The sequence below is a fragment of the Sturnus vulgaris genome, chromosome W, assembly GCF_052056855.1.
Source record: "Sturnus vulgaris isolate bStuVul1 chromosome W, bStuVul1.hap1, whole genome shotgun sequence".
Taxonomy (NCBI): Eukaryota; Metazoa; Chordata; class Aves; order Passeriformes; family Sturnidae; genus Sturnus; species Sturnus vulgaris.
This window is the reverse complement of record NC_142282.1, coordinates 67757928-67902106: the sequence shown is the minus strand read 5'-3', so window position 1 is coordinate 67902106 and position 144179 is coordinate 67757928.

Sequence of the window (144179 nt, the reverse complement as noted above, 5' to 3'; positions counted from 1 at the left end):
ATTTATGGATCTGCAATACATCTAGTTACCTTAGAATTAGATTGCCACAAGGCAAAAAGACAGAAAGAAGCAGTTAATTTCAGACTGAAACCAAGGGTGTTTAGAACAGCGATACTTGGACATAACTAATCTTAATAAAACCAAAACTTTTAGGACTTACCCATGTATTTTTGGAGGTGGAAAATGTTTTACATCCAAAAGTCCCTAGGGAGCTCTCAATCAGTGCAATGTGCCTGGAGAGGTGCTCTCGCTCGTCTTTCAAGGAACGATTTGTCACAGCAGAGGCCTCAGGAGCACAAGATGGCCGACGAGAAGGGGCAGTGTAGAACTCTCTGTCTGTCTCAGTCACTACTCAGTGTAGAACGTCTCTGTCCTGGCACATTTTCGTGTGCGATATGTCTCTCCAGGACTTCGGTCCTTGCAAAGCTCTATTTACTGTGTGCGCTGCTACTTGCAGCTGAGAAGGACCGTGGAGCTAGCAGCGAATTCGGAGAGGGCTGAGCATGTAGTCAAGGAGGGAGAAGTGCCCCTGCAATGCGGTGCTAATAGCATTTTCCTCGCGTCCGGGGCAAGCTCCGGCCACAAGACCACCTCATCCTGGCAAGAGATCTCGATGAAAGGCGTAAGTGAAAAGCTTTTGTTTTCCGTTCGAACTCTGAGAGAGGCAGACTGTTGCATGGTCCTCTGAGAACAAAGGTGCACGCCCTAGGTGGGCTTGGGCAGAAGCAGCGTTCTCGAGCACTTGGCTGCTGGCACACTGCTGGCCGTGTGGCGCTGCCTCAGCAGCTTCTGGCCGCCGGGAACTGAAAGCGGTGCCAGGCGTGGGCGAGGGCGGTGAACGAAGCCGCACAAGTACCGTGCTTGTTTGTACCACGTAACAGGCTACTAGGAGAGGAAGGTGGCTGCCTCTCGCTTGCATTCCCAAGTGCCCTTAGCAGTCAAAAGGAGCAAGCTGAAGCACTGCTGCTTGTGCTGCTCCTTGGTTCCCTTGCAGCCTGCTGTGGAAACATTGGCGGTCACTTCAAGGCGCCGAGTTGCAGAGACCACCACGGTAAATGCCGCGGAGAAGGGAAATACCGAGTGCGGCGAGGAGCTGGAGGGGGCTTACATGCAATAAGTAGAAGGTGAACCTAGGCACTGCCTCTTCAATCTGGCCCCCTCTGCTCTGGGAGTGTGATAAATGTGATTCGTGCTAATTAAATTGTAACTATATTAACAAAATTGTATTTAGATCAATAAAAGACTATTGTTACCGAGTGAAAGGGGGGGAGATGGGTGATATAGGATAAAAGACATCTCCCAGATGTTGGCAGTCGAAGAAGGAGGTTAGAAGAAAGTCAGATAAGAATAGTAGAAGTACGGAGGTCTGATAAGCGGCATCTAGAAATACAGCTTCAACCTTGAAGCTGTCAAAAATGGAATGATTCCAAGCATGGGACTTAATTAAAGTCATGTTATGGAAAACATCTGCTCAGTCACACAGGGCGCCTGCGCTACCTGCAGGTCACACCTAGTTCACTGATGAAGATGATGAGCCTTCACCGGAAATAAGACCCTTAAAAGGATAAGAGACCCCCTAACCCATTAGTAGAGCATGCGCCGTGCAGTATAGTTACGTAGATCTTAGGAATAGAAACTAGGAGAAGCTTTCTAGAAACTTTTGTAGCCTATAGTATATAAGTGGGATTGTTAGCCCAAATGCTTTGGTACGAGAGGAAGGGCAGGCCCCTCCCCGTACCCCCCGTCGGTTTTGCTTATGCTTTATATGAACCTCAATTATACTAAAACACTTACTCTCAAATTTTATCCATCCCAAATTATACAATTGTAATACTTTACTTGGATGGTATTTAGTTTCAATAATTTTTGTAATCATCTTTAATACTTCTGATTGTATTCATTTATAATTGTTACTATTAAAACTTGTTGTTACTTTTAATCTTTGTTGTTTGTTTAATTGGAAAAATAGAAAACCATTCATAACAATTTGGTGCCGAAACCCGGGACCTCCAGTCCAGGTGAAGAGTGGCTAGTTTTGGGAAGGAGCTCCCCACCAGTTGTTACGGTGGTCCCAAGGCTAGACCAGGCTCTCCTGGAGAAGGAGTTCCAAATTAAAATAAAGCATAAGCAAAAGAAGCTAGCTACAAAGAGGCGCGCCAGAAGAAGGCTCCCGTGGGAACGCCGGCAGAAAGGGAAAGGTGCCCGTAAAACGTCTTGTGCACAAGAACCCTGTGTGAAAACGGGCTGTGTGAGTACCACGGGGTTGGGTAAAGGGGGCGGCTGTGTGCTTGTGTGTGAGTGAGAAATGTCTGAGACGGCTGCCTAAGCCGAAGTGATCGGGACCTCCTCGTACCGCGGTTCCGTCTCTCCGCGAGGAGAACGGCCGGGAGCAGAGGGAAGCGACTGGGGAGAGTGAGTGAATACCCCAGGAGGGACCGGAAGGGAAAGTCCCAGTCTGAGAATTCCCAGGAGAGAAGGGAATGAATGAGTTAGGTTCAACTATTTGTTGGGAAGATAAAAGGTGGAAGTTTTAGTAAGTGACCAAGAAGGACTGTGAAGAGTAGTCAGAAAGAGAAGCTAAGGAGGAAAGGATAGAAAAAAGAAGGAATTAGGTGGTTAGGAAACAAGTGGTTGGCAAAAAAAAGTGAGATAGTGCATATTAAAGGAAGGAGTTGAACCGCAGAACAAGTGAGGGAGAGCCAGGAAGCTGTTGCCGCCAGAGATGGGCCAGAAAAAAAGTAAAATCTCTGACCCAGGGGTTGTGAATTATGAGAATAGTTCACGAGAACCCGGTGTGCCTGGGAACCGAGAGGGGGTTTCCCAGAAGGGGAGCGAGATTCCTCAGGACAGCCCCCTGGGAATCATGTTACAATACTGGGATACAAGTGAATCCCGGAGAGGGAAAAGTAAGCAGAAAATGATACAGTACTGTATGTTTGAGTGGACAAAAGAAAAGATCCGTGCAGACAATTTATACTGGCCAGAGTTTGGATCATGTGAGGATTGGATTTGTCAGGCTTTAAATCTATATGTGAATTCAAAAGAACCTTTTAACCAGGAGGAAAGTGAGTATGCTGCCTTGTGGCTTCCAGAAGGGGAGGGTAAATTTATAGTTCAAAAGCAGGAAAAGGAAGGTTATTCATTATACCCTTTGCTAACAAAAAGGCAGTAAAAAAAGACCGGCTGGAGCCATGGGACCCGTTAGATCACCTCCCACCCCCATACAGACAGCCTGTCCAGCCTGTCCAGCCCCTGGTCCCTGATGCACCCCCTATTCAGGACGAGCCAGTAGCACACAGAACTAGAGGCAGAAGGGGACAGGAGGAAGAAAGTGACAAAGAGGACGAGGGAACAGGAAGGGAGGATAGATTATACCCTCTTAGAGAGGTTCCAATGGCAAATCTGGCCCCAGGACAGGGACCTATTGGTTATGTGAGTGTTCCCCTGAACACTGGGGATGTTAGGGAATTTAAGAAAGAGGTGGGCAGGATGCTAGAAGATCCTATTGGAGTAGCAGAGAGGGTAGATCAGTTTTTGGGACCGAATATTTATGCTTGGGTGGAATTGCAGTCTATTTTAGGAATCCTGTTTACCATGGAAGAGAGAGAAATGATTAGACAGTCAGGAATGCGGGCCTGGAATAGGGATTATCAGGGGCCAGATCAGGGAGATCAGAAATGGCCTATGGTAGATCCAAACTGGAATAATCAGGAGGCAGAACACAGGCAAAATATGAGGGATTTCAGGTGGATGATTATCCAAGGAATTCGGGGAGCAGTGCCCAGGGGACAAAATATAGGAAAAGCTCTGAGTGAACACCAAGGGAAAGATGAGTCCCCAGCAGAATGGTTAGAGAGATTAAGAAAGGATTTGCAATTATACTCAGGCATAGACCCCAATACTCCAGCAGGGCAGGTTCTGTTAAAAACACAATTTGTAGCCAAGTCCTGGGGGGACATCAGAAAGAAACTGGAGAAATTGGAAGATTGGCAGGATAGGGGGCTTCAGGAGTTGTTAAGGGAAGCACAAAAAGTGTATGTTACACGAGATGAAGAAAAGCAAAAAACAAAAGCCAGGATCCTAATGGCAGTAGTTAAAGAAACACAAGCAGCCACAAACACAAAAGATCTAGTAGGAGAGGATAAAAAGAAAAGATCAGGACTTCATTCAGAAAACAGTAGACCTATGTGCTTCTCTTGTCACAAAAGGGGACATTTACAAAATTCTTGTCCTGTTTCCAGGAGTACAGGTCCTATTTGTTTCTATTGTCACCAAAAAGGACATGTGCTGAAAGTCTGCAGAAAGAGGCAGAAGGATGAAAAGATGTTTAAAGAGGATTAGGGGGGTCAGGGGCTCATTTATTTAATGGGGACCAAAACATCAAAAGAGCCCTTGATAAAATTAAAAGTAGGTCCTCAAGGTGAAGAAATTACATTTTTAGTAGATACAGGGGCTTCTAGGTCCACAGTAAAAAAACTGCCTCAAGATTGTAGAGTTAGCTCCGAGCATGTCCCAGTAGTAGGGGTTAAAGGGGAAGTTTTTCAGGTTCCCGTAATTAAAGATGTACAAATAGAATCTGATATGAAATTCGAGTTGAATGATTTATTACTAATACCAGAGGCAGATAACAACTTGTTAGGAAGGGATTTAATCATGGCCCTGGGAATTCAAATAAAGCCCTGTGAAGGACAACTTAAAATTTATTCTTTAACTGAAAAAGATAATCAGGAAATTAGTGACACTGTGGTATTCTGGAGAAGTGGGAAAATTAAACATTCAGCCCCTAAGCACTGAAATACAGAATCCAGAAGTCCCCATTCGAGTAAAACAATATCCAATATCACTAGAGAGTCGGAGGGGATTGAAACCAATAATTGAGAATTTGAGGCACCAGGGGATATTAGAACCTTGCATGTCAGCACATAATACTCCCATTCTGCCTGTAAAGAAGCCTGATGGCAGTTACCGACTAGTTCAGGATCTCAGGGCAATTAATCAAAGAACCATTACTCGTTTTCCTGTGGTGGCTAATCCATATACTTTACTAAGCCAATTGGCCCCTAATTATACTTGGTATAGTGTAGTAGATTTAAAGGATGCCTTTTGGACTTGCCCTCTGGATGAGAGTAGCCGGGACTATTTTGCCTTTGAGTGGGAGGACCCAGACACAGGCAGAAGAGAACAGCTTAGGTGGACGGTAATACCCCAAGGTTTCACTGAGTCACCAAACCTTTTTGGGAGAGCATTAGAAGATCTCTTGAAGTCTTTTGAGTTACCAAAAGGGATTAAGTTGTTACAGTATATAGATGATTTGTTATTAGCTGGAGAAACTGAAGAAGACACTAGGAAAGGGACTATCCAGCTTTTACATTTTTTAGGAAAAAATGGGTTAAAAATATCCAGGTCAAAGTTACAATTTGTGGAGTCAGAAGTACGTTATTTAGGTCATTGGATCAGCAAAGGAAGAAAAAAATTAGACCCTGAAAGGGTTTCAGGAATTTTAAATATGGGACCCCCAAGGACTAAAAGATAAATAAGACAGTTTTTGGGTCTTTTGGGCTATTGCAGACAGTGGATAGAGGGATTTAGTGGGAAAGTAAAATTCTTATATGAAAAATTGACTACAAATCACTTGAAATGGAATGAAAAGGATCAAGAAAATTTTGAGCAAGTTAAAGAAGCCCTTCTGCAAGCTCCTGTTTTAAGCCTTCCTGATTTAGACAGGCCATTTCAATTATTTGTTAATACAATTGATCAAACAGCTTATGGAGTATTGACTCAGGATTGGGCAGGAAGCAGAAAGCCAGTGGGATATTATTCCAAATTGCTTGATCCAGTTAGCAAGGGCTGGCCAACATGCTTACAAGCTCTGGTAGCAACAGCATTGTTAGTAGAAGAGGCCCGAAAAATAACTTTTGGGGCACCACTAGAAGTATACACTCCCCATAACATAAGGGGAATTCTTGCTCAAAAGGCTGAAAAATGGTTAACTGACAGTCGAATATTAAAGTATGAAGCTATTTTAATAACCTCTCCAGAATTAGAATTGAAGGTAACAAATGTACAAAGCCCAGCGCAGTTTCTGTACGGGGACCCAGGGGAAAAATTAATACATGATTGCATAGAAGTTATAGAATTACAAACAAAAATACGTCCAGATTTAAGGGAACAGGAATTACGAACAGGAGAAAAATTATTTATTGATGGATCATCTCGAGTAGTAAGTGGGAAAAGAAAATCTGGATATGCCATAATTAGTGGAGAACAATTAGAAGTGAAAGAATCTGGTCCTCTTAACTCATCCTGGTCAGCACAAGCCTGTGAACTTTATGCATTACTCCGTGCATTGTTGCTATTAAAAGATCGAGAGGGAACCATATACACGGACTCAAAGTATGCTTATGGGATTGTGCATACCTTTGGAAAAATCTGGAAAGAAAGGGGATTTGTAAACACTCAAGGGAAAGGATTAATACACCAAAGATTAGTCAGTGAAATACTTGAGGCTTTAAAAGGTCCAAAAAAGATAGCAGTTGTACACGTAAAAGGACACCAGAGGGGGAGAGACATTAAAACAAGAGGAAACAATTTGGCAGATGATGAAGCAAAAAGAGCTGCCCTAAGGGAAAACAACAGTGTAATTATGACTTTTAAAGAGACAGGAGCACAAACTGAAACACCATACTTTTCTTTAACAGAGATAGAAGCTATAAAGAAACTAGGGGCAACCATGAAGGAAGAAGAATGGATTCTACCAGATGGTAGAAAAATAGTCCCAAAACCTATAGCCCTACAGATCCTGGACAATTTACATCGAAGAACTCACTGGGGCACAAGAGCACTTTGTGACCACTTTTTAAAATTTTATGGGTGTATAGGAATATTTGAAATTGGAAAACAAATTACACAAGTGTTGGAGGTTGGATTATGCCCTTTTCTTTCAGTGGAATTTTCTCCCATTGTTATGCTAAGTAATTGTGGCTACACCTTAAAACGACAGATAATGTTCTCTCGTAGGGGGGTGGGTGGAGGGGGAGGGGGGGGGAACCGGAAAAGGAAAGGTGGGACCGGGGCTCTGGAGCGGGGCTCTCTCTCTCGCTTGGCTCGTGGAGTGGGAAGACAACCTGGGCTCTGCTCTGGCATCTTCCCCTGCCATCCCAGCACTGAGATCCACGCTCCCTGCCTTTGGACATCGCTCTGCTGCTCTCCTAGCTCACCCTACTACCTCCGGACACTCTGCTGAGCACCACAACCGACACCGTGAGGGGGGAGTAACTTTCCCCATCCCCTCTCACCCCTGGGCCGCAGCCGCCATCACTCCAGCCCTCTTCAACTGCGCGGGACCTGCCCTGCCCCCACAGCACCGGTAACAGCACAGGAAGACGGCCTGCGGCCAGAAGGGACTGGAGCGGAGCTAGACGGTTTCTGTTGCCAATTTTTATAGCTGTTGTTGTTTTTCTGCTTTGTTAGATACCAGTAAAGAACTGTTATTCTTATCCCCATATCTCCTGCCTGAAGGTGTCTGAATTGGACCTAAAATAATTAAAAGGGAGGGGGGTTCCACTCTGCATCGCAGAAAAGGCCTCTTGCCTTTCCTTAGACCATACCTGTCTTTCAAACCAAGACAGCTTTTGGCGCCCAACGTGGGGCATTGCCTGAGGGCATTGAGAGAGGGGTAGAAAAGGGGATAACAGTTCTTAAATTACCCAAGCTTGTGGTAGGTGACACCATGCTGTCCAGCTTACCCTGGATTGGCCTCCATGTGGTCACTGCTATATCTCTCCCATTTGCAAGCCCTTTTTTAAACATGAGTTTCATAACCAAGGTTACTGTGGCTATTATCCAGTTTATTATGTGGGTTGATCAGTTGAGGAATTCATGGATTTTTAATTTTCTCTGGAAGATGGCCACATGGATTCAGAGCTATCGCACTCTAAGTGTGTGTTTCTGGGGCTACTTCAATAATGGTACTTACTGTGAGGAAGTGGAAGCAGGTGAAATTTTTTCTCAACCCATCACAGGGTTTTTGAAGTTCACCCCACCAGTCTTCAAGGGGTTCCAATCCACTTTAAATGCTAATGACATTATATTGTGGCTAGTGTTGTTTATATCCCTGTTAAACCTGTTCTATCTAACATTCAGAGATAAGGGGAGATTGACTTGGATAACAACTCTGATACCTACCCCAGGGATTAGTGATGTTACCCCAGAGCCTGATCCTGTCCCAGAGACTAGGGAGGTTACCCCAGAGCCTGATCCTATCCCAGAGACTAGGGATATTACCCCAGAGTTTGACCCTGCTCCACAGCCCACCTCGGAAAGGAACCACCCAGAATGGGTGGGGGTGCTAGCAAAGGAGATACATGAGATGGGCCAGATGCTGAAGGAGTACCTCTCCCCAGCTGGTGAGAAACCCTCCCCCTGCCTTAAAGAGGGAGACTCTGATGGTGCAGCAGTGGGACCCACAGATGTTACATCTGTCCAGGTTCCAGCTGAACTGCAAGGGCACTCACAGCCAGCAGCAGTTGCCCCTGTGGAAACTAGGAAGTCTAAGATGAAAACAAGGCACCTAGATAATAAGGGTCAGGAAGGGGGCCCCTCACAACCAGCAGGGGAGCCAGAAGTTGATATCATCACCGAGTCCCTGTCATACGAGAGTCTCCGTAAACTGCGAAAAGACATTGTATGACGGGGCCGTGAGGCTTTTACAACCTGGTTACTGCGGGTCTGGGACCTTATGGGTACAGGTGTGCAACTGGATGGTACTGAGGCAAGGAATTTGGGAGCCTTGACCCAGGACTCAGGTGTGGACCAAGTATTTGTAAGGGAGACAGGTCTCCTTTCCCTCTGGGAGCGACTTTTAATGAGTGTGAGAGAGAGATTTGTCCACAGGGAAAGAATGCAGGAGTACCACCAGAGAACACGTTGGAATACCCTTGAGGAAGGGATCGAAAAGCTGAGAGAAGTGGCATTACTGGAGGTGCTCTTTGGGAGGGATGGACAGCATGACAATGACCCTGACAAGGTCAGGTGCACAGGGCAGAGGTTGTGGAATCTGGCAAACCTGGGCCCATCTCAATATACCCCCTTTATTGCAATGATTAATGCTGATACCAACCAAGTGACAGTGGGTTCTGTTGCCAACAGGCTCAGGAATTATCAGAGTATGATGGCTGGCCCAATGCAGGCTCATGTCTCTGCTGTGGCTAAGGACCTCAGAGAGGAGTTTAAGGACGAGATGAAGGAGATAAGGGAAGAGGTGAGAAAGATCAGTGCAGCACCAGTGAGAGTCATGGACCCCAAAAGTAGAGACCAACGCCCCCCAGCTAGGCAGAGAGGGTACACCCCACGTGCTGACCTGTGTATTTTTCTACGTGACCACGGGGAAGACATGAGAAGGTGGGATGGGAAACCCACTTCTGTCCTGGCAGCACGGGTGCACCAACTCAGGGAGGGGAACACTAACAGAGGGAACTCCACTAAAGTGAGGGTAGCCTCAGCCTCCCATGGAGGTGCAGGGTATTACAGAAGGGAAGATGATCTGTCAGATCCCCTTGAAGGAACCTCCAGTATGTATGCCCAGGAGAGAAATAATAACCAGGGCTAGAGGGGCCCTGCCTCTAGCCAGGGAGAGGCACGGGAAAAACGGATCTTTTGGACGGTGTGGATCCGATGGCCTGGCACATCAGAGCCACAGGAACACAGAGCATTGGTTGACACTGGTTCACAATGTACATTAATACCATCGGGACATGTCGGAAAGGAACCTGTTTCAATTGCTGGGGTTACAGGGGGATCTCAGGAATTGACTCTGCTGGAGGCTGAGGTGAGCTTGACTGGGAAAGAGTGGCAGAAACATCCAATTGTGACTGGCCCAGAGGCACCATGTATCCTAGGCATAGACTTCCTCAGGAATGGCTATTACAAAGACCCAAAGGGACTCAGGTGGGCTTTTGGAATAGCTGCTGTGGCAGCAGAGGGCATTAAGCAGTTGAACACCCTGCCTGGGCTATCAGAAAACCCATTTGCAGTGGGACTCCTCAGGGTGAAAGAGTAGCAGGTGCCAATTGCTACCTCAACAGTGCACCGCCCGCAGTACCGGACGAATCGAGATGCCGTGATCCCCACCCACAAGATGATCCGTGAGCTGGAGAGCCAAGGGGTGGTCAGCAAAACCTACTCACCCTTCAACAGCCCCATCTGGCCTGTGCGTAAATCTGAAGGAGAATGGAGACTTACAGTGGACTATCGTGCATTGAATGAGGTGACTCCACCACTGAGCGCTGCCGTGCCGGACATGCTGGAACTGCAGTATGAGCTGGAGTCCAAGGCAGCAAAGTGGTACGCCACCATTGACATTGCCAATGCATTTTTCTCCATTCCTCTGGCAGTAGAGTGCAGGCCTCAGTTCGCTTTCACCTGGAGGGGTGTGCAATACATGTGGAACTGACTGCCCCAGGGGTGGAAACACAGCCCCACCATCTGTCATGGGCTGATCCAGGCTACACTGGAGAAGGGTGGAGCTCCAGAACATCTGCAGTACATTGATGACATCATTGTGTGGGGGGATACGGCAATGGAAGTATTTCAGAAAGGAGAAAAGATAATTGATATTCTGCTGGGAGCCGGCTTCGCCATTAAAAAGAGCAAAGTCAAAGGGCCTGCCCAAGAGATCCAGTTCCTGGGAGTAAAGTGGCAAGATGGACGGCTCCAGATCCCCAGTGAGGTCATCAATAAGATCACTGCAATGTCTCCACCAACCAGCAAGAAGGAAACACAAGCCTTCCTAGGTGCCATAGGCTTTTGGAGAATGCACATTCCTGAGTACAGCCAGATTGGGAGCCCTCGTTACCTGGTTACCCGCAAGAAGAACGATTTCCACTGGGGCCCTGAGCAGCAGCAAGCCTTTGCCCAGATCAAGCAGGAGATTGCTCATGCAGTAGCCCTTGGCCCAGTCAGGACGGGACCAGATGTGAAGAACGTGCTCTACTCTGCAGCCGGGAACCATGGTCTGTCCTGGAGCCTTTGGCAGAAGGTGCCTGGTGAGACGCGAGGCCGACCACTGGGGTTCTGAAGCCGAAGCTACAGAGGGTCCGAGGCCAACTACACTCCGACGGAGAGGGAGATCTTGGCCACCTATGAAGGGGTCCAAGCTGCCTCAGAGGTGGTTGGCACGGAAACACAACTCCTCCTGGCACCCCGACTGCCAGTGCTGGGGTCGATGTTTAAAGGAAAGGTTCCCTCAACCCACCATGCCACTGACGCCACATGGAGTAAATGGATTGCCCTCATCACACAACGTGCCCGTATTGGAAACCCGAATCGCCCTGGGATTTTGGAGATAATTACCAACTGGCCGGAAGGGGAAGACTTTGGTCTTTCCGACTAAGAGGAACAGGAACAGGTGACCCGGGCCGAAGAAGCCCCACCGTATAACCAACCGCCAGCAGATGAAACTTGCTATGCTCTTTTCACTGATGGTTCCTGCCGCATCGTGGGGATGAACCGGAAGTGGAAAGCAGCCGTATGGAGCCCCACACGACAGGTTGCACAAGCTACCGAAGGAGAAGGTGGATCGAGTCAACTTGCTGAACTCAAAGCTGTTCAGCTGGCCCTGGACATTGCTGAAAGGGAGAAGTGGCCAAAACTTTGTCTTTACACTGATTCATGGATGGTAGCCAATGCTCTGTGGGGATGGCTGGAAAGGTGGAAAAAGGCTAACTGGCAACGTAGGGGAAAACCAATCTAGGCTGCCAATGAATGGAAAGACATTGTCACCCGGGTAGAGAAGCTGCCTGTGAAAGTCCGTCATGTAGATGCCCATGTCCCCAAGAGTCGGGCTAATGAGGAACACCTACACAATGAGCAGGTAGATCAGGCTGCACAGATAGAGGTGTCGCAGATAGATTTAGACTGGCAGCACAAGGGAGAGTTGTTCCTGGCTCGATGGGCCCATGATGCCTCAGGTCATCAGGGCAGAGATGCCAGATATAAGTGGGCACGAGACCGAGGGGTGGATCTAACCATGGACAGTATTTCTCAAGTTATCCATGACTGTGAGACATGCGCTGCCATCAAGCAAGCCAAGCGGGTGAAGCCCCTCTGGTATGGGGGGCGATGGTCCAAATATAAGCATGGAGAGGCCTGGCAGATTGATTACATCACACTGCCTCAAACCCGCCAGGGTAAGCGCTATGTACTGACCATGGTGGAAGCCACCACTGGATGGTTGGAGACCTACCCTGTGCCTCATGCCACTGCTCGGAACACCATCCTGGGCCTTGAAAAACAAGTTCTTTGGAGGCATGGTACCCCTGAGAGAACTGAGTCAGACAATGGGACTCATTTCAAGAACAGCCTTATAAACACCTGGGCTAGAGAACACGGCATTGAGTGGGTGTACCATATCCCCTACCATGCACCAGCTGCAGGGAATGTTGAACGGTGCAATGGCCTGCTTAAAACCACCTTGAAGGCACTGGGTGGGGGAACTTTCAAGAACTGGGAGATTAATCTACCAAAGGCCACCTGGTTAGTGAACACCCGAGGTTCCACTAACCGAGCAGGCCCTGCCCAATCTGAGCCCTTGGGAATATCAGATGGAGATAAGGTTCCAGTGGTACACATGAGAGGTATGCTAGGAAAAACTGTTTGGGTGAATCCTGCCTCCAGCAAAGACAATCCCATCCATGGAGTTGTATTCGCTCAAGGACCAGGTTGCACCTGGTGGGTGATGCAAAAGAATGGAGAGACCAGATGCATACCCCAAGGAGACCTTGTTTTAGGGTGAAATACCTATAGTACTGTGCCTATGTCTCTAACTGCATGTATGTATATATAATGTAACAGTTTAATTTGATATAGCATATTAGTATGGGAGAAATTCAGGGGTGGATAATGTTGGAGGTTGGATTATGCCCTTTTCTTTCAGTGGAATTTTCTCCCATTGTTATGCTAAGTAATTGTGGCTACACCTCAAAACGACAGATAATGTTCTCTCGTAGGGGGGTGGGTGGAGGGGGAGGGGGGGGGAACTGGAAAAGGAAAGGTGGGACCGGGGCTCTGGAGCGGGGCTCTCTCTCTCGCTTGGCTCGTGGAGTGGGAAGACAACCTGGGCTCTGCTCTGGCATCTTCCCCTGACATCCCAGCACTGAGATCCACGCTCCCTGCCTTTGGACATCGCTCTGCTGCTCTCCTAGCTCACCCTACTACCTCCGGACACTCTGCTGAGCACCACAACCGACACCGTGAGGGGGGAGTAACTTTCCCCATCCCCTCTCACCCCTGGGCCGCAGCCGCCATCACTCCAGCCCTCTTCAACTGCGCGGGACCTGCCCTGCCCCCACAGCACCGGTAACAGCACAGGGAGACGGCCTGCGGACAGAAGGGACTGGAGCGGAGCTAGACTGTTTCTGTTGCCAATTTTTATAGCTGTTGTTGTTTTTCTGCTTTGTTAGATACCAGTAAAGAACTGTTATTCTTATCCCCATATCTCCTGCCTGAAGGTGTCTGAATTGGACCTAAAATAATTAAAAGGGAGGGGGGTTGCACTCTGCATCGCAGAAAAGGGGCTCTTGCCTTTCCTTAGACCATACCTGTCTTTCAAACCAAGACAACAAGGATGTCTCACATGTCAGAAAGTGAATAAAAAAGTGTTGAGGAGTCCCCCCTCTGGAGGTCGTCGGACAGCCTATCGGCCATTCGAAAAGATCCAAGTTGACTTTACTGAATTACCTAAAGTAGGCAGGTGGAAATATCTGCTGGTTATAGTAGATCAGTTGACTCAGTGGGTAGAAGCATTCCCTGCGGCTAGAGCCACAGCTCAAACAGTAGCTAAAATTTTATTGGAGCATATTATTCCACGATTTGGAATAATACAAGTTATTGATTCAGATCAGGGCACTCATTTTACTTCAAGAATAATTAAAAATTTAAGCCAAGCATTAGGAATTGCCTGGGAATACCATACCCCATGGCATCCTGAAAGTTCTGGACGTGTTGAAAGGATGAATCAAACTATTAAACAACAACTAACTAAATTAGTGATAGAAACTAAATTACCATGGACCAGATGCCTTCCTTTAGCTCTGTTAAATATAAGAACCAAGCCCCACTCTGAAACTGGGATCTCACCATATGAGATGTTATATGGATTGCCTTGCCCCCAAGGCATGACAATGGATCCCTCCCTGGTCGGGGACAAAACCATTCAAGGGTATCTTACAACCATCACAAACAATTTAAGGGAATTAAGAGAGAAAGGCATTTTAGCACAAACCACTCCTCTCGATTTTCCAATACATTCCATCAGACCAGGACAATATGTATTGATAAAATGCTGGAAAGGAGAAAGTTTAGAACCTCGGTGGGAGGGACCATTTCTGGTTCTTTTAACCACAGAAGCAGCAGTCCGAACAGCAGAAAAAGGTTGGACTCATGCTTCAAGAGTAAAAGGACCAATACAAAACAAAGGGTGGAAAATTATTTCAGCACCAGGAGACCTAAAAATCAAATTAAAAAGGGAATTTGAAGACTGATTAATTGTAATAACTTCATGATTAGGTGGAAAAGAAAACTTGACACCACAAAGCAGTATTTATAAGAAACTGGCATAAAGTCATTGTATTTGGGGACCAAAAGGGGAGGTGTGATAGAGATATATATATAAGAGAAAGATATTATTGTATGTTGTTATTGCTTAGAATATCAATTAAAATTGCTTTGAGACATTATATTGTTAAAGTCTAGACATCCTGGATTCGCTGCCAACTGCAACCCCATTAAGTTCAGAAGCTGAACAGCGCCGATGGAAAAGAATCAGACGCCTCCTTGATCAGTGGGAAAATCCCAGACAAATTGAAAAGTTTCTCTGGACTTTCCGACCACCAACGTTGACCAATTTATTTGAAGAACTGCAACTCAAGAGAAAGAGACTGGTAACACCTATTATTGAGGAGGCCCAAAAACAATTAGAACATTGGCAATGTCGTACTCATGGCTTAGAATGCCGCCCATGGATTTGTATTCTTTGCACTTGCTGTTTTAATTCATGGTGGAGAGTAACTAGGGCAAAAGAAAAAGAGGGACAATTGCTTTGTTTCAGTTGTTCAGGGCGTATGCATGATCACCTAACAACAGAAAGATTTTTTAGTGACTTCTATGGGAAACCATTAAGACATGAAAACGGGACCTTTTATGCTGCAATTCAACTAATAGAGAATCAGGACCAACTACTCCTTGCCATATTAACTTTTGTGCAGGCTAAAGAACAAGCAATCCAAAATATTATAAATCAGAGTATCATAACTGGCAATTGCTGTGGAGAAGAAGTCTATGTGCCACGTAGTAAATACGTCTCACCAGCAAATTGGCATTGCGAGTATATCTATTGGTGGAAAAGAAGGTTTAGAAAACCAAAAAGAAGAACTATTTAATTGAAATTGTGTAATTTTGTTGTGGTTGGCATATCTCCGGAGCTTTACTAAATTGGGGAAAAAAAAAAAAATTAGCTAATCAATCTAGGGAAAGAGATAAGGCAGTGCTGCAGAACTATAAATATTTTGTGCCATCTTTGGAACAGAAAAAAATTAAAATAGATCGTGCGAACCTTATGAGGCCAAGGGTACCAAAGAAAAATAAATCCCAGGATAAAAACTTTGCTACCGAGAAGATGGACATCTCGGCCCTTGGCTGCAACCCAAGGGGCCTTGAGACAGGTAGAAAGTTAAAATTCCTGAGGATTCTTTTCATGGTGCTTACAATAATACCCCTAGCAACTGGCCAGAACCGTAAGACTGCATGGAATGGAAAAGAACAGACCATGCAGGAACAAATTACAAGACAACAAACCACTCAAGAAGCAGAAATAAAGACACGAACCCTTCCTGATCCCTGTGACAAATGCAATCAATCCATGTGGGTCAAGAATAAGATGGAATCAGTATTTGTGGCACACCCATATATTAGTGCAGCTTGTTATGATCATAACAGCTTCTTAGAAATTTGTGTAAAAAGTTCAAAATTGTATTGGGTAAGAAAAAATTTGGGATTCAGGGGACGAGCTCCTTACCCTAAGGATAATCAACTCTGTCCTAGATACGAACATTTTTTGTGTTTTGAAAAGGATGAAAAAGGAAAAGGGCCAAAGAAAAAACTAATTGGAAAACAAAAAGAAACAATGAAGGATAGGGAAATAATCAAAAGGAAAGAGTTAGAAGAACTGGATGAGCTGTATAAACAATTAAAACAGCACTATAGCGACTGGGATTTGCCAACTTCAAACAAAAATTTGTTTGTAGATCTGATGCAAGAAATTGCCACCGAATTAGGATTATCTAAATGTTTTGTTTGTGGAGGACTTAGGATGGCTGAAAGATGGCCATGGAGAGGTGAGGGTTTGGCTCCAGAACAATTTTTAAAATGGAATCATACACACATTTCTAAGACCCTAAGACGGCCTGAAGGCTGGGTCCTGAGTCATCAAGTCATTGGAACAGTTTGTATAACTCGGGAAGGGAGAAAATACATTGAAGTGGTGGGATATACTCCTTGCCTATCTACTTTAGTAGTAAATTCAGACAATAACACAAAGACCTGGCGACCCAAGAGTCCTACTGGATATTGGGGAATAGCAAAAGAAATGAATTGCGAGTGGAATAATCAAACTAATTTGTGCTGGCATAACAGTTCTGGAGCTAACCCCTACCAATCCATAAAAGACTTGAAATCTTATTGGGAACAACCAGAAAATACAAAAGAAAGATGGAAAGCCCCTGATGGAATATATTGGATTTGTGGGCAACGAGCATACAGTGAACTACCCCGAAAATGGGAGGGAACTTGTACCTTAGGGATTATACGACCCTCCTTCTTTGTCATACCAAGGTCTAAGGGCGATGTACTAGGAACACCACTTTATGAAACCTTAGAAAGAAAAAAAAGAGAATTAAATCTCGACTTTCCAATGGCGGGAGGAAACCAAAAATGGAAAGATGAAGAATGGCCTGCAGAAAGAATTATAGCATACTATGAACCTGCTACTTGGGCTCAGGATGGGTCTTGGGGATATAGAACTCCAATTTACCCATTAAACCGGTTGATAAGGCTCCAGGCTGTAGTAGAAGTCATCTCAAACCACACAGCAGATGCTTTAAAGTTGTTGGCCAAACAGCATTCACAAATGCGAGCATTTGTATATCAAAACAGAATTGCCCTAGACTACCTATTGGCAGAAGAAGGAGGAGTTTGTGGGAGGTTTAATGAATCTGAGTGTTGTGTGGAAATAGATGACCACGGGGAAGCCATCACCAGACTTGCTGACGAAATTAAAAGAGTGGCACATGTACCAGTTCAAAAATGGAATTCTATCCTGAAAGCTGACTGGTGGGATAATCTTTTTGGGGGTGTGTGGTGGAAAAAATTAGGATTCATGCTATTGTGTTCTGTTTTAGGTCTATTGTTTCTGCCTTGCATGATACCATGTCTAATCAGACTAATACACTCAGTAATTCAAGGAATGCAACTTACAGCCATGCCTATAGATCCAGAATTAACAACAAAAGGAAAAATAAACTCCTTAATGGTACTGAAAGCGCAATCTAATCGCACGCAAGGAAAAGAGGTCGAAAAAGTAGTGACTGAATGCAAAGAGAATACCCTGGCACGGGAAATGTTAATCAAATTTGAAAAGGAGTGTGAAAAGCTGGAAACCGCACGAAAAATGTTAGAAAAAATGGAGGCTAGTATGAAGGAACATAGACAATACCAAGTAACAACCTTCTAAAGCACGAATCAAAATGATTTAAAAAAAAAAAAGAAATTGGGGAATTGTGATAAATGTGATTCGTGCTAATTAAATTGTAACTGTATTAACAAAATTGTATTTAGATCAATAAAAGACTATTGTTACCGAGTGAAAGGGGGGGAGATGGGTGATACAGGATAAAAGACATCTCCCAGATGTTGGGAGTCGAAGAAGGAGGTTAGAAGAAAGTCAGATAAGAATAGCAGAAGGACGGAGGTCTGATAAGCGGCATCTAGAAATACAGCTTCAACCTTGAAGCTGTCAAAAATGGAATGATTCCAAGCATGGGACTTAATTAAAGTCATGTTATGGAAAACATCTGCTCAGTCACACAGGGCGCCTGCGCTACCTGCAGGTCACACCTAGTTCACTGATGAAGATGATGAGCCTTCACCGGAAATAAGACCCTTAAAAGGATAAGAGACCCCCAAACCCATTAGTAGAGCATGCGCCGTGCAGTATAGTTATGTAGATCTTAGGAATAGAAACTAGGAGGAGCTTCCTAGAAACTTTTGTAGCCTATAGTATATAAGTGGGATTGTTAGCCCAAATGCTTTGGTACGAGAGGAAGGGCAGGCCCCTCCCCGTACCCCCGGTCGGTTTTGCTTATGCTTTATACAAACCTCAGTTATACTAAAACACTTACTCTCAAATTTTATCCATCCCAAATTATACAATTGTAATACTTTACTTGGATGGTATTTAGTTTCAATAATTTTTGTAATCATCTTTAATACTTCTGATTGTATTCATTTATAATTGTTACTATTAAAACTTGTTGTTACTTTTAATCTTTGTTGTTTGTTTAATTGGAAAAATAGAAAACCATTCATAACAGGGAGCAAGTTTTGCAAGTCAGCAAAAGGGGCTGCGAGTGTGTAGAATGTAGGGCAGCAAGACGCCGTGTGGTATGCGCCATTTCAGGGCTGCTTGACAGAGGGCTACTTCAAGAATGCCTGCTTCTTCCTCGCGTCCTTCTTGCTTCGCTCTAGCTGCATGGAGTACACCACAGCAAAGGTGTGAGGAAGGGCACAGCCCAAGCTTTTGCCCTGCCCTGCCTGTGCTGCGCCTTTAGCTGCACACCAAAACAATGGCATTTCTTACCCTCAAGGTAAAAAAGGCGTTAGTGTAGCCTCAGTATTGACAAGTGCGGAGGCATTAAGATGAGAGACCACGTATGAGGGAGTCTTTAGAGGATCCCTCCCCCGTGGTGCTGATGTATTCTCATTCTGGTGCTGAACTGAAAAGTGCGGGCACGGCAATTCTGGCCTGCCTTGTGCAGAGAGGAACACAAATATGGGGCTATGATCCTCTGTTCCGGAACTCTGCTTCCGGGTGTGTGGGGCGCCATGAGCCTGCAGCAGCCGCCGAGGACACTGTGGATTGTGGATGAGGCTGGGCTGGCCCCCCAGCCCCCATTGGTCTGAGAGCAGCAAGAGTGGCGTCGGAGCGGCATCGCCTGAGGACCCCATGGGGGGAGGGGAAAGAGAAGGGAGGGACCCCGAGTGACACCTGAAGCGATATCCGTAGGGCTCCGAAGGCCTGCGGTGGCATCGAGTTTCACGGGGAGGAGCCTGCTAAGCTGCTTGGAAAGCTGGAGCTCCTCTGCTCTAGGACAGACTGGGAGAGCTGAGGGTGTCCAATCTGGAGAACAGAAGGCTCCAGGGAGCCATTCGAGCCCCTTGCAGTGCCTGCTGGGGCTCCAAGATAGCTGGGGAGGGACTTTGGAAAAGGGTCTGGACTCGGAGGACACTGGGGAATAGCTTCAAACGTCCAGAGAGCTGGGGTAGATGGGATATTGGAAAGGAATTCTTCCTTGTGTGGGTGCTGAGGCCTGGCACATGTTGCTCAAAGAGGCTGTGTGGGAGCCCCATGGCAGGAAGTGTCCAGGGCCAGGCTGGAGCGGACATGGAGCAACCTGGACTAGTGGAAAAGTGTTCCTGCCCATGTCAGGACGTGGGAAGAAGATAATCTATCATCTCTAAGGTCGCTTCCAGTCCAAACCATTCTGGGATTCTAGGTTTCATGGAAGGCCCTTTTCCAAGTGAAGTGTTGTATCTCTTGGCTCCCAGCTTGTAGTTGCCAGTTCTTCTGGAAGCAGGCCTCGCCAAGCAGCTGTGATGAGCCATGGGTTCTCAATAGGACGACTGTGATATATTTGCAGAGAGGAAGGCTGCAGACAGATCTTCAAGTCCCAGGTAAAACAAGCAAAGGATTGAATAAAAGCCAAAGGTTGGTTGTGTTAGTCAGTTTGCTGTCTGTTGAAATGGCCCCAGGTCATTTTCAACATTTCTAATTTGGATTTGTTTGAGTAAAAAATAAATGTGTTACCTCCAGCTTGGGCTCTCCAATTCATCTCCATGTGCTTCCATCTCTTTGTTGTATATCAGGTTCTATTAACTGAAGACAAAATCATAACACAGTAGTAAAACATTTAGAGGTGTAGTTAGCCAGCTTCAGGAGTTTTCAAATCTGCTGTTGACTTTTCTGGTAACTGTAAGCAACGCAACACAATCCAGTTACTCCACTTTTCCTCTCTGAGGAAAAGATGATATTTTTTTTTTTTTCTCATTTTAAAAATAGCCTTGAATGAAGAGAGTTATGCATGTGGCATGTAGGATTCATTATTTTACCTTTCTATTCTGCTGTCTTTCGCCTACTAGGTTTTTTTTTTAATTTTTTGTGGCTGTTCTCCATTCAGTAGGTTTGAAAGGTTTCTAATTGTTGAGATGATGGTTCTTTGAAGGCTCACATAGCCCACCTTTTGGGTGAAGGAAAGAAGAAGACAAGGACCCCTAAGAAGAGTAAAAAGCATACTTTAAAGAGACATACAGAGATGTCTGCTGATGCCATGCAATTATCGTGTAATCAGCAGAAATGTGTTGGAAAAACACCCATCAGTGACTTCACAAGAAAGCCACACTCAAGACAGGTAAAGAACAGAAGCATAAAACCCCAAAGGTATGAAATGGACAGATTTTCATTGGGAATGAGCAACTCCTGAATTCTTGGTTCTAGAACTAGGGGCTTGTAATAAATAGACTGTCTCCTTGCCAAACGTAAATTTGGTGTAATGAACTGCTCACTGCCTGTTGAAGTGCAGGGCTAGTAGACTAATATTTGCCATGGCAGGCATATTGTATGGCTTTCCTGTTAAAAAGAAATTGGTTTCGCCCATAGCAACCTAGATATGTACCCAGTCTGACACCTATTTTTTAAGCTATATTTCCAAGTAAATGGCTTCCATGATGATGCAGTAAGTTTATGTCATGAACAGGAATGAAGTGATTGCATGCATCCTTTTTTTTCCCCAAGCCAGCTGCTGAATAATGAGACAGAGACTCTCACTGACGCCAAGGAGTGCCCAAGCTTTTGGGAAAAGCACTGGGCAGATAAAGCCCATTTCCACATTTCTTGCTAGCGTCTCCTTCAAAGTTCATGGGTTTGTTCATCTTTTAGAGCTGTTCTAGATGTCTTTGTAGTTTACATGTACTAAATGTAGCAGGTATTGCTTTCATGCCGTCCTAATAGATTTGAAGTTGGGATCTACTCAGGCTTCAATGTCTCAGAAGAAGCAACGTTGATTCTTTGAATTCTATTCTTGAACGTGAGAATGATACTTCTGTAGTTAATGAATTAATTAAATCGAATTCACTTGAATGGAAAAATTGTCTTGTTCATGTAGATTTTAACTTGGGAAATTGATATTTGAGTTCTACTTTTCATTGTTGTTGCTTTTCTGTTTTCTTTCATTGTACAGACAGCAGATGTACTGACCAAGTATTCTGTGAAACTGGAGGAAATGTCCTTCTTCTTGGCAGCTGATATTCACAAGCTCATTAACGCAAAGGCCATGGTAAATGTTTTACCTGGGGCAAGATAGCGGTCTGAATATTCCTAGCATGTCTTTCTTTCCCCAAATGAAATTCATTTCTTCTGCCTATCAATCATTGAAATATAGAAGAAATTTCTACTTGGCAGGGTATTGGTTATCATTTGTGTTCTTTTCTCCCCTCATTTTCTGTAGAAGAGACAATTTTTTGTTTGTTTTTGCATGTCGCATGCAGCTTCGACTTCTGGTTTTATTTTTTAATACACAGAATGTAAAGAGAGCACTGCTGGATAATGAGAGGGCAACTGCCAAGCTACTCTTGAATTGAATGAAATCAGAGCTTGAGAAAGAAAAATGGCATCAACTGAAATGGCAAGGGAGAGTCAAGGACTGGAAGCTCATGCAAAAGAAGTGTGTAGTTCAGAGTTTCAGGTCAGAAATGTGGCAGTCTTCTTTTGGACAATGAGCAACACAAAGTGGCTCGTGTTCACTTTTGGTTTCTATCAAAGTAATACTTGATCATTTTTTCTTTCTACGTGATATCACGTATGATATCACATATATCATGTGATTCCATTCTGCATATATACTTTCCATCCTGTGGAGAATTTATGGCAAGTGAAGAAATACAGAACCCCCCAACTATGAATATGGAAATGGAAAAGTTGCTAAAGGAGTAGATGGTACTTGCATTTATTCATCACTGCTATGCTGCTATACAGACAGATAGTCTGTTTATGATTCAAGAATTCAATGCGACATCAAGCAAATAGCAAAGCAAAACTAACTACTGAAAGCACTATAAGGGCCAGACATTAGCTTGGATCAAAACAGACATTCTCCTAGCATTGTTTACAAACAAGTCGACATGTGAAACATAAGGCACAATGTGGTTTGTGTCTTGTTTTGGGCATGCCCGGAAGAAGGAAATTCTGATTTCACATATGGGAAAAGAAATGTTGACATTTGAATGAGAGTGTTCATACCCCAGAAAAGGTTGCTTTGAAAGGTTGTGGAAATCCTGTTAGGAAACATGGCTTTACAAGTCCTTTCCACCAGGAGACAACAGCTGCAGAACATCTGGCTGTGCCAGTGTTGAGAGCACCAGCAAAGATCAAAGTGGAGAAGTTGGTGAACAATGGCAGTGGCCTGGGGGAGAACAAGTGAGCTGCTGGCTGTGGGACCAGGGGAGTCCTGACTGATTTAGGAGGCGTGTGATTGTCTGTGCCAGCAAGCGGAGTAGTGCTGTGGCCTTGGGACACTGCGAATACTGGAATTCAGTGGGGTCACTGGGCAGGCTGAGTGTCTGAGCTGCTGGAGGGACCCAGTTTGCCCACATGTAAACATCCAGTCTCACTCTTGCCAGCCACAGAAAGGAGCAGGATGTGGCTGCTGGCGATGCCTGTCATGTATATGTAGTGTATATGTGTGCTATCCCAGCCTGCTGGGAACACTTCTTCTTTGTGACTGCTTGGGCTGAGGAAGAGAAAGCAGTGGTAGTTTCTGAGGTTTCGAGTTTGCTCGAGTTTCTCAGGCTGTTTCTGGAGCCACCCAGAGTTCTCTTCCTTGAAGCATTTCAATTCCTGGTAATTTTCAAAATTTAAACAGACACAGCCCTAAGCTAATTGATCTGACTTCAGAGCTATTCTTACGCTGAGCTGTTGGATGATCTGATCTCCTGAGATGACTTCCATCTCAGTTTATGACCTGGTTCTTGTGAAAAGTAGGATCTTTTAGCCTGGAGAAGAGAGGTTTCTGGAGAGACAGTATTGTGGCCTTTGAATATGTAAAGAGGCTATAAGACAAATGGAGAAAGACTTTTTAGGAAGGTTTGCAGAGACAGGACAAGGGGCCATGCTTTCAAACTGAGACTAGGTTTAGATTGGATAAAAGGAAAAACTTTTCTACAATGAAGCTGGTGAGACACTCACACCGGTGTTCCAGAGAAGCTGTGGATGCCCCATCATTGAGAGTGCTCCCTATCAGTTTGGCTAGTCTTGAGCAATTTGATCGACTGTAAGATCTGCCGGGCAAGAAAGTTGGACTAGATGATCTTTAATCACAGACTGTTGTATGATTCCGTGAAAGACAGAATGCAATAAAGTTCATATTTCCGATTTTGGCGCAGACATATTTATTATTTCTCACTTTATGCATCATTGCATTGACAACTTGTTAGCTTCTGAAATGATGAGCTGAGATTGATTTCCTTCCTTAGTTTCATTTTCCCTGTTACTCCTTCACTCTTGGACTTTTTTTTCACTAGATTTCCTCTTTTAGTAAACTGCCCTTAAGTATCACTTTGCTCCCCACCTGGCTTTTTTTTTTTCAATGACACCATTTCACTGGTTCGTTTTGGGCCTTTGCTGCTTGAAGTCCAGCAGCCTCCTTGTCTGAGCATTATGGAGCTTTCTTTACAGCTTCATCACTATGCAAAAAGCCATAAATTACTGTGTTCCATCTCACATACCATCAAGTATCACACTAATATTCCCTCTGCTGAATAGCTGGTTGGCTTACATAGACCAGCCAAATACCAGGAAATCCAGATGGCTGCAAGAATCTTGTAGACTACTCCCGCTGTTCATTTAAATTCTGGAGAAGTCACATGAGGTAACACATTCTCTTGAAAGAAGTGTCTATCATCTCAGACATTCTAGAATGGGCTATTAATACTGCCATGAGTTTCTGCCTAGACTTTTTAGTATGCAAATTCAAATTCAAATGATCTGAAAGGATAGAACTTCAAGAAATATTCTTTCCCAGAATCGAAGTATGATGGAGTTACATAGGGAGAATCTTAATCTTAGTTATTCTATTCCATCTCACATCATGGCTGGGGGCAGGGAGAAGGGAGTATCTTTGGGGGACAGTGGGTTCCGGTGTAGTCAGAACGCAGGCTCAGAGGATCCTTCAGGTATTGTCTGTTGTTGGGGGGGGCGATTAATGTGAACTCTTCCTTTCTTGTACCCTGCCACTAGTATTGTTGCTAAAATTGTTTGTTTTCTCATCCAAGTGACAAAATCAGCACACTTAATGAGGGATGAAGAGGGAGCAGCGACCTCAGAACAGGAAGAAGAAGAAGCAGAGCCTGCTGTCCTCCAGAAGGAAAAAACACTACCACCCAACTTTGCATCATCTCTGAAATTCCTGGGTGTGTACTCTATCCCCTTGTCCAGATCACTGATAAAGATATTAAACAGGACTGGGCCCAAGACTGAGCCTTGCGACCAGCTGGATGAACTCTATTTCCCACCACTCTGTGGGCCTGGCCATCACCCAGTTTGTCACCCAGCAAACAGCCCACCCATCCAAACCATAAGCAGACAGTTTCCTCAGGAGAATGATGTGAGACTCATTGCAAAAAGGATCAGGGAGATGCCTAGGAAGAGTCTCAGGTGAATCCAGGAGACTAGAGTGGAGGACTATTCAGTTTTCCAATCAATTTGCTTAAAAAACCCTATAAAGCCGTAATAAAAAAGCAAACAAACAAACAAACAAACAAAAAAGGCAGACCAAACAAACACACCAAAAACCCCAACCGATAATCCCCAAAGAGACAAAAAAAAAAAAAAAAAAGCCCGCGAAAAAACCCACCCAAAACTGAAAAAAAAAACCCCAAACCCAACACATCAAAAAATCAGGGTGAATGTTTCTAGTAACTTTAGAAATAACAAAACAAAAAAAAAAAAAAACAAAAAAAAACCAGAAAGTCACATTTCTAAAGGTGCTGTCCCAGCCTCTTCTCTCAGCAGGGAGGACATGCTGGAGTGGAGCCAGTTGGAAGAAAGCGGGACAGGGCAGCACCTGGGCCATTGTCACAGGACGGCCCTGTGGCTGCCCCATTGCCAAAACCTGGACACATAAATCAAACACAGGTATGCACATGTGCTTAGACACAGTAAAAATATATTTGAAAAGAATACTGGTCCATTTATATCACTGGAAAGAGCATAATGCCTCGTCTCAGCTTTCTTTTCAGTCATTACAAATCTTTCGAAAATATAGGAGTGCAGAAAATGGAAATATCCAAGATCAACATGAGGACCAATAACAAAGATTCCATTTTTGAAAGTGCATTGGGAATCCTCTGCAGAAATTGACTCATAGCTCTAAGATTTACAAAAAAAGACCAAGAGTATTGGAGTCAATAAAACACAGTGTCTGGAGACTTCAGCTGGTTGCCTTGGTTTCTCAAATATGATGGCGGACGCACCTTAGCAACTACAGCTGCCAGTTCTCTCAGGGCCCTGACATGCCTCTGGGTGGGTCCCATGGTCTTGCATGCTCAGGTTCCTCAAGTGGTCTGAAAGCTCACCTGCTACTATGGCTTAGAATCAAGTCCACCAGTCCAAAAACCTGACAGATGTGGAAATAGTGACTGGCAGTAAAAATTGAGACCAACACTTGTTGAGTACCTCAGCCTTCTCCTTGCCTGTTGTTACTAGTCCTGTCTGGCTTATGGGGGTGGGGGGGAATAGGGGAGGTGTGATATGTTTCTTGTCATCTTCCTTTTCCCACTGAAATACCCGTAGGTGCCTTTATTATTCTTATTTTTGGCATGCTTTTCCAAATTCAGCTTCGACTGAGCCTTAGCTATACTGATCCAGTCCTCACAAACTCATGTGTTACCACTGTATTTTCCCCATGATTTGTCTCCCTGTGTATTGTCTGCATATTACCTACTTGCATCACATCTATTAATTTTCAATAACCTTCTGGCTTTAACTTGTTTTCAAAAAAAAACCTTTTGAACCTTTTCACCTCAGAAATTCACCTGGAAAACCCAAAATCCCCAAAATTCACCCCGCAGTCCTCCCTGGGATGCCCAGCACTCACCTGGCAACTCCCAGAATTCCACAAATTCACCCCAAAATTCACGGGGGACCCCCAAATCCCAGGGCTTCACCCCAAAATCCCACCAGCAACCCCCAAAATCCCTCAAATCACCCCCAAGACCCAGTCCCCCCAACACCTCCCAAATTCACCCCAAAATCTCTCAAATCCCCCTCAAAACCCACCCAGATACCCCAAATCCATCAAATTCACTCCAAGACCCATCTGGGACTCCCAAAAATCACCCAAATTCCCTGGAAAATCCACCTGCATCCCCTCAAATTCATCCCAGAATTCTCCCATGACTCCCAAATGCTCACCTGGATACCCCAAAATCGACAGAATTCACCCCAAAATCCACCTGGCATCCCCAAAACTCACCTGAGTACCCTAAAATTCACATGTATACCCTAAAATTCACCAAATTCCCCCCAAAATTCCCCTGAGATCCCTAGAATTCCACAAATTCCCCCTAAAATTCAACTGGGACTCCCCACATTCTACAAATTCACCCCAGTCCTGGGCTACAATGCAAAAATGTGTATTCTATCACAATCTCTTAAAATCTGGGAGGGGTGGTGATCCTTATCTCTGTGGGAGATATCCTCTGCTGATGTACTGGGAATCCAAATCGCCCTGGGATTCTGGAAATAATTACAAACTGGCCTGAAGGTGAGAGTTTTGGATTGTCTTCTGAAGAAGAAGAGGAGCAAGTGGCACGTGCTGAGGAAGCCCCACCATATAATGAGCTACCGGAGACTGAAAGACGATATGCCCTCTTCACTGATGGTTCCTGCCGAATTGCAGGCACTAACCGGAAATGGAAAGCTGCAGTATGGAGCCCCACACGACAAGTTGCACAAGCTACCGAGGGACAAGGTGGATCGAGTCAGGTCACAGAGATAAAAGCCGTCCCGTTGGCTTTGGATATTGCTGAACGAGAGAAGTGGCCAAGGCTTTATCTCTACACTGACTCATGGATGGTAGCTAATGCTCTGTGGGGATGGCTGGATCGCTGGAAAAAGGCCAACTGGCAGCGCAGAGGGAAACCCATCTGGGCAGCTGAGATTTGGCAGGACATTGCTGCCCGAGTAGAGAAATTGACCATAAAGGTTTGACACGTGTATGCACATGTACCCAAAAGCCGGGCTAATGAAGAACATCACAACAAAGAGCAGGTGGACCGAGCTGCCAAAGTGAAACTATCACAGGTAGATCTAGACTGGCAGCACAAGGGAGAATCATTCCTAGCTCATTGGGCCCATGATGCCTCTGGTCATCAGGGGAGAGATGCAACATACCGATGGGCCCGTGACCGAGGGGTGGACCTTACCATGGACAGCATCTCACAGGTCATCCACGACTGCAAGAACTGTGCTGCAATCAAACAGGCCAAGTGGGTGAAGCCTCTGTGGTACGGTGGATGATGGTCAAAGTACAGGTATGGGGAAGCCTGGCAAATTGACTACATCACCCTTCCCCAAACTCACCAGGGCAAGCGCTATTACTGACCATGGTGGAAGCAACTACAGGATGGTTAGAAACCTACCCTGTGCCTCATGCCACTGCCCAGAACACCATCTTGGGGCAAGAAAAACAAGCCCTTTGGAGGCATGGTATCCCTGAGAGAATTGAATCAGACCAGGGAACCCATTTCAAGAATGGCCTTATCAACACCTGGGCCAAAGAACATGGTATTGAATGGATATATCATATCCCTTACCACGTGCCAGCTGCCGGGAAATTTGAACGGTCTAATGGACTCCTTAAGATGACTTTGAAAGCACCAGGTGATGGAACCGTCAGAAATTGGGAAATGAACTTGGCCAAAGCCACCCGGATGGTTAACACCCGAGGGTCCATCAATCGAGCCGGTCCTGCCCACTCTGAACCCCTGCACACAGTGGATGGGGACAAGGTCCCTTTGGCACACCGGAAAGGTATTTTAGGAAAGACTGTTTGGATTAATCCCACCACAGGCAAAGGCAAACCAATCCGTGGGATTGTTTTTGCTCAAGGACCTGCTTGCAGTTGGTGGGTAATGCAGAAAGATGGGGAAACCCGTTGTGTACTGCAAGGAGACCTAATTTTTAGTGAGAATTGTAGGTAAGGTTTAATTTTGTATTATATATCTGTAACAGGGTATTTGTTTGGGTATGATGTAGATGGTAATAGAATAAGGGGTGGATTATGTCCTGGGGTACAATGCAAAAATGTGTATTCTATCACCATCTGTTAAAATGTGGGAGGGGTGGTGATCCTTATCTCTGTGGGAGATATCCTCTGCTGATGTGCCATCTGATAAGATCAGGGAGATGATCATCTTTATCTTTTCACAACCCATCCTTCCTCCAGAAGATATATTCTGTTAATGGGCCATTAAGTCCTATTGTGTGACTGATAAGATTACATCATCTCACTGGGAGGTGCTCCAGCCAGGGGGAGGAGCCAAACATTTCCTACCTAGATAAAAACTGAGATTTGGAACACCAAGGCAGTCCTTTCCACTGGATCCCAGAGGAAGGTCGGACCTTTTTCCACATCATCGCTGGATCTTCAGAGGAAAACTGCACCTTCTACAGGAGCACTGCTTCAACTGAACCACATCTGTCATCCAGGAGGACTGCAGCCACCATTTATATGAAATGCTACCAACACCCTGACTGACAGGGTGTCAGGTTGTATTTCTGACTTTGTTGGTGGTTTTTCTTTTATATTATTGCATGTATTTTATTTTTTTCTTTTTTCTCCTATTAAATTGTATTACTGACTTGGAGTCTCGCACTGGTTTTACTTTCAAACCAACAGAACCCCAAACCTCGCTCCCCGGGATCCCCCAAAATTCCACAAATTCTCCCCCAAAATCAACCTGGGACCCCTCAAAACTCACCTGGATCTCCCCAAATCCCCCCCTCCCCCAATTCACCTGGGAACCCCCAAATCCCCAGAATTCAACCCAAAATTCACCTGGGACCCCAAAAACCTCCAAATTCGCTCCAAAATGATTGGCAACTTTACACACTCCATTTTCCCACAAAAGGATCTAGAGCTGAATCATTAAAAAACCCGGTATAATCACGGACAAAGACCCTCTAACTAATTAAAGTTAGAAAGTGGTATGTTTATTCACCGGCGGCCGGCACGGGAGTCACCTCCGAAAGGCGTGACGGCTCTGAACAAGGTTCTTTGCCATCTATTTATTCCCCAAGATCTTACATACAATACATATGCATAACCCCGGCACCTCCCATCCCCATCCCATATTAAAATGAGCCCATTAGTCTTTCAGGCGTGCACAGCTCTTATCTTGAATTGGGTCAGTGGTCTCGAAATGGGTCAGTGGTCTCGAAGGATGAAGTCAGGAGAGTCTTCATCAGGTCTCAGTGACCCTCTGGCACGATCCAAGGCTCCGTGCTTCATGGTTAGCAGTTTACTTATTTTACGTTCTTCTCTACGTAAATTTATAATAGCAGATAATTATACCAATTAGCTCTAGCCTAAGCATCTAGTAATTATTAACCTACCATTTACCTATCTAACTTACATCTTGGTCATGGAAACTACTTCTACTCTTAGCAAAAATCTTAACTTTTTAAAACCATGATTCATTCCCCACTCCTTCTTCACAGTTAGTAAATTCTTTTCCTAATAACAATGCTTTGGTTACTTTTCATGCTTTGACAGTTTTGGTAGGGAAAGTTTCTGGCCACCCTGAAAAGGTACCTATTAATACCAATAGGTATTGTTACCCCCCTCTCCTGGGTAGTTCTGAAAAATCAATTTGCCATTGTTGCCCAGGCCCATAGCCTTTTTCAATTTGTCCAGGCTTTGGTTTAGGAATATTCTTGAGATTAGTTTGGAGGCAAGGCTACATTGGCGAGTCACCTGAATTACTGCACCTTGCAAGTTTCTGGCCATGATTTGATCTTTCAAATAATTGCACAGAGCATCAATTCCCCAATGTGTTTTCTCATGGTCCTTTTTCACTAATAACCATAACATGTAAGAGAGGATCACAAGCCTACCTTTTCCTCTGTCTGTAATAGCCCACCCCTCTTGGTTATAACTCCTGTTTTCTTCTCTAATGAGCTTTTTGTCCCTTTTATTGTATCTTGGCTTACCTTCCATAGAAATTTGCCCATCTAGAATTAAAGCTGCCTCAATTGTTTTAATAATTACCTTACCTTTAGCTGTTTCTTTTGCCTTTCTGTCCACCAGCTCATTTCCTTTTTCCAATTCAGAGCTCACTTTTTGGTGTATTCATGTTGATTTCTTTTCTTTTAGCTAGCTCTAAGGCCTGGATTAAAGTGATTATTTCAGCCTTCTGTGCACAGGTGTTTGTTGGCAATGGTCCAGACTATCACCTCTCTATTGTGGTAACCGCATACCCAGCATATCTTTTTCCACTGATGATGTAGATGCTCCCATCAGTGAACCAAGTTGCAGCGTCCTCGAGAGGGGTGTCCTTCATATCCAGGCGACTGGAGTAAGTGTCTTCAATGGTCTCCAGGCAGTCATGGATCACTGGTTGTCCCATACTCCCGCTGAGGAAAGAAGCTGTATTGACAGTGTTAGTTACCACAATTTCAACATCGTCTTTTTCTACTAGTATGGCCTGGTACTTTAGAAATCTTTGTGGGGAAAGCCAATGTCTTCCTTTCACCTCCAGGACTGCAGCTTCTGGCCTAGGGTGAATTTGTGTGCCTCTTACTGCTGCAACAGCTCTGAGGCACCCTGGCCACCCCTTGGCTGCCGTGTCCAGCTGTTTGGAGAGGTAGGCGACTGCCCTCCAGTACGGGCCCAGGTCTTGTGCTGGTATTCCCAGAGCAATCCCCTGCTTTTTGTGGGAAAACAGAAAGAATGGTTTACTCACATCTGGAAGTCCCAGGGCTGGAGCTGACATGAGAGCCTTCTTTAGTTGGTCAAAGGCTCATGTTGCTTCTTTCATCCGTTGGAGATCTCTGCTTCCTTCCGTAATCAAGGTATATAGGGGTTTGACTAACAGCCCATAATTGTAAATCCACAGTCTGCACCACCCTGTCATGCCCAAGAAGGTTCTCAGTTCTTTCACTGTTTGGGGTTTTGGGGTCTGGCATATTGTTTCCTTGCAATCCCGTCCCAAGGTTCTTTGTCCAGCACTAATCTCATAGCCCGGATAGACAACTGTTCGTCTCACCATCTGGGCTTTCTTCTGGGATACTCGATACCCCTGTAGACCCCCAAAAATTTAGGAGGCTTACCGTCCACTCCATACATGCTTCTTGAGTTTTACTAGCTATCAGGAGGTCCTCCACATACTGTAACAGCTGTCCTTCTCTTGATGGAGCTTCCCAGGATTCTAGATCTTTTGCCAGCTCTTCTCCAAATATGGTAGGGGAATTCTTGAACCCCTGGGGTAGTACACACCATGTGAGCTGAGTTTTACCTCCAGTTTTGGGATTTTCCCATTCAAATGCAAAAATTTTCTGGCTGGTTTCATGGAGAGGAAGGCAAAAGAAAGCATCCTTTAAATCTAAAACAGTAAACCAGGTTAGTTTGGATGTTAAACGAGTTAACAAGGTGTAGGGGTTGGCTACCGCCGGTAACAGCTCGCAAATCTTGTAGTAACCTGTATGATCCATCAGGCTTTTTTACGGACAAAATAGGAGTATTAAAATCAGATTGACATTTTTTAGTAGTCCTATTTGCAAAAAGTTCTTAATTACTGGACTAATCCCTTCCCTACTTTTCTTTTTTAAGGGGTATTGTCTAATTTTAACTGGTTGTTTTCCTTCTTTAAGCCGGATTTGTACTGGTAGAGCATTCTTTGCTCTCGCTGGTATATTGGAGGCCCACACCCCAGGGAGCAGCTGATCTATTATTTTCTTAATAATTTCTTCTTTGTTTTCAGCCACAATATCTTTGGTTATTAGCATTACATTTAACAGTTCCACGTATTGCTGATCATTTACCTCCAAACTAATTTCCCCATTTTTGAGTATTATTTTTGTTTTTAATACTTCCAATAGATTCTTACCCAAAAGTGCTAATGGAGCATTGGGCATATATAAAAACCTGTGAATTCCCCATTGTTTCCCAAACTTATATTTCAATGGGCTGCAAAAATAAGCCCTTTCAGATTGGTCAGTTGCCCCCTTTACCATGACATAATCATCTGTTATTGGTATTAAGGCTTTATTTAACATCCAATATGTTGCTCCTGTGTTTATCATTTTTTTTTTTTCTTTGTTCCCTACTTTTATGATAACCAGAGGGTCTCCTAGGGTAAGATCCTCTGCTCCATTCCTCTTTTCAATCTCCTCTTCTTTGATCATCACCTTTTCTTCCTTCTGGATACTGGAGTTGAAATAGAAATTGCTTTAACTAGAGTGGGGGATGGAACATAGGCTGGAGTCTGGATAGAAGAAGAAATCTCAGGAGGTGGAATGGGACTGGAGTGGGGGATGGGACATAGAAATTTCAGGAGGTGGAATGAGGGAAGAGGAGCTGAAGTAACGCGAGCTGGCTTTTTTTCAGAAGTAGAAGGTAAAGCGGGAGTTGAGGTTAATAACCGTCTCAAATTTGCTTCCCCTCTCACCCCGCTTTGCCTTTTAGCGGGTGGTTCAAACAAATTCCCCAATTCTTATTCCAGAGGGTTAGCTGGATACACCTTATCAGGGTGGAGCACGTACTACAACATTATTTTAACTTAGCCTCGTTGTCTTTTTCTAAGACCAATACCAAGGGGTCAGAGGGGGCTCTGAGTCCACAATCTTTCTGCCACTCAAGGTGATTCAGGAGAAAAAAAACCCCAAAATCCAGAACAGTCAGAGTAAGTCACCTCCTCCCATTTCTGTGTCTGAAAAATAGCATAAGCTGCAACAAAGTTTCATAATGTAAATATCCAAGTGAGGGCCACCTGGCTCCCCCCTCAAGTTTATAAAGTGGCCACAATTGTGTACAAAACTTTACAAGGGTCTTTTGGTTCTCTGAGTCTCCATACCCCACTAGCTCCTTCCAATGTGCCAAAACGCACCCCAAAGGACAAGTTTTAGGGATCTCTTTACTCTGGTTAGTTCCTGTCATCCCTCCTTAACAAAACTGGTACTATGCTTTAATTCTTATTATCTTGTCCATTGCTTCTTGCCCTGCTTTTCACTCAGCAAGTGAAAAGTCAGTCTTTTCCTAGACTTTTTCTTACAGCCCACAGCTCAGGTACTAAATGTAACTTTCCACTTATCAGCTCGATCAAGGAGCATTTTAGTCGAATGACACATTGGACCATGGCTATCACAGCCAAAAGCTGTGGCACTCAACTTGCACATCTGCCCTTTCTCCTGACATTTGCCCTCGACCAGCTCATACTGGATGCTCATTTTCTCCACGCACTCCACATTAGGGCTGTCTGAATGCTATGGAACTGGCCACAGTCAAAATTCCCATCTTTCATAATGCAGTGTGACATGGAAACATGACAGAGGCCATGTGCTGAAACCCAGCACACGGAACAGATCCCAGCAGTGCCTACAGACCTTTGCCTACAGACACCAGACACTACCAGCCAAAGAAATCAAGACATTTTCATACACGGCTCTTTATCATTATGCTTGAAAGTAGCAAGGTACTTACAATCGCTACCAACTTCTTTGCTGCTATACAGTCTACAAACATCCCAACAGGATGTGATCTGGAGCAAGAGAAGGCAGGCCCAGAGAGGGAAGGCATGCTGCAAGGACACACAGAAAGGAAGTATCTCCAATACTTCCCCTCTTCTTCTCATACTTCCCCTCTTCTTCTGCAAGAGTTAAATAGGAGTATTTTTGTATGATTGCGAAGGGATCCATGTCAAAATGAACTTTTGATTTCCCCCAGATTCATTCTAACCAAGCCAGTTCCTGCTAGATCTCACCATGCACAGGTGTTTGTACTGGCCAAAGGAAAGCCATGCCACAGGCAGCTTCTTTGGCCCTTACTGACACCTCCAAGCAAGTGAGAAGGTATGTGGGAACACACGGAACAAAGAATAGAGCAAACATGCACTCTCAAAGCAACTGTCCGCCTCATCGTTGCCCGGGAGAAAAGAAAATATTGCTTGAATTCCAGACTGTTCCAAGGATTTCCGGACCTACCTAGACTTTTGTTTCAATTCTCCAGAGTTCTGCACTATTCGCTTCCATCAGATTTGGCACGTGTTGGAGGCAACAAGGTGCTATCAAAGTAGGCAACAAGAGTCAGGTATCCTAAAATACAAACCACTCAGTACTTCAAATATAAAATTATGAATCAGAATATCCATACTACTGGGCTTTCTTTTATTTACAGCCATCTTGGCAATGAAAATAAACCTGAGATTGTTGTTGTTCAAGGCCAACAGTTTACTGCCCGATAAGGAACTAACTGTCATCTACCTTGTTCCTACATCCACCGTAAGAAACCTCCCTGTAAAGATCGTAATGCATTGCACCCACACCAATGCGTCTTGTGCTCAGGATGGATATTCAAATGTAGCAACGTTAGATTTCTATCCAGACTCCTCTCTTAATTTATTACGCAAATAAAATCCCACGCCATGGAGAAAATATGCCTTGACAAAAGCACCAGCTTCTAGCTCTCCACCCATATTTGCCCATTTCTACTATGTTTCAAGATTTACTTCTGCATTCCTCCATTTTTAGAGCCTGATCGCCACCTATTAAGTGTAGCTGGGGCACTCAAAATCAAGAATGCATTCTTTCCATTCAAAAGAGCTGTACAGAAATAGATGTAGACCAAGCCTTACTGCTGCATTTAGCAATCACACATTGACAGGAAGCAAAGTGCATTTTGTAGCCAAGTCCTTCATTAACTCCAGCAACAATTGTTTTCCTTTATGCTATACCCTCTTTGGCCATACCCAATATATCGCAAAGCCCTCAGTCTCTGTTCACTGAGTACCATCTGCTCCTTTATCAACTTTTCCATATTCACAGTTGGGGGATTCTGTATTTCTTCACTTGCCATAAATTCTCTGCAGGATGGAAAGCAGATATGTAGAATGGAATCACATGATATATGTGATATCATACGTGATATCACGTAGAAAGAAAAAATGATCAATTATTATTTGATAGAAACCAAAAGTGAACACTAGCCACTTTGTGTTGCTCATTGTCCAAAAGAAGACTGCCACATTTCTGACCTGAAACTCTGAACTACACACTTCTTTTGCATGAGCTTCCAGTCCTTGACTCTCCCTTGCCATTTCAGTTGATGCCATTCTTCTTTCTCAAGCTCTGATTTCATTCGATTCAAGAGTAGCTTGGCAGTTGCCCTCTCATTATCCAGCAGTGCTCTCTTTACATTCTGTGTATTAAAAAATAATACCAGAAGTAGAAGCAGCATACAATATGCAAAAACAAACAAAAAATTGTCTCTTCTACAGAAAATGAGGGGAGAAAAGAATGCAAATGATAATCAATACCCTGCCAAGTAGAAATTTCTTCTATATTTCAGTGATTGATAGGCAGAAAAAGTGAATTTCATTTGGGGAAAGAAAGACATTCTAGGAATATTCAGACTGCTATCTTGCCCCAGGTAAAACATTTACCATGACCTTAGCGTTAATGAGCTTGTGAATATCAGCTGCCAAGAGGAAGGACATTTCCTCCAGTTTCACAGAATACTTGGTCAGTACATCTGCTATCTGTGCAATCAAAGAATACAGAAAAGCAACAACAATGAAAAGTAGAACTCAAATATCAATTTCCCAAGTTAAAATCTACATGAACAAGACAATTTTTCCATTCAAGTGAATTCGATTTAATTAATTCATTAACTACAGAAGTATCATTCTCACGTTCAAGAATAGAATTCAAAGAATCAACGTTGCTTCTTCTGAGACATTGAAGCCTGAGTAGATCCCAACTTCAAATCTATTAGGACGGCATGAAAGCAATACCTGCTACATTTAGTACATGTAAACTACAAAGACATCTAGAACAGCTCTAAAAGATGAACAAACCCATGAACTTTGAAGGAGACGCTAGCAAGAAATGTGGAAATAGGCTTTATCTGCCCAGTGCTTTTCCCAAAAGCTTGGGCACTCCTTGGCGTCAGTGAGAGTCTCTGTCTCATTATTCAGCAGCTGGCTTGGGGAAAAAAAGGATGCATGCAATCACTTCATTCCTGTTCATGACATAAACTTACTGCATCGTCACAAAAGCCATTTACTTGGAAATATAGCCTAAGAAATAGGTGTCAGACTGGGTACATATCTAGGTTGCTATGGGCGAAACCAATTTCTTTTTAACAGGAAAGCCATACAATATGCCTGCCATGGCAAATATTAGTCTACTAGCCCTGCACTTCAACGGGCAGTGAGCAGTTCATTACACCAAATTTACGTTTGGCAAGGAGACAGTCTATTTATTACAAGCCCCTAGTTCTAGAACCAAGAATTCAGGAGTTGCTCATTCCCAATGAAAATCTGTCCATTTCATACCTTTGGGGTTTTATGCTTCTGTTCTTTACCTGTCTTGAGTGTGGCTTTCTTGTGAAGTCACTGATGGGTGTTTTTCCAACACATTTCTGCTGATTACACGATAATTGCATGGCATCAGCAGACATCTCTGAATGTCTCTTTAAAGTATGCTTTTTACTCTTCTTAGGGGTCCTTGTCTTCTTCTTTCCTTCACCCAAAAGGTGGGCTAAGTGAGCCTTCAAAGAACCATCATCTCAACAATTAGAATTCTTTCAAACCTACTGAATGGAGAGCAGCGACAAAAAAGAATTTAAAAAAAACTAGTACGCAAAAGGCAGCTGAAGAGAAAGGTGAAATAAGGAATCCTACATGCCACATGAATAACGCTCTTCATTCTAAGCTATTTTCAAAATGAGAAAAAAAAGAAAAATGATCATCTTTTCCTCAGAGAGGAAAAGTGGAGTAACTGGATTGTGTTGCCTTGCTTACAGTTACCAGAAAAGTCAACAGCAGAGTTGAAAACTCCTGAAGCTGGCTAACTACACCTCTAAATGTTTTACTACTGTGTTATGATTCTTTCTTCACTTAATAGAACCTGATATACAACAAAGAGATGGGAGCACATGGAGATGCATTGGAGAGCCCACGCTGGAGGTAACACATTGATTTTTTTCTCAAACAAATCCAAATTAGAAATGTTGAAAATGACCTGGGGCCATTTCAACAGCCAGCAAACTGACTAACACAACCAACCTTTGGCTTTTATTCAATCCTTTGCTTGTTTTACCTGGGACTTGAAGATCTGTCTGCAGCCTTCCTCTCTGCAAATATATCACAGTCGTCCTATTGAGAACCCATGGCTCATCACAGCTGCTTGGCGAGGCCTGCTTCCAGAAGAACTGGCAACTACAAGCTGGGAGCCAAGAGATACAACACTTCACTTGGAAAAGTGCCTTCCATGAATCGTAGAATCCCAGAATGGATTGGACTGGAAGCGACCTTAGAGATAGATTATCTTCTTCCCACGTCCTGACATGGGCAGGAACACTTTTCCACTAGTCCAGGTTGCTCCATGTCCGCTCCAGCCTGGCCCTGGACACTTCCTGCCATGGGGCTCCCACACAGCCTCTTTGAGCAACATGTGCCAGGCCTCAGCACCCACACAAGGAAGAATTCCTTTCCAATATCCCATCTACCCCAGCCCTCTGGCAGTTTGGAGCTATTCCCCAGTGTCCTCCGAGTCCAGACCCTTTTCTACAGTCCCTCTCCAGCTATCTTGGAGCCCCAGCAGACACTGCAAGGGGCTTGAAGGTTTCCCTGGAACCTTCGGTTCTCCAGATTGGACACCCTCAGCTCTTCCAGTCTGTCCTAGAGCAGTGGAGCTCCAGCATTCAAAGCAGCTTAGCAGTCTCCTACGCGTGAAACTCGACGCCACCGCGGGCCATCCGGGCCCTACGGATATCGCTTCCGGTGTCACTCAGGGTCACTCCCGGCTCTCTCCCCGCCCCCCATGGGGCCTGAGGCGATGCCACTCGGACGCCACTCTTGCTGCTCTCAGACCAACGGGAGCCAGGGGGCCAGCCCAGCCTCATCCACAATCCACAGTGTCCACGGTGGCCCACCGGCTCATGGCGGCATACACACCCGGAACCAGAGCTCCGGAACAGAGGATCATAGCCCCACATTTGTGTTTGTCCCTGCACAAGGCAGGCCGGACTTGCCATGCCTGGACTTTTCAGTTCAGCACAAGAATGAGAATACAACATCTCCATGGGGGAGGAATCCTCTAAAGACTCCCTCATACGTGGTCTCTCAATTTAATGCCCAGGCACTTGCCATTCCTGAGGATACACTAACGCCTTTTTTACCTTGCGGGTAAGAAATGCCATTGTACTGGTGTGCAGCTAAAGGCGCAGCCCAGGCAGGGCAGGGCAAAAGCTTGGGCTGTGCCCTTCTTCACACCTTCCCTGTGGTGTACTCCATGCAGTTAGAGCGAAGCGAGAAGGACGACAGGAAGAAGAAAGCATTCTTAAAGTAGCCCTCTGTCAAGCAGCCCTGAAAGGGCGCATAACACACAGCGTCTCGCTGCCCTCCATTCTACATACTCGCAGCTCCCTTTGCCGACTGGCAAAAGTTGCTACAAGAGCAGAGGGGGCCAGATTGAAGAGGCAGTGACTAGGTTCACCTTCTACTTATTGCACGTAAGCCCCGTCCAGCTCCTCGCTGCACTCTGCATTTCCCTTCTCCGTGGCATTTACCGTGGTGCTCACTGCAACTCGGAGCCTAGAAGTGACCGCCAATGTGTCCACAGCCTGCTGCAAGTGGAACCAAGGAGCAGCACAAGCAGCAGAGCTTCAGCTTGCTCCTTTTGACTGCTAGGGTCATGTGGGAAGGCAAGCGAGAGGCAGCCACCTTCCTCTCCTAGTAGCCTGTATCGTAGTGCACACAAGCACAGTACTTGTACGGCTTTGTTCACGGCCCTCGCCCACTCTTGGCGCAGCTTTCACTCCCCCACGGCCAGAAGCCGCTGAAGCGGTGCCACAGAGCCAGCAGTGGGCTGGCAGCCAATTCTCAAGAACGATGCTTCTGCCCAAGCCCGCCTAGGGCGTGCACCTTTGTTCTCAGAGCTCCGTGCAACAGTCTGCCTCTCTCGCAGTTCAAATGGAAAATGAAAGCTTTTCGCCTGCGCCCTTCACAGAGATCTGTTGCCAGGACGAGAAGGTCTTGGGGCCGGAGGTCGCCCCTGTCACGATCCACTATTAATACAGAGCGGGGGTGGTGATGGTTGTTTTGATCTTAAAGGTGCAAACAGACAAAGTGCAGGGGACAAAATCAGTTTATTCAACAGCAGAAAATCAGTTTATTCAACAACAGCAATGCATTTCATCAAATGCCAACAACTCAGTTACTGTAAGGGGGAGAGGTATACGAAACAAAGTATAGGGAGAGGGGAAGGAAGGAAAGGGATCGGGAAATAGCTACCAACAGATGAGATGGGCGTCCTCATGGGTCATCAGATAGAGGAGTCTTCGTCCATGGGGAGATCTCAGGGGTCTTCTCCAGGGGGTAGATGGGTCTTCATCAGTGGAGAGATCTCAAAGGGTCTTTCTCAGAGGATCCCTCTTTCATAGTCCTTCTCCAAAGCGAGTGGCCTCTGGCCAAGAGGTGGGAAGATTTATGGACCATTGTGTGGTGCTGCAGGAGACAGGTATGGTCAAGCAGTCCTCAGCTGGTGGTACAACACAACCTCTGGTTTGTGCCACGACAGCACAGTCCAGTGAACACAATACACCAGCACACAATCACGAGCACCCACCTTGGCCAGGCCAGGAAACCATTGTCCAGAGTCAGCCTTGGTGGGGGTCCTCGAGGTCTCCTTGCGATGGTCGGGAGGCAAAATCGAGGGGAACTTCGGACCGACCCTTACACCACCCCGTGACTCATGATCGTCGTCAAGAGCACCCCTTTGTAGAGTCGTGGTGGAGTCTTCAGTTGTGGTGTCTTCAGGACTCGTCCAAGTTGGTAGCATATCCCGGAAAACAGAGACAGGGAAGTAGGAAAAAGATAAGGGACAGGATAAGGAAAAGGAGAAAAAAGGAAAACAAAACAGATCAATTATATTTAATTTTTGATTACTATCAATCTTAAACAATTTGTTCAATTCTTTAATTTTTCAATTTTTGATTAGAAATAAATTTTTAAAGCAAAATTTTGATTAAAGAATTTTAATTGCAATTTGAAGATAACGAATTCTAGTTAAAAATCATATTTTATCCTATTTAAAACCTTGTGTCAATAACCCTAGGGATGCCAACAGTAACCGATCTGGATACATTTGTCACAGATGCCAATTGTGCTAACCGTTTCATTATTCTCCAACTCATAATGTATAGGATTGCTGATAAAACAAAACCAATTAAAACCAAAATCAAGAGAACAATGGTGGGATGACACAATTTGTTCAGGACACCTGTAGCAGTAGGTGACCACCCAAATAGAGTATCCCACCACCTGTGTTCAGCATCTGTCTTTACCCTTTCCAAAACATGATGTATTTTTTCCACATTGTGATGAACAGCTATTAGAATTTTCTGTCCGTTTTTCTTGATCTTCTCCAAAATTTCGATCATATCTTGGTGGAGCATCAATTGCTTCACCAGAGAGAGGTTCATTCCAGTTGGAGTGGGCAATAGATGGTGGATCAGTGTGTAATTTGACTGCAAAAGATGGTGAGAAGTAACTGGGGCTACATAGGAAAAATCACATCCTGAAATCCTAGTAAAGTTACAGACACAAAAGTTTGAATGATTCTTAGTATTCACTACCATATTCACTACCAAATTTTCTATGAAAACACTATCACAAGCAGCTCTAAAGCATGCACATCCATTGCCTACATATACCAGTACTGTTTCAGGAATCTCTTTTGGATGAATTTCAAAGTTACAAACGTTCTGTTCTGTGTCCAAGCAGATATCTTGAGCTCTAATTGCATTATTTTCACAGATAAAGCCTTGTTGTTCCCGGACAATGCAAGTTTCCAAATTGACAGTTTGCCACCTACCACCAATTTGACGGGCCCATTCCCTATGCTCGAAAGGACAGAGAATAGCTCCGTCATGGTTCAACCCTAATGCAATGATGGGGAATATTGAATGCACTGAAGCATTACGAATTGTCAGTACAAAGGCTGTGGCTGTGTTTGTGCTGGGATCATAGGTAAAATTTACTAAGTTCCACCAGGACTGGAATTCTTTTTCAAAATCAGTGGCACTGTCCCAGACTATCTTTCGAATTTCAGTGGGAAAAGTGCCTTCCTCACCTTCTCTTATAATTAAAGCAGCAACCGACTGCATCCACAACTGGGCCTGGATACAACTGAGAGCCAAAGAGATGTTATTTTGTGTAGCACCAAGTGCATCGATTATCAATTTGTGGTCATTTACATTTACCTTTTCCCAACTTGGTAATATGTTTGATAACAACCACTGTTGAGTCCCCAAAGCTGTTAAGGTTGTTTGCAGGGGCCGTTGTAATTTGGTTACATCTCCAGCTGTGGTAGCCAATTTATTCATTAGTACTTCTGAATCGATGCTATTCAAAATTCCCAATCCTGTTCCCACAACACCGGTTATGTCTCTTGCCATTCATTTTTTGGAAGGATTCCGTTTCCGCAACCAGGTTGTCCATCCCTCAAAAGAAGTCTGTAGAAAGTGTGAACAAGCTGGCTGAACTTCTGAGACATTATTTTGCATCAGCAATTTGATTTGTTTGAGAGACCATGCCGGATTAAACAATATTTGTTGTTGACCAGTTTTTCTAATTACGTATGGCCCAAATTGGAAAATTGTAGGGCTCAACACAACCGGTGGTTGGGTGGTAGGTGTTACAATATTAACATCAAGTTCCCCCCAGTATTTTGTATTGTTTTTTCCACACATGACTTTATATGAAAATTGTCTAGCAGTTAAATTTAGCCAACAGTCTTGATTTTGGTGTCTACAATATAAAGTCCAGCCATGGGGTCTTATGCCATAACTGTATGCAGGTTCGGTGAGGGATCCAGCCACTAATTTACAAGTTATTGCGACGTCATCACCTTGCATCACCACGAAAAGAGGGAAAACCTTGGTTTTGTCATCCAACACTAAGGGGGTGCTTACACCATGGTATGCAACTACTGCGGTCAGTGTGGGTTTTTCTATGGCATTTATTTTGAACCTATAGGTCAGACCTTTCAAGCTGGACTCATCTGTTGTGTTATTCTGCCTGGAGCATGTTACATAGGTTGGTCTGGTTAAAGTAAAGTTATGCCAACAGTCAATAAGTTCATCCGCACAAAGCTTTGTAACTTTGACGTTGTTGGCGTCAGGGTCCAAGGTATAGTTAACAACCTTCCTTTGGCCACAGCACAGTATTAGGGGGACTTGCTTTTTACATGTCCATACTGTCGTGGGGCAGAGACTCGCCGTGATGTTAGGGTGCAAGCTACTAGTTATATCTGATTTTAAGTAATTCCCGGTGATTGCAATGGTAGTGGCTTTCTCATGAAGGGATTTCTCCACTTTTCTGCATCCTACCTTGATTTCTTCACTAATTGCTCCTATTAGTAGCCTAGCCCAGTCCTTTTTGTCCCAACCCCAGTCACTTGAACGGTATACCTCAGAATCGTGCAGTACTACGGTCGCAAGGCTTGGGTGACGATCTCTGGGGTAGGGTCCTGAAGCACTGGTATATCTGATGGAAGCTTCAGACCACGGCCACTCGGCCGAGTTTTGGCCATGGTGTTGTGGTAGGATACAGAGAAGTATCAAAAAGGTGATCATGGTTTGTCTGGTTCCCATGTCCCTGGGCCTTCTTCTGTGAAAAGTAAACACAACAGAGTCTGCCACCAAGAGGCAGGAGGTCAAAATGATGGAACAATCCAACGGGTACTTATCCGATGCTCCTTTCCCAGAGCATTGGTGGCTACCCATGCATATTTATTCAGAGGAGTTCTTAGTACCAGTGGTACTAACCTACAGTAGGGAGGTTTACTAAAACAGGTTGCCCAGGGTAATGGGCTGGATTTTTAGGATCATTAGGTCCCTGTAGTGCAGGAATTATGCTTGGGGCTTTTGGACAAAAAGCAGTTATTTTGAGACACCCGTTTACCCCCCATCTATCATTTATACCTTTTACAGCTTGCCATAATCGAAGATCCCAACTTCCCTCATGTGGTTTTAGGAGTCGCTTCAGAAGGCCATTTGTCCTTTCTACAATTCCGTTGGCTTGAGGGTAATAGGGGGTGTGAAAAGTCCACTTTATTCCTTCCTCCCTTGCCCATTCCTGTACTACTTTAGCAGTAAAGTGAGACCCATTATCAGATTGAATCTCCTGTGGCTTTGGAAAAGTTCCAAACCATTCTTGTAATGCCTTAACAGTGTTTTCTCCCGTAGCTCTGTTAAAGGCTTCAGCTTGAGCTAACCCTGATATTATTTCCACTCCTACCAGCACGAAATGTTTACCACCAGACTTCTTAAAGGGACCGATATAATCTACCTGCCACGCGTCCCATAAGCCTTTACCTTTCCTTAAGTGCAAAGGGTCATCTTCCAAAGGATGCCTTTCTAGTCGTCTGTGGCATTGTTCACAAGCTGATATGCATGTTTTACACATTTCCCTGGTGACAGGCCAGCCACGAGCAAGGGCTTCTTTGTACAAATCTTTCGCACCTGTATGTGGTCTTTTTATATGCAGCCATTCTAGCAGGTGCTCCCAATCCTCTGTAATTTGTTCCTTTTTCAGGGGACTTAGTCTTGCTAACTCATCAGCAGCATTATTCCACTCACCAGCTAAATTTCCATCTGTCTGATGAGAAGCCGCCCACCCCACAGCAAAGTTTCCTTGATTGGCTATATCTAGAATTTCTTGCCATTTTTCCTTATGCCATACTGGGATCCTGTTAACTTCCCAATCATTTTGCTGCCAGAAAGGAAGCCACTCTGTACATCCTTTAAACACAGCATAGGAGTCAGTGTAAATACAAACAAGAGAGGTATTATGTACCTCATGCTTGAAAACACTCCATACAGCAATCAGCTCACCAACCTGAGCACTGCCTTCTCCCTCAGTAATAATTCGTTCACCAGATGAAGTATGGAGAGCTACTGCCCTGTATTTCCACACCTTTCCTTCTCGTCTAGCAGAAGCATCAGTAAACCAAGAATTCACTGATTGTTCAGGGGAGAAAGGAGGGGCCACTTTAATTACTGAGGCAGGTTTATCATGGCTGCTAGCCAAGTTCTCAGTTTCTTGTATAGCCAGATTTTTTACAGCTCCTTCTGTTACAGAGAAGATGTTACAGTAATGTTCTATCTGGGCATACCACTTCCTAACTGAGGATCTCTGGGCCACCCCGTCAGGGGGAGGGGTCCCACTGGTGACTGTTTTAATAACTTTAAAAGGGCCTCTTAATACAATTGGTTGCTGACGTGTAATTTTCTCCACTTCTATGAGAGCTATGCTGACAACAAAAAGCCCCTTTTCCCAGGTAGTGTATCTTTTTTCAGCATCTTTAAAACCACGAGAATAAAAACCAACAGGCCTTGTAGGGCCCTCTGGGCCTCGTTGCCATATGTGCACTGACAACCCCGAGGTGGCAAATCCCCATTCTACCTGGAAAGGATCTGTGGGGTGAATAGGGCCTAGAGCTTGATGTGCAGTTGCTTCAAAAATCAGCAGTTGTAATGCTTCCTCCTGAGAAGGAGTCCAATCCCATTTTACCCTTTTCCTCAGCAAGTCATAAAGAGGTCTAGCAATAATTGAAAAATGAGGGATGTGTTTTCTCCAAAACACTAATAATCCCAGAGCTTGTTGAAAGTCTTTCCTGGATCCAGGCATTTTAATTTGATCTAGGGAGGTTAGGGTATCAGGTGGAATGCATGTCATACCTCCTTTCCACCAAATCCCCAAAAACTTCACCTCCTGAGAAGGTTTCTGAATTTTCTCTGGGGGAATTTGTAAGTCAGGGCTTTCTAGATGAGAGATTATTTTCTGTTGGGTATCCCCCACTACTTCTATTTCATCTCCCCCCACCAGAATATCATCAATGTATTGATAGACAGCAACATTGTCAGGTTTGGGTATCTTTTCTAATTCCTGTGCTAAAGCATGGTGGGCTAGAGTAGGGGAGTGTTTGTACCCTTGTTACCGTATGGACTAGAATTCCTGAATATTAGAATATAAAGTGTATAAACCATAATAGTAGTAGTAATGCTAAGGCTTGAAGACTGCAGTCCCCAGAGTAGGCCCTGGGAAACTAACTTAAGAATGTGCTGTGCTAAGAGCATGCAGAACCGTTAGTGATAAGGTTAAAGTATAAACATAAATAAAGTACTGGTGGTGGGCAGTGGCATAAGAGAGAGATTGAGGGGGAGAACACTATAGTCCTAAGGCAGTGGCGCCAGAGAGAGATTGAGGAGGAGAACACTATAGACCTAAGATAAGCAACCATGTAAGATTTATGACGCCAAAATGCTATCTTCAAGGTGAATGTATCTACAGAAGAATGTGTACTTCTGCACATAAACCATTTGTAAAAAGGGTATAAAAAACCCTCTAAAAAGGGAACCAGTGGGATCCTGACTTAGGACGCGAGTCCGCAGGTCCCCGGGCCCTGAATAAAGCACCGCATAAACTGACACTCTGTTAGTTTGTGTTTTACTTGGGGTTTCAGGCAGCACCCTTGAGGAAGCCTAGTGAAGGTGTATTGCTGTCCTTCCCACGTGAAGGCAAAACAGTCCATGTCCTCTGGCTGTATAGGTATCATAAAGAACATGTCTTTGACATCTATAGTTGCCATGATTGTATGAGCCTTCTCCTGAATTGAAGTTATAAGTTCAGCTAAATTTGGGACAGCTGCTGTGAGAGGATCTGTGCTTGCATTTAGTCTGCGAAAATCTACTCTCAGCCTCCACTTTCCGTTAGGTTTACGGACTGGCCACACTGGAGAGTTAAAGGGAGAATGAGTGTCAATTATCACTCCCTGATCTCTCAGGTCCTGAATAACTGGCTTGATTCCTTCTTTGGCACCAGTGGGAAGTGGGTATTGTTTCACATTAGTAATTTTACTGAAAGGTAAGGAAGGTGCGGATTGAAGCAGATTAATATTAAAACGTGGTGTGCCAAAGGACCAGAGACAACCCTCCTCGTCTTCCCACTGTCTTCCAGCAAGGACATCCATTCCCAATAAATCATTTGGAATATCTCCAATTACAATTTTGATAAGTAACAAATTCTCCTCTCCAGGTAGTAAGATTTTTATCAGAACTATATCCATAGCTTCTGTGGTCCCCAAGGCATTGAGAACAAAGCATTGTCTCCTTGTTGGAACAACTCCACATTTCTGAGCAGCTTTTCTTGTTAGTGCAGAAATTTGGGCTCCAGTGTCAACCACAAAGGTAACAGGTGACCTTTTAGGGCCAACCATTGCTGTTATCAGGAGGTCCCCAGTATTAGGATTTCTGGTGAGCGTTCTAATGAATAACCAGTTCCCCCCCCCCCCATCCCTCTGCCCACCCACGAGAGACGGGGTTTCTAGTTTCCCTGCTTCTGAAGCCGTTTCAGTTCCATTCCCAAAAACTGAGAAGGAGGAAACTCTGACTCAGCTCTCAGAACCTGTGGAGGAGATTGATTTGGCTCACTGCCCAGAATCTGTGGAGGGGTTAAGTTTGACTCACTGACCACAACCGGTGGAGGAGTGTCTCGGTTTGAAAGACAGGTATGGTCTAAGGAAAGGCAGGAGCCCCTTTTCTGCGATGCAGAGTGCAATCCCCCTCCCTTTTAATTATTTTAGGTCCAATTCAGACACCTTCAGGCAGGAGATATGGGGATGAGAATAACAGTTCTTTACTGGTATTTAACAAAAGCAGAAAAAAACAACAACAGCTATAAAAATTGGCAACAGAAACAGTCTAGCTCCACTCCAGTCCCTTCTGGCCGCAGGCCGTCTCCCTGTGCTCTTACCGGTGCTGTGGGGGCAGGGCAGGTCCCGCGCAGTTGAAGAGGGCTGGGTGATGGCGGCCGCGGCCCAGGGGGGAGAGAGGATGGGGAAAGTTACTCCCCCCTCACGGTGTCGGTCGTGGTGCTCAGCAGAGTGTCCGGAGGTAGTAGGGTGAGCTGGGAGAGCCGCGGAGCGATGTCCAAAGGCAGGGAGCGTGGATCTCAGCGCTGGGATGACAGGGGAAGATGCCAGAGCAGAGCCCAGGTTGTCTTCCCACTCCACGAGCCAAGCGAGAGCCAGTCCCCCGCTCCAGACCCCCCTATCCCACCTTTCCTTTTCCGGTTCCCCCCCCCCCTCCCCCTCCAGCCACCCCCCTACGAGAGAACATTATCTGTCGTTTTAAGGTGTAGCCACAATTACTTAGCATAACAATGGGAGAAATTCCACAGAAAGAAAAGCGAAGCATTCAACCCCCAACAAGGAGGAGGTGCACTAGGCTGGACAGTAGGAGAGTTTGATGTAAGGATCTTAGGGCAATGGCAATTCACAACAATTTTTATCAACTTGTCAAGTGGCAGGCCATCCATAACATCTTTAGGAATTTGTTTCTTTAACCCAAACGACCACCAGTACTGACGAGAAGTAATCAATTTCCCCCTTTCTGGCTTATCACTAGGAGAAACAATGTGTCTAACACCTTTAGTTTTCTCCACTTTATCCTCTGGGACTTTTACGGGTCCATATTTCCTGCTGTAATTCAACAATTCCTCTGCAACTTCGCTCCATGTCCAAACTTTACGGTTATTGTCAGGAGACTCTGGAGTCCGTCTAGAGGGGGATTCATAGGGAGGGAAAGAGTCCACGGAACCAGATCGCTCACATGAGTTTCCAAGAAATCTATCTAATCTTTCTACAGGTGTCATGGATGCGATAGTTTTTTGAAGGAGAATTGTGGTAGATTTGAGTGTTTCTGGGAGACCACGAATTAAAGGGGTCATGATTTCAGACATTACAGGCAATTGCATTGGTGATTCATAGGTGGTAGTCAGTTTTCTCTCATGTATCATTTGCAGGCAAGCAGCTTTGTGAATGTTTTCCAAAAGTTGGTCGGGAGTACCAACTAAAGCTATAGGGTCTCCCCTTTCCGAGGGGTTAAGCCCCCTGCCCAAAAAGCTGCACGTTGGGTCAAGGACCATGGGTAGCTCTTATCTCCGGTTGTTAAGAAGACCCCATGTCCCCAATACCCACTAGCTTCACTTTCTGATAATCCAATCTGATCTCCCCCAGTAAGAGACACTCGAAATACATATTCAGTCTCTGTTTCATGAGGGAGTCGCCCATATTCCTTTGTCAGTTTTGCTAATTCAGTGGCAGAATATGGGATTTCTTTTGTAGAAGTGTTTGGTACAAAATCATCAGGACCAAGATAAGTATATTGTGTTTTAACCATAGGTCTCAACTTCGGACAGCAGTGTTCCCCAAGATTTTTCATTATAGTTAACTCCTTTTGGGGATAAATTTGATCAATGTGAACAATCACCTTCTCTTCTGTTTCTGCGTGTGTTTCATTCTGCTTTACTTTTTTGGTACTTTCTTCTCTTAGGGCAGCCTGTAGCAAATGATTTTCATCTCACAACAAACGGTTCTCATTCCTTTCTGGATCTAATTGTTTTTGCAGAATTTGAACAAGATTTTGCAAAGAATCTATAATTGTACTTTCATCACTAACTCGCTTAGAGCGAGTTTCTATGGTTGCCGTAAGACAAGCTCCCAAAACTGAGCAGAGTATGGTTTTATTTTTGCCCAGTTTGAACTTTGATTCATGTTGCAAAGAATATATTCTATCAGTCACATTCTCCAGATTAAACCAATTACTGTTCGCCCATTCCTGCCCACCTTGGGACGGTCTGGCGCTACACTTAGCTAAAAGAGCATAAAATGCAGCTTTATCTGTTACGGTGGAATTCTCAGTCATTTTGTGAAGGGATAAGTAAAAACCACAACAGGGAGGTCTATTGCTTAAGTTACCACACACAACGAAACAGCTTTCACTGTGTGCACCCCTTCGCTTCCCTGTGCGTGTGAAGAGACCAAACTACTTGGGAGGCACTCCTTAGTTACAAAACACCAGGTTGTCTCTTCACTACACCAAGTATCAAAAACATCATAAAAAACAACAACGTCTTCTATATTGTCCCTTCTCATCATCCAGTTTGTGCTTCTGCTGCTTCACCTGTTAGGAATCACTCCTTGAAAGACGAGCGAGAGCGTCTTTCCGGGTGCATTGCACTGAGTGAGAGCTCGCTAGGGACTTTGCAGTTGGAGCCAAGTCAACAGGGCGTGCTTGCCCGCAGAACTGAGGACAAGTGTTGCGTTTCCTAGATACATTGTAAATGGTACATTCCGTGACCCCTGCTGTGCCCTGTAGCTTGGTCCCTCTCCCCTCCTGGCCACACAGAGCTGGCTGGGATCCAATTTCTCCCCGCCCCCCTTTCCAGACCCTAGAAAAGGTCAGTACCCCCTGGCCTCTCTCTCTTTTCTATCTTTTTCCCTCTTTTCCCTCTCTTTTTCTCTCTTTTTCCGTCTTTTCCCTTCCCTTTTTCCCTCGCTACCCATGAGAAATAAACCTGTAACTTTATTAGGGGAAAGAGCCTCTTTTGATATCTTATTTACGTCCCTGAGGCAAGGGCCTAGGGGAACTTCACCCTAACACCTGAGCTAGACCGGAGGAAGGGTGAAAAACCCCATTTTTGGGGCCAAGTAAAAACCTCAGTTGGCACTCCAAGTGCGTGGTCTCTACAGAGCACCCACATTCCGCTGTGACTCCTATTTTCGGGATTCAACAAGCCTGGGAGCTGACCAACTAGCTTAAATTTCTTTAAGCTGCATTTTATGCAGTTCGAAGACTTTTCAGCACGAACCGGCAGCCTGTCAGGAGCCCAGACAGGTCCGTTCTGGACGTGGATCCACTAGAGTTACACAGACGTCTCTGCCTGCAAGAGGAAAGGTGAGTGAAAGAGTCCTTTCGTGGCGGGTGGTTCCCGGAGCTCCTCGGGGGGGTCTCACCAGTGGCATTTTGCCGGCCCAGAGCCGTTCTCGGGAGGAGAGGCGTGGCGGGCGTTTGCAGCGCGCGCGGCTTGGGAGCTCGCGGCCACGTCGTGCGGCGCGGGGGCTTGGGGGGGGGGGGCTGGACGTGGCCACCCCAGGCCGGGCGCGGCAGGCAGACAGCTTTGGTCGGTTTCAAAGCTTTTTTTTTTTGCAGTTTTTGCGTTTTTTACGGGTTTTTTGCGGCGGGGTCGATCCCTACAGAGGTGCGGGTGCCACGTAGGTTTTACTGACAAAAACCGGCGAAATTAATATGGGCTCCGCATCCAGTAAAGCCTAAAAACCGTAGAGTACCTAGTACATCTTAACAACTAACTCCTTTCCTGTGTTTTAACTGTAGTGGGGTGGATATAGTGCAAATTGCTAACACCATGGGCTTACAGCAATCTGCGTTACAAAAGAGTATAAAAAAACAACTCAAGGAAATATTAAGTTCAGGAAATGTTTTAATATCTAATAAAAAATTAGCCCGTTTTGCCAGCTGGCTGTCTGTTGAAAAATCTGACCTTGAATTGCAAAATATAAATTCGATTTCATTTTGGGATGAAATAGGGGATTTATTAACTTTAAAAGTAGAAAATGGAGATAAAACTGCCTCTGTATTCCTCCCAATATTCTTACAAATTCAGAAACTTTTAATTCAGACAGAAAACAACAGACAGCAGCAGCAAAATGATTCAAACTCACCTTCCCTTCCCCAAAAACCCTATAACCAGAACCTGGAAAGCACCCTCGGGTCTCCCTTGGAAATGTAGGGTGCCCAGCACTGCTGTAACTGTTCTGAATCCCCGAATCCTCCCCAGTATCCCGGTTCTGACAATTTTTCAAAAATTATCAGCTCTCCTTCCTTGTTCCCTTCCCCTCCGGGCCACGGACACGTGGCCGTATCTCGACAGGTCAGGATCGGGGTCCCAGATAGCATTGGACATGCGGTACAGGGAGAGGGGGGGGTCCCCCATATGGTGGCAGCCACCTGTCTCCTCCTTCATCCCGCAAACCCCTTTACCCTCCGGTCCCAGCCCATAAGCCTGTCCCCTCCCATATCTCATCCCTGCCCTCAGCTCCACCGCCCCCTCCCCCCTCCAAGACCCTGCCCTGCACGGCACTCGGCGACCCCGCCCACAGGTGTTGCAACCCTGGATTCCACCACCCCTCCCCCTCTCCGGTTTCACATTCCTTCCCTCCAAGCTGCTGCGGGGTGGGGGAGGGCAGTGGACCCCCTGCTAGTTTCCGTGACAGTGAGGGTGGGGGTTGGGAAGGATCAGCTCACAGCCCCTGGGGGATGGATGGTGCTCCCGTGGTGGGGGGGGGTGGGCAGCCCCCTGGTCCGGGTGGGGGGGGATGCCCAACCCTGAAAGTCAACACCAGGAAAAAAAGTATATACCATCAGTTGCTCCTGTAGTTTATCTTGGTAAGAGGAATGGTAGAAGAAGTTATCAACCTTTGTCCTATCAAGATAAAAAAGAAATTTGTAAGATACAAAGAGAATTTGGTAGAAATAATGAAATCTTTAAAGGCATGATGAGAGCCACTTATAACTCAAACGAACTGGTTCCATATGATATCAAAGAGCTTTTCCGATGTCTGTTAACTCCTTCAGAATAGGATCTATGGGAAAGTCTCTGGAAAAGATTTTTAAAAGTGCTTTTACTAGAGCTTTTAAAAAGCTCAGAGAAGGCAAAAGATGCTGATAATAATGATATGACATATGAACACCTATGTGGGGAAAAAGATTGGCATTGCCCTGAAAGCCAAACCAGAGTACTATCCAAGTCTGTCTTAGATAAAATATGCAATGTTGCAGAAATAGCCTTTAATCAATTACCAACAGTAGATACTAAAGGCAGTTATATTAACATTAAACAGTTTACTTCTGAGAATTTCTTACAGTTTGTGGACCGCCTTCGTACGCAAGTAGAAAGACAAGTGTCTGATCCAGTATTACAAGCTGAATTAATTAAAGAAATGGCTCAGAGGAATGCTAATGAAACCTGCCGTAGGGTTATCTTTGGCCTTCCCCTGGAGCCAGCACCTAGCTTAGCACAGATGATAGAAGCCTGCGCCAGAAAAGCAGAACTGCTCAGTGGACACGAAAGAAATCCAGGACTGGCACACCCAAAAACCATGGCAGCTGTAACACCAGAAGCCAAGAAGCAACCAATGTCACCAGAGCAACTGCAGCACATCATCTGCTTCCAGTGCAAGCAGCCATGACACTTCACCACAGACTGTCCACACAACCAAAAACAGAAGAAGACCAACAAACAAAAAAACTAGCTTTACAGCGTGTACCTGCCATTAACACAATAGCGCGCTCGGCTATAAATACTGCGGGCTCCACACTCGCAAAGGACTCTCTCTTAATAAACAAAAAGGGGGAGGATGGGATAGAGGGTGTGGAGATGTATGGCAATGAAAATATCAAATGTTCAAATAACAAGGTTTGGAAGCCACTAGGCCGTTTTAGTCTTGTGACTACCAAAGGTTTTCATTTCAGGTCACCTGATTGGACAGTCATAACAGTGGACCTACCTAACAGTACACAGGACGTGACGTTAAACCACATGAAACTGGACAGTGAGTACTTTGTTGTCGGGGACACAGCACACACACCCCCAGAGATTGAGGTAGCTCCCATGACCGTCAAGGGAACCATAACTGGCCTAATTCTCCTGGCACGATGTCCTCTACCACCATATTACCTGGTTGAGGGACAAATCCTTGCCCAGGCCATTCCTGTTCCAGCGGAGGTCCCAGTAGATGGAAAATCACCTGAAGTCTACTGGGCAGAAGTGGTGGGTGAGGACAAGCCTTCTCTGGCATGCAACCTAACCCGTGCATCAGATCACCTGTATGTGGAGGGGGTACTGGACACAGGTGCTGATGTGACTATCATACCTGAAAGGATGTGGCCGTCACATTGGGAACTTCAGCCTGTGGCAGGCAGAATCCAGGGTGTAGGAGGAGTCAAATTGGCAAAAATATCAAAAAGCATCATGCAAATTGAGGGGCCGGATGGAAAATTGGCTAGCATCCGTCCATTTCTTACAGATTATAAATGCCCTCTATGGGGGAGAGACACCATGTCCCAGTGGGGGGTGAAATTGATTATTCCTAAAACTCCTTGGGATTTTTAGAGGCAGCCACTGTGGGGCGCCCTACCCAAAAGTTGAAATGGCTAGATGATACCCCAAAGTGGGTAGCACAGTGGCCGATGAGTAAGGAGAAGCTCAGGGCACTTGAGGAGTTTGTGGAGGAAAAATTGGCTAAAGGCCACATAGAAGAGACCACAAGTGCTTGGAATTTCCCGGTTTTTGTGATAAAGTAACCAGGGAAAGACAAGTGGAGGCTGCTCCACGACCTCCGGGAAATAAACAAAGTAATTGAGGACATGGGGTCTCTCCAACCAGGAATGCCTTCTCCAACAATGCTTCCCAGAGATTGGCAATTGGCTGTTCTAGACATCAAGGAATGTTTCTTCCACATTCCACTACACCCAGAGGATGCCCCAAGGTTCACTTTCTCCGTTACTACCATCAACCGAGAAGCCCCAATGAAGCGCTAGCACTGGAGAGTTTTGCCCCAGGGATTAAAATGTAGTCCCTCCATCTGCCCGTGGCATGTGGCCTCATTGCTGTCCCAGGTGCGTGCCCAGAGAGGGGAGGCCATCATCTTGCATTACATGGATGATGTGCTTCTGTGTGCACCCGATAACTCTCTACTCCAAGACACACTTGACCTAGTGGTTAAAGATTTAACCTCTGCTGGATTTGAATTGCAGGAGGATCAAGTCCAAAGGATGCCACCTTGGAAGTACCTGGGCCTGGAAATTACTGCACGGACCATTGTTCCGCAGAAATTGGAAATTAATTGTAATCCAAAAAGCTTAGCAGATCTCCATTCCCTGTGTGGGTGGTCATTGAATTGGGTTAGGCCCCGGCTAGGCCTCACTAATGAGGACCTAGAACCTCTCTTCAGTTTATTGAAAGGGGAGAGAGAGCTGCTTTCTCCCAGGGAACTGACCCCAGAGGCAAAGACTGCAATCGAAAAGGTACAAAACACCTTAGGAGAGAGGCAAGCTCACTGTTACCAGCCCGAGCTGCCCTTCAAATTCATTGTCCTAGGAAAACTGCCACACTTACATGGGTTAATATTCCAATGGATCAAGGAGCAGAGAGAGTCACTCTTAATCATAGAGTGGGTCTTCCTCTCCCACCAAAGATCCAAAACTATCGCTAACCCACAAGAGTTAATAGCACAGCTGATTCGGAAAGCAAGGATCAGACTGTATGAACTAGCTGGTTGTGACTTCACATGTATTCACCTCCCTGTTAAACTGTCTGAGGAGGGAAAGAACTCTCCTAAAAAATTGACTAAAGAGATGTTTGAGCATTTGCTCCAGAGCAATGCCAGTCTCCAATTAGCCCTGGACAGCTATACAGGACAAATATCAGTCCATGCCCCGTCTCACAAGCTGTTTAATGAGGAATTCCACCTCATTCCTCTTGAGAAGAGGAGTCGGAGACCACTCAAAGCTCTCACAGTGTTCACGGATGCATCTGGGGCGTCCCACAAGTCGCTGATGACTTGGAGAGATCCTCAGAGTCAGCATTGGGAAGCTGATGTTGAGTTTCTGGAAGGATCGCCCCAGGTAGCTGAATTGGCAGCAGTCGTGAGAGCCTTTGAAAAGTTCTCAGAGCCAATAAACTTGGTGACAGACTCAGCCTATGTAGCGGGGATAGTGTCCAGGGCAGAGCAGGCAGTGCTCAGAGACATCGAAAATGAGCAGCTTTTCAGGTTGCTTTCCAAACTAATTTATTTGATTTCTCATAGAGAACACCCATTCTATGTGATGCATGTGAGATCACACACAGATTTGCCAGGCGAAATTGCAGAAGGGAACCGTCAGGCAGACTCCCTTACAACCCCAGAAGAACAAGCAACCCCAGCAGAACAAGCACACCTTCCTGACATCTTCCAACGGGCAAAGCTGAGCCACCAGCAGTATCACCAGAATACACCAGGTCTAATGCATCAGTCCCAGCTAACACGGAGTCAGGCTCGAGCCATTGTGGCCACCTGTCCCAACTGTCAGCTGCACACCATGCCCTCAATAGGCATGGGGGTTAACCCCCGAGGTTTTGGCAGTTGTGAGGTATGGCAAACAGACATCACACACATTCCTAGTTTTGGTCGCCTCAAATATGTGCATGTTAGCATAGACACATATTCAGGCGCAGTCTATGCCTCTGCCCATGCAGGAGAAAGGGCAGTGCACGCAAAATAACACCTAGTGCAAGCCTTTTCAGTATTGGGGATCCCTAAGGAAATCAAAACTGATAAGGGCGCAGCGTATAAGTCCAAGGAGTTCCTAGAATTCGTCCAGCAGTGGGGAGTGGAACATACAACTGGCACCTTCCACTCCCCCACAGGCCAAGGTGTGGTTGAGCGAGCTAATCAGACACTCAAGCAGGTTTTGGCTAAACAGAGCAGTTCAACTGTGTGGATGTCTCCACAGCAGAAGCTCTGCAAAGCCATGTTTACTATCAATTTCCTGAATTGTTCATTTGAGAACATGAGTCCACCTGTGGTACGTCACTTTAACAGTGCTAAACAGTTCAAGTTATCCCAACATCCTCCAGTTTTGATTAGGGACCCAGAAACCTGGGAAATCAAAGGTCCCTATGAGCTCGTTACCTGGGGGCGTGGCTATGCATGTGTATCCACTCCCTCAGGCCCTGGGTGGATTCCCCAAAAGTGGGTGAAACCGTATGTTCCCAAACATCCTGCTCCAACTAAGGAGAACGAGGAGCAGGTAGCTGTGGCTTCAAAAACAAGACGCCACCGGAAAAAAGGAAAAGAAATCCTCATAGAAGGTGGCATTCCGGCAGATAGAGACTTTTAATAGGTTTTATAATGTTTGTCTTTCCTTCTAGAGAAAAGCTTCTCTTCTCTCAGTCCCGTGATGAACCCCATCCAAGCTGTCTTCCTGTTAACACTGAACAGTCTAGCAGCTGCATGGATCGTCCCTCAGCCACGTCAGAACATCTGGGTGACCCTGGCACAGACGCTCCAACAAGAAAACATATGTCTGTCCACAGCAGCAACAGCAAACCCTATGTCCACCTGCCTGGTAGGAATCCCATTGAAGGCTGGAGAATATTCAGCCAGTTTTGAAACACAAATGTCCAGTGAAATTCCTGAGTCACACACCATTTCATCACACAAAAATCATAGGCAGCAAGCTGGAGTAGATAAAAACCCCATAGAAGAGTTGCTGCCAAGTTTGCCCAAAACAGCTCAAGAACCCCAAGAATTAGAACTTTTAGGTTCCTACCCAGCACAATATTGCATTCACTTTACAATCTTCCCAAAACCTTCTAGCATAAAGGAATTCTACAACATAATGCAACATCGTGGGGAATTCACTGCCAAAAGGTGGTGCAATACTATAAGCCATATTGCAGCTGATACCCCAACTTATTCAAGCCACAAAAGCCTCCCAAAGGGATTGTTCTTAATTTGTGGAGACCGGGCGTGGGCAGGAATTTCTTCTCGACTCTTAGGAGGGCCATGCACCTTTGGTCGGTTGTCCCTGTTGGCACCCAACGAAACCTTAATTAGCGATTGGACTCACAAAAACAAATCAGGTAATAAAATCCAAAAATGAAGTGCAGACAATATGGACCCAAACTGTAATTCTGAAATTTTCCATTGGGCCAAGTCCAAAAGAATTGCTGTGTCACTGTTTCTTCCATGGGTTGCAGCAGCTAAAGCTCTAGGCGAATTGGGCCACCTAGAGTGTTGGGTAGTCAAACAGGCAAACTTAACATCCACCGCAATCGGCTCCCTCCTAGAAAACGAGGAAATTACCAGGCAGGCCACACTACAAAATCGTGCTGCTATAGATTTTCTCTTGCTACTGCGCGGACATGAGTGCCAGGTGTTTGAAGGACTTTGCTGTATGGACCTGACCTCAAAAGCTCCTAACATCCATGCTGCCCTCCGAAACATGAACAACTTGATCGGACAAGTGAAGCAAGAATCTGAAGATTGGTTCAATGGACTGTTCAAAGGCTGGGGACTCACAGGGTGGTGGACATCTATAGTCAAAACAATTATGTTAATTTTTGTTATTCTTTTTCTTGTAATAACGGCGTTCGGGATCCTACGTCACTTAGTTTTCAAAGCCATTAATAGTCTCATTCCCTCTACCTCAGTAGTCAATCACATAGAAATGAAAAACTTGGAACAATCTAACCCTCCCACCAACTACAAGTGGTGGGCAAAATCCTAATTTGAATGATACCAATATTCTTCTTTCAACTTTGTTAAACCAAAAAATGGGGAGATGTTGCGTTTCCTAGATACATTGTAAATGGTACATTCCGTGACCCCTGCTGTGCCCTGTAGCTTGGTCCCTCTCCCCTCCTGGCCACACAGAGCTGGCTGGGATCCAATTTCTCCCCGCCCCCCTTTCCAGACCCTAGAAAAGGTCAGTACCCCCTGGCCTCTCTCTCTTTTCTATCTTTTTCCCTCTTTTCCCTCTCTTTTTCTCTCTTTTTCAGTCTTTTCCCTTCCCTTTTTCCCTCGCTACCCACGAGAAATAAACCTGTAACTTTATTAGGGGAAAGAGCCTCTTTTGATATCTTATTTACATCCATGAGGCAAGGGCCCAGGGGAACTTCACCCTAACACCTGAGCTAGACGGGAGGAAGGGTGAAAAACCCCATTTTGGGGCCAAGTAAAAGCCTCAGACAAGCTGTTGGGCAGAGCTGAAACTGAGCGCTGGAGTTCAGCTCGGTCCGGTCGGCAGAAGGCAAAGGACGAAGCCGCTTCCCAGTGCAGTGCAGCAAAGAGCACACGAGCAGTCAAAGAGCCCCTTCACAATCTCTTTCACTTCTCAGTGCTCTTGCTGCTTGGAAAAGTAGCACACAGCCGTTGCACGCCAGTGCCCTTCCTCACACCTTCGCTGTGGTGTACTCCATTGTTGGCGGTTGAATGCTTCCCTTTTCTTTCTGTGGAATTTCGCCCCTTGTTATGCTAAGTGGCTGCACCTTAAGGTAATGTTCTCTCGCAGGGAGGTGGGTGGAGGGAGGGGGGGGGGAAACCGGAAAAAGGAAAGGTGGGACGGGGGTCGGGAGGGGGCTGGAAAACTCTCTCGTTTGGCTCTTGGAGGGAGAGGACTCCCCGTGCTCGGATCTGGCATCTCCCCTGCCACCCCAGCGCTGAGATCCACACTCCCTGCCTTTGGACATTGCTCTACTGCTCTCCCACCTCACCCTAATACCTCCGGACACTCTGCCAAGCACCACGACCGACACCGTGAGGGGGGAGTCACTTTCCCCATCCCTCTCACCCCTGGACCGCTGTCGCCGTCACTCCAGCCCTCTTAAACTGCCCGGGACCTGCCCTGCCCCCACAGCACCAGTAACTGCGGGCAGGGAGACGGCCTGCGGCCAAAAGGGACTGGAGCAGAGTCATACTGTTCAGGTCTATTGTCAATTTTTATAGCTGTTGTTGTTTTCTGCCTTGTTAGATATCAGTAAAAACTGTTATTCTTATCCCCACATCTCCTGCCTGAAGGCCCCTGATTGGGACCTTAAATAATTAAAAGGGAGGGGGGTTGCACTCTGCATCGCAGAAAAGGGGCTCTTGCCTTTCCTTAGACCATACCTGTCTTCCAAACCACGACAGATTTTGGTGCCCGGAACGTGAGGCATTGCCTGGGGGGAATTAAGAGAGGGTTAGAAAAGGGGATAACAGTTCTTGAATTACCCAAGCTTGTGGTAGGTGACACCATGCTGTCCAGCTTACCCTGGATTGGCCTCCATGTGGTAACTGCTATATCTCTCCCATTTGCAAGGCCTTTTTTAAACATGAGTCTCATAAACAAGGTTACTGTGGCTATTATCCGGTTAATTTTGTGGGTTGATCAGTTGAGGAATTCATGGATTTTTTATTTTCTCTGGAAGACGGCCACATGGATTCAGAGCTATCGCACTCTAAGTGTGTGTTTCTGGGGCTACTTCAATAATGGTCCTTACTGTGAGGAAGTGGCAGCAAGTGAAATCCCCCAACCCATCACAGGGTTTTTGAAGTTCACCCCACCAGTCTTCAAGGGCTTCAAATCCGCTTTAAATGATAATGAAGGCAAAGAAAGAAGCCACAGGGCACCGGACTTGCAAGCACAGTGCAGCGAAGAGAACATGAGCAGCCAAAGAGCTCCTTCATAATCACTTTCACTTCTCAGTGCTCCTGCTGCTTGGAAAAGTAGTACACAGCCAATGCAAGCCAAGGGCAAAAGCTGGCATAGTGCCGTTCCTCACTCCTTCTCTGTGGTGTACTCCATGCAGCTAGAGCGAAGCGAGAAGGACGCGAGGAAGAAGAAGGCATTCTTAAAGTAGCTCCCTGTCAGCAGCCCTGATAGGGCGCATACAACAGGGCGTCTCGCTGCCCTCCATTCCACATACTCGCAGCTCCCTTTGCCGACTTGCAAAAGTGGCTGCCAGAACTGAGAGGGCCAGATTGAAGAGGCAGTGCCTAGGTTCACCTTCAACTTATTGCACATAAGCCATGTGCAGCTCCTTGTTGCATTGTGTATTTCCCTTCTCGGCGACATTTACCGTGGTGCTCTCTGCAACTAGGTGCCTAGAAGTGACCGCCAATGTTTCCACAGCCTGCTGCAAGTGGAACCAAGGAGCAGCACAAGCAGCAGTGCTTCAGCTTGCTCCTTCCGACTGCTCAGGGCACTAGGGAAGGCAAGCGATGGGCAGCCACCTTCCTCTCCTAGTAGCCTGTAACGTGGTGCACACAAGCACGGTACTTGTGCTGCTTCGTGCACTGCCCTCAGCCACGCCTGGAGCCGCTTTCACTCCCTGGTGGCCAGAAGCCTCTGAAGCGGGGCCACGCAGCCGGCAGTGTGCCGGCAGCCTAGCGCTCGAGAACGCTGCTTCTGCCCAAGCCCGCCTAGGGCGTGCACCTTTGTTCTCAGAGCTCCGTGCAACAGTCTGCCTCTCTCGCAGTTCGAATGGAAATCGAAAGCTTTTGCCTACGCCCTTCACAGAGATCTGTTGCCAGGACGAGAAGGTCTTGTGGCAGGAACTCGCCCCCGCCGCGGGGAAGCTGCTATTAGCACGGCATCGCAGGGGCACTTCTCGCTTCTTGACTTCGTGCTTAGCGCTCTCCGAATTCGCTGCTAGCTCCACGGTCCTTCTCAGCTGCAAGTAGCAGCGCTCACAGTACATAAGGCTTCGCAAGGACCAAAGTCCTGGAGGAACATATCGCACAGGAAAATGTGCCAGGGCACAGGCGTTCTACACTGAGTAGAGACAGAGACAGAGAGTTCTACACTGCCCCTTTTCGTCAACCGTCTTGTGCTCTGGGTGCCTCTGCTGTGACAAAGCGTTCCTTGAAAGATGAGCGAGAGCGCCTCTCCAGGCATATTGCATTGAGTGAGAGCTCCCTAGGGACTTTTGTGTGTAAAACTTTTTCAACCTCCAAAAATATATGGCTAAGTCCTAAAAGTTTTTGTTTTATTAAAAATAGTTATGTCCAAATATTGCTGTTCCAAACACCCTTCGTTTCAGTCTGAAATTAACTGCTTCTTTCTGTCTTTTTGCATAGTGGCAATCTAATTCTAAGGTATCTAGATGTTTTGGAAATCCATAAATTACATCTCAGATTAGGTGGGATAATTGGCTCGGAAGAAAATGGAATTGAGAATTTGGAAAGAAACCAAAGTGACCTGATGTCACCATCTGAGATTCCCTTGGGTTCCAAATCCTTTCATTTGTGTTTTTGTGGGCTTTTTTGAAGGCGGTGTACAGTTGAAGCCATGATTTAGCTGCGGTGAGACCTGCTCCGCTGTAAAAGCATTATTTTCTCAGTGAGCATGGACAACAGTTACAGTGTCGTCTTTTAAGATTCCCTGCACTCCACTTATGGTGGCAAAAGCAGTGCCTTGACTGTAATCATAAAAGTGATTACAGTTTCATTGCTTTGACATCATGTAGGATGCTTCCTCCATCTGCTGTGGTCAGCATTAAGTAACAGATTTCTCAGTTTCTAGGAAGACTCTAGCAAACAATCACCTTGCTCCTTCTCTTGCATTTATTCATCACTGCTATGCTGCTATACAGACAGATAGTCTGTTTATGATTCAACAATTCAATGGGACATCAAGTAAATAGCAAAGCAAAGCTAACTACCGAAAGCACTATAAGGGCCAGAGATTAGCTTGGATCAAAACAGGTATTCTCCTAGCATTGTTTACAAACAAGTCAGCATGTAAAACAGAAGGCGCAATGTAGTTTGTGCCTTGTTTTGGGCATGCCCGGAAGAAGGAAATTCTGATTTCACATATGGGAAAAGAAATGTTGACATTTGAATGAGATTGTTCATACGCCCGGAAAGGTTGCTTTGAAAGGTTGTGGAAGTCCTGTTTGTTAACATGGCTTTACAAGTCCTTTCCACCAGGAGACAACAGCTGCAGAACATCTGGCTGTGCCAGTGTTGAGAGCACCAGCAAAGATCAAAGTGGAGAAGTTGGTGAACAATGGCAGTGGCCTGGGGGAGAGCACGTGAGCTGCTGGCTGTGGGACCAGGGGTGTCCTGACTGATTTAGGAGGCGTGTGATTGTCTGTGCCAGCAAGCGGAGTAGTGCTGTGGCCTTGGGACACTGCGAATACTGGAATTCAGTGGGGTCACTGGGCAGGCTGAGTGTCTGAGCTGCTGGAGGGACCCAGTTTGCCCACATGTAAACATCCAGTCTCACTCTTGCCAGCCACAGAAAGGAGCAGGATGTGGCTGCTGCGATGCCTGTCATGTATATGTAGTGTATATGTGTGCTATCCCAGCCTGCTGGGAACACTTTTTTTTTGACTGCTTGGGCTGAGGGAGAGAAAGCAGTGGTAGTTTCTGAGGTTTCGAGTTTGCTTGAGTTTCTCAGGCTGTTTCTGGAGCCACCCAGAGTTCTCTTCCTTGAAGCATTTCAATTCCTGGTAATTTTCAAAATTCAAACAGACACAGCCCTAAGCTAGTTGATCTGACTTCAGAGCTATTCTTACGCTGAGCTGTTGGATGATCTGATCTCCTGAGATGTCTCCCATCTCAGTTTATGACCTGGTTCTTGTGAAAAGTAGGATATTTTAGCCTGGAGAAGAGAGGTTTCTGGAGGGACAGTATTGTGGCCTTTGAATATTTAAAGAGGGTATAAGAAAAATGGAGAAAGACTTTTTAGCAAGGTTTGCAGAGACAGGAAAAAGGGCCATGCTTTCAAACTGAGACTAGGTTTAGATTGGCTAAAAGGAAAAACTTTTCTACAATGAAGCTGGTGAGACACTCAAACGGGTGTTCCAGAGAAGCTGTGGATGCCCCATCATTGAGAGTGCTCCTTATCAGTTTGGCTAGTCTAGAGCAATTTGATCTACTGTAAGATCTACCTGGCAAGGAAGTTGGACTAGATGATCTTTAATCACAGACTGTTGTATGATTCTGTGAAAGACAGAATGCAAGAAAGTTCATATTTCAGATTTTGGCGCAGACATATTTATTATTTCTCACTTTATGCATCATTGCAATGACAACTTGTTAGCTTCTGAAATGATGAGCTGAGATTGATTTCCTTCCTTAGTTTCATTTTCCCTGTTATTCCTTCACTCTTGGACTTTTTTTTTCGCTAGATTTCCTCTTTCAGTAAACTGCCCTGAAGTATCACTTTGCTCACCACCTGGCTTTTTTTTTTTCAATGACAACTTTTCACTGGTTCGTTTTCGGCCTTTGCTGCTTGAAGTCCAGCAGCCCCCTTCTCTGAGCATTATGGAGCTTTCTTTACAGCTTCATCACTATGCAAAAAGCCATAAATTACTGTGTTCCATCTCGCATACCATCAAGTATCACACTAATATTCCCTCTGCTGAATAGCTGATTGGCTTACATAGACCAGCCAAATACCAGGAAATCCAGATGGCAGCAAGAATCTTGTAGACTACTCAAGCTGTTCATTGAAATTCTGGAGAAGTCACGTGAGGTATCACATTCTCTTGAAAGAAGTGTATATCATCTCGGACATTCTAGAATGGGCTATTAATATTGTCAAGAGTTTCTAGCTAGACTTGTTAGTATGCAAATTCAAATTCAAATGATCTGAAATGATAGAACTTCAAGAAATATTTTTCCCAGAATCAAAGTATGATGGAGTTACATAGGGAGAATCTTAATCTTAGTTATTCTATTCCATCTCACATCATGGCTGGGGGCAGGGAGAAAGGAGTATCTTTGGGGGACAGTGGGTTCCGGTGTAGTCAGTAAGCTGGGCAGAGGAGCCATCAGGTATTGTCTGTTGTTGGGGGGGGATTCATGTGACCTCTTCCTTTCTTGTACCCTGCCACGAGTATTGTTGCTAAAATTGTTTGTTGTCAAACAAGAAAAGCAGACCAATCAAACACAGAAAAAACCCCATCCAAAAATCCCCAAAGAGACAAAAAAGCCCACCAAAAACCCCACCCAAAACTGAAAAAACTTCAAACCCAACTCATCAAAAAATCAGGGTGAATGTTTTTAGTAACTTTAAAAATAACAAAACAAAACAAAAAAAAAAACCCAGAAAGTCACATTTCTAAAGGTGCTGTCCCAACCTCTTCTCTCAGCAGGGAGGACATCCTGAAGTGGAGCCAGTTGGAAGAAAATGGGACAGGGCAGCACCTGGGCCATTGTCACAGGACGGCCCTTTGGCTGCCCCAATGCCAAAACCTGGACTCATAAATCAAACACAGGTATGCACATGTGCTTAGACACAGCAAAAATATATTTGTCTGAAAAGAATACTGGTCCATTTATATCACTGGAAAGAGCATAATGCCTCGTCTCAGCTTTCTTTTCAGTCATTACAAATCTTTCGAAAATATAGGAGTGCAGAAAATGGAAATATCCAAGATCAACATGAGGACCAATAACAAAGATTCCATTTTTGAAACTGCATTGGGAATCCTCTGCAGAAATTGACTCAGAGCTCTAAGATTTATAAAAAAGACCAAGAGTATTGGAGTCAATACAACACAGTGTCTGGAGACTTCAGCTGGTTGCCTTGATTTCTCAAATATGATGGAGGAAGCACCTTAGCAACTACAGCTGCCAGTTCTCTCAGGGCCCTGACATGCCTCTGGGTGGGTCCCATGGTCTTGCATGCTCAGGTTCCCCAAGTGGTCTGAAAGCTGACCTGCTACTATGGCTTAGAATCAAGTCCACCAGTTCAATAACCTGACAGATGTGGAAATAGTGACTGGCAGTAAAAACTGAGACCAACACTTGTTGAGTACCTCAGCCTTCTCCTTGTCTGTTGTCACTAGTCCTGTCTGGCTTATGGGGGTGGGGGGGAATAGGGGAGTTGTGATAGGTTTCTTTTCATCTTCCTTTTCCCACTGAAATACCCGTAGGTGCCTTTATTATTCTTATTTTTGGCATGCTTTTCCAAATTCAGCTTCAACTGAGCCTTAGCTATACTGATCCCATCCTCACACACTCATGTGTTACCACTGTATTTTTCCCATGATTTGTCTCGCTGTGTATTGTCTGCATATTAACTACTTGCATCACATCTATTAATTTTTAATAACCTTCTGGCTTTAACTTGTTTTCAAAAAAAACCTTTTTGAAACTTGTCGTCTCAGAAATTCACCTGGGAAACCCAAAATCCCCAAAATTCACCCCGAAGTCCCCCCTGGGATGCCCAGCACTCAACTGGCAACTCCCAGAATTCCACAAATTCACCCCAAAATTCACGGGGGACCCCCAAATCCCAGGGCTTCACCCCAAAATCCCACCTGCAACCCCCAAAATCCCTCAAATCACCCCCAAGACCCAGTCCCCCCAACACCTCCAAATTCACCCCAAAATGTCTCCAATCCCCCTCAAAACCCACCCAGATACCCCCAAATCCACCAAATTCACTCCAAGACCCATCTGGGACTCCCAAAAATCACCAAAATTCCCGGGAAAATCCACCTGCATCCCCCCAAATTCATCCCAAAATTCCCCCACGACTCCCAAATGCTCACCTGGATACCCCAAAATCGACAGAATTCACCCCAAAATCTGCCTGGCATCACCACAACTCACCTGAGAACCCTAAAATTCACATGTATACTCTAAAATTCACCAAATTCCCCCCAAAATTCCCCTGAGATCCCGAGAATTCCACAAATTCCTTTTAAAATTCAACCGGGACTCCCCACATTCCACAAATTCACCCCTGTCCTGGTGTGCAATGCAAAAATGTGTATTCTATCACCATCTGTTAAAATGTGGGAGGGGTGGTGATCCTTATCTCTGTGGGAGATATCCTCTGCTGATGTGTCATCTGATAAGATCAGGGGGATGATCATCGTTATCTTTTCACAACCCATCCTTCCTCCAGAAGATATATTTTGTTAATGGGCCATTAAGTCCTATTGTGTGACTGACAAGACTACATCATCCCATTGGGAGATACTCCAGACAGGGGGAGGAGCCAAACATTTCCTACCTAGATAAAAAGTGAGATTTGGAACACCAAGACAGTCGTTTCCACTGGATCCCAGAGGAAAGTTGGACCTTTTTCCACATCATCGCTGGATCTTCGGAGGAAAACTGCACCTTCTACAGGAGCACTGCTTCAATTGAACCACATCTGTCATCCAGGAGGACTGCAGCCACCATTTATATGAAATGCTACCAACACCCTGACTGACAGGGTGTCAGGTTCTATTTCTGACTTTGTTGGTGTTTTTTTCTTTTATATTATTGCATGTATTTTTTTTTTCTCTTTTCTCCTATTAAATTTTATTAGTGACTTGGAGTCTCGCACTGGTTTTACTTTCAAATCAACACAACCCCAAACCTCGCTCCCCGGGATCCCCCAAAATTCCACAAATTCTCCCCCAAAATCAACCTGGGACCCCTCAAAACTCACCTGAATCGCCCCAAATCTCCCCTACCCCATCCCTAATTCACCTGGGAATCCCCAAATCCCCAGAATTCAACCCAAAATTGACCTGGGACCCCAAAAACCTCTAAATTCGCTCCAAAATGATTGGCAACTTTACACACTCCATTTTCCCACAAAAGGATCTAGAGCTGAATCATTAAAAAACCCGGTATAATCACGGACAAAGACCCTCTAACTAATTAAAGTTAGAAAGTGGTATGTTTATTCACCGGCGGCCGGCACGGGAGTCACCTCCGAAAGGCGTGATGGCTCTGAACAAGTTTCTTTGCCATCTATTTATTCCCCAAGATCTTACATACAATACATATGCATAACCCCAGCACCTCCCATCCCCATCCCATATTAAAATGAGCCCATTAGTCTTTCAGGCGTGCACAGCTCTTCTCTTGAATTGGGTCAGTGGTCTCGAAGGATGAAGTCAGGAGAGTCTTCATCAGGTCTCAGTGTCCCTCGGGCACTATCCAAGGCTCCGTGCTTCATGGTTAGCAGTTTACTTATTTTACATTCTTCTGTACGTAAATTTATAATAGCAGATAATTATACCGATTAGCTCTGGCCTAAGCATCTATTAATTATTAACCCACCATTTACCTATCTAACTTACATCTTGGTCATGGAAACCACTTCTACTCTTAGCAAAAATCTTAACTTTTTAAAACCATGATTCAGAGCCCTGGGTGCTTCATATATAAATGAAATGGAACAAAACTTTCTATTCATTCTCAGCAAAAAGACTTCCTATTCCTCCTTCTTTTGGAGAAAACTGCCTTCACTTTCAAACTTATTCTCTTGCTCACTTGCCTGCATAATGCTTAGTCCCTGTTCTGCATGCTCATTTTCTTCACTTTTACAAGGAATCCTCTCCTCATCTTCTTCTTCCTCTGCTTCTTCCATTTCCTGTGCCTAGATCACCTGTTTTTCTGTTAGATTTGTTTCTCCAGCTGATTTTTGACAACTGTCCCTATGTTGTGGCACCGCTCACTCGAGAGAGGTGATTGTCCTGCTCTGCTGTGGGCTGGGACTGCGCTCTCTTCAAGCCCTGGGGGCAGTTTTGGATGCCACAGTGTCAGAAAGACCTCAGGCTATTGGAGAAATGGCCAAAGGAAGGACACAGAGATAGTGAAGAGGCTGGAGGGGAAGCCATACAAAGAGTGGCTGAGGGCATTTGGTTCAGCTGCAGAGAGGACACTGAGCTCACACCTCACTTGGGACCTCTCAGCTCCTCTCAAGGGCAGCACAGGGACAGCTTTGCTCTCTGCTCTCTGCGACCAGGGACAGGAGCCAAGGGAATGCCGGGAGCTGTGTCAGGGGATGATTAGGCTGGCTATCAGGGAAAGGTTTTTTTCCTCAGAGGCTGGTCAGGCACTGAATAGGTTCTCCAGGCAATGGGCACAGCCCCAAGGCTGCCAGAGATCCAGGAGCGTTTGGCCAATGCTCTCAGGGATGCAGAGGGTGGGACTGTTGGAGTGTCTGTGCAGGGCCAGGAGTTGGACTTTGACGATCCCTAGGGGTCCCTTCCGACTCAAGAAACTCTTACCATTTTCCCCTCTTTCCTCTCCTTGCACAATGCTCTCAGCTTACTGTTCCACTGTATGTTCCACTTCTGAAACCTCCGCTACTTCTTTCCAGTTCAAGCACAGTTCTACTGGTTACAATCCAAAAATATACAGATTGAAAAACAACCAAAAAGAAACACCTGTTTGGAATGTCGTGGTCTTATTTGGATCTCGAACTATGAAGTCGATTGTGCCTTGCAAGTTCTAAAAGCAAAACAACAACAAAAAACACCCACCACACCGTTTTAACATAGGGATTTGCTTTCTTCTAAGAAATCCATACCCCTTCTCAAAATGGATCTATTTCAGTAAGAGATTATCTTGAATAGATCACTTACTATCTAAAGAACCTGGAACACTCAAATCCGTAATGATAAGCCTGTTACCTTGTCGTTTTCTGTTCCAAAGGCAAATGAAGTTGCTCAAGTGCCGTTTTTAACAAGGACAGAGTTCAAAGTGTGGCTCTGAGAAATGTTTTGGTTTCCCTCTCCTATCTCTATCAAAAGCACTTTCTTCAATGGCTGAAACAATACTTGATATAGTCTGAATTTTAAAGGTCATGAACATTTTCTCAAAAGTGAAAAATTAATATAGCAGTCAGGTTTTACACCAACGTGAATTTTTGTTTTACCTGTTTGAAGATTTCCTTCACATTAAAATGCTGGCTGATGGATACCTAGAAGAAATCAATTCCCACAAAATGCCACCGGGTAAGCCATTACGTCATCCATTACAATTTGCTTCAGTGTCCCGTTCCTGTCCAATTGAAGGTCCCTGTTTAAGAGGCTCAAGTACGGAGAGAAATAAAATTAAATATGACTACAGTGCCTTTAAATCTAAATCGAACTTCCTGATCAATCTCATAAAACCTTTAGGCTAAATGTTGCCATTGATCTGTTTCTACTGAACACAATCAAGTCCTGGCTTGTTAGAGATTAGTTGATTACAACGAAAGAAAGGCACAGAAGTTAAAATATTTCCAAAGAAGCATTTGACATCCTTCCTTTTGGATGGGGAGCCATTCCAACACTGCTTACATAAGAGGTCAAATTACTATCTTCCATGTTAGTTGTGCACTGTGCTCAGCGGAGCCTATCTGGTTTATTTGCCTTTGACTTGGACATAAAGCTGAGTCTTGATTCAAGAAAAATCAATATTCACACTTGTTTTCATTTACACGGACATTGGCTCGGTCTCCTAAACAAAGAGAATGATGGGGAATTTATGTAGGTGTTCAGATAGGTAACATTCTCTTTCTGCAACCTGGCATTGTATTTTCACTTGGTCTGTTACCTCTGGCTTTGTTTTAACTGCTCAAATTATTAGGAAGAATATCAAACCTCCAGCTCTAACCAAAGTCCCACTGCTAGGTGTGTCAAGGTGCATGCATCTGCCCCTCAGGTCCATATTGCTCTTCTAATGTGCCTCTGATCGAGCAGGTAAGAAAGACCTCCTGGCTGTGTGAAAACAGTGCAGCTTCCTCTATGGCTTCGGAGCTGCTGCTAATAACTTCAGGAAGGAGAGCGGTATAGTACCAATTTTTAGATTATATTTAAAGTTGCAAGTGCTTGGCTATCTTAAACTTCTGAGTTCCTAGAACTTTGAATGAGATCAAATCTATGAGTGAAGAGATGATGGTGCAGACCAACTTCTGATTCTGGTGATCCAAGAATCTGTGCTACTACTTTTACCTTCTGAATAAGGCATGAATGTGATGGTATGCACAGTAATACTGATGTGCTATGGTTTTTGAATGATAGCAGTCTTCCTTTGTCCCATTCCTAAACCGTGGGCATTATTTGCCTTAACCTTGTTCAGTAGGGACATTATTCTGTATTTTTACATGAAGTGAAAACCACTCTTTTTCCATACCTTCACTGAACAGCATTAAAACAAGGCCTAAGTAGTACAACCAATGTTCAAAGATGCTCTTCCTTTTAAGTTGACGATACAAAATTCATACCTTGTTCTAATTTGATCTCAAGAAGAAAGGGTGTTCTCCAAATACTCCTTCAGCTCTTCCTCACAGCTAACCGTTTTCGTTTTTTCTAAAATTGTATCCAGATCTCTTTCATCATCTAAGGCCACATAAAAAAGCTAGTAAAAATGGTTTCGTAGATACTAACATCTCCCCAACTATTTAGGATTCAGGGAAGTTAATTATGCACATATATTCTACACCCAGAAGAGAAAGCTACCTCAGCAAAACTCATCGCCTATGAAAATCTTCCTAGATAATGAACACCTCTGACACTGCCACCCCAAGTTGCTTGTTGAAATAATGAGAACCTCACATCCAATCAGACTCTAGACCTGCACAAGATCTCGTAATAGCAACTTGCAGCCACTTTCTACAGAAAGCAGCAGTGATCTCTATCACTGTTGCCATAACAAGAATAAGACAGGACTGTCCATTCAGCGTGAATCAAGCAGTTAGCAAAAATGCACCTGACAGAATGAAACTGAAGAGTAGAAATTCCCATCTAAAAGTCAAAGATCACATTTTCAATTTTATAGCAGGTATTTTGAATTTCAGAGGGCTCTTTGCATTAAGAAGTCCTGTCTTTATAGCACACCCTTGTTTTTATGTTTCTACCTGTATGATGGCCATTTAGCCGTCTCCTTAAAATCACTCCAAAGAAAAACATTCAAGTGAACAAGTTCTTTCTAAACTGCTGGAAGGTGTAATGAATGAGTAAGAGGATATGTAACCTGATAAAAGGCTGCCTGGAATTTTACGACTGGTATCCAACATGGCATCTTCTATCTGGAGAGTAAAAAACAACAGTTTCCAAGTAAACTGCTAAGAATGCGGATTATCAAAACTTCTGTTTATTCTGGCACCATACAGCACCAAATCACATTCTATAATTTATCCCTTTAGAAACGACTTCCCGACTTTTTTATGTAGAGAAAATATTGGAAGACATTTGGGAGATCATTTCCAGCTATTCCTAAAGTCTGATCTTAAGCAGACTGGGCCATACGTCGTTCATCGCTATCATATGTATTTCAGATAGAAATGATCATAAAAATACAATCTATTTATATTACAAATAATAAACACAAGAATTATGAACACTTCCACATGAAACTCTTCCACACCAAACTGTTTCTTTGGAGTGTTTTGTCACATTATGGACCTCTTTCTAAGGAGACATCAATAGCCTACCACGCAGAAGGCATTCCAGATGGGTGCACAGGTAGAACAGACTAATCCCAAGGAGTGATGAAAATATATGTCATCAAATAAAAGAAACATACATCGACGTGCTCCACTTCTTCTTCAAATCCACATTTTGGTTTCTCAGTCATCTGAAGCATGTTGGAGTGCACAACTTCAGCATCTTCTGCTGTGCAAATGTTCATATCCAACAGGGTCATCTGAAGGAAAAGAAGAACAAATTATTGACATGCACAGAAGAAATACTGTGTGGCTTTCAGAGATCCTGGCTAAACGTAGTGTTTCTTTTCTTGTGATGGACAGAGATAGATTCAGCCTCCTACATGCCATATTAGATTAGTAAACAATACCATCTGGTTGGACACAAAGGGAGAAATTGAGGCAGAGGTGGAATTTCTTCCCCTAGATAGGACACATTTAGCACAAGGGCTGAGGCCCCTTGCATCTTCCACATTCACGTAGGACAGCACTCCCTTCATTACGGGCATTTGTTACAGCTTTACCACATTTCAAGTACAAATACCAACTACTGCTGTGAAACCAAACGGATGGCTTACTTTTTGAACAGAGTATGGCAGAGGTTAAAAACGAATTCCACTTGTTATCTCAATGTTTGGTGCGTCCTCAGACGCATTTCACTCTAATGACACATTGGACCACGGCTATCACAGCCAAAAGCTGTGGCACTCAACTTGCACATCTGCCCTTTCTCCTGACATTTGCCCTCGACCAGCTCATACAGGATGCTCATTTTCTCCACGCACTCCACATTAGGGCTGTCTGAATGCTATGGAAGAGACCACAGTCAATATTCCCATCTTTCATAGTGCAGTGTGACATGGAAACATGACAGAGGCCATGTGCTGAATCTCAGCACACGGAACAGATCCCAGCAGTGCCTACAGACCTTTGCCTACAGACACCAGACACTACCAGCCAAAGAAATCAAGACATTTTCATACACAGCTCTTTATCATTATGCTTCAAAGTAGCAAGGTACTTACAACCACTACCAACTTCTTTGCTACCATACAGGCTACAAACATCCCAACAGGATGTGCTCTGGAGCAAGAGAAGGCAGACACAGAGAGGGAAGGCATGCTGCAAGGACACAGAGAAAGGAAGTATCTCCAATACTTCCCCTCTTCGTCTCACACTTCCCCTCTTCTTCTGCAAGAGTTAAATAGGAGTATTTTTGTATGATTGCGAAGGGATCCATGTCAAAATTAACTTTTGATTTCCCCCAGATTCATTCTAACCAAGCCAGTTCCTGCTAGATCTCACCATGCACAGGTGTTTGTACTGGCCAAAGGAAAGCCATGCCACAGGCAGCTTCTTTGGTTCTTACTGCCACCTCCAAGCAACTGAGAAGGTATGTGGGAACACACGGAACAAAGAATAGAGCAAACATGCACGCTCAAAGCAACTGCCTGCCTCGTCGTTGCCCGGGAGAAAAGAAAATATTGCTTGAATTCCAGACTGTTCTTAGGATTTCCAGACCTACCTAGATGTCGGAGAAGGGAGACGCGGACACCATATGGTCATCAGCAAAGTCTCGTTTATTGATATGCAGAGTGGCGATTAAATACAATGCTTAATTAGCTCATGCATAGTGCAAAATCTTAGCTCCTTATTGGTCTAGATGTGCTGCTTAGCTAAGCACTTCGGCATTCATGTTTTTCTCAATTCTGCGTGCCTTCCTTATCTCAAGGACACTGTATTCTTGAGACTGAAGCCCACTTTGCTAGCTTCACTAAGTTGATCTGACTATGGCCTTTTTCTTCCAGCCATTCCTGCACCAGGCTCTCTACACTTCCCCCGTTTTCTTTTTGAGCTAGAAGAGTGGCATGCCAAGCTTTGCTAACAGTCTTTTGAATAAAATTTTGTAAGCAAGTTATCAAGCAAGGTAGCAATAAAGCTAAGCACAAGAATATACCTAACACCATAATAGCATACTTAATAACGGTTCGAATCCATCCCCCAAGACCTAGGCTTTTTAACCACTCGTCAATGCCCCAACCATCTTCTTCTTTTAGGTTGTGTAATTCCTGCTGCATGTTTTGTATCTTTTTGTGGATGGACTCAGAGTGGTCAGATAAATTCATGCAGCACATTCCCTCGAACTCCTCGCAACCATACTGGCAACCCTACTAGGCAGGTTCTAAAAGGATTTTGTACTTCCCCTAGACTTAAGCAGATTGATTCTTGTTTTGTTATGTTAGCGAATGTTACCCATATGTTCTCTCGAGGTGCATGCTGCATTGGAAAAGATTTTGTGCGAGCAAAGTTAGCAAGCATAAGCAGTGTAATGATCATCATTTTGATTTCTTTGGCGGCCTATTCTTTTTACGCCCTGTATTGCTCCCTGTTATCTGCAGTTGTTTCACCTTTTCTATACTCTGATTTAATACCTCCTCTGGGTCTGTACCGGGCTTAACTGGTCTTACCCGAGGCCAAGGTAGGTGTGGGACTTTATGTCTGCATCTTGCAGCGATAATGTGCGAATTTGCATAGATGTGCTGCCTCTTAATCCAGTTGGTAAGTTCCCACCGGGCCCAAGCTAACAGGAGCTGTTTTGGTGTCTCGTATAGGTTTCGTACCTGGGCATATGGCACTCCTGCTTCTTTTTCTAGGGCCCGACCCCAATTTGAATCTCTTAGGTCGTCACTTTGACACCTCCAGCACCACAAACTAAACACTGTTCTCTGTTCCACCCACGAGCAGTCCCCACAGCCCCCGCACTTTAGGGCTACCCAGGCTTCACACCATGACCCCCCACACGCACAACAAGGACGGCTGCTGAGAGGTTGTTCTTCTTGGTGGGCGTGGCTCTCAATCCAATCAGCCCAATTCGGTGGTGGCTGCCTTAGTGCCTCACGGGCAGCGCTGTTATAGCGTCCCAACTTCTGTAAATAGGGCCGTAAGGTCACCGTCAACCTCTGTTGGATCCGCTCTTGGTCGACTGGAGCCAGCCGCCTCCTCAGGAATCTTTCTACCAGTTCGGTCATTTAGAACGGGCTTCACCCACCTAGCAGGGACCCAAAGTGTTCCTGTGGGGGTAGAAACACAAACATAGCCTCTCCCCCAATATACCACTTCCGCTGGGCCATTCCATATTCCTGTCTTTGGATCCCGGTACTTTACCCATGCCTTCATGTGCTCTCCTCTGTTACCTTCCCTTTTCCCTCTATGCCTGATTGCAGGCGGCTCAGATTCATCCCCAAACACACACAAGTAATTCATTACATAAAGAGCTTTAGCTAGTCTTTCTTGCGGATCGTCTATGGATTTGTGTTTGAGTAGATATAGCTTGAGTGTACCATTGGCCCTTTCTACTATGGCCTGTCCCGTGGGTGAGTGTGGTACTCCTGTAATATGTCTGATTCCCTAGAGTCTCATAAACTGACTTACTTTCCCACTGACATATGCAGGTCCGTTGTCGGTCTTTACCTCCCTAGGCGTTCCCATAACTGCAAAGCAACTTGTCAGGTGTCTAATTACATGGATTGCCTTTTCCCCTGTCTGTGCTGTGGCCCAGATATACTTACTATAAGTGTCTATGGCAACGTGCACATATTTGAGTCTACCAAACTCTGCCACATGTGTGATGTCCATTTGCCAAATTTCATTACTCTCCAGACCCCGAGGATTTACCCCACACCCAAGGCCTACCCCACTATTGTGATGACTGCAGGTGGGGCAGGCTCTCACTATTGCCTTTGCCTCCTGTATGCCTATTCTAAACTCGCGCACCAACCCTTTAGCATTTTGATGAAACCGTGTGTGTGACTCCCTTGCTTCAATCCCCCTGTCATCAGCTACATTCATAACCAGTCTATCCGCCCTGGCGTTGCCTTCTCCCAAGCCTACGTCCCACTTATGACTCCTGACGTGTATTATACAATAAGGCTTGAACCTTGCTCTTACTGCTCGCTTTAGCTGCAGCAAGAGTTCATAGAGTCTCTTGTTCTGCACCTCTTTCACAGAGGCGTCTTCAATTCTCTGTGCTACTCCTGCTACATAAAATGAGTCAGTGACCACATTCAAAGGCCCTTGCAGTTCACTTAGTGCCCACACAACGGCAAGCAATTCCAATGTTTGTAAGCTGTCCTCTGGGGCTGCATCTATTGTTTTATTCCTCCACCGAGGGCCTTCTTTCCAGGTGATCGCTGCTCTTCTCGTCTTTTTCCCGGCATCCGTGAAGGCTGTGGTGGCGCCCGCTATCGGCTGCTCCGATCGTAGTGGCTTCGCTATCCAGTCCCAATTTCCTAGCCACTGAAGGTGACGTGGCATCAGCGGTCCGGTGTGGATGGCTGCTCCGACTTCCAGCAAGGCCGTTTGTAGATCTCCTGAATTGAGGAGGTACCAATCTAAGTCCTCCTTTTTCATGGGCAGATAAATTGTTGTTGGGCTCGTTCCGGTGATTTCCATGATCCTTACGCGACCCTTACGAATCAAGGTGGCTACTTGTTCGATTTTTGTGCTGATTGTCCTTTTTGCTTGTAAAGGTGGGGTTATCCATTCTAGTACCCGTGTCTCCCGCGTTTTCTTTTGTAGCTGTGTGAGTGCACCGAGTAGGTGGTTGGCAGTACTCCAGATGGTAAGATCGATGGGCGAGGAGATATCTCGGCGAGAGACAAACCCTTCATCGATGCAGCGTATAATACCCTTGAGGGCTTCATGTTGTTGCGGGGTTACGGTTACGGGTGCGGTTGGGTCAGTTCCTTTAAGTAGTGGCCTGAGGGAGTCTAGCAAGGAGTTGGGTATCCCAACAATCGGCTTGAGCCATTGCAGATCTCCTAGTAGTCGCTGTGCCTCATTTAGAGTGGTGATCTTTGTTGCAAGCTGGAGCTTCTGCGGCCGTACGATCTGGCCTGTGATAGACCACCCCAAGTACCTCTATGGTGTGGATCGCTGTATTTTTTCTTGAGCTATTATGAGGGATGCCTTTGTTAGGGCGCTTTGAATCTCCTGCATCTGAGTGTCTGTAAATGCTGATTCTTGAGCAAAGAGGATATCATCCATATAATCATAAATAATTGTGTTGGGCCACTGTATTCTCAATGGTTGTAATGCGGCATCAACATACAGTTGGCACAGGGTAGGCGAGTTCTTCATTCCTTGTGGAAGAACAGTCCATTCATACCGTTTATCAGGTTCTTCTCTGTTTATTGCTGGTAGGGTGAACGCAAATCTTTTAGTATCTTGAGGGTGTAAGGCTATAGTGAAGAAGCAGTCCTTTAGATCAATGATCAGAAGAGGCCAATGCTGTGGGAGCATTGCTGGGTTGGGGAGGCCTGGCTGTAATGCCCCCATCGCCTCCATCTGATCATTTACTGCTCTTAAATTGTGCAGAAGACGATATTTTCCTGACTTCTTTTTGATCACAAAAATTGGCGTGTTCCATGGGCTTGTCGAGAGTTTCAAATGTCCTTGTTGGAATTGTTCTTTTACGAGTTGATGTGCTTGTATTAGACTTTCCCTTTTTAGAGGCCATTGCTTAACCATTACCGGTTCATTGGTAGTCCAGGTGATTGGGATCGGGAAAGTCCAAGCAATGGCAATTACCCCAAAGGGTGCTCATTGGATAGCACAACCCCAAGCTGGGCTAGAACGTCTCTCCCGATTAAACAGTGTACTGATGGTGGTAACGCAACTACCGACAGCACAGTCACTAAATTTTGCCCATCTATAGTGACCCTTACTGGAGGTGTTTTTCTAGCGAGGGTGAATCCCCCGACGCCCGTGACGGTATCCGTAGTTTGCACCGATGGCCAGTTGTGGGGCCATTTTTTTTGAGAGACAATGCTGGTATCTGCTCCAGTGTCTAGGAGTCCCATCATTTCTATTGTCTGTCCTGCATAGGTTAGTTTCACCTTCTTTTTGGGTCTGGTATGGAGATCCATTGTGAGCATAGCAATACCTGATGATCCGAATCCTTGGTCTCCGCGTGGGGTTTGTCTTTGTGGTTGAACACCCCGGCTCAACTGTGGAAGTGGAATAAATTGAGCAACACGCTGGCCCTTTTCAATCGTAATAGGAGGGAAAGGAGTATATACCATTATTTGTATTTCCCCGGTGTAGTCTGCATCAATGACGCCTGGAAGCACAAACAGCCCTACAACGGAGCTCGACGAGCGTCCCACTATTAGTCCTCCATGAGCTTGTCCTTTGATATTTATCGGGCCATAAACTCCAGTTGGGACTTTGACGGGGCGAGCTGTCATCAAAGATGTTTTTACTGCGGCTGCCAGGTCGAGTCCCAGGCTCCCTGTTGTGGCTGGTTGTAGACAGGAGATGGCGCTGGTGTCACGGCGGCTACTTGTGTCCGGGCGCGGCTGCCGGGCGCGCTCCGCCGGGAGTTTCCCGACTTGCGGCGACAAGCTGACGTGTTATGCGTGTTGCTCTGGCAGTTTTGGCACCATACTCCTGGGGCACGGCAGTCCCGTCGGAAGTGGCCTCCGCTTCCGCATCTATAGCATCGCGCCGAAGGAGGCCGGTGGTCGCTCGATGTGGCCGGGGCTGCTGTAGAAGCACGGAGCGGAGCAAGAGCGGCTAGCACCTGTGACTGTGTGGACTCGGCTTGCTTTTGTAGCCCCAAGCCTAATTCTTTTAGTGCATTAACTAAGAAAACCTGCGCCCCTGTCGGCTGTAGAGCCATCCTTTCCAATGCTTCTTCTATCGTCCAATTGGCCCCCAAAGTTGATAATACCCTTTTTGTTGCCTCATTGCTATTCTGCAACGCACATTGCTTTAGCATCGCCCCTCTCATATACTCTGGGACTCCTGCCTTTTCAATAGCAGCAGCAGCCTTATCTACAAAGTCCCCAAAGGATTCATTTCTTCCCTGTTTTATCCCCATATACATGGGTATGCCTGAGCTATCCTTGACCTGATTGATGGCACTCCTTACTAGACGCATGGCTTCCCTAACCTTGTCGGGTCCCGAAATCATTTGAGCTTCTGTCCTGCGGTATTGACCCAATCCCATTAGTTCGTCTATGGTAATTCCAGCTAACGGATCTCCCGGGCCCCTCTGTGCTGCAACTGACTCCTGAACAAGAGCCTGCCAATGCGCGTTAAATAGCAACTGCTGATGTTGCGTGAAAATCAGTTTCACTATACTTCTCATATCATTTGGCAACAGCAGGTATGTATCAAACAAGAAATCTAGCATCTGCTTAGCTGGCTCGCTCCGGAAACCAAACTGACTCACTGTTTGTCTCAGCTGGGCTAGCAGCTTCCAGTCGGGAGGCGAATACGCTCCCACTTGGACGGCTTGTCCCTGTTGATTTATTCCCTGTGTATACGTGACGGGAAAAGCCCAGGCTTTTGCTGCGTCAACAGTGCCCTCGTCCCCAGTCTCCAAGCCGTGTCTGGCTAGCATACTCCACGCCTCCCCCCGCCGTCTTGCCATCTCCTCCCACAGGTTGCTTTCCGCCCCAGGGACCGGAGCTGGCTCCACGGCGGGCTTAGGGGCGCTAGGCTCAGACCGGCAAGGGGATTTTTCGCCGCTGGACTGGGGCCCTTCGCCCTCGGAAGGCGGGGTTACTCCGCCTTCTGCAATTGTCTCCGCCGCCGCGGCGGAATCCTCCTCAAGCTCTTCTAAGGGGGGTGCCGAGGGCCAAGCGCAGCTAGCCATGTCTGTCATTCCTGCTGTCTCCCCAGAGATAGGTATTTCTACTCTGGTCGTGCTGGGTGCTCGGGGCTCATTATCGCCATACTGAGCATTTCTTTTATATGCCTCTACTGCCTCCCGAGCCGCCCTTCTCTCTGCCTGCTGCTTCAGTAGCGCGTTATGAACTACCCGCCAGATCTTTCCCAGCTTTTTTGCTGTTTTATCATCCTCTAATACCGCCTCCCACAGTGCATCCCCTAACTTACGCCACTCATTCAAATCATGCACGGTGTGAGGATTAGAGAATAAACCTTTAGCATAACCCCAGGCTAACAACCCCGGTATGTCCTTCCTGGGATTAATTTCTTTTAGCCCTAACTTATCTATATGTACTATAAATAAATCATATGCTGCTTGCCTGTCCATTTTTTGTCGTCAGCGCTGTTGCAACTCTCCGGCTTCGGCAGCACGTATGGCCCAGGACCACCTTTGTAGCTCCTGGGGGTGTCTTCCCTACGTCGTTTGACACCGACCCGGTTGCAGCAGGCCCCAACTCTACTTCACCGACCGTGGCGCGTTCTCTCCCGTTTTCTTTTCAGCGACGGAGGGACGTCGGGGTTCACCATTTGTCGGAGAAGGGAGACGCGGACACCATATGGTCATCAGCAAAGTCTCGTTTATTGATACGCGGAGTGGCGATTAAATACAATGCTTAATTAGCTCATGCATAGTGCAAAATCTTAGCTCCTTATTGGTCTAGATGTGCTGCTTAGCTAAGCACTTCGGCATTCATGTTTTTCTCAATTCTGCGTGCCTTCCTTATCTCAAGGACACTGTATTCTTGAGACTGAAGCCCACTTTGCTAGCTTCACTAAGTTGATCTGACTATGGCCTTTTTCTTCCACCCATTCCTGCACCAGGCTCTCTACACCTAGACTTTTGTTTAAATTCGCCAGAGTTCTGCACCATTCGTTTCCATCAGATTTGGCACGTGTTGGAGGCAACAAGGTGCTATCAAAGTAGGCAACAAGAGTCAGGTATCCTAAAATACAAACCACTCAGTACTTCAAATATAAAATTATGAATTCGAATATCCATACTACTGGGCTTTCTTTTATTTACAGCCATCTTGGCAATGAAAATAAACCTGAGATTGTTGTTGTTCAAGGCCAACAGCTTACTCCCCGATAAGGAACTAACTGTCATCTACCTTGTTCCTACATCCACCGTAAGAAACCTCCCTGTAAAGATCGTAATGCATTGCACCCAGACCAATGCGTCTTGTGCTCAGGATGGATATTCAAATGTAGCAACGTTAGATTTCTATCCAGACTCCTCTCTTAATTTATTACGCAAATAAAATCCCACGCCATGGAGAAAATATGCCTTGACAAAAGCACCAGCTTCTAGCTCTCCACCCATATTTGCCCATTTCTACTATGTTTCAAGATTTACTTCTGCATTCCTCCATTTTTAGAGCCTGATCGCCACCTATTAAGTGTAGCTGGGGCACTGAAAATCAAGAATGCATTCTTTCCATTCAAAAGAGCTGTACAGAAATAGATGTAGACCAAGCCTTACTGCTGCATTTAGCAATCACACATTGACAGGAAGCAAAGTGCATTTTGTAGCCAAGTCCTTCATTAACTCCAGCAACAATTGTTTTCCTTTATGCTATACCCTCTTTGGCCATACCCAATATATCGCAAAGCCCTCAGTCTCTGTTCACTGAGTACCATCTGCTCCTTTATCAACTTTTCCATATTCACAGTTGGGGGATTCTGTATTTCTTCACTTGCCATAAATTCTCTGCAGGATGGAAAGTAGATATGTAGAATGGAATCACATGATATATGTGATATCATATGCGATATCACGTAGAAAGAAAAAATGATCAAGTATTACTTTGATAGAAACCAAAAGTGAACACTAGCCACTTTGTGTTGCTCATTGTCCAAAAGAAGACTGCCACATTTCTGACCTGAAACTCTGAACTACACACTTCTTTTGCATGAGCTTCCAGTCCTTGACTCTCCCTTGCCGTTTCAGTTGATGCCATTCTTCTTTCTCAAGCTCTGATTTCATTCGATTCAAGAGTAGCTTAGCAATTGCCCTCTCATTATCCTGCAGTGCTGTCTTTATATTCAGTGTATTAAAAAATAAAACCAGAAGTAGAAGCAGAATACGACATACAAAAACAAACAAAAAATTGTCTCTTCTACAGAAAATGAGGGGAGAAAAGAAGACAAATGATAACCAATACCCTGCCAAGTAGAAATTTATTTTATATTTCAGTGACTGATAGGCGTAAAAATTGAATTTCATTTGGGGAAAGAAAGACATTCTAGGAATATTCAGACTGTTATCTTGCCCCAGGTAAAACATTTACCATGGCCTTAGCGTTAATGAGCTTGTGAACATCAGCTGCCAAGAGGAAAGACATTTCCTCCAGTTTCACAGAATACTTGGTCAGTACATCTGCTATCTGTGCAATCAAAGTATACAGAAAAGCAACAACAATGAAAAGTAGAACTCAAATATCAATTTCCCAAGTTAAAATCTACATGAACAAGACAATTTTTCCATTCAAGTGAATTCGATTTAATTAATTCATTAACTACATAAGTATCATTCTCATGTTCAAGAATAGAATTCAAAGAATCAACGTTGCTTCTTCTGAGACATTGAAGCCTGAGTAGATCCCAACTTCAAATCTATTAGGACGGCATGAAAGCAATACCTGCTACATTTAGTACATGTAAACTACAAAGACATCTAGAACAGCTCCAAAAGATGAACAAACCCATGAACTTTGAAGGAGACGCTAGCAAGAAATGTGGAAATAGGCTTTATCTGCCCAGTGCTTTTCCCAAAAGCTTGGGCACTCCTTGGCATCAGTGAGAGTCTCTGGCTCATTATTCAGCAGCTGGCTTAGGGTAAAGAAGGATGCATGCAATCACTTCATTCCTGTTCATGACATAAACTTAGTGCATCATCATGGAAGCCATTTACATGGAAATATAGCCTAAAAAATAGGTGTCAGAGTGGGTACATATCTAGGTTGCTATGAGCAAAACCAATTTCTTTTTAACAGGAAAGCCATACAATATGCCTGCCATGGCAAATATTAGTCTACTAGCCCTGCATTTCAAAGGGCAGTGAGCAGTTCATTACACCAAATTTACGTTTGTCAAGGAGAAAGTCTATTTATTACGAGCCCCTAGTTCTAAAACCAAGAATTCAGGAGTTGCTCATTCCCAATGAAAATCTGTCCATTTCATACCTTTGGGGTTTTATGCTTCTGTTCTTTACCTGTCTTGAGTGTGGCTTTCTTGTGAAGTCACTGATGGGTGTCTTTACAACACATTTCTGCTGATTACACGGTATTTGCATGGCATCAGCAGACATCTCTGAATGTCTCTTTAAAGTATGCTTTTTACTCTTCTTAGAGGACCTTGTCTTCTTCTTTCCTTCACCCAAAAGGTGGGCTAAGTGAGCCTTCAAAGAAGCATCATCTCAACACTTAGAAACCTTTCAAACCTACTGAATGGAGAACAGCCACAAAAAAAATTTAAAAAAACTAGTACGCGAAAGACAGCAGAAAAGAAAGTTAAAATAATGAATCCTACATGCCACATGCGTAACTCTCTTCATTCGAGGCTATTTTTAAAACGAGAAAAAAAAAAACAAAACATCTTTTCCTCAGAGAGGAAAAGTGGAGTAACTGGATTGTGTTGCGTTGCTTACAGTTACCAGAAAAGTCAACAGCAGAGTTGAAAACTCCTGAAGCTGGCTAACTACACCTCTAAATGTTTTACTACTGTGTTATGATTCTGTCTTCAGTTAATAGAACCTGATATACAACAAAGAGATGGGAGCACATGGAGATGCATTGGAGAGCCTACGCTGGAGGTAGCACATTCATTTTTTTCTCAAACAAATCCAAATTAGAAATGTTGAAAATGACCTGGGGCCATTTCAACAGCCAGCAAACTGACTAACACAACCAACCTTTGGCTTTTATTCAATCCTTTGCTTGTTTTACCTGGGCCTTGAAGATCTGTCTGCAGCCTTCCTCTCTGCAAATATATCACACTCGTCCTATTGAGAAGCCATGGCTCATCACAGCTGCTTGGCCAGGCCTGCTTCCAGAAGAACTGGCAACTACAAGCTGGGAGCCAAGAGATACAACACTTCACTTGGAAAAGGGCCTTGCATGAATCCTAGAATCACAGAATGGTTTGGACTGGAAGCGACCTTAGAGATGATAGATTATCTTCTTCCCATATCCTGACATGGGCAGGGACACTTTTCCTCTAGTCTAGGTTGCTCCATATCTGCTCCAGCCTGGCCCTGGACACTTCCTGCCATGGGGCTCCCACACAGCCTCTTTGAGCAACATGTGCCAGGCCTCAGCACCCACACAAGGAAGAATTCCTTTCCAATATCCCATCTACCCCAGACCTCTGGCAGTTTGGAGCTATTCCCCCTTGTCCTGCGAGTCCAGACCCTTTTCCAAAGTCCCTCCCCAGCTATCTTGGAGCCCCAGCAGGCACTGCAAGGGGCTCAAAGGTCTCCCTGGAGCCTTCTGTTCTCCACATTGGACACCCTCAGCTCTCCCAGTCTGTCCTAGAGCAGAGGAGCTCCAGCTTTCAAAGCAGCATAGCAGCCTCCTACCCGTGAAATTCGATGCACCTCAGGCCTTCTGCGCGCGACGGATATAGCTTCCAGTGTCGCTCAGGGTCACTCCTGGCTTTCTCCCCGCCCCCCATGGGGCCCTCAGGTGATGCCGCTCGGACGTCACTCCTGCCGCTGTCACACCAACGGGGGGCGCTGGGCCAGCTCAGCCTCATCCACAATCCACAGTGTCCTCTGCGGCTGCTGCTGGCTCATGGCGGACCGCACACCCGGAACCAGAGGTCCAGAACAGAGGATCGTAGCCCCACATTTGTATTCGTCTCTGCACAAGGCCGGCCAGAATTGCCATGCCCGGACTTTTCAGTTCATCATGAGAATGAGAATACACCTGCTCCATGGGGGAGGAAATCTCTAAAGACTCCCTCATATGTGGTCTCTCAAGTTAATGCCTAGGCACTTGCCAATACTGAGGCTACTAACACTTATTTTACCTTTTGGGTAAGAAATGCCATTGTTCTGGTGTGCAGCTAAAGGCGCAGCAGAGGCAGGCCAGGCCAAAAGCTGGGGCAGTGCCCTTCCTCATCTCTTCGCTATGGTGTTCTCCATGCAACTAGAGAGATGTGAGAAGGACGCGAGGAAGAAGAAGGCGTTCTTAAAGTAGCCCTCTGTCAGCAGCCCTGAAAGGGTGCATAACACCCTGCGTCTCGCTGCCCTCCATTCTACATACTTGCAGCTCCCTTTGCCGACTTGCAAAAGTTGCTACAAGAGCAGAGGGGGCCAGATTGAAGAGGCAGTGCCTAGGTTTACCTTCTACTTATTGCATGTAAGCCACGTCCAGCTCCTCTCTGCACTCTGTATTTCCCTTCTCCGCGGCATTTACCGTGGTTCTGTCTGCAACTCGGAGCCTAGAAGTGACCTCCAATGTTTCCACAGAGGGCAGCAAGGGAACCAAGGAGCAGCACAAGCAGCAGTGCTTCAGCTTGCTCCTTCCGACTGCTAAGGGCACTTGGGAAGGCAAGCGAGAGGCAGCCACAGTCGTCTCCTAGTAGCCTGTAACGTGGTGTGTGAGGTTTCTGGGGACCTCCGGGTGCCTCTTGTGCACCCACACTCTCAGGCTACTTCTTCTTTTATGTAAAAAGCAAAGCAGCTAATAGTAGCTGTAAAGTTATTTATTGCAGAAGCACATCAGTCTCAAATGCAGAGTCAAAGCTAACAAAGTCCATTCCAGGTTCTAGCTCAAAGTCCCAAACAGAAGCAGAAGCTCCCCGTGGTCCCAGCAGGGCCGGAGGAGCCGGGCAGCTCCTATCTTCTTCTCGGGTCTTGATTTCAGCGGCGAAAACAAAAGCGGAGCAAAAGCTGTGCCATAAAAGCAATGGCTAAAAGCAATGTCTCTTTCCAAGCCTCTTCTTTTTATAGAAACTTATGAGCAAACTAAGACGTAGAATCGGAGCAGACTCGGACCACTACTTCTTAACCTATTAGAATTCTAATTTCTTAACACGCCAAGCTACGTATAAATTACGTTCATGGCCTATCTTGTTCTAACTGGAAAATGTCAGCAATTTTCTTAACTCTAACTCTATTATGTCTATAGCTAAATTCTTGGAGCCTCTAAGAAAACACTAGCATGTTTTTCAACCTTCACTAGAACATGTAGTACTTCTTAGGCATCTAAGACCTTTTGCTCACTAAAAGCACTTAAAACTTATTCCATTTACTTACTTTTTTTCTTTCTCTTATGTTATAGCTTAAGTCTACACCTCTGCCTTATAAGTAAGAGGCCTAATATACTTCAATCCATCCAAAGGATTCAACTCAATCCCTGCATTCTGATCTCTCCCTGAAGGATTCAGAGAAACTCCTGACTTACTGACTCCAACATCTCCCCCTCCTCTTTCGACCATAAAGATCCCCTCAACAGATCTTTCAATTATCCGCCGAATACATCGGAAAAAATGGGCCACCATAATTAGTACCACTATTATAATAACTAAAACATATAAACCCATTTTTAAAAGCTTCTTTGCCTACGACATCAGGTCTAATCCATTAAAGAAATCATCTAACCAAGTTCCATCATCAATTTTGATCTTTGCCATACCTTCACTAAGAAGTTGTATACTTTTATGAATGGATTCTGAATGATCAGATAAATTCATGCAACACATTCCATCAAAATCTTCACATCCATGGCCATGGGCTAACAAAAGGAAATCAATTGCAGCTCTATTTTGCAAAGTTGCATGTCTATTACTGCTAACATCCGTTAACATATCACTCATTGCAAGGGAAGTAGCACTGGTCTCTTTACTCAACCAGCACCCCAATCGATCTAATTGCTTCAATGCCACTGCCGAACTAAGTTGTGGCAAAAGAAGAGATGATGGAAGTCTCTTCCCCAGACCCCAAGGTGTAAAATCATCCTTGCAGTCTGGTTTGTAAAGATGGGTAAATCTCCTCACTCTATACTTCATAGACTTCTTCATTTTGTGTGCTAGCAAAGTAAGTTTTCCAATACTACATGGTCCACCTTTGATGTGCGCCGGGATGGCAGGCCAAACTCTGTCCCCACAAATAAAAAACATCCCTCGTGGCAACTGATAAGTAACATTATTAAACGTCAATTGGACCCAATAAGTCTGATTACACCAAAAAGTTTGATTTTTATAAATAACATGATGGGAAGAAACATCTTTAACTAAAGCTCGATTTTCTTCTGTGTAGTTAAACACAGCACAAAAGTTCATTTTCACAGAACCAAAAATGTCCAATTCTTGTGGTTCTGAAATTGTTTCAGGAAGATGGGGAACCCACCACTCCCACGTACTAACAGGGGTTTGAAGGTCCCATTTTGGCGTTCCTGCCAAAGGTCCTCGTATAGCTCTATCAACTTCTATGGGAATTGGCCAAACATCCACAGTCACACCAACTAAACAAGTTGAAAATGGCTTCTCCGGGGTTGTGTTGGACAGACATATAGTATCCAGACCGGTCACATTAGCTAATGTCACCCAAACATTCGTCTTAGTCTGGCTAATTGGCAAATCTGTACTACTAATAGTAAACAAAGCAAAGCAATAAAAGCACAGCATAAAATGAAAACCCATATTTCCCTAAACTAATACAAAACAATACTACTGATTCCCCCTCTTTAAAAAAAAAAAAAAAAAAAAAGAACAGAGCACACAGTCTTCTTTAGATGAAGCATGAGATATCAGGTGTAAGTAAAGATCTTTAACAGTTCACGTTTGTGTGCCCGCTTCTTCACTGGAGGAGTGGGTAGTGCTTTCTTGCTCTTGGAAAGGTTTCACGTTCTTATCTGGAATCCACTTGGGTCCTGAATCTGTGGAAATACAAGCAAAACCCTTGCCCCAAGTTATTAAAGGAAATGGGCCTTCAATTTTCCCAGTTTCTTAATTTTTGATCAAAACTGGAGGATTTTCTTTCAATTTTGCCCGTGTATTGTTATAGAAATGCCTAAAAATTGGTGGGTCAGGCTCTGTAGGAGAGCTATTAAAAAAATTATAAACATACAAAGCTTGACTCAATCTCATTTGTGGTGTGGCTTGTGCCAATCCTCCTTCCTGCTGATCTAAGATACGTTTTAAAGAGCGATGCGTTCTTTCAACAATTCCTTGACCTGTGGAAGAATGAGCGATACCAAAAACATGTCGAACAGCCCAATCCATCAAAAAATCAGACAATCTTTTGGCCTTATATGCTGGGCCATTGTCAGTTTTTATCTCCTGAGGCACACCCAATGAAGCAAAAGCTTGCAAAAAATGTTGACACACCTGGTTAGCTGTCTCCCCTGTATGAAGGGAGGCATAAACTGCACCTGAAAAAGTGTCCACTGACACATGGATGTTTTTAAACTTCCCAAATGATGGGTACTTAGTAATATCTGTTTGCCACAATTCAAGGCTGTGTAACCCTCGTGGACTGACTGCTCCTGTGGAGACAGGAGGTTGCACCAATTGACAGTCAGGACAGGCACTTATAATTGCCTTCGCCTGATCTTTAGAAAGGTGAAAGGTCCGCACAAGTGCTTGAGCATTTTGGTGAAAGAAGGCATGACTCAATTTTGCTTGCCCAAAAATGTTGGGCAAAGTATTAACAGCAGCCACTGTCAGCTCATCAGCCCTAGCATTCCTTTCTGCCAGAAACCCTGGAAGTGAAGAATGAGCCCTAATATGGGAAACAAAATATGGATTAGTTCTATTTTGCAAGATAGTATAAAGACATGCAAGGTATCGATATAAATCATCATTATTGACATCTTTTAGAATTGATCCCTCTATTCTGTTTACTATATTTGCTACATATGCAGAATCTGTGATCAAATTAAAAGGTTCTGGAAAAAGTTGAAACGTTCTAACTACAGCTGCTAACTCCACAACTTGATGTGAACCTTCCACTGACTGAATATCTGACTCCCAGTCTTTAGTTTTTTCGTTTTGCCACGTAATAACTGACTTATGGGTTCTCCCTGAACCATCAGTAAACACTAATAGCTTCCAGAGGCACTTGACTTAAAATGGGCTTTTCCCTAAAATTTAATTTTGCTTGCAATAACTTGTGACTTAGGAAATGTAGAGAACAAATACCCGAAAAATTTAACAACACAATCTGCAAATCCTCTGACTTTTGCAATGCCCAATCAAAATACTCTCTCCTCAAAGGCAAGTAGATTATGGTAAAATCCCGACCTGCAATGGCCATTAACCTTTCCCTGGCTCTAATTACAATCTGAGCCAACATTTCCATCGTGGTAAAAATTGTCTTGGGAGACCTAGAAGATAAAAAACCCCATTCTATTATCAACAAAGGGTCCCCTTTCAGAAAGTCCCACTGAAATATCAGTCCATATAAATGTTTGTTTCCCCCCAAAATTGCAAGAAAATAAGGCAATGAATGCACACATCGATGAGCTTGTCTAGATTGAAGGGCTTCAGTGACCTTTTCAAGGGCTTTCTGAGCTTCAGGTGTCAAAGATCTCGGAGAAGTGATGTCACAATTCCCTCTAAGCAAGTCAAAAACCGGAGCAAGTTCATCATTGGTAATCCCTAAAGTAACTCTGATCCAGTTGATTTCCCCCAAAAGTTGCTGCAGATCTTGTAAGGTGTTGACCTTAGTTTGGAGCTGAATTTTCTGAGGCTTGATGGAATGCTCTGTCATTCTCCACCCTAAATACTTCCATGGTGAAACTTCTCATATTTTTTCAGTGGAGATTTCAAGTCCTGCTTCCTGAACTGCTGCAACAACATTATCACAAACCTCTTTTACTTCCTTTTGAGTCAAAGCTGAAATAAGTAAATCGTCCATGTAATGTAAAATCATTGCTCGAGGATGCTTTTGCTGCACAGGGGCCAAAGCCTGAGCCACAAACCATTGACATATAGTAGGAGAGTTCTTCATTCCATGTGGCAGAACCACCCAGTGGTATCTTTGCAGGGGTTCTTGTCTGTTGATACTTGCAATAGAAAAAGCAAACCGTGGAGTGTCATCTGGATGAAGTGGGATATTGAAAAAACAGTCTTTTAAGTCAATAATAACAAGAGGCCAGTCTCTCGGGATCATTGAGAGCGAAGGGAGACCCGGTTGTAGTGGTCCCATGTCTTCTATTACCTCATTGATCTTCCTGAGGTCTTGAAGCAGCCTCCAGGCACCAGATGCTTTCTTGCGAATGACAAACACTGGTGAATTCCACGGACTCTTCGTCACTCTAATGTGGCCTTTTCTTAGTTGTTCTCTAATCAGTTCTTTAAGAGCACTCAATTTCTCTTCCTCCAGAGGCCATTGACTCACCCATACAGGATTATTAGTTTTCCAGGATAATTTTGGAGTGATAAATGCTGTCATGGCTTTTCACAAAAATCCACTTCCAGCCTTGCTCCCCACTGAGACAGCAGGTCCCTTCCCCAGGCTGTGATGGGTCTTTGCACCACAAAGGGACAGATGGCCACTGTCTTCCCCGCTGGTCCTCTGACTGTGATCACGTATTCACTTCGTTGACAAACAGTGGCCCCTCCGATACCTGTAATAGGATCTAAAGGAGTAATTAAAGTCCAGTCCTTTGGCCAAAGCAAATAAGAAATCACTGTAACATCAGCACCAGTGTCCAGGAGACCTGTAATTTCAATAGTTTTGTTATTATGAGTTAGGCTGCAAGTCAGTTTTGGTCGGTTGCGGCCTATATGTTCCACCCAAAAAACATGCAAAGCTATATTCATGTTCCCAGTTGACATCCGTTGACCTTCAACAAGCTACTCCTCTATATTAGGTGGCAAAGCAACAGCTGTAGCTATTGGAGTTCCTGCTGGAATGGCAAGTGGAAGGCACCAGGCTTGAACTAAAACTGTCAATTCTTCATTACAATTTGCTGAAACAATAGTCGGAAAAACCACAAGTCCCAAAATACTATTCCTTTCTTTACCTATAATTAGAAAATCTTGTCTCCTTTGTGAAGTTCCCGTCACTCCTGTAGAAACAACTGCATGACAATTCTGTAAAAAGCAGGTTAATTTGCAAGTTGCCAGCTCGCATTGTGCCCCTGGGGGTAAAAGGGTGGGATCGTTGGGTAACTGACTGGCCACCCAGGGTATGATGGGGCCGGATAATTCATGTATCCTGCCCCAGGGAAGCCTCCTGGCTGCTGGAAAGCCACTATTTGTTTCGGCACGCGGTGGGGCGCGCTCACTCTCCCGATTCCCGTCAACAGATTCCCTTCAATATCATATTTAGAACGACATTGGCTAGCTTGATGCTTCCCCTTTCTGCATCTTGGGCAATGACCAGTTGACTTTTTGCTCTCTGCTGGGTCTGGGCAATTCTTTATCAAATGTCCTGATTTTCCACATCTATAACATGATCCTTTAGAAGCACCATCTTTCTGAAACTTATTATTTTGCAAAAGTGCTGAACTAAGATTATCAAGAGCCTTTGCAAGGTAATCATTATTCTCTTTAAGTTTTTCCCCAATCTTCTCTCCCATAGTATCTGCTGGAAGAGTAGCTATATGTTGGGGAGTGCCAATCTTACTGCAAGCCTCTAGCATCCGTGAGAGATCAGGGTTAGAATCTGGCAGGCTTTGAATACCTTTTTTTACACTCACTATTAGCATTCATGAAAGCAAGAGTTTGAAGCATCAGTGTACGGATTCTATCATCTTCACATTGCCTGTCCAGGGCCTGTGATAGGCGGTCAACAAATGTTGCATAGGGTTCTGTTGGCCCTTGTTTAATTTGCACAAAATCTCCCACTGGGGTCCCCGCTGGCTGAGTCAGAAGCAAGGCTTTGCAGGCAGCCCTCTTAATATCATTGAGCACTGCTCTAGGCAAATCTACTGCTTGGTCTTCAGTTCTATCATGTGGGGCTTCTCCTGCTAAATCTGCCAGTGTAAACTGAGCATTGGGACCCCCAGCATATCCTTCAATTAATTGATTTTAAAACCTTTTCCACCTTCCTTCCCACAAAATTAATTGTGATTCTGTCAACAATGCTCCAGCAATACAACGGCAATCATGCAGCGTCAAATCCACACTGTTAAACATTCCTCTCAATAATTGCCTAAAATATGGTGAGCCCAATCCATCCTCCTTCAATACCTTCCTCAGCTCCTTAACATCTTGATGATCTATTGGTTCCCATCTAGGGTTCGCTCCTCCTCTGCCGTATCTAACAGGCAGAGCTAATAACGGTTCAGTAGCTAAATGAAAATCTTTCTCTTTAATTGCTTGGTGCCTCATTGCTGTCCAATTTACAGAAACATGCTGTGGAGTCTTTGACTGAGAATCCTCAGGCTTAAAAACAGACGAACTTCTTTCCCCGCTTGAGTTTTCTGGCTTTGATGTTGGAACCTCTGATCTCCCTGGAACGGGACAATCAACTCCTCTCTTTTTCTCAACAGCCCACTGATCCCTCTCACCCTCAGTCACGCCTTCCTGCCCCTCCTCCCTCCAATTCCCCCTCTTCTTTGCCAACTCTGCCTCATCTATGGACACAGAAGGAGGGTTGTCCCATGCAGGCACAGAAACCGCAGCACCGCGGCTACGCGGGGGGGGGAGGCGGGGAAACCGATCTCCCGATCACATTGCCGGTCCGGCTGTGGGCGGGGACCGGCAACTCCGCCTCCGTAGGTGCACAATGAACACAGCAACGAGGGCCGGGTTGGGGACCCGCAGGCGCAGAAGATGCGACGGCTGCCCGATGCAAAGGACAGACGTCATGAGGCAGCACTTGTTCGAAAACTTCCGCGCGGTCCCGATAAGTATGCAGAGATGGAAAACTCGCCGAATGCGCTCCGAATTCAAACTCGCGGCATAAGGTATGAAAGCCGACTGAATCATTTGTGGAAAAGGCCCGTAAAATGCAGCAAAGCCTGCATCGTCCCGGTGCAAGGTAGAAAAAAACGGCGGAGCAGCTACAGTTAAAGGAAGCGGCCCGCACGGCAGGTACCTAGCACCCGCAGTCATGCCGTAAAAATCGCGACGTGCTTCCAGCGCAGCCAAAACTGGCGCTGCCGCTCGACTCAACCGCGGAGGGGAGGGAAACTGACAATCACCCGAATCCCCGACACCGGAACCCGGTACAGGACCCGCAGCTCTTTCGCCCTCGAAACTCCATTCGGGGGCCGGTGGGACAGAACCAGGTCCCGCACTCGCAAAACAGGGCTCACTGTGTAACAATCGTGGCGGCGAGACCCCGAGATCTCATTCAGGGCCATCCTCCCTAGCTGCAGGAGACCGCGGTGGGGTGGCTGCCCGAGATCGCGGTGGGGGGGGCTCGGTACCAGAATTTCCCTCAAAGGCTCGCAACGGCATCACAGAAGGGAGAGAGGAAACCTCTGTATCGACAAGATTATGCATTAACAGAGAATCACTAACATACTTCCAAGTTGGTAACAGCAACGGGGCTGTCTTATCACCTCGAGTAATATCTTCAAAAAGCATAAATCCTATCTGATCCCAATAAGAATCACTTAAGGCAGAATCAAGATCTATATCAGGAAACACACTATGAGCATATACTAAAAGCTCTTTCAACTTTTTTTCAGAAACGTTAAAACCATGCTTTCTTAAAAAGAATTTTAAGTAATCAAAGACATATTTCTGCTCTTTTGGCATATTATTTCGCATTTCTCTAATTCTAAATGGCACTACTCTTCACCCCAAAGCTCACCTCAATATAAGACAGGCAATGAGAAGGTCCAGACACAGCCCCCTTCATCCACTTTTTAGGGGTGCTTGCTCCTCTCAGCAACCGGTGGGGTGTCCAGCCTTCTTCTTACCACACTCAAATGAGGGTTCCAGGGAGGCCCGACAGTAGATATAAAGCCTTGCACAGCGAGGTGAAAGCATGGCACCAAACACGGGGCACCAAATGTGAGGTTTCTGGGGACCTCCGGGTGCCTCTTGTGCACCCACACTCTCAGGCTACTTCTTCTTTTATGTAAAAAGCAAAGCAGCTAATAGTAGCTGTAAAGTTATTTATTGCAGAAGCACATCAGTCTCAAATGCAGAGTCAAAGCTAACAAAGTCCATTCCAGGTTCTAGCTCAAAGTCCCAAACAGAAGCAGAAGCTCCCCGTGGTCCCAGCAGGGCCGGAGGAGCCGGGCAGCTCCTATCTTCTTCTCGGGTCTTGATTTCAGCGGCGAAAACAAAAGCGGAGCAAAAGCTGTGCCATAAAAGCAATGGCTAAAAGCAATGTCTCTTTCCAAGCCTCTTCTTTTATAGAAACTTATGAGCAAACTAAGACGTAGAATCGGAGCAGACTCGGACCACTACTTCTTAACCTATTAGAATTCTAATTTCTTAACACGCCAAGCTACGTATAAATTACGTTCATGGCCTATCTTGTTCTAACTGGAAAATGTCAGCAATTTTCTTAACTCTAACTCTATTATGTCTATAGCTAAATTCTTGGAGCCTCTAAGAAAACACTAGTATGTTTTTCAACCTTCACTAGAACATGTAGTACTTCTTAGGCATCTAAGACCTTTTGCTCACTAAAAGCACTTAAAACTTATTCCATTTACTTACTTATTTTCCTTCTCTTATGTTATAGCTTACGTCTACACCTCTGCCTTATAAGAGGCCTAATATACTTCAATCCATCCAAAGGATTCAACACAATCCCTGCATTCTGATCTCTCCCTGAAGGACTCAGAGAAACTCCTGACTTACTGACTCCAACAGTGCTGCACACAAGCACGGTACTTGTGCCGCTTCGTTCACTGCCCGCGCCCGCGCCTGGCGCCGCATTCACTCCCCCGCAGCCAGAAGCCGCTGAAGCGGCGCCATACAGCCAGCAGTGTGCCGGCAGACAAGCGCTCGAGAACGCTGCTTCTGCCCAAGCCCGCCTAGGGCATGAACGTTTGTTCTCTGAGCTCCATGCAACAGTCTGCCTCTCTCGCAGTTCGAATGGAAAATGAAAGCTTTCTGCCTACGCCCTTCACAGAGATCTGTCGCCAGGACGAGAAGGTCTTGTGGCCGGAGCTCGCCCCCGCCGCGAGGAAGCTGGTATTAACACCGCCTTGCAGGGGCACTTCTCGCTCCTTGACTACGTGCTCAGCGCTCTCCAAATTCGCTGCTAGCTCCACGGTCCTTCTCAGCTGCAAGTAGCAGGGCTCACAGTACATAGAGCTTCGCATGGACCGACGACCTGGAGGGACATATCGCACACGAAAATGTGCCAGGACAGAGACGTGTTCTACATTGTCACTTCTCGTGATCCAGTTTGTGCTTCTGCTGCTTCTGCTGTTAGGAATGGCTCCTTGAAAGACGAGCGAGAGCGTCTTTCTAGGTGCATTGCACTGAGTGAGAGCTCGCTAGGGACTTTGCACTCGGAGCCAAGGCAACAGGGAGTGCTTTCACGCAGAACTGAGGACAAGCTGCTGGGCAGAGCTGAAACGGACAGCTGGAATTCAGCTCTGTCCGGAAGGCAGAAGGCGAAGAACGAAGCCGCTTGCGAGCGCAGTGCAGCGAAGACCACACGAGCTGCCAAAGATCTCCTACACAATCACTTTCACTTCTCAGTGCTCTTGCTATTTGGAAAAGTAGCACCCAGCCATTGCACGCCATGGCAAAAGCTGGGGCACTGCCCTTCCTCACACCTTCGCTGTGGTGTACTCCATGCAGCTAGAGCGAAGCGAGAAGGACGCGAGGAAGAAGAAGGCATTCATAAGTAGCCCTCTGTCAAGCAGCCCTGAAAGGGCGCATAACACACAGCGTCTCGCTTCCCTCCATTCTACATACTTGCAGCTCCCTTTGCAACCTTGCAAAAGTTGCTTCCAGAGCAGAGGGGGCCAGATTGAAGAGGCAGTGCCTGGGTTCACCTTCTACTTATTGCACGTAAGCCACATCCAGCTCCTCTCTGCTCTCTGTATTTCCCTTCTCCGCGGCATTTACAGTGGTGCTCTCTGCAACTTGGTGCCTGGAAGTGACCGCCAATGTTTCCACAGCAGGCTGCAAGGGACCCAAGGAGCAGCACAAGCAGCAGTGCTTCAGCTTGCTCCTTCCAACTGCTAAGGGCACTTGGGAAGGGAAGCGAGAGTCAGCCACCTTCCTCTCCCAGTAGCCTGTAACGTGGTGCACACAAGCACGGTACTTGTGCGGCTTCGTTCACCGCCCTCGCCCACGCCTGGCGCAGCTTTCACGATCCACTATTAATACAGAGCGGGGGTCATGATGGTTCTTTTCATCTTAAAGGTGCAAACAGGCAAAGTGCAGGGGACAAAATCAGTTTATTCAACAGCAGCAATGCATTTCATCAAATGCCAACAACTCAGTTATGGTAAGGGGGAGAGATATAGGAAACAAAGTATAGGGAGAGGGGAAGGAAAGAAAGGGATGGGGAAATAGCTACCAACAGACGAGACGGGCTTCCTCACGGGTCAACCGATAGACGAGTCTTCGTCGGTTGGGACATCTCAGGGGTCTTCTTCAGGGGGTAGATGGGTCTTCATCAGTGGAGAGATCTCAAAGGGTCTTTCTCAGAGAGTTGCTCTTTTATATTCCTTCTCCAAAGCGAGTGGCCTCTGGCCATGCGGCGGGAAGATTTATGGACCATTGTGTGGTGCTGCAGGAGACAGGTACGGTCAAGCACTCCTCATTTGGTGGTACAACACAAACTCTGGTTTGTGCCATGACAGCACAGTCCAGTGAACACAATACAACAGCACACAGTCACGGGCATCCACCTTGGCCGGGCCAGGAAACCATTGTTCGGAGTCAGCCTGGGTGGGGGTCCTCGAGTTCTCCTTGCGACGGGCGGGAGGCAAAATCGAGGGGAACTTCGGACCAACCCTTACAGCCCCCGACGCGAGGACGCTGCAATTAGCACCGCATTGCAGGGGTACTTCTCGCTCCTTGCCTACGTGCTCAGCGCTCTCCGAATTCGCTGCTAGCTCCATGGTCCTTCTCAGCTGCAAGTAGCAGGGCTCACAGTACATAGACCTTCGCATGGACCGACGACCTGGAGGGACATATCGCACACGAAAATGTGCCAGGACAGAGATGTGTTCTACATTTCACTTCTCGTGATCCAGTTTGTGCTTCTGCTGCTTCTGCTGTTAGGAATGGCTCCTTGAAAGACGAGCGAGAGCGTCTTTCTAGGTGCATTGCACTGAGTGAGAGCTCGCTAGGGACTTTGCACTCGGAGCCAAGGCAACAGGGAGTGCTTTCACGCAGAACTGAGGACAAGCTGCTGGGCAGAGCTGAAACGGACAGCTGGAATTCAGCTCTGTCCGGAAGGCAGAAGGCGAAGAACGAAGCCGCTTGCGAGCGCAGTGCAGCGAAGACCACACGAGCTGCCAAAGATCTCCTACACAATCACTTTCACTTCTCAGTGCTCTTGCTGTTTGGAAAAGTAGCACCCAGCCATTGCACGCCATGGCAAAAGCTGGGGCACTGCCCTTCCTCACACCTTCGCTGTGGTGTACTCCATGCAGCTAGAGCGAAGCGAGAAGGACGCGAGGAAGAAGAAGGCATTCTTAAAGTAGCCCTCTGTCAGCAGCCCTGAAAGGGCGCATAACACACGTCGTCTCGCTGCCCTCCATTCTACATACTTGCAGCTCCCTTTGCCGACTTGCAAAAGTTGCTGCCAGGACTGAGAGGGCCAGATTGAAGAGACAGTGCCTAGGTTCACCTTGTACTTATTGCACGTAAGCCATGTCCAGCTCCTCTCTGCACTCTGTATTTCCCTTCTCCGCGGCATTTACAGTGGTGCTCTCTGCAACTCGGCGCCTAGAAGTTACCGCCAATATTTCCACGGTGGGCTGCAAGGGAACCAAGCAGCAGCAAAGCAGCAGTGCTGAGGCTTTTTCTCGGCCCTAAAAATGGGGTCTTCAACTTTTCCTCCGGTCTAGCTCAGGTGTTAGGATGAAGCCTCCTGGGCCCTCGCCTCATGTACCTAAATTAGATAACAAAAGAGGCTTATTTCCCTGATGAAGTTGCAGGGTTTATTTCTCGTGGGTAGCAAGGAAAAGTGGGAGAAATAGAGGGAGAAAGAGACAGAGGTCAGGGGGTACGGATCTTTTCTAGGGTCTGAAAAGGGGGGCGGGGAGAAATTGGATCCCAGCCAGCCCTGTATGGCCAGGAGGGGAGAGGGACCAAGCTACAGGGCATAGCAGGGGTCACGGAATATGCCATTTACAATGCACCTAGGAAATGCAATATCTCCCCATTTTTTGTTTTACAAAGCTGAAAGAAGGATATTAGTTTCATTTAAATTATGGCTTTGCCCACCACCCTGTGAATCCCCAGCCTTTGAACAGTCCATTGAACCAATCTTCAGATTAGGGTAGCATGGATGTTAGGAGCTCTTGAGGTCAGGTCCATACAGCAAAGCCCTTCAAATTCCTGTCACTCACGTTGGTGCAGTAGTAGGAGAAAATCTATAGCAGCACGATTCTGGAGAGTGTGTGCCAGGTTGATCTACATGTTTTGATCTGGCTGAAGGACAATTCATGCAGCTGCTAGACTGTTCAGTGTTAACAGGAAGACAACTTGAATGGGTTTCATCACAGGACCTAGAGAAGGGAAGCTTTTCTCTAAAAGGAAAGACAAACATTATAAGACCTATTAAAAGTCTCTATCTGCAGGAATGCCACCCTCTATGAGGATTTCTTTTCCTTTTTTCCGGCTGCGTCTTCTTTTTGAAGCCACAGCCACCTGCTCCTCGTTCCCTTCAGTTGGAGCAGGATGTTTGGGAACATACGGTTTCACCCACTTTTGGGGAATCCACCCAGGGCCTGAGGGAGTGGATACACATGCATAGCCACGCCCCCAGGTAACGAGCTCATAGGGACCTTTGATTTCCCAGGTTTCTGGGTCCCTAATCAAAACTGGAGGATGTTGGGATAACTTGAACTGTTTAGCACTGTTAAAGTGACGTACCACAGGTGGACTCATGTTCTCAAATGAACAATTCAGGAAATTGATAGTAAACATGGCTTTGCAGAGCTTCTGCTGTGGAGACATCCACACAGTTGAACTGCTCTGTTTAGCCAAAACCTGCTTGAGTGTCTGATTAGCTCGCTCAACTACACATTGGCCAGTGGGGGAGTGGAAGGTGCCAGTTTTATGTTCCACTCCCCACTGCTGGACGAATTCCAGGAACTCCTTGGACTTATACGCGGCTCCCTTATCAGTTTTGATTTGCTTAGGGACCCCCAACACTGAAAAGCCTTGCACTTGGTGTTGTTTGGCGTGCACTGCCCTTTCTCCTGCATGGGCAGAGGCACAGACTGCGCCTGAATACGTGTCTATGCTAACATGCACATATTTGAGGCGACCAAAACTAGGAATGTGTGTGATGTCTGTCTGCCATACTTCACAACTGGCAAGACCTCGGGGGTTAACCCCCATGCCTATTGATGGCATGGTGTGCAGCTGACAGTTGGGACAGGTGGCCACAATGGCTCGAGCTTGACTCCGGGTTAGCTGGAACTGACGCATTAGACCTGGTGTATTCTGGTGATACTGCTGGTGGCTCAGCTTTGCCTGTTGGAAGATGTCAGGAAGGCGTGCTTGTTCTGCTGGGGTTGCTTGTTCTGCTGGGGTTGCAAGGGAGTCTGCCTGACGGTTCCCTTCTGCAATTTCGCCTGGCAAATCTGTGTGTGATCTCACGTGCATCACATAGAACGGGTGTTCTCTATGAGAAATCAAATAAATTAGTTTGGAAAGCAACCTGAAAAGCTGCTCATTTTCGTTGTCTCTGAGCACTGCCTGCTCCAATCTGGACACTACCCCCGCTACATAGGCTGCGTCTGTCACCAAGTTTATTGGCTCTGAGAACTTCTCAAAGTGGGGTGATCCTTCCACAAACTCAACATCAGCTTCCCAATGCTGAGTCTGAGGATTTCTCCAAGTCATCACCGACTTGTGGGACACCCCAGATGCATCCGTGAACACTGTGAGAGCTTTGAGTGGTCTCCGACTCCTCACGAGGAATGAGGTGGAATTCCTCATTGAACAACTTGTGAGACGGGGCATGGACTGATATTTGTCCTCTGTAGTTGTCCAGGGCTAATTGGAGACTGGCATTGCTCTGGAGCAAGTGTTCCAACACCTCTTTAGTCAATTTTTCAGGAGCGTTCCTTCCCTCCTCAGACAGTTTAACAGGGAGGTGAATACATGTGAAGTCACAACCAGCCAGTTCATACAGTCTCATCCTTGCTTTCCGAATCAGCTGAGCTATTAACTCTTGTGGCTTAGTGATAGTTTTGGATCTTTGGTGGGAGAGGAAGACCCACTCTATCATTAAGAGTGACTCTCTCTGCCCCTGGATCCATTGGAATATTAACCCGTCTAAGTGTGGCAGTTTTCCTAGGACAATGAATTTGAAGGGCAGCTCGGGCTGGTAACGGTGAGCTTGCCTCTCTCCTAAGGTGTTTTGTACCTTTTCGATTGCCGTCTTTGACTCTGGGGTCAGTTCCCTGGGAGAAAGCAGCTCTCTCTCCCCTTTCAATAAATTGAAGAGAGGTTCTAGGTCCTCATTAGTGAGGCCTAGCCAGGGCCTAACCCAATTCAATGACCCACACAGGGAATGGAGATCTGCTAAGCTTTTTGGATTACAATTAATTTCCAATTTCTGCAGAACAATGGTCCGTGCAGTAATTTCCAGGCCCACATACTTCCAAGGTGGCATCCTTTGGACTTTGTCCTCCTGCAATTCAAATCCAGCAGAGGTTAAAACTTTAACCACTAGGTCAAGTGTGTCTTGGAGTAGAGAGTTATCGGGGGCACACAGAAGCACATCATCCATGTAATGCAGGATGATGACCTCCGCTCTCTGGGCACGCACCTGCGATAGCAATGAGGCCACATGCCACTGGCAGATGGAGGGACTACATTTTAATCCCTGGGGCAAAACCTTCCAGTGGTAGCGCTTCATTGGAGCTTCTTGATTGATGGTAGGAACCGAGAAGGCGAACCGTGGGGCATCCTCTGGGTGTAGGGGAATGTGGAAGAAACAGTCCTTGATGTCTAGAAGAGCCAATTGACAATCTTTAGGAAGCATTGTTGGAGAAGGCATTCCAGGTTGGAGAGACCCCATGTCCTCAATTACTTTGTTTATTTCCCGGAGGTCGTGGAGCAGCCTCCACTTGTCCTTCCCCGGTTTCTTTATCACAAAAACCAGATAATTCCATGCACTTGTGGTCTCCTCTATGTGGCCTTTAGCCAATTGCTCTTCCACAAGCTCCTCAAGCGCCCTGAGCTTTTCCTTACTCATCGGCCACTGTGCTACCCACTTTGGGATATCATCTAGCCATTTCAACTTTTGGGTAGGGTGCTCTACAGTGGCCGCCTCTAAAAATCCCGAGGAGTCTTAGGAATAATCAATTTTACCCCCCACTGGCACATGGTGTCTCTCCCCCATAGAGGGCATTTATAGTCTGTAACAAATGGACGGATGCTAGCCAATTTTCCATCCGGCCCTTCAATTTGTACCATGCTTTTTGATATTTTTGCCAATTTTACTCCTCCTACACCTTGGATTTTGCCTGCCACATGGTGAAGTTCCTAATGTGACGTCCGCATCCTTTCGGGTATGATAGTCACATCAGAACCTGTGTCCAGTACCCCCTCCACATGGAGGTGATCTGATCCACGGGTTAGGTTGCATGCCAGAGATGGTTTGTCCTCACCCACCACTTCTGCCCAGTAGACTTCAGGTGATTTTCCATCTGCTGGGAACTCCTGAGGAACAGGAATGGCCTGGGCGAGGATTTGTCCCTCAACCATGTAATATGGTGGTAGAGGACATCGTGCCAGGAGAATGAGGCCAGTTATGCTTCCCTTGATGGTCATGGGAGCTACCTCAATCTCTGGGGGTGTGTGTGCTGTGTCCCTGACAACAAAGTACTCACTGTCCAGTTTCATGTGGTTTAACGTCACGTCCTGTGTACTGTTAGGTAAGTCCACTGTAATGACTGTCCAATCAGGTGACCTGAAATGAAAACCTTTGGTAGTCACAAGCCTAAAACGGCCTAGTGGCTTCCAAACCTTGTTAATTGAACATTTAATATTTTGATTGCCGTGCATGCCCAAACCCTCTCTCCCATCCTCCCCCTTTTTGTTTATTAAGAGAGAGTCCTTTGCTAGTGTGGAGCCCACTGCATTTATAGCTGAGCGCGCTATTTTGTTAATGGCGGGTACGGGCAGTAAAGCTAGTTTTTTTGTTTGTTGGTCTTCTTCTGTTTCAGGTTGTGTGGACCGTCTCTGGTGAAGTGTCCTGGCTGCTTGCACTGGAAGCAGATGATGTGCTGCAGTTGCTCTGGTGACATTGGTTGCTTCTTGGCTTCTGGTGTTACAGTTGCAGTGGTCTTTGGGCGTGCCAGTCCTGGATTTCTCTCCTGTCCACTGAGCAGTTCTGCTTTCCTGGCGCAGGCTTCTATCATCTGTGCTAAGCTAGGTGCTGGCTCTAGGGGAAGGCCAAGAATAACCCTACGGCAGGTTTCATTAGCATTCCTCTGAGCCATTTCTTTAATTAATTCAGCTTGTAATACTGGATCAGACACTTGTCTTTCTACTTGCGTACGAAGGCGGTCCACAAACTGTAAGAAATTCTCAGAATCAAACTGTTTAATGTTAACATAACTGCCTTTAGTATCTACTGTTGGTAATTGATTAAAAGCCTTTTCTGCAACATTGCATATTTTATCCAGGACAGACTTGGATAGTACTCTGGTTTGGCTTTCAGGGCAATGCCAATCCTTTTCCCCACATAGGTATTCATATGTTATGTCATTATTATCAGCATCTTTTGCATCATCTGAGCTTTTTAAAAGCTCTAGTAAAAGCACTTTCAAAGATCTTTTCCACAGGCTTTCCCATAGATCATATTCTGAAGGAGTTAACAGACATCGGAAAAGCTATTTGATATCATATGGAACCAGTTCGTTTGAGTTAAAGGTGGCTCTCATCATGCCTTTAAAGATTTCACTATTTCTACCAAATTCTCTCTGTACTTTACAAATTTCCTTTTTTATCTTGATAGGACAAAGGTTGATAACTTCTTCTACCATTCCTCTTACCAAGATAAACTACAGGAGCAACTGATGGTATATACTCTTTTTCCTGGTGTTGACTTTCAGGGCTGGGCATCCCCCCCCACCCAGACCGGGAGGCTGCCCACCCCCTTCACCACGGTGACACCATCAGTCCCCCAGGGGCTGTGAGCTGATCCCTCCCCACCCCCACCGGCACTGAACTCAGCAGGGGCTCCACTGCCCTCCTCCACCCAGCTGCAGCTTGGAGGGAAGGAATGTGAAACCGGAGCGGGGGAGGGGTGGTGGGATTCAGGGTTGCAACACCTGTGGGCGGGGTCGCCGGGTGCCATGCAGGGCTGGGTCTTGGAGGGGGGAGGGGGCAGTGGAGCCGAGGGCAGGGATGAGTTATGGGAGGGGACAGGCTTAGGGGCAGGGACCGGAGGGTGAAGGGGGTTGCGGGATGAAGGAGGAGACACGTGGCTGCCACCATATGGGACCCCCCCCTACGGGCTGTATCGCATGGCCAGAGCTATCTGGGACCCCGACACCTTCAGTTGTAGCCACATGACCGTTGCCCAGAGGGGAAGGGAACAAGAAAGGAGTGCTGACAATTTTCGAAAAATTATCAGAACCGGGATACCGGGGAGGACCCAGGGACTCAGAGCAGCCACAGCAGTGCTGGGAGCCCTGCACCCCCCAGGGAGACCCGTGGGTCCCCTCCAGGTCCGGGTTATAGGGTTTTGGGGAAAGGGAAGGTGAGTCTGAACTGTTTTGCTGCTGCTGTCTGTTGTTTTCTGTCTGAATTAAAAGTTTCCAAATTTGTAAAAAATTCGGGAGGAATACAGAAGCTGTTTTATCTCCATTTTCCACTTTTAAAGTTAATAAATCCCCTAATTCATCTAAAAATTAAATGGAATTTACATTTTGCAATTCAAGGTCAGATTTTTCAACAGACAGCCAGGTGGCAAAACGGGCTAACTTTTTCTTAGATATTAAAACATTTCCTGAACTTAATATCTCCCTGAGTTGGTTTCTTATACTCTTTTGTAAGGCAGATTGCTCTAAGCGCATGATGATTAGCAATTTGCCACTATATCTACCCCACTACAGTTGAAAACACAGGAAAGGAGTTAGTTGTTAAAACGTGCCAGGTACACCATGGTTTTCAGGCTTTACTGGATGCGGAGCCGATGTTAATTTCGCTGTTTCTGTTGATAAAACCCACATGGCGCCCGCGCCGCTGTAGGGACCGATCCCGCCGCAAAAACCCACAAAAACCGCAAAAAACCTCAAAAAAACCTCTGCGCCACCACTTTGAAACCGATCAAAGCTGCCTCCCTCTGCGCGAAAGGAGGCTTCCACTCACCTTTTTTTTTCTTGCAGGCAGAGGCGTCTGAGTAACTGTAGTGGGTCTACGTCCAGAACCGACCAGCCTGGGCTTCAGACAGGCTCCCGGTTCGTGCTTAAAAGTCTTTGAACTGCACAAAATGCAGCTAAAAGAAATTTAAGCGGGTTGATCAGCACCAAGGATTCTTCAATCCTGAAAACAGGAGTCACAGCCGAACGTGGGGTGTTCTGTAGAGACCATTCACGTAGGGTGCCAACTGAGGCTTTTTCTCGGCCCTAAAATGTGGTTCTTCGCCCTTCCTCTGGTCTAGCTCAGGTGTTAGGGTGATGGCTCCCGGGGTCCTTGCCTCATGGACGTAAATAAGATAACAAAAGAGGCTCTTTCCCCTGATGAAGTTACAGGATTTCCCGTTTGTTTAAAACCTGACTGCTATAATAGTTTTTCACATTTGAGAAAATTTTCATGAGCTTTAAAATTCAGACTACAACAAGTATTGTTTCAGCCATTGAAGAAAGTGCTTTGGATAGAGATAGGAGCGGGAAACCAAAACATTTCTCAGAGCCTCACTTTCAACTCTGTCCTTGTTACAAACGGCACTTGAGCAAATTCCTGTGACAATGGCCCAGGCGCTGCCCTGTCCCATTTTCTTCCAACTGGCTCCACTTCAGGATGTCCTCCCTGCTGAGAGAAAAGGTTGGGACAGCACCTTTAGAAATGTGACTTTCTGGGTTTTTTTGTTTTGTTTTGTTTTGTTTTGTTATTTTTAAAGTTACTGAAAACCTTCATCCTGATTTTTTCATGTGTTGGGTTTGGGGTTTTTTTCCAGTATGGGAGGTTTTTTGTAAGCTTTTTTTGTGGCCTTTTTGGTCTCTTTGGGGATTATTGGTTGGGGTTTTTTGTGTGTTTGTTTGGTCTGCTTTTTTTGTTTGTTTGTTTTTTTATTACGGTTTTTTCGAGTTTTTTAAGCAAATTGATTGGAAAACTGAATAGTCCTCCACTATAGTCTCCTGGATTCACCTGAGACTCTTCCTAGGCATCTCCCTGATCCTTTTTGCAATGAGTCTCACATCATTCTCCTGAGGAAACTGTCTGCTTATGGTTTGGATGGGTGGGCTGTTTGCTGGGTGACAAACTGGGTGATGGCCAGGCCCACAGAGTGGTGGGAAATAGAGTTCATCCAGCTGGTCCCCAAGGCTCAGTCTTGGGCCCAGTCCTGTTTAATATCTTTATCAGTGATCTGGACAAGGGGATAGAGTACACGCCCAGGAAGTTCACAGATGATGCAAAGTTGACTGGTAGTGTTTTTTTCTTCTGGAGGACAGCAGGCTCTGCTTCTTCTTCCTCCTGTTCTGAGGTCGCTGCTCCCTCTTCATCCCTCATTAAGTATGCTGATTTTGTCACTTGGATGAGAAAACAAACAATTTTAGCAACAATACTAGTGGCAGGGTACAAGAAAGGAAGAGTTCACATGAATCCCCCCCAGCAACAGACAATACCTGAAGGCTCCTCTGCCCAGCTTACTGACTACACCAGAACCCACTGTCCCCCAAAGATACTCCCTTCTCCCTGCCACCAGCCATGATGTGAGATGGAATAGAATAACTAAGAATAAGATTCTCCCTATGTAACTCCATCATACTTCGATTCTGGGAAAAAAAATTTCTTGCAGTTCTATCATTTCAGATCATTTGAATTTGAATTTGCATACTAAAAAGTCTTGCCAGAAACTCATGACAATATTAATAGCCCATTCTAGAATGTCTGAGATGATATACACTTCTTTCAAGAGCATGTGATACCTCACGTGACTTCTCCCGATTTTCAATGAACAGCTTGAGTAGTCTACAAGATTCTTGCTGCCATCTGGATTTCCTGGTATTTGGCTGCTCTATGTAAGCTAATAAGCTATTCAGCAGAGGGAATATTAGTGTGATACTTGATGGTATGTGAGATGGAACACAGTAATTGATGGCTTTTTGCATAGTGATGAAGCTGTAAAGAAAGCTCCATAAAGCTCAGGCAAGGGGGCTGCTGGACTTCAAGCAGCAAAGGCCCAAAACGAACCAGTGAAAAAGTGGCATTGAAAAAAAAAAAGCCAGGTGGGAAGCAATGTGATACTTCAGGGCAGTTTACTAAAAGAGGAAACCTAGTGAAAAAAAAAAGTCCAAGCGTGAAGGAATAACAGGGAAAATGAAACTAAGGAAAGAAATCAATCTCAGCTCATCATTTCAGAAGCTAACAAGTTGTCATTGCAATGATGCATAAAGTGAGAAATAATAAATATGTCTGCGCCAAAATCTGAAATATGGACTTTATTGCCTTCTGTCTTTCACGGAATCATAGAACAGTCTGTGATTAAAGATCATCTAGTCCAACTTCCTTGCCAGGTAGATCTTACAGTAGAACAAATTGCTCAAGACTAGCCAAACTGATAAGGAGCACTCTCAATGATGGGGCATCCACAACTTCTCTGGAACACCCGTTTGAGTGTCTCACCAGCTTCATTGTTGAAAAGTTTTTCCTTTTAGCCAATCTAAACCTAGTCTCAGTTTGAAAGCATGGCCCCTTGTCCTGTCTCTGCAAACCTTCCTAAAAAGTCTTTCTCCATTTGTCTTATACCCTCTTTACATATTCAAAGGCCACAATACTGTCTCTCCAGAAACCTCTCTTCTCCAGGCTAAAAGATCCTACTTTTCACAAGAACCAGGTCATAAAATGAGATGGAAGACATCTCAGGAGATCAGATCATCCAACAGCTCAGCGTAAGAACAGCTCTGAAGTCAGATCAACTAGCCTAGGGCTGTGTCTGTTTGAATTTTGAAAATTACCAGGAATTGAAATGCTTCAAGGAAGAGAACTCTGGGTGGCTCCAGAAACAGCCTGAGAAACTCGAGCAAACTCGAAACCTCAGAAACTACCACTGCTTTCTCTCCCTCAGCCCAAGCAGTCACAAAGAAGAAGTGTTCCCAGCAGGCTGGGATAGCACACATATACACTACATATACATGACAGGCATCACCAGCAGCCACATCCTGCTCCTTTCTGTGGCTGGCAAGAGTGAGACTGGATGTTTACATGTGAGCAAACTGGGTCCCTCCAGCAGCTCAGACACTCAGCCTGCCCAGTGACCCCACTAAATTCCAGTATTTGCACAGTCCCAAGGCCACAGCACTACTACCTGCTAAATCAGTCAGGACTCCCCTGGTCCCACAGCCAGCACCCCACTTGCTCTCCCCCAGGCCACTGCCATTGTTCACCAACTTCTCCACTTTGATCTTTGCTGGTGCTCTCAACACTGGCACAGCCAGATGTTCTGCAGCTGTTGTCTCCTGGTGGAAAGGACTTGTAAAGCCATGTTTCCTAACAGGACTTCCACAACCTTTCAAAGCAACCTTTTCTGGGGTATGAACAATCTCATTCAAATGTAAACATTTCTTTTCCCATATGTGAAATCAGAATGTCCTTCTTCCGGGCATGCCCAAAACAAGGCACAAACTACATTATGCCTTCTGTTTCACATGCTGACTTGTTTGTAAACAATGCTAGGAGAATACCTGTTTTGATCCAAGCTAATCTCTGGCCCTTATAGTGCTTTCGGTAGTTAGTTTTGCTTTGCTATTTACTTGATGTCCCATTGAATTGTTGAATCATAAACAGACTATCTGTCTGTATAGCAGCATAGCAGTGATGAATAAATGCAAGAGAAGGAGCAAGGTGATTGTTTGCTAGAGTCTTCCTAGAAACTGAGAAATCTGTTACTTAATGCTGTCCACAGTAGAAGGAGGAAACATCGTACATGTTGTCAAAGCAATGAAACTGTAATCACTTTTATGATTATAGTCAAGGCTCTGCTTTTGCCCCCATAAGTGGAGTCTAGGGAATCTTAAAAGACGACACTGTAACTGTTGTCCATGCTCACTGAGAAAATAATGCTTTTACAGCGGAGCAGGTCTCACCGCAGCTAAATCATGGCTTCAACTGTACACCACCTTCAAAAAAGCCCACAAAAGCACAAATGAAAGGATTTGGAACCCAAGGGAATCTCGGATTGTGACATCAGCTCACTTTGGATTCTCTCCAAATTCTCAATTCCATTTTCTTCCAAGCCAATTATCCCACCTAACCTGAGATGTAATTTATGGATTTCCAACACATCTAGTTACCTTGGTATTAGATTTCCACTATGCAAAAAGACAGAAAGAAGCAGTTAATTTCAGACTGAAACCAAGGGTGTTTAGAACAGCAATACTTGGACATAACTTATCTGAATAAAACTAAAACTTGTAGGACTTACCCATGTATTTTTGGAGGTGGAAAAAGTTTTACATCCAAAAGTCCCTAGGGAGCTCTCACTCTGTGCAATGTGCCTGGAGAGGCGCTCTCGCCCGTCTTTCAAGGAAAGATTTGTCACAGCAGAGGCGTCAGGAGCACAAGATGGCCAACGAGAAGGGGCAGTGTAGAACTCTCTGTCTGTCTCAGTCACTACTCAGTGTAGAACGTCTCTGTCCTGGCAAATTTTTGTGTGTGATATGTCCCTCCATGTCCTCGGTCCCTGCGAAACTCTATGTATTGTGAGCACTGCTACTTGCAGCTGAGAAGGACCGTGGAGCTAGCAGCGAATTCGGAGAGCGCTAAGCACGTAGTCAAGGAGCGAGAAGTGCCCCTGCAATGCGGTGCTAATAGCAGCTTCATCGGGTCGGTGGCGACCTCCGGCCACTAGACCTTCTCGTCCTGGCAACAGCTCTCTGTGAAGGGCGTAGGCAAAAGCTTTCGTTTTCCATTCGAACTGCGAGAGAGGCAGACTGTTGCACGGAGCTCTGAGAACAAAGGTGCACGCCCTAGGCGGGCTTGGGCAGAAGCAGCGTTCTCGAGCGCTTGGCTGCCGGCACACTGCTGGCTGTGTGGCGCCGCTTCAGCGGCTTCTGACCGCCGGGGAGTGAATGCGGCGCCAGGAGTGGTCGAGGGCGGTGAACGAAGCCGCACAAGTACCGTGCTTGTTTGTACCACGTAACAGGCTACTAGGAGGGGAAGGTGGCTGCCTCTCACTTGCCTTCCCACGTGCCCTTAGGAGTCAGAACGAGCAAGCTGAAGCACTGCTGCTTGTGCTGCTCCTTGGGTCCCTTGCAGCAGCTGTGGAAACATTGGCGGTCACTTCTAGGCGCCGAGTTGCAGAGAGCACCACGGTAAATGCCGCGGAGAAGGGAAATGCAGAGTGCAGCGAGGACCTGGACGTGGCTTACGTGCTATAAGTAGAAGGTGAACCTAGGCACTGCCTCTTCAATCTGCCCCTCTCTACTCTGGTAGCATTTTTGCAAGTCAGCAAAGGGAGCTGCGAGTATGTAGAATGGAGGGCAGCGAGACGACGTGTGTTATGCGCCCTTTCAGGGCTGCTGACAGAGGGCTAGTTGAAGAACCCCTTCTTCTTCCTAGCGTCCTTCTTGCTTCGCTCTAGCTGCATGGAGTGCACCACAGCAAAGGTGTGAGGAAGGGCACTGCCTCAGCTTTTGGCCTCGCCTGCCTGTGCTGCGCCTTTAGCTGCACACCAGAACAATGGCATTTCTTACCCGCAAGGTAAAAAAGTTAGTCTAGCCTCAGTATTGGCAAGTGCCTAGACATTAAGTTGAGAGACCACGTATGAGGGAGTCTTTAGCGGTTTCCTCCCCCATGGCGCAGGTGTATTCTCATTCTCGTGCTGAACTGAATAGTCCGGGCATGGCAATTCTGGCCTGCCTTGTGCAGAGATGAACACAAATGTGTGGCTATTATCCTCTGTACCGGACCTCTGTGTTATAAATGAGAGACAAAAGTATTCATATTCCTCAAAATTTTGGATTGCTTTATTTGATCTAGAAAGAGCAAGCAGCGCGCTGGGGAACACGAGGGGTCACCGCCCACACCACGCTCCACCGGACCTTGGTTTGCAGCCTCTTCTTGTACTGTGGTTCCTCGTTGTAATCAATAATTTTTAGGTTTTTTTTGCTGTCATAATTTTGCCAGGTAAGCCGTGATGGTCGAATAAACATCCTTACACAAATTCACAAAGCTTCCGAGCGATAATCATTCACAGATAGCCATCTGGTCCTTGTAGATAACCACCAGAGAAGTTCTGGAAGTCTGGTCCTTGAGATAAGCAGTATTGATCAGACAAAGACAGGAAGGGCTTTTTGGGTAGTCCGATTTCGCAAGCTGGTAGTCGATACAATTTATTTGATAAACATAACATAATATAACATAATGTAATGTAACATAATACAACATAATATAACATAACAAGGTGATTTTAAACAGAATTTTTTAATCATATAATTTCCTTTATCAAGTGTCCATGCTTCACTTCAGAGCTTAGTATTCTGGTTTATGCAAACCCCAATGCTTTTGTGATTAACATGAATCTTTTATCAATTGTCACAATTTCCCCACTTCTCTTTTTTTATCCCATTCATTCATGTTCTGGTTTCAAATTTTGTCAGTACCTCTTGTACTGTCATTAATTTTGTTGCCTTCTCAGGGTCTATTGGTATTGTACAACTTGCATTCCTTGAACCACCGACTGGATTAGTCGAATGAAGCATGGAACAAGACAAGGGATGAACAGTAGTCCTAATAATGCACATGTTAACATAAATCCTAATTTCTTCCACCAAGTTTCCCCCAACAGGTTATTCCACCAATTATCACTAAGCATAGAGTTCCTGGTTTGTAGAGGTACATGGGCTATTCGTTTTATTTCTTCTGCAATTTTAGTAATTACTTCACCATTATCATCAATTTCTAAGCAGCATTCAGAATTATTAAACTTTCCACTCACTCCCCCTTCTTCAGCTAACAGATAGTCTAGAAGCCAGTCGGTTTTGATATACTGCTGCTCTAGTTTGGGTAAGTTGTTTAGCTATCAATTCCATTGCTCCGGCTGTCCGGTTTGAAGTAATTTCTACCACGGCTTGTAGCCTGATAATTCTATTTAGCATATAAATTGGAGTGCGATAGCCCCAGCTCCCATCCTGAGCCCAGGTAGCTGGTCCATAATATTCAATAATTCGTTCTGGGGGCCATTCATCATCCTTCCATATTTGTGTTCCCCCTATGTCTGTGCTCCTTTTATTTCGATACAAAGTTTCATACAAGGGAACTCCTAACACTCTATTACCCTTTTCCTTTGGTAATGTAAAAAACGCAGTCTGGATAATCCCTAAAGTCCATGTCCCTCTCCATCTTTTTGGTAGGGTATTATAAGCTTTTTTCCCACAGATCCAAAATATTCCATCTGGGGCTTTCCAGCTTAGTTTAACTGATTCAGGTTGTTGCCAATAGGTCCTTACACTTTTTACTTCTTAATATGGGTTGGCTCTATTTTTATTATACCAGCATAGTCCTGTAAAATTGTTCTTTATTGTCTTGGTTTGAAAGACAGGTATGGTCTAAGGAAAGGCAGGAGCCCCTTTTCTGCGATGCAGGGTGCAACCCCCCTCCCTTTTAATTATTTTAGGTCCAATTCAGACACCTTCAGGCAGGAGATATGGGGATAAGAATAACAGTTCTTTACTGGTATCTAACAAGTCAGAAAACAACGACAGCTATAAAAATTGGCAACAGAACAGTCTAGCTCCGCTCCAGTCCCTTCTGGCTGCAGGTCGTCTCCCTGTGCTGTTACCGGTGCTGTGGGGGCAGGGCAGGTCCCGCGCGGTTGAAGTGGGCTGGGTGATGGCGGCCGCGGCCCAGGGGTGAGAGGGATGGGAAAGTGACTCCCCCCTCACGGTGTCGGTCGTGGTGCTCATCAGAGTGTCCGGAGATAGTAGGGTGAGCTGGGAGAGCAGCAGAGCAATGTCCAAAGGCAGGGAGCTTGGATCTCAGTGCTGGGATGGCAGGGGAAGATGCCAGAGGGGAGCCCAGGTTGTCTTCCCACTCCCGAGCCAAGCGAGAGAGAGAAGCCCTGCTCCAGACCCCCCATCCCACCTTTCCTTTTCCGGTTCCCCCCCCCTCCCCCTCCAGCCACCCCCTTACGAGAGAGCATTATCTGTCGTTTCAAGGTGTAGCCACAATTACTTAGCATAACAATGGGAGAAAATTCCACTGTAAGAAAAGGGAATAGTTCAACCTCCAACATTATCCACCCCTGAATTTCTCCCATACTAATATGCTATATCAAATTAAACTGTTAGATTATATATACATACATGCAGTTAGAGACATAGGCACAGTACTATAGGTATTTCACCCTAAAACAAGGTCTCCTTGGGGTATGCATCGCGTCTCTCCACTCTTTTGCATCACCCTCCAGGTGCAACCTGGTCCCTCAGCGAATACAACTCCACGGATGGGATTGTCTTTGCTGGAGGCAGGATTTACCCAAACAGTTTTTCCTAGCATACCTCTCATGTGTACCACTGGAACCTTATCTCCATCTGATATTCAGGGACTCAGACTGGGCAGGGCCTGCTCGGTTAGTGGAACCTCGGGTGTTCACTAACCAGGTGGCCTTTGGTAGATTAATCTCCCAGTTCTTGAAAGTTCCCCCACCCAGTGCCTTCAAGGTGGTTTTAAGCGGGCCATTGCACCGTTCAAGTTTCCCTGCAGCTGGTGCATGGTAGGGGATATGGTACACCCACTCAATGCCGTGTTCTCTAGCCCAGGTGTTCATAAGGCTGTTCTTGAAATGAGTCCCATTATCTGACTCAATTCTCTCAGGGGTACCATGCCTTCAAAGAACTTGTTTTTCAAGGCCCAGGATGGTGTTCCGAGCAGTGGCATGAGGCACAGGGTACATCTCTAACCATCCAGTGGTGGCTTCCACCATGGTCAGAACATAGCGCTTGCCCTGGCGGGTTTGAGGCAGTGTGATGTAGTCAATCTGCCAGGCCTCTCCATACTTATATTTGGCCCATCGCCCCCCATACCAGAGGGGCTTCACCCGCTTGGCTTGCTTGATGGCAGCGCATGTCTCACAGTCATGGATAACTTGGGAAATACTGTCCATGGTTACATCCACCCCTCGTTCTCGTGCCCACTTATAGGCGGCATCTCTGCCCTGATGACCTGAGGCATCATGGGCCCATCGAGCCAGGAACAACTCTCCCTTGTGCTGCCAGTCTAAATCTATCTTCGACACCTCTATCTGTGCAGCCTGATCTACCAGCTCATTGTGTCGGTGTTCTTCATTAGCCCGACTCTTTGGAACATGGGCATCTACATGACGGACTTTCACAGGCAGCTTCTCTACACGGGTGGCAATGTCTTTCCATTAATCGGCAGCTCAGATTGGATTTCCCCTACGTTGCCAGTTAGCCTTTTTCCACCTAACCAGCCATCCCCACAGAGCATTAGCTACCATCCATGAATCAGTGTAAAGCTAGAGTTTTGGCCACTTCTCTCTTTCAGCAATGTCCAGGGCCAGCTGAACAGCTTTGAGTTCAGCAAGTTGACTCCATCCACCTTCTCCTTCGGTAGCTTGTGCAACCTATCGTGTGGGGCTCCATACGGCTGCTTTCCACTTCCGGTTCATCCCCACGATGGGGCAGGAACCATCAGTGAAAAGAGCATAGCATGTTTCATCTGCTGGCAGTTGGTTATACGGTGGGGCTTCTTCGGCCCGGGTCACTTGTTCCTGTTTCTCTTCTTCGGCAAGGCCAAAGTCTTCCCCTTCCGGCCAGTTGGTAACTATCTCCAAAATCCCAGGGCAATTCGGGTTTCCAATACGGTTGCGTTGTGTGATGAGGACAATCCATTTACTCCATGTGGCGTCAGTGGCATGGTAGATAGAGGGAACCTTTCCTTTAAACATCCACCCCAGCACTGGCAGTCGGGGTGCCAGGAGGAGTTGTGTTTCCGTGCCAACCACCTCAGAGGCAGCTTGAACCCCTTCACAGGCGGCCAAGATCTTCCTCTCCGTTGGATTGTAGTTGGCCTCGGACCCTCTGTAGCTTCGACTCCAGAACCCCAGTGGTTGGCCTCGCGTCTCACCAGGCACCTTCTGCCACAGGCTCCAGGAGAGACCATGGTTCCCGGCTGCAGAGTAGAGCACGTTCTTCACATCTGGTCCTGTCCTGACTGGGCCAAGGGCTACCGCGTGAGCGATCTCCTGCTTGATCTGGGCAAAGGCTTGCTGCTCCTCAGGGCCCCAGTGGAAATCGTTCTTGTGGGTGACCAGGTAAAGAGGGCTCACAATCTGGCTGTACTCTGAAATGTGCATTCTCCAAAAGCCTATGGCACCTAGTAAGGTTTGTGTTTCCTTCTTGCTGGTTGGTGGAGACATTGCAGTGATCTTATTGATGACCTCACTGGGAATCTGGCGCAGTCCATCTTGCCACTTTACTCCCAGGAACTGGATCTCTTGGGCAGGCCCTTTGACTTTGCTCTTTTTAATGGAGAAGCCGGCTCCCAGCAGAATCTCAATGATCTTTTCTCCTTTCTGAAATACCTCCATTTCCCTGTCCCCGCACAGAATGATGTCATCAATGTACTGCAGATGTTCTGGAGATCCACCCCTCTCCAGTGTAGCCTGGATCACTCCATGACAGATGGTGGGGCTGTGTTTCCACCCCCGGGGCAGTCGGTTCCACGTGTATTGCACACCCCTCCATGTGAAAGCGAACTGAGGCCTGCACTCTGCTGCCAGAGGAATGGAGAAAAATGCATTGGCAATGTCAAGGGTGGCGTACCACTTGGCTGCCTTGGACTCCAGCTTGTACTGGAGTTCCAGCATGTCCGGCACAGCAGCGCTCAGTGGTGGAGTCATTTCATTCAATGCACAATAGTCCACGGTTAATCTCCATTCTCCTTCAGATTTACGCACAGGCCAGATGGGGCTGTTGAAGGGTGAGTGGGTTTTACTGACCACCCCTTAGCTCTCCAGCTCACGGATCATCTTCTGGATGGGGATCACGGCATCTCGATTCGTCCGGTACTGCCGGCGGTGCACTGTTGAGGTAGCAATTGGCACCTGTTGCTCTTTCACCCTGAGGAGTCCCACTGCAGATGGGTTTTCTGATAGACCAGGCAGGGTGTTCAACTGCTTAATGCCCTCTGCCGCCACAGCAGCTATTCCAAAAGCCCACCTGAGTCCCTTTGGGTCTTTGTAATAGCCACTCCTGAGGAAGTCTATGCCTAGGATACATGGTGCCTCTGGGCCAGTCACAACTGGATGTTTCTGCCACTCTTTCCCAGTCAGGCTCACCTCAGCCTCCATCAAAGTCAATTCCTGAGGCTCCTCCTGTAACCCCAGCAATTGAAACAGGTTCCTCCCCGACATGTCCTGATGGTATTAATGTACACTGTGAACCAGTGTCAACCAATGCACTGTGTTCCTGTGGCTCTGATGTGCCAGGCCATCGGATGCACACCGTCCAAAAGATCCGGTTTTCCCGTGCCTCTCCCTGGCTAGAGGCAGGGCCCCTCTAGCCCTGGTTATTATTTCTCTCCTGGGCATACATAGTGGAGGTTCTTTCAAGGGGATCTGACAGATCATCTTCCCTTCTGTAATACCCTGCACCTTGGTCATGGGAGGCTGAGGCTACCTTCGCTTTAGTGGAGTTCCCTCTGTTAATGTTCCCCTCCCTGAGTTGGCACACCTGTGCTTCCAGGACAGAAGTGGGTTTCCCATCCCACCTTCTCATGTCTTCCCCGTGGTCACGTAGAAAAAAACACAGGTCAGCACGTGGGGTGTACCCTCTCTCCCTAGCTGGGGGGCGTTGGGCTCTACTTTTGGGGTCCATGACTCGCACTGGTGCTGCACTGATCTTCCTCACCTCTTCCCTTATCTCCTTCATCTCCTCCTTAAACTCCTCTTTGAGGTCCTTAACCACAGCAGAGACATGAGCCTGCATTGGGCCAGCCATCATACTCTGAAAATTCCTGAGCCTGTTGGCAACAGAACCCACTCTCACTTGGTTGGTATCAGAATCAATCAATGCAATAAAGGGGGTATATTGAGATGGGCCCAGGTTTGCCAGATTCCACAACCTCTGCCCTGTGCACCTGACCTTGTCATGGTCATTGTCATGCTGTCCATCCCTCCCAAAGAGCACCTCCAGTACTGCCACTTCTCTCAGCTGTTGGATCCCTTCCTCAAGGGTATTCCAACACGTTCTCTGGTGGTGCTCCTGCATTCTTTCCCTGTGGACAAATCTCTCTCTCACACTCATTAAAAGTCGCTCCCAGAGGGAAAGGAGACCTGTCTCCCTTACAAATACTTGGTCCACACCTGAGTCCTGGGTCAAGGCTCCCAAATTCCTTGCCTCAGTACCATCCAGTTGCACACCTGTGCCCATAAGGTCCCAGACCCGCAGTAACCAGGTTGTAAAAGGCTCACGGCCCCGTTGTACAACGTCTTTTCGCAGTTTACGGAGACTCTCGTATGACAGGGACTCAGTGATGATCTCCACTTCTGGCTCCCCTGCTGGTTGTGAGGGGCCCCCTTCCTGACCCTTATTATTTAGGTGCCTTGTTTTCATCTTAGACTTCCTAGTTTCCACAGGGGCAACTGCTGCTGCCGAGTGCCCCTGCAGTTCAGCTGGAATCTGGACAGATGTAACATCTGTGGGTCCCACTGCTGCACCATCAGAGTCTCCCTCTTTAAGGCAGGGGGAGGGTTTCTCACCAGCTGGGAAGAGGTACTCCTTCAGCATCTGGCCCATCTCATGTATCTCGTTCGCTAGCACCCCCACCCATTCTGGGTGGTTCCTTTCCAAGGTGGGCTGTGGGACAGGGTCAAACTCTGGGGTAATATCCCTAGTCTCTGGGACAGGATCAGGCTCTGGGGTAACCTTCCTAGTCTCTAGGACCGGATCAGTCTCTGTGGTAACCTCCCTAGTCTCTTGGACAGGATCAGGCTCTGGGGTAACATCACTAGTGCCTTGCAGTAGGTATCAGGGTTGTTATCCAAGTCAATCTCCCCGTATCTCTGAATGTTAGATAGAACAGGTTTAACAGGTATATAAACAACAGTAGCCACAATATAATGTCATTAGCATTTAAAGCAGATTGGAACCCCTTGAAGACTAGTGGGGTTGTCCTGGTTTTGGGCAAATTTGGGGGAAAACCTCCAGAAGGAGCCCCCAGAGAGCAAACCCCATGACTCCTCACCCCCCCCCCCCACCACCAGGATCGGGAAGAATTCCCTCAGAGAAGAGTGGGAGAAAAAACCTGTTTATTTAACAAGCAAGACACTCCCCAGCACAGGGAAAAAATCAACACCAGCTGACAAAAAAACTCTTTCACCTTTCTGAAGGGATGACAAACTCAGTCTCTCCGGCGAGTGGTCGCTCAGTTATCAGTCTCTGGCGCTGGGGAATGACTGCTGCAGGTGACAGAATGCAGACTCCCGGTGTTTCTTGGGGTTTCCCAGGTCCCCGTCGGGAACAGGTTCAGGTGGTATCCAGGAGAGGGAGGGGACGGGGTGGAAAACAGTCCAGGGAAAAAGTTGGACTGCCTAGCTGAACTAACTAATAAGCAAAAAGCAAGGGCAAAGCGAAGGAAAGAAAAAGAGGCAGAAGCGAGCAAGCAGGCAAGCAAGCAGGCAAGCAAGCAAGCAAGCAAGCCAAGCTAAAACCTCTCCTAAACATAGACCATGGGGGAGGTGAGCCGGCTGATAACAAGACAAAACAAAGCTTCACTCTCAGAGTCAGTCCTGGAAGCACAGGACATAATACCAAACATAATCAGAACACACGAGTGGAGATACAAACACCATAACATCACCCTAGGACATTCCACCCCTTATCTCCATATCGTGAACATACTAAACAGCATGTAAAAACTTCAGCAAGTAGAAATTTCCATCTTTCACTTACTCGGACACATTTTCTTCCATCTCACTTGCTCAGACCTTCGACACTTACACATTTCCTTCTGTCTTATGCTGCCTCACCCCACAATCAGATCTCCCTGAGGTACACATCGTGTTGTTCCATCTCTCTGCATTATCTACCATGTACAACCTGGTCCTTGAGCAAAGACAATCCCACGAATGGGTTTGTCTGTACTCGGGGCAGAATTGATCCAAACTGCCTTCCCTAACAAACCTCTGATATGTGCCACTGGGACTTTGTCTCCATCTACTATATTCAGGGACTCAGACTGGGCAGGGCCCGCTCGCTTGGTGGAACCTCGGGTGTTAACTAACCAAGTGGCCTTTGCTAAATGCTGCTCCCAGTTTTTGAAAGATCCCGCACCCAATGCTCTCAGGGTGGTTTTTAACACTCCATTGTACCTTTCCACTTTCCCTGCAGCTGGTGCATGGTAGGGGATATGGTACACCCACTCAATGCCATGTTCCCTAGCCCAGGTGTTGATAAGGCTATTCTTGAAATGAGTCCCATTGTCTGACTCAATCCTCTCAGGGGTACCATGCCTCCAAAGGACCTGCTTTTCAAGGCCCAGGATGGTGTTACGGGCTGTAGCATGAGACACAGGGTAGGTTTCCAACCATCCTGTGGTGGCTTCCACCATGGGTCAGTACATAGCGCTTGCCTTGGCTTGTCTGGGGCAGTGTGATGTAATCAATTTTCCAGGCGTCTCCATACTTGTACTTGGACCACCGCCCCCCATACCAGAGGGGCTTCACCCGCTTGGCTTGCTTGATGGCAGCGCACGTCTCACAGTCATGGATAACTTGAGAAATACTGTCCATGGTTAGATCCACCCCTCGTTCTCGTGCCCACTTATAGGTGGCATCTCTACCCTGGTGGCCTGAGGCATCATGGGCCCATTGTGCTAGGAACAACTCTCCCTTGTGTTCCCAATCAAGGTCTATTTTCGACACCCCTATCTTTGCAGCCTGATCTCCCTGCTGATTGTTTTGCTGCTCTTCATTAGCCCTACTTCTGGGAACATGGGCATCTACATGGCGAACCTTCACAGGTAGTTTCTCTAACCGGGTAGCCATATCATTCCACTCTTCGGTAGCCCAAATTGGTTTTCCTCTACGCTGCCAGTTAGCCTCTTTCCATCTCTCCAACCATCCCCACAGAGCATTGGCTACCATCCATGAATAGGTATAAAGGTAAAGCTTTGGCCACTTCTCTCTTTCTGCAATGTCTAAGGCCAGTTGAACTGCTTTGAGTTCAGCAAGTTGACTGGATCCACCCTCTCCTTCAGTGGCCTCTGCTACCCGTCGTGTGGGGCTCCATACAGCTGCTTTCCACCTCCGATTCATCCCCACAATGCGACAGGAACCATTGGTGAATAGAGCATAGCGTGTTTCCTCTGCTGGCAGTTGCTTATATGGTGGAGCTTCTTCAGCCCGTGTCACTGGTTCTTGTTCCTCATCTGTGACACCAAAACTTTCATCTTCAGGCCAATTTGTAATTACTTCCAAAATCCCAGGGCGATTCAGTTTTCCAATCCGGGCGCGCTGTGTAATGAGGGCAATCCACTTGCTCCATGTAGCACTGGTGGCATGGTGGGTGGAGGGAACCTTTCCTGTGAACATCCACCCCAGCACCGGTAGTCGGGGTGCCAGAAGGAGTTGTGCTTCTGTGCCAACCACCTCTGAGGCTGCTTGGACTCCTTCGTAGGCAGCCAAGATCTCCTTCTCTGTTGGGGTGTAGTTAGCTGCAGACCCTCTGTAGCTCCGACTCCAAAATCCTAATGGTCGGCCTCGAGTCTCACCAGGCACCTTCTGCCACAGGCTCCAGGACAGACCATGGTTCCCGGCTGCAGAGTAGAGCACGTTCTTCACATCTGGTCCCGTCCTGACTGGGCCAAGGGCTACTGCATGAGCAATTTCCTGCTTTATCTGGGCAAAAGCTTGTTGCTGCTCAGGGCCCCAAAGGAAATCGTTCTTCTTGCGGGTAACCAGGTAAAGAGGGCTCACGATCTGACTGTACTCAGGAATGTGCATCCTCCAAAAACCTATGGCGCCTAAGAAAGCTTGTGTCTCCTTCTTGTTGGTTGGTGGGGACATAGCTGTGATTTTGTTGATGACATCAGTAGGAATCTGACACCGTCCATCTTGCCACTTCACTCCCAGGAACTGGATCTCTCGAGCAGGTCCCTTAACTTTACTCTTCTTGATGGCGAAGCCAGCTTCCAGGAGGATTCGGATGATTCTCTCTCCTTTCTTGAACACTTCTGCTCCTGTGTTCCCCCACACAATGATATCATCAATATATTGTAAATGTTCTGGAGCCTCACCCTTTTCTAGTGTAGTCTGGATCAGTCCATGGCAGATGGTAGGACTGTGCTTCCACCCCTGGGGCAGTCGATTCCAGGTGTACTGCACTCCCCTCCATGTGAAAGCAAACTGAGGCCTGCATTCTGCTGCCAGAGGAATGGAGAAAAATGCATTGGCAATATAGATAGTGGCGTACCACTTTGCTGCCTTGGACTCCAGCTCGTACTGCAGTTCCAGCATGTCCGGCACGGCAGCGCTCAGCGGTGGAGTCACTTCATTCAATGCACGATAGTCTACGGTCAATCTCCATTCTCCTTCAGATTTACGCACAGGCCAGATGGGGCTGTTGAAGGGTGAGTGGGTTTTGCTGACCACCCCTTGGCTCTCCAGCTCACGGATCATTTTATGGATGGGAACCACTGCATCTCAAGTTGTTCTGTATTGTCGGCGATGCACTATGGAAGTGGCAATTGGTACCTTTTGCTCTTCTCCCTTCAGAAGTCCTACTGTACTTGGATTCTCAGACAGTCCAGACAAGGTGTTCAATTGCTGGATGCCCTCTGTCACCACAGCTGCTATCCCAAATGCCCACCTGAATCCTTTTGGATCTTTAAAATACCCCCTTTGGAGGTAATCTATTCCCAAAATGCATGGGGCCTCTGGGCCAGTCACAATAGGATGTTTTTTCCATTCATGTCCAGTCAAGCTCACATCAGCTTCCACCAAGGTAAAGTCCTGTGATCCACCTGTCACACCAGCAATAGAAACAGATTCTGCTCCCACATATCTTGATGGGTCTAATGTGCATTGGGCACCAGTATCAACCAAAGCTTTATACTTTTGTGGTTCCGATGTGCCAGGCCAACGAATCCACACAGTCCAGAAAACACGATTTTCCCTCGCCTCTCCCTGGCTAGAGGCAGGGCCCCTCTAAGCCTGTTTATCCTTCTTTCCTTGGGCATATGTCTTAGAGGTTCCTTCAAGGGGATCAGACATATCATCATCATCATCATACTTGGCAGCTTGGCTACGGACAACTGGAGCTGCTCTCTTTTTGGTGGAACTTCCTCTTTGAGTGTTGCCTTCCTTCAATTCATGCACCCGTTGTGCCAGAGCAGCAGTAGATTTTCCATCCCATCTCCTCATGTTTTCTCCACAATCACGTAGGAAGAACCACAGCTCAGCTCGTGGGGTGTACCTCCTCTCCCCATCAGGGGAAGGTCTGCGTTGGATACCAGGGCCTCTAATTTGTACTGCTGAGATTTGGAGAAGGTCCTCTTTAATCTCCTCCCTGAGTCTTCTATGATTCTCCTCTATCTTGTCTTTTAATTTCTGCAGACGTGTTTCCACAGCTGCAATTCTGGCATGTGTTGGGCCATGCACGGCATCTGCATATGCTCGGAGCTTCTTCGCCATATCAAGCACGGTCTCATCCCTCTCGTCCCGCTTCATTATTGCTAAAGCAGAAGCGTATTCATGGGGCCCAAGCCGCACAAGTTTTCGCCACATCACAGATGTACACGGTACCAAGTCCGGATTCCTAGTTGTTATGTCATCTGAGAAGATAATCTCTGCCACTGCCATTTCTCTCAGGCGTTGGATCCCTTGTTCTATTGTCTTCCACTGGGTCTGCTGCATGTAAAGATCGTCTGCACACAGGTATCTTTGTGCTACACTGCCCAGGACCCGTGCCCAGAGGCTGTGAGGGTTAGGCCCCCTCATCATTCCTTGGTCGATGACAGGATCATGTGACAGGGATCCCAAATGCCTGGCTTCAGTGCCGTCCAGAATTGTAGCCTCGCCTGCAGCATCCCAAACACGGACCAACCAACTAATTATAGACTCATCAGGTTGTCGGGTGTAATCCTTTCTTAGGCCACGGAGGTCCTTTAGGGAAAAAGACTCAATATTGGCCTCTGATCTTGTACCAGTTGCTTTGACTCCTGTTTTTATGTCAGGAGGTGTTGAGGGTCCTTCTCCTGCATCATCATCATCATCATCGTCAGCCACTGGTCGATCAGTCTTGTCTGTGCACTTTCCACTTCTCGTGCTGGTAGCAACAGCCATTGGTTGAGGCTTACTGACTGTTTTAGCTGCTGGCTTAGGCTCACTGTCTGGTGTAGTTGTTGGCCTCGAGCCTGGGGTGTTGGCTATAGCCTGAGTGACTGGGATAGTGGCTGATTTATCTGCCTGTCCCCCTTCCTCTGTCTGCTGCCCTACAGTATCTAGCAGGGTACGGTAAGCATATGCCAGGGCCCAGCTCACTGCAATGATCTTCTTCTCCTTAGAATTACCATGGCACTTCTCTTTCAGGTACTTTGCCACCTCAGCTGGGTTCTGAATTTGTTCACATGGAAAATCCCAGGATGTAGGGTCAGAAAATTCCTTTAAGATTTGGCCCATATCCTCCCATTTCCCACACCACTCAGGATTTCTCATGCCTGGCTCTACTCTGGGGTCAGGGGTCTCAGCCCCTCTAGAAATCTCAGCTCTCATTCTAGAGAAACTGCAAACTGTATAGAGAAAGCTTACCATATTAAACACCAGAAAGATGGTCTCTTTAACATTCAGGGGGAACTGAACATTCTCCAATAAGGATGTAACAAATTCAGAGGAGAAGAAGGAAAACAAAGGCTGAAAAGCCTCATCCCCTGCTTCTCCTCAAACAAACTGAGTACGCAACCACAACCAAGAACCATACATTCCTGGAACAGACTCCAGCACCTTTATAAATCTCCTGCAGGCCATTAAAACCAAGCCCAGCCAGATGGATATTTTGGTCAATGCCCCTCTGCTACAGAAACTACGTATTAGGGACAATACCGGAGCTATTTCGGGATAAGCAAATAAACCTAGGAACCACAGAGGTATTAAGACCTCAAAAATCCCTAGGGACCAAAAACCCATGCAGGCCTCCACCCCAAAAGACATGAATTCCAACAACATAGCCAAGAACTGCTCTATACCAACACAAAATAATTTGAACCAAATTATTATTAGAACAGGGTTTTTTCACACTTTCTCGAGCCCCACGTTGGGCGCCAATATATTTGTCCTGGTTTTGGCCAAATTTGGGGGAAAACCTCCAGAAGGAGCCCCCAGACAGCAAACCCCACGACTCCTCCCCCCCCCACCACCAGGATCGGGAAGAATTCCCTCAGAGAAGAGTGGGAGAAAAAACCTGTTTATTTAACAAGCAAGACACTCCCCAGCACAGGGAAAAAATCAACACCAGCTGACAAAAAAACTCTTTCACCGTTCTGAAGGGATGACAAACTCAGTCTCTCCGGCGAGTGGTCGCTCAGTTATCAGTCTCTGGCGCTGGGGAATGACTGCTGCAGGTGAGAGAATGCAGACTCCCGGTGTTTCTTGGGGTTTCCCAGGTCCCCGTCGGGAACAGGTTCAGGTGGTATCCAGGAGAGGGAGGGGACGGGGTGGAAGAGAAAACAGTCCAGGGAAAAAGTTGGACTGCCTAGCTGAACTAACTAATAAGCAAAAAGCAAGGGCAAAGCGAAGGAAAGAAAAAGAGGCAGAAGCGAGCAAGCAGGCAAGCAAGCAAGCAAGCAAGCAAGCCAAGCTAAAACCTCTCCTAAACATAGACCATGGGGGAGGTGAGCCGGCTGATAACAAGACAAAACAAAGCTTCACTCTCAGAGTCAGTCCTGGAAGCACAGGACATAATACCAAACATAATCAGGACACACGATTGGAGATACAAACACCATAACATCACCCTAGGACAGGGGTGAACTTCAAAAACCCTGTGATGGGTTGGGAAAAAAATTCACTTGCTGCCACTTCCTCACAGTAAGTACCATTATTGAAGTAGCCACAGAAACACACACTTAGAGTGCGATAGCTCTGAATCCATGTGGCCATCTTCCAGAGAAAATTAAAAATCCATTAATTCATCAACTGATCAACCCACAAAATGAACCGGATAATAGCCACAGTAACCTTGGCTATGAGACTCATGTTTAAAAAAGGGCTTGCAAATGGGAGAGATATAGCAGTGACCACATGGAGGCCAATCCAGGGTAAGCTGGACTGAGGCTTTTACTGGACCCCAAAAATGGGGTTTTTCACCCTTCCTCCGGTCTAGTTCAGGTGTTAGGGTGAAGTTTCCCTGGGCCCTTGCCTCATGGATGTAAATAAGATATCAAAAGAGGCTCTTTCCCCTTATAAAGTTACAGGGTTTATTTCTCGTGGGTAGCGAGGGAAAGAGGGAAGGGGAAAAAGGAGGGGAAAAAGAGGGGAAAAGAGACAGAGGTCAGGGGGTACTGACCTTTTCTAGGGTCTGGAAAGGGGGGCGGGGAGAAATTGGATCCCGGCCAGGCCTGTATGGCCAGGAGGGGAGAGGGACCAAGATACAGGGCACAGCAGGGGTCACGGAATGTACCATTTACAATGTATCTAGGAAACGCAACATCTCCCCATTTTTTGTTTAACAAAGTTGAAAGAAGGATATTAGTTTCATTCAAATTATGATTTTGCCCACCACTTGCAGTTGGTGGGAGGGTTAGATTGTTCCAAGTTTTTCATTTCTATGTGATTGACTACTGAGGTAGAGGGAATGAGACCATTAATGGCCTTAAAAACTAAGTGACATAGGATCCCGAAGGCCGTTATTACAAGAAAAAGAATAACAAAATTTAACATAATTGTTTTGACTATAGATGTCCACCACCCTGTGAGTCCCCAGCCTTTGAACAGTCCATTGAACCAATCTTCAGATTCTTGCTTCACTTGTCCAATCAAGTGGTTCATGTTTTGGAGGGCAGCATGGATGTTAGGAGCTCTCGAGGTCAGGTCCATACAGCAAAGTCCTTCAAATTCCTGGCACTCTTTCCGTGTAGTAGTAAGAGAAAATCTAAAGCAGCACGATTTTGTAGTGTGGCCTGTCTGGTAATTTCCTCGTCTTCTAGGAGGGAGCTGATTGCGGTGGATGTTAAGTTTGCCTGTTTGACTACCCAACACTCTAGGTGGCCCAATTGGCCTAGAGCTTTAACTTCTGCAACTCACGGAAGAAATAGTGACACAGCAATTCTTTTGGACTTGGCCCAATGGAAAATTTCAGAATTACAGTTTGGGTCCATATTGTCTGCACTTCATTTTTGGATTTTATTACCTGATTTGTTTTTGTGAGTCCAATCGCTAATTAAGGTTTCGTTGGGTGCCAACAGGGACAACCGAATGAAGGTGCATGGCCCTCCTAAGAGCCGAGAAGGAATCCCTGCCCACGCCCGGTCTCCACAAATTAAGAACAATCCCTTTGGGAGGCTTTTGGGGCTTGAATAAGTTGGGGTATCAGCTGCAATATGACTTATAGTATTGCACCACCTTTTGGCAGTGAATTCCCCACGATGTTGCATTATGTTGTGGAATTCCTTTATGCTAGAAGGTTTTGGGAAGATCCTAAAGTGAATGCAATATTGTGCTGGGTAGGAACCTAAAAGTTCTAATTCTTGGGGTTCTTGAGCTGTTTTGGGCAAACTTGGCAGCAACTCTTCTATGGGGTTTTTACTTAATCCAGCTTGCTGCCTATGATTTTTGTGTGATGAAATGGTGTGTGACTCAGGAATTTCATTGGACAAGTGTGTTTCAAAACTGGCTGAATATTCTCCAGCCTTCAATGGGATTCCTACCAGGCAGGTGGACATAGGGTTTACTATTGCTGCCGTGGAGAGACACATGATTTTTGCAGGAGGGTCTGTGCCAGGGTGACCCAGATGTTCTGACATGGCTGAGGGACGATCCATGCAGCTGCTAGACTGTTCAGTGTTAACAGGAAGACAGCTTGGATGGGGTTCATCACGGGACTGAGAGAAGAGAAGCTTTTCTCTAGAAGGAAAGACATACATTATAAAACCTATTAAAAGTCTCTATCTGCAGGAATGTCACCCTCTATGAGGATTTCTTTTCCTTTTTCCCGGCGGCGTCTTGTTTTTGAAGCCACAGCCACCTGCTCCTCGTTCCCTTCAGTTGGAGCAGGATGTTTGGGAACATACGGTTTCACCCACTTTTGGGGAATCCACCCAGGGCCTGAGGGAGTGGATACACACGCATAGCCACGCCCCCAGGTAACGAGCTCATAGGGACCTTTGATTTCCCAGGTTTCTGGGTCCCTAATCAAAACTGGAGGATGTTGGGATAACTTGAACTGTTTAGCACTGTTAAAGTGACGTACCACAGGTGGACTCATGTTCTCAAATGAACAATTCAGGAAATTGATAGTAAACATGGCTTTGCAGAGCTTCTGCTGTGGAGACATCCACACAGTTGAACTGCTCGGTTTAGCCAAAACCTGCTTGAGTGTCTGATTAGCTCGCTCAACTACACCTTGGCCAGTGGGGGAGTGGAAGGTGCCAGTTTTATGTTCCACTCCCCACTGCTGGACGAATTCCAGGAACTCCTTGGACTTATACGCTGCTCCCTTATCAGTTTTGATTTGCTTAGGGACCCCCAACACTGAAAAGGCTTGCACTTGGTGTTGTTTGGCGTGCACAGCCCTTTCTCCTGCATGGGCAGAGGCACAGACTGCGCCTGAATACGTGTCTATGCTAACATGCACATATTTGAGGCGACCAAAACTAGGAATGTGTGTGATGTCTGTCTGCCATACTTCACAACTGGCAAGACCTCGGGGGTTAACCCCCATGCCTATTGATGGCATGGTGTGCAGCTGACAGTTGGGACAGGTGGCCACAATGGCTCGAGCTTGACTCCGGGTTAGCTGGAACTGACGCATTAGACCTGGTGTATTCTGGTGATACTGCTGGTGGCTCAGCTTTGCCTGTTGGAAGATGTCAGGAAGGCGTGCTTGTTCTGCTGGGGTTGCTTGTTCTGCTGGGGTTGCAAGGGAGTCTGCCTGACGGTTCCCTTCTGCAATTTCGCCTGGCAAATCTGTGTGTGATCTCACGTGCATCACATAGAACGGGTGTTCTCTATGAGAAATCAAATAAATTAGTTTGGAAAGCAACCTGAAAAGCTGCTCATTTTCGTTGTCTCTGAGCACTGCCTGCTCCAATCTGGACACTACCCCCGCTACATAGGCTGCGTCTGTCACCAAGTTTATTGGCTCTGAGAACTTCTCAAAGTGGGGTGATCCTTCCACAAACTCAACATCAGCTTCCCAATGCTGAGTCTGAGGATTTCTCCAAGTCATCACCGACTTGTGGGACACCCCAGATGCATCCGTGAACACTGTGAGAGCTTTGAGTGGTCTCCGACTCCTCACGAGGAATGAGGTGGAATTCCTCATTGAACAACTTGTGAGACGGGGCATGGACTGATATTTGTCCTCTGTAGTTGTCCAGGGCTAATTGGAGACTGGCATTGCTCTGGAGCAAGTGTTCCAACACCTCTTTAGTCAATTTTTCAGGAGCGTTCCTTCCCTCCTCAGACAGTTTAACAGGGAGGTGAATACATGTGAAGTCACAACCAGCCAGTTCATACAGTCTCATCCTTGCTTTCCGAATCAGCTGAGCTATTAACTCTTGTGGCTTAGTGATAGTTTTGGATCTTTGGTGGGAGAGGAAGACCCACTCTATCATTAAGAGTGACTCTCTCTGCCCCTGGATCCATTGGAATATTAACCCGTCTAAGTGTGGCAGTTTTCCTAGGACAATGAATTTGAAGGGCAGCTCGGGCTGGTAACGGTGAGCTTGCCTCTCTCCTAAGGTGTTTTGTACCTTTTCGATTGCCGTCTTTGACTCTGGGGTCAGTTCCCTGGGAGAAAGCAGCTCTCTCTCCCCTTTCAATAAATTGAAGAGAGGTTCTAGGTCCTCATTAGTGAGGCCTAGCCAGGGCCTAACCCAATTCAATGACCCACACAGGGAATGGAGATCTGCTAAGCTTTTTGGATTACAATTAATTTCCAATTTCTGCAGAACAATGGTCCGTGCAGTAATTTCCAGGCCCACATACTTCCAAGGTGGCATCCTTTGGACTTTGTCCTCCTGCAATTCAAATCCAGCAGAGGTTAAAACTTTAACCACTAGGTCAAGTGTGTCTTGGAGTAGAGAGTTATCGGGGGCACACAGAAGCACATCATCCATGTAATGCAGGATGATGACCTCCCCTCTCTGGGCACGCACCTGCGATAGCAATGAGGCCACATGCCACTGGCAGATGGAGGGACTACATTTTAATCCCTGGGGCAAAACCTTCCAGTGGTAGCGCTTCATTGGAGCTTCTTGATTGATGGTAGGAACCGAGAAGGCGAACCGTGGGGCATCCTCTGGGTGTAGGGGAATGTGGAAGAAACAGTCCTTGATGTCTAGAAGAGCCAATTGACAATCTTTAGGAAGCATTGTTGGAGAAGGCATTCCAGGTTGGAGAGACCCCATGTCCTCAATTACTTTGTTTATTTCCCGGAGGTCGTGGAGCAGCCTCCACTTGTCCTTCCCCGGTTTCTTTATCACAAAAACCAGATAATTCCATGCACTTGTGGTCTCCTCTATGTGGCCTTTAGCCAATTGCTCTTCCACAAGCTCCTCAAGCGCCCTGAGCTTTTCCTTACTCATCGGCCACTGTGCTACCCACTTTGGGATATCATCTAGCCATTTCAACTTTTGGGTAGGGTGCTCTACAGTGGCCGCCTCTAAAAATCCCGAGGAGTCTTAGGAATAATCAATTTTACCCCCCACTGGCACATGGTGTCTCTCCCCCATAGAGGGCATTTATAGTCTGTAACAAATGGACGGATGCTAGCCAATTTTCCATCCGGCCCTTCAATTTGTACCATGCTTTTTGATATTTTTGCCAATTTTACTCCTCCTACACCTTGGATTTTGCCTGCCACATGGTGAAGTTCCTAATGTGACGTCCGCATCCTTTCGGGTATGATAGTCACATCAGAACCTGTGTCCAGTACCCCCTCCACATGGAGGTGATCTGATCCACGGGTTAGGTTGCATGCCAGAGATGGTTTGTCCTCACCCACCACTTCTGCCCAGTAGACTTCAGGTGATTTTCCATCTGCTGGGAACTCCTGAGGAACAGGAATGGCCTGGGCGAGGATTTGTCCCTCAACCATGTAATATGGTGGTAGAGGACATCGTGCCAGGAGAATGAGGCCAGTTATGCTTCCCTTGATGGTCATGGGAGCTACCTCAATCTCTGGGGGTGTGTGTGCTGTGTCCCTGACAACAAAGTACTCACTGTCCAGTTTCATGTGGTTTAACGTCACGTCCTGTGTACTGTTAGGTAAGTCCACTGTAATGACTGTCCAATCAGGTGACCTGAAATGAAAACCTTTGGTAGTCACAAGCCTAAAACGGCCTAGTGGCTTCCAAACCTTGTTAATTGAACATTTAATATTTTGATTGCCGTGCATGCCCAAACCCTCTCTCCCATCCTCCCCCTTTTTGTTTATTAAGAGAGAGTCCTTTGCTAGTGTGGAGCCCACTGCATTTATAGCTGAGCGCGCTATTTTGTTAATGGCGGGTACGGGCAGTAAAGCTAGTTTTTTTGTTTGTTGGTCTTCTTCTGTTTCAGGTTGTGTGGACCGTCTCTGGTGAAGTGTCCTGGCTGCTTGCACTGGAAGCAGATGATGTGCTGCAGCTGCTCTGGTGACATTGGTTGCTTCTTGGCTTCTGGTGTTACAGTTGCCGTGGTCTTTGGGTGTGCCAGTCCTGGATTTCTCTCGTATCCACTGAGCAGTTCTGCTTTCCTGGCGCAGGCTTCTATCATCTGTGCTAAGCTAGGTGCTGGCTCTAGGGGAAGGCCAAGAATAACCCTACGGCAGGTTTCATTAGCATTCCTCTGAGCCATTTCTTTAATTAATTCAGCTTGTAATACTGGATCAGACACTTGTCTTTCTACTTGCGTACGAAGGCGGTCCACAAACTGTAAGAAATTCTCAGAATCAAACTGTTTAATGTTAACATAACTGCCTTTAGTATCTACTGTTGGTAATTGATTAAAAGCCTTTTCTGCAACATTGCATATTTTATCCAGGACAGACTTGGATAGTACTCTGGTTTGGCTTTCAGGGCAATGCCAATCCTTTTCCCCACATAGGTATTCATATGTTATGTCATTATTATCAGCATCTTTTGCATCATCTGAGCTTTTTAAAAGCTCTAGTAAAAGCACTTTCAAAGATCTTTTCCACAGGCTTTCCCATAGATCATATTCTGAAGGAGTTAACAGACATCGGAAAAGCTCTTTGATATCATATGGAACCAGTTCGTTTGAGTTAAAGGTGGCTCTCATCATGCCTTTAAAGATTTCACTATTTCTACCAAATTCTCTCTGTACTTTACAAATTTCCTTTTTTATCTTGATAGGACAAAGGTTGATAACTTCTTCTACCATTCCTCTTACCAAGATAAACTACAGGAGCAACTGATGGTATATACTCTTTTTCCTGGTGTTGACTTTCAGGGTTGGGCACCCCCTCCCCACCCGGCCGGGGAGGCTGCCCACCCCCCCCACCCACCCACCATGGTGACACCTTCCGTCCCCCAGGGGCTGTGAGCTGATCCCTCCCCACCCCCACCCCCACCGGCACTGAACTCAGCAGGGGCTCCACTGCCCTCCTCCACCCAGCTGCAGCTTGGAGGGAAGGAATGTGAAACCGGAGCGGGGGAGGGGTGGTGGGATCCAGGGTTGCAACACCTGTGGGCGGGGTCGCCGGGTGCCGTGCAGGGCTGGGTCTTGGAGGGGGGAGGGGGCGGTGGCGCTGAGGGCAGGGATGAGTTATGGGAGGGGACAGGCTTATGGTCAGGGACCGGAGGGTGAAGGGGGTTGCGGGATGAAGGAGGAGACACGTGGCTGCCACCATATGGGGCCCCCCCCCCCCTCCCTGTACCGCATGGCCAGAGCTATCTGGGACCCCGACCCTGACCTGTCCAGATATGGCCACGTGTCCGTGGCCCGGAGGGGAAGGAAACAAGGATGGAGGGCTGATAATTTTCGAAAAATTGTCAGAACCGGGACACCGGGGAGGACCCAGGGACTCAGAGCAGCCACAGCAGTGCTGGGAGCCCTGCACCCCCCAGGGAGACCCGTGGGTCCCCTCCAGGTCCGGGTTATAGGGTTTTGGGGAAAGGGAAGGTGAGTTTGAATCGTTTTGCTGCTGCTGTCTGTTGTTTTCTGTCTGAATTAAAAGTTTCTGAATTTGTAAGAATATCGGGAGGAATACAGAGGCAGTTTTATCTCCATTTTCTACTTTTAAAGTTAATAAATTTCCTATTTCATCCCAAAATGAAATCGAATTTATATTTTGCAATTCAAGGTCAGATTTTTCAACAGACAGCCAGGTGGCAAAGCGGGCTAATTTTTTCTTAGATATTAAAACATTTCCTGAACTTAATATTTCCCTGAGTTGTTTTTTTATACTCTTTTGTAAGGCAGATTGCTGTAAGCCCATGGTGTTTGGCAATTTGCACTATATCCACCCCACTACAGTTAAAACACAGGAAAGGAGTTAGTTGTTAAGATGTGCTAGGTACTCTACAGTTTTTAGGCTTTACTGGATGCGGAGCCGATGTTAATTTCGCCGTTTTTTTTTTATTTCGGTAAAACCTATGTGGTGCCAGTGCCGCTGTAGGGACCGACCTCTCCGCAAAAACCCGTAAAAACCGCAAAAACTGCAAAAAAAAATCTGTGCCCCAGCTTTGAAACTGACCAAAGGTGTCTGCCTGCCGCGTTGCGCCTGGGTGACTGCGTCCAGCCCCCCCTCAGCCCGTGCGCACGTACCACATGGCCTCGGGCTTCCGAGCCGCGGGCACACTGCAAACACACCCGCCCCGCCTCTCCCTCCGAGAACGGCGCCGGGCCGACAAAATGCCACTGGTGAGACCCCCCCCGCGGAGCTCCGGGAACCACCTGCTGCGAAAGGATGCTTTCACTCACCTTTTCTCTTGCAGGGAGAGGCGTCTGTGTAACTATAGTGGGTCTACGTCAAGAACCGACCTCTCTGGGCTCCTGACAGGCTGCCGGTTCATGCTGAAAAGTCTTTGAACTGCACAAACTGCAGCTTATAGAAATTTAAGCTAGTTGATCAGCTCCCAGGCTTGTTGAATCCCAAAAATAGGAGTCACAATTGAAGGTGGGGTGCTCTGTAGAGACTAACCACATAGGGGCGCCAACTGAGGCTTTTTCTCAGCCCCAAAAATGGGGTTTTTCACCCTTCCTCCAGTCTAGCTCAGGTGTTAGGGTGAAGTTTCTCTGGGCCCTTCCCTCATGGACGTAAATAAGATATCAAAAGACGCTCTTTCCCCTTATAAAGTTACAGGGTTTATTTCTCGTGGGTAGCGAGGGAAAGAGAGAAGGGGAAAAAGGAGGGGGAAAAGAGGGGAAAAGAGAGAGAGGCCAGAGGGTACTGACCTTTTCTAGGGTCTGGAAAGGGGGGGCGGAGAGAAATTGGATCCCGGCCAGGCCTGTATGGCCAGGAGGGGAGAGGGACCAAGATACAGGGCACAGCAGGGGTCACGGAATGTACCATTTACAATGTATCTAGGAAACGCAACACTGGAAAGCATGGTGTCACCTACCACAAGCTTGGGTAATTCAAGAAACTTATGCCCTTTTCTACCCCTCACTCAATGCCCTCAGGCAATGACTCATGTTCCGGGCGCAAAAATCTGTCTTGGTTTGAAAGACAGGTATGGTCTAAGGAAAGGCAAGTGCCCCCTTCCCAAGATGCTGAATGCAACCCCCTCCCTTTTAATTATTTTAGGTCCAAATCCGAAGCCTTCAGGCAGGAGGTGTGGGGATAAGGGTAACAGTTCTTTACTGATATCCAACAAGGCAGAAAAAAAGAAAAAAACAACAGGTATAAAAATTGGCAACAGAACAGAAAAGTATAGCTCTGCTCCAGTCCCTTTTGGCCGCAGGCCGTCTCCCTGCTCTCACTTGCCGGTGCTGTGGGGGCAGGGCAGGTCTCACGCAGTTGAAGAGGGCTGGGTGGTGGCGGCGGCCCAGGTGTGAGAGGGATGGGAAAGTGACTCCCCCCCTCACGGTGTCGGTCATGGTGCTCAGCAGGGTGTCTGGAGATAGTAGGGTGAGGTGGAAGAGCAGCAGAGCGATGTCCAACGGCAGGGAGCGTGGATCTCAGTGCTGGGATGGCAGGGGAAATGACAGATCGGAGCCCGGCCTGTCCTCCCACTCCACGAGCCAAGCGAGAGAGACTGCCCCGCTCCAGACACGGCGTCCCACCTTTCCTTTTCCAGTTCCCCCCCCTCCCCCTCCACCCACCCCCATAGGAGAGAACATTATCTGTCTGTAGCCACAATAACTTAGCATAAAAATGGGAGAAAATTCCACAGAAAGAAAAGGGAACAATTCAACCCCTAACAATGCCCAATGCTCCATTAGCACTTTTGGGTAAGAATCTATTGGAACTATTAAAAACAAAAATAATACTCAAAAATGGGGAAATTAGTTTGGAGGTAAATGATCAGCAATACGTGGAACTGTTAAATGTAATGCTAATAACCAAAGATATTGTGGCTGAAAACAAAGAAGAAATTATTAAGAAAATAATAGATCAGCTGCTCCCTGGGGTGTGGGCCTCCAATATACCAGCGAGAGCAAAGAATGCTCTACCAGTACAAATCCTGCTTAAAGAAGGAAAACAACTAGTTAAAATTAGACAATACCCCTTAAAAAGGAAAGTAGGGAAGGGATTAGTCCAGTAATTAAGAACTTTTTGCAAATAGGACTACTAAAAAAATGTCAATCTGATTTTAATACTCCTATTTTGTCCGTAAAAAAGCCCGATGGATCATACAGGTTAGTACAAGATTTGCGAGCTGTTACAAGCGGTAGCCAACCCCTACACCTTGTTAACTCGTTTAACATCCAAACTAACCTGGTTTACTGTTTTAGATTTAAAGGATGCTTTCTTTTGCCTTCCTCTCCATGAAACCAGCCAGAAAATTTTTGCATTTGAATGGGAAAATCCCAAAACTGGAGGTAAAACTCAGCTCACATGGTGTGTACTACCCCAGGGGTTCAAGAATTCCCCTACCATATTTGGAGAAGAGCTGGCAAAAGATCTAGAATCCTGGGAAGCTCCATCAAGAGAAGGACAGCTGTTACAGTATGTGGAGGACCTCCTGATAGCTAGTAAAACTCAAGAAGCATGTATGGAGTGGACGGTAAGCCTCCTAAATTTTTGGGGGTCTACAGGGGTATCGAGTATCCCAGAAGAAAGCCCAGATGGTGAGACGAACAGTTGTCTATCCGGGCTATGAGATTAGTGCTGGACAAAGAACCTTGGGACGGGATTGCAAGGAAACAATATGCCAGACCCCAAAACCCCAAACAGTGAAAGAACTGAGAACCTTCTTGGTCATGACAGGGTGGTGCAGACTGTGGATTTACAATTATGGGCTGTTAGTCAAACCCCTATATACCTTGATTACGGAAGGAAGCAGAGATCTCCAACTGATGAAAGAAGCAACACGGATGAAAGAAGCAACATGAGCCTTTGACCAACTAAAGAAGGCTCTCATGTCAGCTCCAGCCCTGGGACTTCCAGATGTGAGTAAACCATTCTTTCTGTTTTCTCACAAAAAGCAGGGGATTGCTCTGGGAATACCAGCACAAGACCTGGACCCGTACTGGAGTGCAGTCACCTAGCTCTCCAAACAGCTGGACACGGCAGCCAAGGGGTGGCCAGGGTGCCTCAGAGCTGTTGCAGCAGTAAGAGGCACACAAATTCACCCTAGGCCAGAAGCTGCAGTCCTGGAGGTGAAAGGAAGACATTGGCTTTCCCCACAAAGATTTCTAAAGTACCAGGCCATACTAGTAGAACAAGATGATGTTGAAATTGTGGTAACTAACACTGTCAATCCAGCTTCTTTCCTCAGCAGGAGTATGGGAGAACCAGTGATCCATGACTGCCTGGAGACCATTGAAGCCACTTACTCCAGTCGCCTGGATATGAAGGACACCCCTCTCGAGGACGCTGCAACTTGGTTCGCTGATGGGAGCATCTACATCATCAGTGGAAAAAGATATGCTGGGTATGCGGTTACCACAATAGAGAGGTGATAGAGTCTGGACCATTGCCAACAAACACCTCTGCACAGAAGGCTGAAATAATCACTTTAACCCAGGCCTTAGAGCTAGCTAAAAGAAAAGAAATCAACATGTATACACCAAAAAGTGAGCTCTGAATTGGAAAAAGGAAATGAGCTGGTGGACAGAAAGGCAAAAGAAACAGCTAAAGGTAAGGTAATTATTAAAACAATTGAGGCAGCTTTAATTCTAGATGGGCAAATTTCTATGGAAGGTAAGCCAAGATACAATAAAAGGGACAAAAAGCTCATTAGAGAAGAAAACAGGAGTTATAACCAAGAGGGGTGGGCTATTACAGACAGAGGAAAAGGTAGGCTTGTGATCCCCTCTTACATGTTATGGTTATTAGTGAAAAAGAACCATGAGAAAACACATTGAGGAATTGATGATCTGTACAATTATTTGAAAGATCAAATCATGGCCAGAAACTTGCAAGGTGCAGTAATTCAGGTGACTCGCCAATGTAGCCTTGCCTCCAAACTAATCCCAAGAATATTCCTAAACCAAAGCCTGGACAAATTGAAAAAGGCTATGGGCCTGGGCAACAATGGCAAATTGATTTTTCAGAACTACCCAGGAGAGGGGGGTAAAAATACCTATTGGTATTAATAGGTACCTTTTCAGGGTGGCCAGAAACTTTCCCTACCAAAACTGTCAAAGCATGAAAAGTAACCAAAGCATTGTTATTAGGAAAAGAATTTACTAACTGTGAAGAAGGAGTGGGGAATGAATCATGGTTTTAAAAAGTTAAGATTTTTGCTAAGAGTATAAGTAGTTTCCATGACCAAGATGTAGGTTAGGTAGGTAAATGGTAGGTTAATAATTACTAGATGCTTAGGCTAGAGCTAATTGGTATAATTATCTGCTATTATAAATTTATGTACAGAAGAACGTAAAATAAGTAAACTGCTAACCATGAAGCAAGGAGCCTTGCATTGTGCCAGAGGGTCACTGAGACCTGATGAAGACTCTCCTGACTTCATCCTTCGAGACCACTGACCCATTTCTAGACCACCGACCCAATTCAAGAGAGGAGCTGTGCATGCGTGAAAGACTAATGGGCTCATTTTAATATGGAATGGGGATGGGAGGTGCCGGGGTTATGCATATGTATTGTATGTAAGATCTTGGGGAATAAATAGATGGCAAAGAACCTTGTTCAGAGCCATCACGCCTTTCGGAGGTGACTCCCGTGCCGGCCGCCGGTGAATAAACATACCACTTTCTAACTTTAATTAGTTAGAGGGTCTTTGTCCGTGAGTATACCGGGTTTTTTAATGATGCAGCTCTAGATCCTTTTGTGGGAAAATGGAGTGTGTAAAGTTGCCAATCATTTTGGAGCGAATTTAGAGGTTTTTGGGGTCCCAGGTCAATTTTGGGTTGAATTCTGGGGATTTGGGGATTCCCAGGTGAATTGGGGGTGGGGGGGATTTAGGGAGATCCAGGTGAGTTTTGAGGGGTCCCAAGTAGATTTTGAGGAAGAATTTTTGAAATTTTGGGGGATCCCGGGGAGCGAGGTTTGGGGTAGTGTTGGTTTGAAAGTAAAACCAGTGCGAGACTCCAAGTCAGTAATACAATTTAATCGGGGAAAAGAGAAAAAATAAATTACATGCAATAATATAAAAGAAAAACCACCAACAAAGTCAGAAACACAGCCTGACACCCTGTCAGTCAGGGTGTTGGTAGCAGTCCGTATAAATGGTGGCTGCAGTCCTCCTGGATGACAGAAGCAGTTCAGTTGAAGCAGTGCTCCTGTAGAAGGTGCAGTTTTCCTCTGAAGATCCAGCAATGATGTGGAAAAAGGTCCGACTTTCCTCTGGGATCCAGTGGAAAGGACTGCCTTGGTGTTCCCAATCTCAGTTTTTATCTAGGTAGGAAATGTTTTGCTCCTCTCCCTGTCTGGAGCATCTCCCAATGGGATGATGTAATCTTTTCAGTCACACAAGAGGACAATGGCCCATTAACAGAATATATCTTCTGGAGGAAGGATGGGTTGTGAAAAGGTAACGATGACCACCCCCGATCTTATCAGATGGCAGATCAGCAGGGGATATCTCCCACAGAGATAAGGATCACCACCCCTCCCACATTTTAACAGATGGTGATAGAATACACATTTTTGCATTGTACCCCAGGACATAATCCACCCCTTATTCTATTACCGTCTACATCATACCCAAGCCAATACCCTGTTACAGATATATAATACAAAATGAAAACTTACATACAGTTCTCACTAAAAATTAGGTCTCCTTGCTGTACACAAAGGGTTTCCCCATAATTCTGCATTACCCACCAAGTGCAAACAGGTCCTTGAGCAAAAACAATCTCACGGATTGATTTGCCTTTGCCTGTGGTCGGATTAATCCAAACAGTCTTTCCTAAAGTACCTTTCATGTGTACCACAGGGACCTTGATTCCATCCACTGTCTGCAGGGGTTCAGAGTGGGCAGGACGGGCTTGACTGATGGACCCTCGGGTGTTAACCATCCAGGTGGCTTTGGCCAAGTTCATTTCCCAATTTCTGACGGTTCCACCACCTGGTGCTTTCAAAGTAGTCTTAAGGAGTCCATTAGACCGTTCAACTTTCCCAGCAGCTGGCGCGTGGTAAGGGATATGATATATCCATTCAATACCATGTTCTTTGGCCCAGGTGTTGATAAGGCCGTTCTTGAAATGGGTTCCGTTGTCTGATTCAATTCTCTCAGGGGTACCATGCCTCCAAAGGACTTGTTTTTCTAGGCCCAAGATGGTGTTCCAGGCAGTGGCATGAGGCACAGCGTAGGTTTCTAACCATCCTGTAGTTGCTTCCACCATGCTCAGTACGTAGCGCTTGCCCTGGTGGGTTTGGGGAAGGGTGATGTAGTCAATTTTCCAGGCTTCCCCATACCTGTACTTTGACCATCGTCCACCGTACCACAGAGGCTTCACTCACTTGGCCTGTTTGATTGCGGCACAGGTCTCACAGTCGTGGATGATTTGTGAGTTGCTGTCCATGGTAAGGTCCACCCCTCGGTCACAGGCCCATGGGTATGTTGCATCTCTCCCCTGATGACCAGAGGCATCATGGGCCCAACGAGCTAGGAATGATTCTCCCTTGTGCTGCCAGTCTAGATCCACCTGTGATACTTTCACTTTGGCAGCTCGGTCCACCTGCTCGTTGTTGTGATGTTCTTCATTAGCCCGGCTTTTGGGTACATGTGCATCCACGTGTCAAACCTTTATGGTCAATTTCTCTACTCGGGCAGCAATGTCCTGCCAAATCTCAGCTGCCCAGATGGGTTTCCCTTTGCGCTCCCAGTTGGCCTTTTTCCAGCGATCCAGCCATCCCCACAGAGCATTAGCTACTGTCCATGAGTCAGTGTAGAGATAAAGCCTTGGCCACTTCTCTCGTTCAGCAATATCCAAAGCCAACTGGACGGCTTTTAGCTCTGCGACCTGACTCGATCCACCTTATCCCTCGTTAGCTTGTGCAACTTGTAGTGTGGGGCTCCATACTGCAGCTTTCCATTTCCGGTTAGTGCCTACAATTTGGCAGGAACCATCAGTGAAGAGGGCATATCGTCCTTCAGTCTCCAGTATCTCATTATATGGTGGGGCTTCCTCAGCACGTGCCACTTGCTCCTCTTCTTCTTCAGAAGACAATCCAAAAGTCTCACCTTCAGACCAGTTTGTAATTATTTCCAGAATCCCAGGGCAATTTGGATTCCCAATACATCAGCAGAGGATATCTCCCACAGAGATAAGGATCACCACCCCTCCCACATTTTAAGAGACGGTGATAAAATACACATTTTTGCACTGTAGCCCAGGACAGAAGTGAATTTGTAGAATGTGGTGAGTCCCAGTTGAAATTTAGGGGGAATTTCTGGAATTTTAGTGATCTCAGGGGAATTTTGGGGGGAATTTGGTGAATTTTAGGGTATACATGTGAATTTTAGGGTTCTCAGGTGAGTTTTGGGGATGCCAGGTGGATTTTGGGATGAACACTGTCGATTTTGGGGTATCCAGGTGAGCATTTGGGAGTCGTGGGAGAATTTTGGGATGAATTTGGGAGGATGCAGGTGGATTTTCCCGGGAATTTTGGTGGTTTTTGGGAGTCCCAGCTGGGTCTAGGAGTGAATTTGGTGGATTTGGGGGTATCTGGGTGGGTTTTGAGAGGGATTGGAGACATTTTGGGGTGAATTTGGGAGGTGTTGGGGGAACTGGAGCTTGGGGGTGATTTGAGGGATTTTGGGTGTTGCAGGTGGGATTTTGGGGTGAAGCCCTGGGATTTGGTGGTCCCCCAGGAAATTTGGGGTGAATTTGTGGAATTCTGGGAGTTGCCAGGTGAGTGCTGGGCATCCCAGTGGGGACTTCGGTGTGAATTTTGGGGATTTTGGATTTCCCAGGTGAATTTCTGAGGTGAAAATGTTCAAAAAGGGTTTTTTGAAAACAAATTAAAGCCCGAAGGTTATTGAAAATTAATAGATGTGAGGCAAGAAGGTAATATGCAGACAATACACAGGGAGACAAATCATGGGAAAAATACAGTGGTAACACATGAGTGTGTGAGGATGGGATCAGTATAGCTAAGGCTCAGTTGAAGTTAAATTTGGAAAAGCATGCCAAAAATAAGAATAATAAAGGCACCTACGGGTATTTCAGTGGGAAAAGGAAGATGAAAAGAAACCTATCACTCCTCCCCTCTCCCCCCCACCCCCTTAAGCCAGACAGGACTAGTGACAACAGACAAGGAGAAGGCTGAGGTACTCAACAAGTGTTGGTCTCAATTTTTACTGCCAGTCACTATTTCCACATCTGTCAGGTTATTGGACTGGTGGACTTGATTCTAAGCCATAGTAGCAGGTCAGCTTTCAGACCACTTGAGGAACCTGAGCATGCAAGACCATGGGACCCACCCAGAGGCATGTCAGGGCCCTGAGACAACTGGCAGCTGTAGTTGCTAAGGTGCTTCCTCCATCATATTTGAGAAATCAAGACAACCAGCTGAAGCCTCCAGACACTGTGTTGTATTGACTCCAATACTCTTGGTCTTTTTTATAAATCTTAGAGCTCTGAGTCAATTTCTGCAGAGGATTCCCAATGCAGTTTCAAAAATGGAATCTTTGTTATTGGTCCTCATGTTGATCTTGGATATTTCCATTTTCTGCACTCCTATATTTTCGAAACATTTGTAATGACTGAAAAGAAAGCTGAGACGAGGCATTATGCTCTTTCCAGTGATATAAATGGACCAGTGTTCTTTTCAGACAAATATATTTTTACTGTGTCTAAGCACATGTGCATACCTGTGTTTATGTGTCCAGGTTTTGGCAATGGGGCAGCCACAGGGCAGTCCTGTGACAATGGCCCAGGTGCTGCCCTGTCCAGCTGTCTTCCAACTGGCTCCACTTCAGGATGTCCTCCCTGCTGAGAGAAGAGCCAGGGACAGCACCTTTAGAAATGTGACTTTCTGGGTTTTTTTGTTTTGTTTTGTTTTGTTATATTTAAAATTACTAAAAACCTTCACCCTGATTTTTTGATGTGTTGGTTTTGGGGTTTTTTTTCAGGTTTTCGTGGGGTTTTTTGTGTGCTTTTTTGGGGCTTTTTTTTGTCCCTTTGGGGATAATTGTTTGGGCTTTTTGTGCGTTTGTTTGGTCTGTTTTTTTTGTTTGTTGGTTTTTTTATGACCGTTTTGTAGAGTTTTTTAAGGAAAGTGATAGGAAAACTGAATAGTCCTCCACTATAGTCTCCTGGATTCACCTGAGACTCTTCCTAGGCATCTCCCTGATCCTTTTTGCAATGAGTCTCCGTCTTGGTTTGAAAGACAGGTATGGTCTAAGGAAAGGCAAGAGCCCCCTTCCTGAGATGCAGAATGCAACCCCGTCCCTGTTAATTATTTTAGGTCCAAATCAGAGGCCTTCAAGCAGGAGATGTGGGGATAAGGGTAACAGTTCTTCACTGATATCTAACAAGGCAGAAAACAACAACAGCTATAAAAATTGACAACAGAACAGAACAGCATAGCACAGCTCCAGTCCCTTTTGGCCACAGGCCGTCTCCCTGCGCTCAGTTACTGGTGCTGTAGGCAGGACAGGTTCTGCGCAGTCTAAGAGGGCTGGAGTGATGGTGGCGGCCAAGGGGTGAGCGGGATGGGAAAGTGACTCCCCCCTCACGGTGTCGGTTGTGGTGCTCAGCAGAGTGTCCGGTGGTAGTAGGGTGAGGTGGGAGAGCAGCAGAGGGATGTCCAACGGCAGGGAGTGTGGATCTCAGTGCTGGGATGGCAGGGGAGATGCCAGACCGGAGCCCGGGCTGTCCTCCCACTCCAGCAGCCAAGCGAGAGAGAGTCCCCCGCTCCAGACCCCCTGTCCCACCTTTCCTTTTCCCATTTCCCCCCCTCCTCCCTCCCCCCCACCTCCCTTCGAGAGAACATTACCTTAAGGTGTAGCCACTTAGCATAACAATGGGAGAAATTCCACAGAAAGAAAAGGGAAGCATTCAACCCCCAACATTATCCACCCCTGAATTTCTCCCATACTAATATGCTATATCAAATTAAACCATTGCATTATAAATACATACATGCAGTTAGAGACATAGGCACAGTACTATAGGTATTTCACCTTAAAACAAGGTCTCCTTGGGGTATGCATCGGGTCTCCCCACTCTTTTGCATCACCCTCCAGGTGCAACCTGGTCCCTGAGCGAATACAACTCCACGGATGGGATTGTCTTTGCTGGAGGCAGGATTCACCCAAACAGTTTTTCCTAGCATACCTCTCATGTGTACCACTGGAACCTTATCTCCATCTGATATTCCCAAGGGCTCAGACTGGGCAGGGCCTGCTCGGTTAGTGGAACCTCGGGTGTTCACTAACCATGTGGCCTTTTGTAGATTAATCTCCCAGTTCTTCAAAGTTCCCCCACCCAGTGCCTTCAAGGTCGTTTTAAGCAGGCCATTGCACCGTTCAACATTCCCTGCAGCTGTTGCATGGTAGGGGGTATGGTACACCCACTCAATGCCGTGTTCTCTAGCCCAGGTGTGTATAAGGCTGTTCTTGAAATGAGTCCCATTGTCTGACTCAGTTCTCTCAGGGGTACCATGCCTCCCAAGAACTAGTTTTTTCCAGGCCCAAGATGGTGTTCCAAGCAGTGGCATGAGGCACAGGGAAGGTCTCTAACCATCCAGTGGTGGCTTCCACCATGGTCAGTACATAGCACTTGCCCTGGCGGGTTTGAGGCAGTGTGATGTAGTCAATCTGCCAGGCCTCTCCATACTTATATTTGGCCCATATCCCCCCATACCAGAGGGGCTTCACCCGCTTGGCCTGCTTGATGGCAGCACAAGTCTCACAGTCATGTATAACTTGAGAAATCCTGTCCATGGTTACATCCACCCCTCGGTCTCGTGCCCACTTATAGGTGGCATCTCTGCCCTGATGACCTGAGGCATCATGGGCCCATAGAGCCAGGAACAACTCTCCCTTGTTCTGCCAATCTAAATCTATCTTCGACACCTCAAACTGTGCAGCCTGATCTACCTGCTCATTGTGTCGGTGTTCCTCATTAGCCCAACTCTTGAGGACATGGGCATCTACGTGATGGACTTTCACAGGCACCTTCTCTACCTGGGTGAAAATGTCTTTCCATTCATCGGCAGCCCAGATTGGCTTTCCCCTACGTTGCCAGTTAGCCTTTTTCCACCTTTCCAGCCAACCCCACAGAGCATTGGCTACCATCCATGAATCAGTGTAAAGGTAGAATTTTGGCCGCTTCTCTCTTTCAGCAATGTCCAGGGCCCGCTGAACAGCTTTGAGTTCAGCAAGTTGACTCGATCCACCTTCTCCTTCGGTAGCTTGTGCAACCTGTCGTGTGGGGCTCCATACGGCTGCATTCCACTTCCGGTTCATCCCCACGATGTGGCAGGAACCATCAGTGAAAAGACCATAGCATGTTTCATCTGCTGGCGGTTGGTTATACGGTGGGGCTTCTTCGGCCCGGGTCACTTGTTCCTGTTCCTCTTCGTCGGAAAGACCAAAGTCTTCCCCTTCCGGACAGTTGGCAATTATCTCCAAAATCCCAGGGCGATTCGGGTTTCCAATACGGGCGCGTTGTGTGATGAGGGCAATCCATTTGCTCCATGTGGCGTCAGTGGCATGGTGGGTTGAGGGAAGCTTTCCTTTAAACTTCGACCCCAGCACTGGCAGTCGGGGTGCCAGGAGTTGTGTTTCCGTGCCAACCACCTCTGAGGCAGCTTGAACCCCTTCATAGGCGGCCAAGATCTCCCTCTCCGTTGGAGTATAGTTGGCCTCGGACCCTCTGTTGGTTCGACTCCAGAATCCCAGTGGTCGACCTCGCGTCCCACAAGGCACCTTCTGCCACAGGCTCCAGGACAGACCATGGTTCCCGGCTGCACAGTAGAGAACGTTCTTCACATCTGGTCCCATCCTGACTGGGCCAAGGGCTACTGCATGAGCGATCTCCTGCTTGATCTGGGCAAAGTCTTGCTGCGCTCAGGGCCCAGGTGGAAATCGTTCTCCTTGCGGGTGACCAGGTAATGAGGGCTCACAATCTGGCTGTACTCAGGAATGTGCATTCTCCAAAAGCCTATGGCACCTACGAAGGCTTGTGTTTCCTTCTTGCTGGTTGGTGGAGACATTGCAGTGATCTTATTGATGACCTCACTGGGGATCTGGAGCCGTCCATCTTGCCACTTTACTCCCAGGAACTGGATCTCTTGGGCAGGCCCTTTGACTTTGCTCTTTTGAATGGCGAAGCCGGCTCCCAGCAAAATCTCAATGATTTTTTCTCCTTTCTGAAATACGTATATTTCCCTGTCTCCCCACAGAATGATGTCATCAATGTACTGCAGATGTTCTGGAGATCCTCCACTCTCCAGTGTAGCCAGGATCAATCCATGACAGATGGTGGGGCTGTGTTTCGACCCCTGGAGCAGTCGGTTCCACGTGTATTGCACACCCCTCCAGGTGAAAGCGAACTGAGGCCTGCACTCTACTGCCAGAGGAATGGAGAAAAATGCATTGGCGATGTCAAAGGTGGCGTACCACTTTGCTGCCTTGGTCTCCAGCTCGTACTGGAGTTCCAGCATGTCCGGCACAGCAGCGCTCAGTAGTGAAGTCATTTCATTCAATGCACGATAGTCCACTGTCAATCTCCATTCTCCTTCAGATTTATGCACAGGCCAGATGGGGCTGTTGAAGGGTGAGTGGGTTTTGCTGACCACCCCTTGGCTCTCCAGCTCACGGATCATCTTGTGGATGGGGATCACGGCATCTCGATTCGTCCGGTACTGCCGGCGGTGCACTGTTGAGGTAGCAATTGGCACCTGTTGCTCTTTCACCCTGAGGAGTCCCACTGCAGATGGGTTTTCTGATAGCCCAGGCAGGGTGTTGAACTTCTTAATGCCCTCTGCCGCCAGAGCAGCTCTTCCAAAAGCCCACCTGAGTCCCTTTGGGTCTTTGTAATAGCCGTTCCTGAGGAAGTCTATGCCTAGGATACATGGTGCCTCTGGGCCAGTCACAACTGGATGTTTCTGCCACTCTTTCCCAGTCAGGCTCACCTCAGCCTCCAGCAAAGTCAATTCCTGAGATCCCCCCGTAACACCAGCAATTGAAACAGGTTCCTCCCCGACATGCCCCGATGGTATTAATGTACACTGTGAACCAGTGTCAACCAATGCACTGTGTTCCTGTGGCTCTGATGTGCCAGGCCAT